General features: G+C 39.1%; 4 protein-coding genes across 8 annotated transcripts; 1 reads left to right on the top strand and 3 right to left on the bottom strand.

The window, feature by feature from the left end:
- Positions 1-8,289: 8,289 nt before the first annotated feature.
- LOC122784143 (FAST kinase domain-containing protein 5, mitochondrial) lies at positions 8,290-11,761 on the bottom strand. Of its 4 annotated transcripts, none has more exons than XM_044049258.1 (2): positions 11,556-11,761; positions 8,290-10,946 (listed from the first exon to the last, which is right to left on the bottom strand). In XM_044049258.1, the coding sequence occupies exon 2, from the start codon at positions 10,935-10,937 to the stop codon at positions 8,511-8,513; it is 2,427 nt and encodes an 808-aa protein (XP_043905193.1). In that variant the 5' UTR covers positions 10,938-10,946; positions 11,556-11,761; the 3' UTR covers positions 8,290-8,510. The 4 variants fall into 4 exon arrangements, with proteins under 4 accessions (XP_043905193.1, XP_043905201.1, XP_043905221.1 ...); XM_044049266.1 differs by having other exon boundaries at positions 8,290-10,941; XM_044049286.1 differs by having other exon boundaries at positions 11,710-11,761.
- A 27,325-nt stretch (positions 11,762-39,086) lies between these two features.
- Positions 39,087-105,245, top strand: gpc6b (glypican 6b). Of its 2 annotated transcripts, XM_044019369.1 has the most exons (10): positions 39,087-39,802; positions 56,591-56,749; positions 64,824-65,215; positions 68,078-68,243; positions 80,023-80,153; positions 80,817-80,960; positions 81,937-81,966; positions 101,072-101,208; positions 102,006-102,181; positions 102,804-105,245. In XM_044019369.1, the coding sequence occupies exons 1-10, from the start codon at positions 39,652-39,654 to the stop codon at positions 103,007-103,009; spliced, it is 1,692 nt and encodes a 563-aa protein (XP_043875304.1). In that variant the 5' UTR covers positions 39,087-39,651; the 3' UTR covers positions 103,010-105,245. The 2 variants fall into 2 exon arrangements, with proteins under 2 accessions (XP_043875304.1, XP_043875305.1); XM_044019370.1 differs by lacking the exon at positions 81,937-81,966 and having other exon boundaries at positions 39,088-39,802.
- Positions 104,380-109,065, bottom strand: dct (dopachrome tautomerase). Its single transcript, XM_044019371.1, has 8 exons — positions 108,577-109,065; positions 108,181-108,480; positions 107,686-107,786; positions 107,380-107,546; positions 107,086-107,265; positions 106,812-106,947; positions 106,514-106,715; positions 104,380-105,931 (listed from the first exon to the last, which is right to left on the bottom strand). Exons 1-8 carry the CDS (start codon positions 108,860-108,862, stop codon positions 105,756-105,758), a joined length of 1,548 nt encoding a protein of 515 aa, XP_043875306.1. The 5' UTR covers positions 108,863-109,065; the 3' UTR covers positions 104,380-105,755.
- Positions 109,066-124,985: 15,920 nt separating this feature from the next.
- On the bottom strand, positions 124,986-127,328 carry sox21b (SRY-box transcription factor 21b). Its single transcript, XM_044048263.1, has 2 exons — positions 127,054-127,328; positions 124,986-126,914 (listed from the first exon to the last, which is right to left on the bottom strand). Exon 2 carries the CDS (start codon positions 126,895-126,897, stop codon positions 126,151-126,153), a length of 747 nt encoding a protein of 248 aa, XP_043904198.1. The 5' UTR covers positions 126,898-126,914; positions 127,054-127,328; the 3' UTR covers positions 124,986-126,150.
- Positions 127,329-144,179: the final 16,851 nt, after the last annotated feature.

Raw genomic sequence — 144,179 nt, 5'->3', positions numbered from 1 at the left:
GCATCAGGGCAACAAGGCCAACAGGAATTTTCATGAAGTGAAGTAGCAAATAGGTCATGAAGGTCATTAATATTCTAAAAGCAGCACATCAAAGAGTGGTAAGCCACATCTTTTAGCATTAATTGACCATTCATATCTTTGCTCGTTATCCACTCTGGGAAACATTGTTTGCTGAAGGCTGTGCATATAGTTCTGGTGGCAAGTGCATCAAAACAAGTCTTTTAAGTTCCTTCAATATTATGCAGCTGTACAACTCCTAACAAGAGTCAAGACTGAGAGGACTCCCTGCCAGAGCTCTTCATGTGTCAGCTCTCGTAATACTGACGAAGCTCATTGCATTTTGTGTAAGCGACTGCTTCTCTGTTGACTGGGTATTGGACAGGCTACTGCTAGAGTGAGCTAAGATTCTCCAAAAGTGACAAGACTTCACCACTTTTGACAATGAAAGATGGTGAAACATAATCGAAAATCAACAAACAAATGCCCCAAGGTCATTTTTGACTGCAATGACAGATGTGTGATCATAGATTGTACATAAATCTCACCAAAAAAAGTAAAAATAATAATTTTTTTGAACATTCAATAATGGAAAAGCTGTGGAATTTCTTTAAAAAAAAATCACAGAAGGGCATTTGAGTATCTCTGACGTATATCTGCCATCAGACTTTCTAATTAAAGTGACTTCAAATCTAGTGTCAATTCACAATAATGTAGGCTATTCCCAAACTAGAAAATGGTACATGGTTATTTTTTTAAACATTTTACGAACCCTATTATTGCCCAAGCAAAATGAGGCACAGCACCATAAATATAGCTGAGGCTCGCACTAAAACAGTTCAAAACATGCAAAAGAGAATCCCTGATGGATCTTGAACACAGCTGTATCTGCCTCTGCAGCATCAGCTACAACATCTCGGGTGAGTGCGAGTCTGACAATCCCCACACAGATCACTTAACAAGACGATATTCGCCCACGGCAACGCTGAAAATAAAATGAAATAATCACTCTTCCAGTGAAATCGTTCCATTTTTGTTCGACGTCGTTGCAATACAATACAAAGTAGTAGCTCGACTGTGTTTTTCAATAATCAAGACAATGGGATGCATGTCGTTATACAATGTGCTTACCACCACAGGCATAGAAATTAAAACACAGTGCACTGTTGTAGTGACACACACTGTAACTAAGTGATCAACAGTCTTGGAAGCTCATAACAGCAGAGCCACCCGCTGCAGCTGAGCTCACTGAAAGTGTGAAAAGCCTCCTCAGAGCGGGTTAATCACGACTCTAAATGCTGCTATTACTCGTATAAGCAATCTAATTATAATATATCTAAAGTGATGGTAAATTCGTACAAATTGTTTCATAATGTCTTCTCAGTTTACAATAGGAAGTGCATAAGAATGTGAGATAAATTATTCAAGAATACTATTTTTGATTTCACAATGTCGCTTAATAATTCATCACATACGCTGCGTATCAGAAAAGATCTGACTCTGTGAGGTTTACATGCCTATTTACAACTTCCTTTAATTGGGAAAATTCTAAATTTGACTCAGCAATTGTGCAAAAAAAAGGGGATTCATTCTTAGATTTGGATAAATTCTTAAAAATATACGACATAAAATATCTGGTCTTTTTATCTAAAGTGTTTAATGTTTATCTATCCAGACTTTTTTTTCCCCACAGGGAAAGAAATCTCCCATGGGTTATAACCCATGTTCATCTCTTCACCTATCGCCACCGGCTAACCGGCTAACAGATCAAAGCAACATTCACTCACAGGAAAAGAGTGGAGCAGGGGAAAAAGTAGGTTGTTATGGCAACTTCTACCAATTCAATTATGGTCTTGTGCTTCAATTTAATTAGTGAGATAACTATATTAATCAACAAAAGCTCTTAGCTCATACAACAGCACCTGCTGGGAAGATGCAGATGGTGGCGACATATTTTGCCTGTGGACTTTATTGTTCTGTTTGTGTTTAATATAAATATGTCACATGCAATATTTCATTTTCAATGTTCAATAAAGGGGGGAAAAATGTTCCATATGACATGTCTTTCTGCACTTCCCAGGAGACTGCATGTATATGGCACAGGAGGAAAGTAACATGAAATATTAACACTTGGATTTACCACACTCGGAGTAAGAGTGTCCTTGATAGTCTGACATCTCCTGTATAATTAAGTTGTCCGGCTTAAAGCCGGGATGGAAACTAATCAACAGAAGGGTGTGATGATAAGCATTAAGCCACAAAGACAGAAATTATATATTTTTTTTAAAAACCTCTTCTGATCAGAAGGATCCCATAATGCATCAATCCAGAGGAATGAGGTCAGCCACATAGTCGAATACATTAAATGCCGTGCGTGGGTTTGACAGCAGCTGTACAAATCTGTGTTGAGTAGTGCAAAGACATTACAGTGTGGGTGCCAAACTATCAAAAATGTCCTTTATTTTCACATGGTGTCATTGATTTATCTACTACAAGATAGTGTGTGATTTCCGAGCAACCTCAGATATTTACTGTTATGTACCGTGTAGTGGCCCTCCAGTATGTTGTTGATGTCCCCCTGACATTTGGCAAAATTCTCTTTTTGGTAAATCTGAGAATAAACGTTTCTTTCTGTCTTAGTAGGAAAAATGCCCTCCGCGCAAACAACTCCATCAAAATGTCCTTGTTTGTCACAAGGTGGGTATGACTCACAAAGTATTCCTGTTTGAAAGCACTGCTCCATAAATTCATACCACGGACATCACAATAGAGCATTATCGTCGCCCGCTCCATTGTCTTTCTGTCCCCATTCCACGGTCATGAAAGAGAAATGTTCTGCAACAATGTGCAGCGGAGCACAATGTTTTGCAGTGTCAAGGCGATGTGAGTGTACTGTAAAAAGAATCTATTATTTATAAGTAGAAGTTGGGACATTGGAAAGATTTTTCAATTCCTGCAGCTTTTTCATCATCCAATGTTTGAATGCTAGAATCAGCATGTCTCTGCTGATGATATAATGTTGCACAGGGAGAATTCATTTACAAACAGCACTGAGCGGAGTGGACTCAGTATGTGTGTTAGTCCCTATACCTGACGTCCTGAGTGTTGAAGATAACGTAGTTAATCATCATGTAATCGTTAAGACATCACTTTAAATTCTTCTACTAGGCCAACGAGGGTCTTAATTACAGAATAAAATATGAATTGCATTTAAGCAGAAAATTATTTCCATGCACTTAAGAGACAAGATTAATTTATGCTGAGGGCAACACTCGGTGGAACACCATTAATATAAAACATACATAATGCACGCCTACATTTTAATGAGACATAATCTATATTGCCTTTGCAGCATTTTAGCTGTGGAGTGGTGGAACCTGTTTCTTTGCCTGCAGGTACTGCATCACCTTTTTGTGATTTACAAATTACACTTATGTGCAACAAAAGTGTGTAATTAATAAACAATAACTGCTAACTGTTATGATATGGTGGTCCACTTTACGACCTATGAATATTTCACAAAGAGTGTATGTACAGTGTATTTGTTTGATCACAAATTGTGGTCAATGAGTTGGTAAGTTCATTTTGAGGCTATAGAGCCATCTTTTATGTTCATATTTTATACTGCAGATTTCCTCTCTCTGTACAATAAGTGTATTTGGTGATTCTCGCAGTATCACAGCTCTATAAATTGCTTCACGATGTGAAAATATATATTTATATACTTTTAAGATGATCACTTTCTTCATGAATTAACTTTTTTCACAAGATTGTGTCAAGACGTGCATCTCAATAATAGCTGTTAATACGTGAACTGTTCAGTAAGTATCAGCATGTCCCATCATGCCAGTCATAGCTTTGAAATAAGTAGAATTAGAAATGAATTTGAAACCCTGTGACTTTTCTACAGTATGACTGTAATGGCAAATTTACCTTCTCAAGAGAATCTGCCTGGTTGTTTCTGTTTGCATTATTTGTGCAGCGTTGCACTCGCTCCCTACGCATTCCAAATTTCTTGCAAGAACGAGAGGAGGCCAACAGGAGCGCAGTGTGTGAGGTTCTCTGGTGAGCCTGGGAACGGATGCAACTTTAATAGCAAAAATTCAGGCAGACGTGAAGACGCACAAAGAATGCAAACAGAAACAGTCAGGCAGTTTCTCATGAGAACAGAACTTTGCTATTAAAATAACCTTGTATGAGAACTTCTCGTGCAGTGAACATCTTTGTGCATAATGACGCTTCTACATCTGTCCTGCAAACAAAGCATCCTGAACCGCATCATTCTAAATTCTGAGCACTGTGATTGTGACTCAGCTGCTGTTAAAAGGTTTTAAGACCTATCAATTAAAGGAAAAGGTGTGACAATACAGAATATATCAGGCCAATTGCAGCCCTTAAAATGACATTGCAAGCAAAAGTATTCTTGTACAGTATATCCTTTGGGGCAGATTTCAGTGTGCAAAGGAATACACTTGCTGTAGACAACCTAATGTACTTTTTTTGCATTTTAACTGTGTAATTGGTGGTGAACCACAGCCTAGTCTTAATTTGGAGTTGGATTTTCACTCATGGTGTAATATGAAAGGTGTCCCTTGCACTGAACTACTAACCCTGCGCTTCTCCTCAGTTCTGTGGAGCAGTTTAATATATTTCTGTTCATCAATTGTGGGTTTATAGCCCACAACTCTCACTGCTCTCTTCAACCTTCTTTCCAGCAGTAACAACAGGCAGCTTTCCACCATCTGCCCAGCACCAAATGGCAGACAAATAAAAACAGTAACAAGCTGGTGGGCACAGTGGCACAGTTAGCAGCTTTAAAAAAAAAGAAGAAGCTATTTATAGCAGAATGTTTGCGAACACGTTCTCTTAATCAATGTCCATACTGTTTGTATTTCTTCTCTATTCAACTGGCTAAAAAAAATCAAAGCTTTCCTGGTTGACCTTGTGGATTCTACTGTGTCTTTCACTGTCATACAAACCCATTGCAGTCTGTTATTTTAGAATCTTCTGGATATTTTTCAGCCGATCTGAAATGCCATCAGTGAAATTGTAAGTAGCCCACTACAGAAACAGATTCTCACTGGAGAGGTGCCAGCCCAATATAATGTGACATAATAAATGTGTTGTTGTTGTGGCAACTTTCACAGTCATGCTAAAAAAGAACCTAAAACTGACCTTGAAATACTACAATTCACATGATTATTGAGTATCATAAAGGAATGCCCTCTCATTGGAATTGTAGTGCATTGGCTGTGCTACAAACACATCAATCCTGCTTTGAGCGGTAATGATCTGTGGGACCAAATGACTTCAGGGGGACAGCAATGTGGTTATGCAACACAATGTTGCTCACACAACTGTCGTCTTGAAATTCTCACACATGAAGTGGAGTGGGGGATCGTGACAATTAGCCTGGAAACACAATTCTTTGTTTGTTTTCTAATACCTTTATTATAAGCTTCTTTAAAAAAAAAAAAAAAAAAAAGGATGATAAAGATTATTTATGATTACAAAAGCACATCATGTTAATATTGGGTTTCCCTTTTGCAATTATCTATTTGAGTGGAATGTTTACATATTACTTCTTTGTAATCCATTGATGTTCTCTGTGTTCCAGTCCCTCTGTGCCCTCATGGTAATGGGGGATCTTTTCATGAGCCAGTTGCTAATGATACTATTGATTTCTACATTAATTAGCTACAGTACATTTTGAATGCCGTAACAGTATATCAGTTCCCATGGTTATATTGTCATATATACTGTATCTCTCTGTCCATGAGAAACTGTAGCTTGAGAAACTAAACAAGACATTTCTCCCAAGCACTCTTATATCTATTTTTATGGTTGGAGTAAACAACAGTAATAAACAAAATCCTGACAAATCCTCTGTGCTCTTGAGGTGAAAAGGTTTCTCCTGTGATAGACGAGAAACCAAGTACCAAGAGTTGAACTCGGTTGAGTTAATAACGATCTGTCAATAACAGCTTCTGAATGCTGAATGCAAACACTTCAGTCTTGTCTCTGCGGCTCTTGGTTTAGCAGAGTGCGTGTGTGTTTGGAATCTTAAAAGCAAGGATCCAGTCAGATAATTGAATGCCACTGAAGGGGTCAAAAATGAAGTGGTGCTGAAAAAGATAATATAGAAGCCTTTAAGAGATCACACTGCAATATTGCGGAGGCGATCATTTGCTGCGTCTTTCCAAAGGCAATCGCTTGCATATATCTTGTTAATCTGTACTTGTTCGTGAAGTTGCTTTCTAGTGACAAGACGTAGAAGTAAAGGGTTTTTACATCATTGCTTTGTCGTATTAGGATGGGGTTTTTGTTTATATACAATGAGCTAAAGTCAGGAATTATAGCAGACAGACAGTTGTATATCTGCAGTGAGATCACCTAGGAAATGTTGCTGCAAGCGCAGACTGCTGGGTTAGCTTCCAGGCTGGAGAAAAGCAGAAGAATTGAAATGCAAATAGGATGGGGATTACTGAGAGAGCATTCACTCTACCAGAGCCTCTTCTGTTAACTGGCGAAAGCTGTGGTCACATGTGAAAAACATATCTAAGCCTAATGATTACTCTCTCTTCCCATACTTGTTTAGAAGGTAATAACTCATTAAACGTTACCTCTTTGTTCATCTCTCAGTGAGACATGAACAAAGAGGTGAACAGTTCATGCTCCTGCCTGGTATTACTCAGAATACAATATAACAACATAATGATCCAGTCTGAGTGTGATTATCAGCCCCATTAATCCGCACTCCATAATAAGCAACTACTGTATACAGACAGTCCCTATTCCATAAACATGTTTGCCCTCATTAGAACTATATTAGAAACACACAATTTGACATGTTTGTGAGAAAGGTAACGTGTTTTCTTCCAATACTACATTTTGTCGATCCAAAGTGTTTCATTTGTAACCAAAGAAAATGGTTCCAATGAGAAAGTGAATTATCTCAACTTCAAAAGCATGCTTCCTGCACACTCTAACATGTGAAATTTGTAGCTGCGGGGATAGCACAAACTTGAAAGAAAAAAACGATTTCTTTTTTTTCTCTCTCTGATCTGTGGAGCAAAGCAGATGTGTTTATTGATTATTTGCCATCTCATTAAAATGAACTTGCTGTTACTGGATGTGTTTCTGTCTCTTTTGTTGCAAATTAGTTATCTAAAAACATACTATATACATGTATAATCACTTTGCACCCCAACCCTTTTAATCTGAACATGTTGATGCAGAATAGTCTGTATTTAAATTAATGTGAGTCACATGTAAAACATACCGCATAAATATCAAGGATCTATGATACGATCATTTCAGTGCTGTGGTCATGTGTACTTTTGTAGGTAGAGAGTGCCCCCTGCTGGCATATTTGAGGTTTAATAAAAGGATTCTTTGCTCTCTCATTCTGATCATGGAGCAATGGCACCTCACAGCAGCCTGAGCTAGCCTTCCTCCTGTGGCTTCCTCTTGTCTCCTATCACTAAGTGTGAAAAGAAAAGTAAAAAAGGGAAGGAGAGAAGTGAAGTTTCCTGGTATCATCAGAAGTCTGATTCCTGACTATATTATAAAATACTATTTAAATTGATCAACAATAATATGTGGTGTTATTATTATATTACAAGCCTACACAATTCAGCTATTGTGCTATTACTGGGAGTCAAGTGTTTCTAATTCTGATTGTGTATTCAGTAACAATGTAACATTTACAAGATTCCCCTGACAAAGTCATTTACTTGTTCTGTCTTCTCTTCACACACGTATCACTGCCTATCATATAAAACTCAAATATACATATACATGCACATATTACCCTACATAATCTAACCTCCACCTCCAGAGTCATATCATTACATCAATGAAACCTGCACTTATTTTACTGTGTGTTACTTTCATACCACCTCGCCCCCCTTTGTTCTTTGATTGGGAATGTAAGATGATTAATAGATGTTCGGCTTTTAGGAGCTTTTAGTCGCAAAATGTATTCTGTACACTGAAATATTTGAGTGACACGGTGGTCACAAAAGGCCGAAGTTATTAATTACAGCTAGGCTTTATAATAAACCCACCATTATAAAGACGTGGCTAGTTTTACATTTATTTTCATACTCGCTTTAAAACCTCAGTTCATAATACTTAAACAGGAATAAAGATAAATATAGATAAAACACTTATTATTTTGGTTTTGGAAGTGAAAAAGCAAAATCTGGCAGCAAGTTTAAATTTAATTAAGATAAGGAAATACATTCAAAATGGCAAGAGCATGCTCATAAAAGTGACCAGGACTGTGCATTTTTGAAAACTTGTTTTTATTTATTTTCTTTTTTTAAACAAAAAGATGTCACAATTTGACTGAATCCCAAATATGTACAAAAGGCGGTGGTTTGTGGAGATAAAGCAACATTGGACCAAACATGTCCTGTGTTTTACACAAACAAAATAAGTCACTCCCAGAAGCCATAGTGTCTTCATAGTTTGTGTTTTCTTTTGGCTCTGGGGGGGTCAGACAGTTGTTACAGATAATCATAGACTTTGCAGTGCAGGTACGCCAGCTTCTCAGTCCTGCTTTTCCTCAGCAAGGGAAACCACTCATGAGGGGTAATCTCTACAACCCTGTAACCAGCCAACTTCAAATGACGTCTCTTCATGGCATGAAGACCCAAAAGCTGCTGTGAATGGCAGCAATAGTGATTCCTGCTTGAGACCTGAATTGCAAGTTTGACTACGCCTGTGTTATCGTGTGGGACCAAATCTGAGCTGCTGTGTTTAGTAAGAGTTTCTATAAGGTCACTTGTTAGATCAAGCCCTGTGCCAATCATTCTCTTTTCATCAGGCTTTCCTCCACAGATAGATATAGGCTTAGGAGAGGAAGATTCTGAGGCACTTTTAGAGTTTGTTAGTTGTGCTATAAGTTCCTCAGTTATAATCACTCCTTTATCTATTTTCCCCCAACCTTGGTTAAAAGTTGGTTTGTGTGAACTGTTCTTAGGGCATAATGTGGTTGTGTGGGATGTTGGGTTAACAGCTACTGGCTGCCCAGTGGAGTCAAGATGTACTTCCAGGTCAATGGTGCGACAGTGGGGCAGAATCATTCTCTTACATACAAATTGCTCTCCTCCAAGAAGATCTTGCAGAGCAGATTCTGCCTCCTGAATCTCAATTTTGTGGCAAATATCTGACTGCACAAACTTCCACAACTGCTCAGCAATCTCCTCCTTCATTTCGAGGCTTAGCCGCGGCCCAGTCCAGTGAGGCAACTCCAGAGCCACAGCTCCATCTAAAGTGAGCCAGTCTCTTCTCAGCTCCAGCTGTGATGACTTCAGCGCTAGCTGGATAAACTCGGGGCTCAAAGCTAATGAAATTAAGTCTTCAGGGAACTGTGAGACAAAGGCAAGTCCTAGTAGACCAGTAAGTAGATGTTCAGGGTATTGTTGAAACTCTGCTTTTCTCTGTCTCAAGCCTTCTGTCAGGCTTGTATAGAGGCTTGGACTCTGAACTGGGAGAAAAGTAAATGTGCCGAAGGCCCATAGCAGTTTGCATGAGTCTTTACTCCTACAGTGTGGCACTAGTGAGGGCACTCTTTCAGCAACAGCAGTGAGGATGCTATCACTACGATAATGCAATGCCGAACAGGTCAATGCCACATGCATCAGTCCCTGGACACCCATAGTGGGAGCCCGTCGAGGAACTTCTGTTAACATGGCCTCCATCCATGCTCTGTGATACAGGTAACTGAAACGTAGGATTTTCAGCACATTCACAATGGCAAAGTCACTCATTTCTTTCACAAGAGAGTGTGCCTTATCAACAATGCATGTCAATGCATTCTGAGATATTGAGGATTGAGATTTAAAGAGCCCCAAGCATACAATTCCAATTTCTTCAGGGTAAAGTTTTTTTAAATGGCGCATGAGAAGCTGCTGTACAGGATGGATTACGTCTACTGGACAATGTCTACCTTCTCCCATTATATACAACAGCTGAACTAATTCAGGGGGCCCCACCTGTCCTAAATGTAGATGGACTACCTCATATAGGTGCTGCAAGAACTGGGGTACCTTCCTCCCAATACAGCCCCACAAATCAGCAGCTAATAGCAACTGGTGTAAGGTCATCTGTTTGGCCCGGCGGCTCAGCTCGGTCTCATACAGCCCAAGCACAGGATGGACAGATGGCATATCGAGCCACACAAAGGACTGCAGCACTCCCAGCAGCTGCATATCAGTGAAGAGGCGTAGGTTTTCCACAGAATATCGGAGAAGCATGGTGAAGCGTTGGTTACGCCACAGTAATGGCATCACGTCTGGGTGTAAGCGGCTGAGTTCCAAAAGAAAATGAGACACATCAGATGGCTTCATACTGCCCTTTAAAATAGCAACTTTTTGGAGCAGTGAGTTGGCCTGCTCCCATTCCATTAGGTGAGGCCGCTGGGAAAGGTCAAGAGCCATGTCAGCATACTCTGGCCGGCATTTGTGGAAACCACGTGGATGTACTTTGACATCTGGAGATATGGGTTTTTTGTAGTATGATGACACTGAGGGGATCTCTGGTTCAGGACTTTTGTTGAACGCCAAGTCAAGGAGTGTGTTGTTTGAACTGGAAAGGTGCCGCGAGCAACTAAGACTGTACCGATTGCTCTGTTGCCAGAAGGAAGGTACAAGAGTTGAGGAACACCGTTCGTCCTCATCATTATCTGTTTGGCTTGGCAAAGTTGCAGAATTCGGAACAAAGTGATGATATGAAGACGGGCTGCAATACAGCTTGTATTCTCCCAGGGGTGAGGCTTCCTGGCCCTGAACTGTCCCCTTCCTTGTCTCCTGCTCATCAGTCTCCTCCTCAGTTTTTCCACTGAGGTTTTGAGCGTGGGTAAAATTCTTTCTCCATCCTTGAAAGTAGCGTAACCTGGGCAATCGCTGACACAGCACTGAGGCAGCCATCATCACGCTACACTAAACAGAAAAACATGAATTTTAGTTAGCTATACAAAAATGTAATGTGTGCTCAACCACCTCAAATGCACACTTTTAAAGTATTGATTTAATAATACATTACTGAAACCCCCCACTAGTTTCCCATTTGTTTGATATTTCTGATGCCGATGCAACTGCTTTATATTTTGGTCACTATTTGTTACGATTAACTCTATTTAAAATCGTGAAAGTAATGACTTATTCAACACATCTTAAATTATTGTATTTCTTTATTCCTATACAAGAATCACATAATTTAAACTAAGGTTGTATAATGTATCTAATTTAGAAGCATGTATGAACATTCATGAACGTTTAATTCACATATTAATCAGATAACAAATGATTAATTACAAATCCTGACTGTCTCACAGAGCAGATACAGGTCGAATGTGTAAAACAAATCTCAATTTAATACTGTATACTGGCGCAATAATCACGTGGACAGGTCAGAGTGATTTTATTGTTGCTCTACCTCTACTGTTGTAACAATATATAAAGCATACATACATAGGTATTTTCGCATTCAATAAACAATGTTTACAAATCCCTCTCCGGTTAATAAATATGTTGCTACTGTAAACTTACCCAGACCAAAATCTAGTGAACGCAACATAACGTGTTCCCCTTCGACAATGAGTTTCCCTCCAACTCCCGTCAAATAATTTAAACGTTGTTTTACTTATATTGCAAAATAATATAACATTAAACTAATGTTCACCTCTACAGTGTCAGCACATGCCTGTTTTAGAAAGTCAATGCAGCGTCCACATGTAAATACCGAAAGAGGTTTAACGAACAGGAAGTGTTAGGCTAGCGAACATCAAAACGGAACTTGAGGAGACACACCTTCAAAACAAAAGACAGTAACCATTTGTTTGCGAGACGGTGGAAACTTCGACATACCAAAAACCAGGTTGTTGCATTTATAGATGCAAAAATGTAATTAGTTTTAGTTTTATGAAGTACGGAAGCTCTGCTCTATTTATTCATGGCTGTAAAATATAATGTTGGACTTGTATTTTTGTTTTATTGTGGTATGGCAAAAATGTCGTTTCCGTAAAGGGCAGCCATGACTGAGCAGGCGTGACCTACGGTAGCTGGGTGGGTTCAAACTTTCAAGGCAAAGGAAAAGAATGTAACTGTTTTAAAAACATTATGGATATCTTAACATTAAGCTAACCAAAATGTATGTGTATGGATGCAACCGGTTTTGCCATACACCTTTTCATAATCCTGTACCACATAAAGTTTTCACAACTTTAATAATTATTGCAAACATTTGTTAAACATACATTATTTAACAGGGTAATTGCTACTTTTAACCCACTATTGTAAACAATTGTTACTAAAATTGTAAAGAAAAGAAAGAAAAAAATACATGTAAACATATCCTAATTTTTAACATACAGTCAAAACAGTGTTGTATATATACAGCTTATGTTAAGTTTTTTCATTCCTTAATAAATAATTATTACAATTTTTTTTTAAAGTTAGGTTTATTTTAACAGCATGTGAACTATCATTAACATTTAAGTCACTTATAATACATGATTAATTACCGACCCCTCCTGTCCCAAAGCACAAATGAAAAACAAAATCATTTTTAGATCAATTTCATTTTCGGGATCATTGTATGGCTTAATGAACGCTCTGAGTGACTTTAATAATATTTAGTTATATTATTAGTATCACCTCTGTTGTGATGAGTCAAAATATTGAAAAAGGCCTAGTGGTGGGAAATTATGTGGTTTGGCAGCAAGTTAAAAATATGCTATGTTTAAGGAATATCTGCAAGGAGTCAAGTATTACATAGTTTCTTCTAGTCTAATTACTTATGTTGAAAATGTGTGTAATCAACCATTTTATGTGTATGTGGTAATGTCCTACTTTCCTTTTACTTACCCCATGGTTTAAGAATCCTTTTCGTTTTGTTTTTTTTAAATGATGGTGTTAGAAACATTTGATATGCTATAAAATGTGTGTTTGTAATCCTTCAAACCTTTTTTATCCATACTAAATGCTAAATATTCCAGGAATAGGTTAGAATATCAAATACACTTTATTTTGTTTCAACATATTATGTACCCTCCTGCTAAATATATGAGTGGTCTCCTTTCCAGTGGACTGGCTCTGGGGTTCTTAATTGTAAGTCATTTTTGAGCAGATAAAATAAAATAATATCATGTTCACATAAAAGTTTGATTTAAGTGACAGGTGAATACAAATATGTTTCTTAGCCCGATTTGCAATGTAGATTGTTTTAATTTCCTGTGCTTACAAAATAAAGATAAAGAGACTATGAGGGGCTATTTCAGTTTCTGTGTTTCCATTGTGTGACTTCACATATGACTGGGTCTAGGCGATCTAGACTAACCAGTGGTCATAAGACAATTCTCTGCATCTATTCTAAAGGAACACTCCTCTTGTTCTTTCACTGGGAGGAGCATTGGCACAATTCTTTATGTTGGTGGCAGTTACATTTGTTCTTTGCACAGATCAGGGTGTTTTGCTTATTTCATATTTAGCAAGATGGTAATGCAAATTAATCTGATACAACAAACTACTTCCATTCTTCATACAGCTGAATTTGTGTGTAATAGAAACGATGTGGTGTGGATTTTGAGTGTTGTTTGTTTTATAATAACATGCAATTATTAATTGTGTTACCCTTGAAAATTAGATACCAACATCACACAAATAAGTATTTATCTGTTGAATGAGAAAGAAAAATTAGCATGTGCTATTCAACCTTCACACAAACTGTACTCAGCTGATATGTTATCATATGCTTTCTATTATATACGGTGGATTAACTGCATCACAAAAAGTTTATGATAACCTTTATATCTAAAATAAAGTTGAACCTAATCGAAGGTTTTTATTATATTAGAGAAAACAACATCATAATCACGTTACAAAACTCTGTGGTGCATCGACATGGGTAACTTTATGTGTTTATTTCCTATGTTTTCAAATTTTTAATATTAAATACATACCTCTGAATGTTTATCAACACACTGAATCAAATAGTGAAACTTGAGAGCGGCACTTGGAGAGGAAGTAGTTGATTTATGCTAATGAAGGAGTTAGGGTTTAGCTACGCTGACTGGGAGCCGCCCTTCATTCACCACATGGTTAAACCCAGACACTACTCGCGCCACTTTCGCAATCTTACTACGATTCCCAAACTCCAAGGAAATCGTAATAGCGGCACCAGGATTATTCGTCCTAGTTGTTGTTTAAATTGTTCAGCCTTTTACCCCAGTTTTGCAGGTCTCCGAAACAGAGTGAGTAAACGGTAAGTCTGTACAAGTGAGTGAACATGGTGGATATTTAGAGGCTAGTGTCTTATTACGCGCATGTTGTTGGCAAGAAACCTGTTGTTAGCCTCGTCGAGAGACGCGCTAAACGTTAAGAAAGTGAAACGCTCGTTCCCAGACGCAACGCTGGAGCTACAATTAAACGTTTACATGAGAGAAAAAACATTTAATGGTCAGTTTCCGCATTTGAAAACAACGTTGCAAGGGGCGCATGGCAACCTCTCCTCCATGCTTGGAGAATGAGGGAGATTTGAAAAGCTTGTGTTGCGGCTGCACCTCAACTCGGAGAAGTGAGACACGCTGGTGAAATTTGCGCGTTGCACACCTCGGTAGTAGCTCCAAGTTATATACGAGTGTGCTTATGTTGTCGGTCACATGTTGGCAGAAATAAGTTTTCGCGTAATTCTCTGCGCAGTCACTTGGAAGTGGCTTCAGAACAAAGCACGGCAGCACATGGGGTTCCAGCAGGCCGCGCGCCTTTGCTATTTTGCGAGCTGTCGAGTTAACGGCTAACGATAATACAGCAGCGAGTTGACAAACAGCGTCATGTTACATTGTTAATGTCTAATTAGATTGTTAATATCATGCTTGATTAGCGGTTAATGTCGCTTATGTACGCAACACATACACACGCTGTTATTTGGCTAGTGTTAGCATTCATGAGTTGGCTACATCAGTTGAGCTAACTTAGCTAGGACACTGATTTGCTTTGAAGTGCACGGAGTTCATGTTTAGCAGACTGGCTCTGTACATCTTCTCGGCCGTTTTGCCACATGGCGTGATTCAACATAGCCGACTTGGGTGTCGTATGAGATTGTTTTCGGACTACATTCTACAGTGAAAGCTAACCACGCTCGCACGACGCACGCGTTAGCCGTTGGCTAACTCATGCCTGCTTCGTTGTTTTGATCGAGCCCTGGCTTATGTGCTGGACTCTACCGTAAGTTTGCAGTAGCTCGTATCATACGCTTGGTGCGCACACTCCGAATGAGCGCACGCTTCAGTTGCACCTGATTTTAGCGTAAAGCGCATTCACTCAAGTCATCTTTACTTGTGTTGGGTTGTCCTACACATACATTAAACGTTCAAAATGCAGACTCCTGGGCGCCATGTTAGTGCGTGGGGGAGGGGTGTCCTCCTAAGCGTTGTTTCGGCTCCAGGTTTCCCATTGAACTTTCAGGCAAATTGAGCTATCTATTTTCTTATATAGCTGCATTAGAGGCAAATGACAAAACGTTATGGATCGTCACCATGACCCATATCTGCACCAAAATAAGTGGTAATAGATTTTTGGGCAGTTGACGGTGGAAGCCTCAATTTCAGCGTGTTGGAGATGCAAAAGTGTCAAGGGTCCACTAGTCTTCTAAGCATGCAGGGACACTTTACATTCAGTTACATGCTAATTTCTATAGAGTCAAAAGGGTTTTTGGTGTAAAGTAACACACAAATCAAGTTATTTACAAATTACTGTAGTTATATAAATAGTCTGAGGTACTGTAAAATAAAGACAACAACTTAGTATTTACATAAAGTTTACAAACACAACATAGAGATCCTTTTCTGTATGTAGAAAACATTCTCCGTTTATTTAATTGTGTGGTGCATTCAACTGCAATTTAAGGCAGCGCGTAAACTGTTAAATAATCATTTTACCATATTTTTCATGGTGGTTTTTCTTGTCATAAATGTCCCTTGTGTCCATATGTCAAATAAGGATGTGCTATAAACCCTGAAAACAAACAGGCTTAAAACTACTACTTTTCATAACAGGCCTTGCCCACATAAGCATATCAATCATGTATAGTGCAATTCTGTTTATTGATGATCTGTCATTTTTAGCCCTGAACTGAAGTTGCTGACACTCTCCTGATGCCATGTCTCATTTATGCTTGCTTGCAGGCCGCTGGGCACAGCTCTATCTCCCCCGAAAAGCCCTTCATTGTGGATTTAAAGGCATCGTAATTCATTCTGTCAATGCAAACTTGCCATGAACAGTTAGAAGTCACTGTAGTGTCAAAGTGCTTACAGTGCAGGTAGTTTCATAATATCTACTGCAGTGAAGGCACTTTCAGCACTATTCTGATAGTTAACTAAAGGACCTGGTTTATTTCATGCCAGTTTATGCCAGGTCTGCAAAGACTGAAATACACATCTGGCAGGGCCTCAACTTCATCCTGCTGTGAGGTTCTGCACCCCACTATCTCTGAGTGAAGCAACGGTCTGGAGCGAGTCCCCCTGATATTTATGAGGCATTATGCATCCTGTCACTTTGCATAATGACTTTTTGGCATTCACCAGTGCATGCAGGCTTTAAGGCTACCTAGAGTTGTAAGTTTCTTTTCAAAATAAGTGGCCAACAGCTATAAAGAACAGATCAGATTACATAAATATGATCTTTTGTTATTTTATTTTTGTGCCGCTTGACTGGGGACTCTTTCCACTAGTTTTTATGCTAAGGTGCATCTAGTGCAGATAGTGAAGTAGACTAGCACCTACTGCCCTAAGTGCTCCTTCTGGCATAAAGTGCTGGGACTGTCATCTGCTCTCGTTTATGTTCTGTTTGTATACTCTTAATTTTAGCAGTTCTCTATTAGTTTTGCATAGTTGCGCTGCAAGAAGAAATAAGTTGTGCAAATCTATGCAAAACTGATGGTGACCTGTGTTACCATCTGAACTCTTTGATAATCCTCTATGGTGGTCAGTCAAGTCCCTGGTACAGCTCTATAATAAGGTGAAGATGGGTTTCAGTAGTATTAAAGTGCTTATAGTGCAGGTAGTTCTATAAAATTCTACTGCAGTGTGAGCACTTAAAGTACTTCTAGACATGTATCTCTTCTTGAAGACACTGCAGGTGTAGATTGTGCACAATGGGTCTCTGGTTAGTTTTGCTGGTTTGCTTTCAGCTTCTCTCTGTACTGCTGTGCAAATCCATGCAAAACTGATCATAGAACTGAAATGAATCAAGGCAGAAGTGATCCCTTTCTGTGCAGGTTGGGAGAGGTCGCAGTGCTCTATATTTGTTTGGTATTGCACTTGTCCCGGCCTGTTGAGGACATGGGGAATTATTCTTCAGATTATCCTGTGAATCCTAAACATTGACTAAAGATACCCTTGTTTTCTCCATTTTAGTTTATTGTTTGTATATGACATCTTGTTTAAGTTATTGTTTCCTTCCTTCATCTCCCAAATGGATAGACAGACAGCAGTCAGCCTGTTTGTAAGAAATGGTCTTAAAATAAAAATGTTTTCTTTGGCAAAAAGAGTTATTGGTTTTTTTTTTTCCCTCCATCTCTCAAGAGATGGTTTCTAAAGATGTGAGATGACTTTGACTTGAGTGGATACATCCCATTTGTTAACATATTTTTCTGTATCACGAAAATAATAAACAAGAGACACGCAAATCATCCTATTTTTGCTGCAATGTGAATGAATCTAAAGTCACAGCCCATTTTATTAATTGCATCCTCTTATCTGGGTATCCAACAGCCTTTTTCTGCTAATTTTAAAATTACACCCATGCACTCGCTTAAAATGACCATGTTTTTTGGTGGTCTAGAAAATTACGTAATGTTTTTTTCGTGTATGTTTGAGCAAAAGCATTGACAATATACTGTGCATGAAAGGTGTCAGGGATTGTGGAGAAATGTTAATTATATTCAGCGTCTTTACCCTCAGGTAGATTTTCAAAGGTTGATTGATAAATACCCACTGTTGCAGCTTTTAGTGATATTTTCCTCAACTGGGCATGCAAGTGATTATGGCAGTGGTAATTCAGTGTTTTAAAGTGGTACAGGATTGAGGGTTTTGTGTGAGGATTAATGTTTGAGGAGTGTAGTTACATATTTCTCCAGCAGAGGGAGGCATCTGTATACTTAAATGGCATGTCTCAGAGCAACTGGCTAATTCCAGTGTTAATGTGCTTTGAAATGTCATTCCAACTGAATAAGGAAACCTTCAGACATGAACGTTCCTCAAGGGAGCCCTTTCATCTAACATTTTTGGTAAGATAATTGATTAAATACAGTGCAAGTATATGTTATCAATGAGATTAATGCACCACCTATCATTCACATGTTATTAACACAGACTCAACCTCTGGCCAATGAGCAGAGTTTTCTCTTTATTGGTCGTTGTGAGGTAGAGATCCATTCACTGGAGTGTTCACCTTTCTTTGTTATGTCCTCTACTTGACAGAGAAGATAAATTGGATGCATCCAGAAAGGACACAGACTCAGAAATGCATTTCTGCATGTCAACCCATGCTGATTGCCCTGGCAACCTTAACTCTAATGTCTAGAAAATCATTTTCCTTTGTTAGACACACAACCCTGCATGATTGAGGGTTATCAGGGAGCTGCCACCTGGTGTTTTATAGTTGTGTTTATGTGGCCAGCCTGAAACTAACCTGTGTCTTCATCCTACTGCTTTCAAATTCAGAATATTTAAGTGAAACAGTAATAAATACTCATGCTCACACTAGCACATCTATGAATTTTAGTATTGCTATACCAATGCCATTATTCAACAAATAGGCACGTGAAATGATCTAATTCATTGGCTTCATTAAACATATGGTATATGTTGAAATTGTATCAGTTTATCCAGATATAATCAATAAAGTCAATCAGAGTAGAAATCAAGAGATAATATTTTGGTAAATTGTTATGAACAAATTAAATCTGCACACAGATGTTGCTGATTATTTCTCGGAAGAATATCTGTCCACGAGTTAATGGATGTAACCCTGGAAAACAAATGTTTGTGTCTGCACACATGCCAGTTGTCTTAAGCCATTCAAAAGACTCAAAGAAACCCAGTTCTCTCAGCACAAAGGGGATCTTTGCCTCTTGTGTTTGTCTTTCTGCCTTTCTGCTTGATTATGTTGTTAGTCATACAGACAGTTCCTCCCTCATCTGAGAGAACTGAGAGTTCAGTTTCCCTCTCTCAATATCTCCCCTTTTTTGCTACCCTCATCCTTAGACAGATGTTATAGAAAATTGACCAGCCCTTGAACCCATAATCGCTATTGTTTAGCACAGGCTTATGAACATTTTTATATTGTGGACAAATTACCCTCTCTGTCCACTGAGTTGGATGACCCACACGTCTCCCTTTTACCATCATAAATAAGACAATGGAACAAGCAAACATACATGCCAAGGTCCATACATCCTTAAATTATCATATTATCGATCAAGTTTGGTTGCAGTTGGTGTTATCACCCACTAGGCCATTTTCTGTGGATGGCTGCAAGCCCCTCATCAACATAAGACCTGAACAACCTGATAAATAATCTAACACAGCTATGTCCACCAATAACTAGCAACTAATGTGAGCCACTTGTGATAGTTAGAAGAGTCTAAAACATAGTTTGTGTGCTGCTGAAATCTGGATAGCCCCCTTTTGTACTTGTGGGGTTTATTGAATATTCAGAAGGGGCTGTGTGTGTGTTGATGTTATGTCTCAGGGGATTGTTTAATTCTGCTAACAGACAGAAAAAGGCTGTGTCAGCTGTGCTGCTGAGGCTGCAGTTCACTGCTGGCATTCACTCTGATGGGGGTCTGTACCATCAGCTGACCTCTGCGAATTAACCTTGACTGTATCTCCGGGATCGTGCTCGGCCGGAGGATGAACTCTAGCATTGCGTACGCATAGGGCACACCGCAGCTGTCACTTTTATGCTGATGCACTTTTGAATTAGCCACGAAAAACAATTAGTTTTCGGAGCAGGTTGATCAGGAGTTTTTACAAGAAGCTTCATCACAATCTTTTGTGGCAGCACTCTTGCTGACAATGTGGCTTAAGAAGTGAGACATGGGCAGAATTCAAACAATGTTCATTCAAGATAGGACAGACTTTCTCCTGCTTATTATACTGTACACTCTCTTGATCTTTAGCAATGTCAACATGTACCCTTGTGATTTATTGCAGTTAATAATAACTGTAGCCGTAACTCTAGTAAATCTCTAGTTCCTGGTAGTTGATAATATTCCAAAATAAAGCGTCCCTCACACATAGAAGTACACACGTTTGAGGACATCAGCAGCACATTCCTATCATACTTAAGAACTTCCCCTAGACTCTGTATGATTTTATGCATACCATGATATGCAGTGAAAGGTAGAGACAGATTATATGTAATAAAAGAGCAGAAACACCTGATGATGCTCAGGTAAACATCTGATTATGTGTCCCTAGCATCTGGTGCTGGTCGTCAACATATGGTGGTGATCCTTTACATCTGCTGGTGGTTAGTGACCAATCTTTGATCTAGTGTGGAGGAGCTTCAAGGGGTGTTCAGAATCTTAATATAAATATGCTCCGATATTCAGCAACATGAAGAAACTACACATATCACACATGACTGTTCTTTGGTCCAAATATTGCTAGAAAAAAAACGTTAAATGTGAACATTAAAACAGAAGTGTGTGCTTTTGGCAATGAGAATTCATGTGGATGAGTTCAATAAATAAAGAAACGTCCTTGTAAAATGTAGGCCAGTGTGGGGATGATTGTGGGAAGCCGTAGTCGCAAGAATAGGGCCCCAAAGGCACTGTGTGCAAGACAGAGAGCTACTGTGGTTATATACAGAGCTTCAAAATCACATATTTAACCACACTACATCACAGCTACCAGTCTGTGCCCTATTTCCATTCCCTCGTACTGTCACCTGTCTCTCAATTCTTGTCTTTCGGGATTCGAAGTTCCCTTTGGCTTGAAAACCGTCCTGTCTGTCCTGTCATCTGCTCAATTCCAGTAGGCCAACCAATAAGATGTAGGGGCTGCAGATTCAGCACAGCACAAGCTAAAGCACCAACGGTTCCATGGTTTTCTAACTGTCCTTGCAGCTTGACAGATACTGTCAGGGGTTTTGTGAAAGTGGTGTATACAGCATCTACGCTGTTGTACTGAATGAGTGATTGCTTACTGCTTAAGCAGTCTTTTGTCAACTACATCATATAATGTTGTGGGATATAATGCGTTTGAAATGTTGCAGCTTTTCTGTCCACACTGCAGTATGGAGGAACATGATATCTTGTATATGATTTATATTGGCAGCAAATGAACTGTCTGCTCTCTCGTTTGTTTTGGTGACACACACAGACCTCACAGGTGAAACATATAAATATTCCCTCCATATTAATGTACATGGTTCCAGCTGCATTGTGGGAACTACCCAAAACAAATCATCTGGGCTTTTGGTTTCATTCATTCATAGACAGTGGCACTACACGCCTAGTTTCCCAGTGATCTTAAGTATACTATTTCGTAAAATAACTAACGTATAAGTCTAAATTTCTTTTATTTTTCCAAAACATATTTTATAGGCAGCATGTCGCTGTGATAGAGAGTGAAATATTTGCTGAAAGCAGCCTCCTGCAGGTTGATTAGAGCAACAAGACTGAAAAACAATAGAGCTGTGATCCAATACCCTTTAAGAAAGACCTTAAGAACAGAAATACCCTAAATTCTCTAGACAGCTGAAGGAAAATGCAAGGCTGGGCAATAGTAGAAAACCAAAAAGTTTTCAAATCCAAAATGTAATGTTCTCCTCAAATCTAATCAAAATGTTTGACGAGAATAACATATCATTTCAAGTATGACAGTGATTTAAAGCAATTTCAAATAGGGGAAAAACACATGGCAACGTATATTTAGACATTTTGTATTGAAAATCATTTCATTATATCACACTGTATGTTTTTGTAAGATTTCTTTTTTCATTTCATTTTTTCCATTCATACCAAGGAAGTAACAAAGGGCAGCACAGCTGTGAACGGAATCCAGCTATAACTGTGAGACCTAGCTTTACAAGAGGCCTCTGTACTTCATCGGAGGTGAACTTCCTAAGGATATAATTTTAACAGCAGGAAAATGGCTATGCACTGCACTTTTATGGTGCATTGCCACCAGACTGGGTTTTGGGGGAGAAATCTGGTGGATTACTGTGCAATACAAAACAGGAAGTGGGCTGTTTCCAGAAGATTTCTGAATGGCAGATGGTGGATGAAGGCAGCCAATACAGAAATCCTTTCGATGTACAGTGTTTCTTACTCTTTCTCTTAGAAAAGAGAAAGAGTAATTTGAAGTTAAGACTATTTTAGTTAAATTGAATGATACATTCATTTATGCTGTGGTAGATGTAGCCTTACATTTAATCATGATCACTGTAGAATATTCTCTTTTCTGTCACTGAGATAAGCCGAAAGCATATACACTCCTTACAACAACGGGCCATTAATAACACATCCTCATGTGTTCCACAAGCGTCACCTTGTGCTTTTTCCTCAGACACTAATCATGGCCAACAACAAACATTAAAATGTTAGATGAATGACAGAACATTGTTATCCACTGTGGCACTGCGTCTGCTTGACATAAAGTACATTTTTAGAGAGATGTGTATGTATTTTGTAGCTGACACAGGGAGAAGATTGCATTTAAATCATTTCAGCTCAATCTCACGTGTTATAATGGTGACATGAAACATTGGCTTAGCCTTATCTCACTTAAGGCATTTCTCTGCTAGAGTTATGTCCAATCAAAGAGAGACAAAGCTTTCTCTTTTACTGAAGAATATAACTTGTACGCCCTCAAAGGAGACACATTCTCTCTCTCTCTCTCTTCCACTTGAGTGAAATCTTCCTTTTGTAATAAATCTTTTATTTCTCCATTTGTTCATGATAATCTATCTTTGAGAATGTCACACTGACAACAGATCAACTCAGAGGATGCTCCGCTGATTTTGTTGGCTGTGGTGATAATTGAATTGGCAAAACTTTACTTGTCTTTTGATGTTAAAGCTTCTTTTTTCAGTCACTGCATGGCTCTACTATGCTGAGCGAGGGTTTGGAGGAGAGCTGTGAAGCCAGTTGTCTCAGGTAACACGTATTGACATTGTTTTTTTGTTTTGTTTTTGTCAGTTCATTGTGGTGCAGCATATAGTGTTGTCTGCTTTTAGTCAGCATGAGCAGATTTCACACCATGCGCAATAACGAGAGTTGTTATCCTATGTGTACCGTGTGGGTCCAGGGTTAAAAGGTCTTCTAAGAAGTGATTGAAAGTGTTTTGACACAATCCCTGCTTTTTGACTGCTCAAGTGGCACATTGATTTTTTTCTGAAGAAGCCAACTGAGAGGAGACGAGCAGTGTCTCATTAACTTATAACTGTCTCAAAGGGGAAAAGGGGAGATCTTGTAACACTGCATGTTATATACAGCTGTGAGCAGTGAGGGTGAGAACACTAGACCCCGTATGATTCACTGATCAATAATACAACCGCCTATTTGTCATTTGCACTTAAAGCTTTTGTCCGTAATTTGTTTGTAAAATGATCCATTTGTGTAAATCCTCTTCAGGTGCTAACTGCTATCAATACCAATGTCTTTAGCCCTTGCAGGACTGATTTTATTCAAACCACATAGAATGTTTAGCTGGCATATCGGTCACTAACCAACCTCAACCTGCAGGTTCTTTATGATGCTGTTGAGTGTTTCCTTACAGGTGATGGAATCATTATCATTGTAGCTGTCCTCCCAGCAGTCCTTTTTCTTCCACTTGGCTTTGGGCAGTATGTGTTCTGTGTTTTTTTGAGGGTGGAGGTTTCACTGTAGCACACAAGAAAGTGGGTGGGAATTATGAGTTGCATCAGTTGCACTGCAGTGTTTTCCTAATACAATTTATTTATTGATAGCTATCCAGACATAATTTAAATAACTAACACAAGAGTGTTTCACAAACAAATTACAAATCACATTTTGACAGTGTGACAATGCTGAATTCACCTTAGTCTTATGTAAATGTACTGGTCAAACGAGTCAAAGGATACTGTTGACAATGGATTTTGTCCATTGTCAAAACCAAAAAAAAAAAATCGGAAACTTGACTAAATCAAAAGACTATTATAGCACCCTGGGCAGGTAGAAAACTGAATGTCACGCTAGGTTATTGGGATTTTGATGTTTTTTATTGAGTCCAAACAAACAAATCCTTTGTCTCTTCTGCTGCTCTGGTAAATATATATATATATACATATACACAAATAGATATAGATGTGTATAGTGCATATAACCAAACATTGCAATAAACTAATACAAAACAAAACATTTTAAGCAAAGCATTGTTATTATCCAAAACATGACTATAATGTCAAGAAAATAATCTATATTAAATAAACTATTCTTTTAACCACCACTCAGAATCAAAACTAATAAATAGCATAATAATAACGTGTGTATCTCAGTATGCTGTATTAAAGTTTATTTTAAGTTTATACATTTGTCAAGACCTTTTACGTATAGCACCTTTAATCTTTAATACATTAATATCAACAGTACATTGTTGTGTATTTAACTTCTTGAATTTAACTAAAATGTTGTGTGTTCTACATGTATAACCATAGAGTTAATGGTACAAGTATATGCAGAGGAGCACTTGTCATGATCCTCCTACATTACTTGCAGTGAAAAGATACATTTACAGTCTGCCTGTGTACAAAGTATCATATAATTTGTCATCGCAGAGTGATTCCCCTCTGAGCTGAGATAACTATGTCTGCTAATTACCAAGGCTGCACTGGCATAGTATTTCAGCTTCATCCTCTGAAGGTTTACAATGTAAAGCTGCAAGCAATTATCTGTCAGTGGCTTCAGTCGGGAGAATTGATGGTTTGACCCCACTCGTCTGAAAATCACACTTGACACTCGTACCCCTGCAGGCAATGTCAAACGAGACAGCTGGGGCTAACTCTGGATGACACGCGTCACTGACTGCCGCTAAAGACGTACCATTTGTCAGAAATAAACTAATATTTCCTCCAAGCAACAGCTCTCTGTTCCATTACATTTCATAACTGCTGCAAGCCAGCTCTGAACATATGGTTGACTAGAAAGATGGCGCACACACAACTGTAGCACTGACATGCCCTTTGTCCTAGCTGTAAAAAAAAAAAAAAAACAACAAACCCTATCGGCTAATGTGATCCAAAGAGTTAAAGTCTGCTCGAGATTTACTTTATAGAGACAGTCTTGACAAGAAACGTGGCAATGCTGTCAGAATGAATTGTGAAAGGACTTATGTGAGTTGCCCACAGAGACACAGCCATCACAGTGCACTAGGCCAGGCGTTCTCAGCAGTAAACTTTATCATGGTCTGCCTCAGTGGCACAATCCTGCAATTTGTTTTTTTATTACATTGTAGAAAAATATATAACACTCTTTATACAATGGACTCCACCACATAATTGCACTTCACCGTAGTCGGTCAAATTGCTTTATACATGCATTTTTATTAGAGATCACCAACTATAGAAATGTGTGGGATTACTGGAGGCCATTATTGATAAAATAGTGGGCGGAGTGAACTCCAGGCATAGCCTGTCTAAACCTGCATAAGTGCATCTATTGCATTTTGTTTCAGAGTGAATGTTTTTTTCCATTATAAAACAAACAGTTTGTATGCTGCAGTGTGCCATTTAAGCTGTGTACCCCACTCTGACGTAACAAAGGAATAATGGCTTGAACTGTTCAAGAACTATGCAAAATAATCAAGTTGATGTGAAAGTTATAACATCTTACAGATGTCCTACCTGCTCTTTTGCAAATGAACACCTTTACCGCCATCATTATAATATGAAAACACACGCTTTAAATGAATAAGAAGCGTCCTTCATGGCAGTGTATCTTCTAAGTGGAGTGATGATGGCTGATCAGCACCTACAGTATAAGCAGAACCTATAAGCACAGACACAAAGGCAGGGAAATGCAGCAATGGAACATGAGATAAAATGAAGAGGACAAGGCTAATGTAGGAAGTGAGAGAGAGAGAGGATGAGTTGGCAGGTGGGTACAAACAATGCATGCAGGTAGCAGAAACGAATCAGGTGACCTGACACTGAAAACGGCTGATGTAAGCACCAGGGGGCAGACATGAGGAACTAGTGTGTTAATATGAAAGCAGGTGAGCAGGTGGATATGGAGACAGGAAGTCCACAGTAGGCAGATGGAGTGTGACAGATGAATGTGTACTGCCATGAACTAGAGAGCCAGACACAGTGCAACAGGCTCAGAGGAATTAGGTTAGTGTGTAAATGAAGACAGATGTGAATTCACTTTTGTTTGGACAGCAGGTTATACACCAACATCCTCTAAGGTACAATATGTTTTTAAACATATAGCAGCATATTTTCCATGTAAGTGATATTATTGTAATGGGGGTTATGAACAGAGAAGTAAATGTCATTTACAGACACTTTTTATCCAAAGCGACTTACAATAAGTGCATTTCGAAAGTAGAACTAAGTAAGTGCTTCAAGTATGCTAAAACTACATCAGTGTTGCAATTCAAGCTTCTCTGTTGTTTGTTTTGGTGGCAGGTCCAGCTGCATGTGTCAGTTTGTGCATGCATTTCACCAGGTTCGGTGTCAGTAACTCGATGGGTGTCTGAGGTTATACTGTAAATATCGGTGATAATGATAATGTTGCTTTTACTAGTTAGCCGACAGCAAACAAAAGGGTCTTAGCAAAAATCAGCAGTGTAACATATAACAGATTACTTTTTCTAATGTGTTGCTTCAAACAGGACACAGCTACACACACACACACACACACACACACACTTAAGTAGGTGGGTGCAAAGAATGCACTTAAATAATTGAACTGATTGGAAATGTAGATGAGTTCGCAAGAAGAGACCAAAATCTAAAAAAAAACATGTTTTCCAATAAGATGCACTGAAACACCAAGAACACTGGATAAACATCAAAACAGGATATTGGTAAAATTTCATTAAAAATATAGCTTCCTCATTATATCCCTGCTCTTATCCATTTATCCATTGATTCTCTTCTTTAATTAACTGGTTTACCAGCTGGCTTATTCATTTCAATTACAGGCCACTGTACACTGCCAAAAATCTGTCAATTACTGATGCAAAGTATATATAGAGAAGTCGATTATCACATCATTTATTTTGAATCCCATTATGTTATTGCCCTTTTTTGTCTTTGATTGCACCAGACTTGATTGCATCTGCAGTATGAAATGATTCAACCCTTTGTCCTGCCATAAATTTGCAAAGGGAGTGTTTGCATATAAGCACCAGATGAAGTCACCCTGGACCTTTTCAAATAAACGACACCGGAGTATCTTGACTGAGAGGTTTGTTAGCCAAAACATTTCCATATATAAATTATACCGCTTGCCATGCTCATCATGTTTTACTGATCTTTGTCCATTTTTTTACAGCTGATCAGCAACAACAAACAAATAGCAAATAGTCATAGGCCAGAGTTGCCTCTGATATTGACTCTTTTGGTCTCAACACCCTTCCTTGATTATTCTGATTATTGCAGGCTTCAGCTTCAGCCTCATTTCCACCTTCAGTACAGTGCAGTTTAGCTCTCCCTGGTGCAGTTTGAAACAGTCTGACGTGGCTTGCATTTTCACCACGGAGTGTGTGGGTCAGCACGATCAGCTTGACACAGTGTAGCCCGCCAATCATTTTCACAAATTTTGTCAGATCACAGGAAGAATAACTGTTATAATGCAGTAGCTAATTTTGGATAGTAATAAATTAAAGTAGACAAAATACAGTAAACAAAGGGGTAACAATGGAGGACTTCTAACAGTTTGTGTTTTCAAGTTTTGTCTGAGCAATTTGTGAGATTTTCCCCCAACCACTAGGGGGTTGCATTTTCTTTCTTATATTCTGCCTGAGGCTGACGCTGGCCCGGGGTCATGTTGGTAATTTGAGGTCACCTGTCATTTTACTCAGGTGTTGCTGATTAAAGGGGGCGAACAGTTTTCTGGCGTGCTCGGTTTTAAGTTTTGTTTTGATTTGTTTCATGGAAATAGAAAGATGCTTTGTGGAAATGGAAAAATAAGTGGACATTGGAAGAAAATAAATCGCTGAGAAGAATCTGGTCGTGATTTATACCTATAGCAGCACACAATCAGCTGCCAGTAGCGCCACATACAGGACTTACACAAATAATAACACAAAGTGTTGAACTGAACTGAACCACTTGGTGGAAACAAGGCTTTAGTGTAAGCTTGTGGCAAGAGATGGCATCAGAAGCTATGTGACTGTTGTGGTTGTTAACAACTACTGTAGTTACTGTACTTACATGAATGTCAGTACTGTTACTATCATTGTGTTATGTTGTTATCCTGTACTGTTATTCCTCTCTCCTTCATCTTCCCTTCCCCTTGTCTGTCTACTTCCCACCTCCCTGTCCAGTCCAGTTACCATACATCACACAGCCAGAAAATAATTAATTAAATAAATAAATAAATAAATAATAATAACAAGAACAATAATGATAATAATAATAATAAGTAAAGCAGGTCCTTCCTGTGCATGGCAAATCTGTTCAACACCACAAGGCATGCAGACAGCCAACTTGCAAAAATAAACTTCACATATACATCAGCTCACCAGTATACTGTAATGCTTCAGTTACTATGAGTTCATATTGCAGCGATGTTGACATTGTACACCGGTGTATTCACAAGAGGCCTGTAAAGTCTGTGACATGCAAATGACAATAATCATCCTAGATGCGCCCCACCATTTCTATCTAATTCATATTTTGGACCATACATTAGCTCAGAACATTGAAGCTGATAGTCTTTCAAACTTGTCAAGTGTATCAAGAATCCCTGAAGGTTTCCCCGCCAGCCAACTTTCTTTCATTCAAAGGGTTTTTCATTTTTGTTGCAAGCAGTTTGATGTTTGAAATTGAGTGTATTCTTGATGAGGGAAGCTGGGAATTGGCTGGCTGTCAGATCAGCACTATTATCTGCCTTTTGGGTTTGACGCAAATTAGACTTGTGGTCCCCAAGGTGCGTGGACCCTTGCATACTGGTGTTGAATTCTTAGAGCATGCAAGCATTCCTTGATGGAAATTCAGTTTAATCAGAGGAAGATACACAGCGCCACTAGACTTGTTCACAGCCTTTTGATTTGTTTTCAGTGTGTCAGAAAGCACATTTTTCACCTGTAACTAAGAAATGTTGAGCTGTATCAGTTAAATACCGTGTGACATATTTAACCAGGTACTGATATTAGGCAAGCAAGCACTAAATCACTTTATTATTCAGATGTTGCACTCAATCCAAAGGTCCAGGAGTGATGCAGACATACTTTGTAAAATATAAGCATTATATAGACAAATGTGGGGTGGGCATGTGTACAGTCTAAACTGGGAATACAGAGGACAGTTAATTAAATCCAAACTGTGTTCTTGGATAAACAGTGAGCACTGAATCTGTTTTGTTGATTGTGTTTATCTTGAGGGATGTCCCAAAGCAGATTGGTACAATGCCTGGGTTGGCGCCACAAATACGAAATCATTTGTTGCCTCAGTGAAATTTCAGTGAATATCAATACTTGCGATGATGATTTTTCTTTTTGTCTGGCATTTCTCATGGCCTACATTTGACTAGGGATATTGTTGATGGAAATGCTTTAAAAATTTAAACCCTGATACTAAAGGATGTGCTTTAATTTAACACAACAAATAATAAGACCTGTAAATTATCCAACAGAAGTAGCACGGTAATTGTGTTTATTTTTCTCAGGGTTAGTCTTCACATATTTTTATTTTATATTTTATTTCTTTGCAAATCTATCTCTTGGTCCCTTGTTGCAAAAACAACAACCTTCTTAACACTCAAACACATGTACTCACATAACAACATGTTTTTGTACTTTTCATGTCTCCTGGCGCTCTCACGCTGCTCCCATCCATCCTGTCTTGTAAGCATCAGACCTGTTATGTCTCACTGACTCCCACCAGTAAGTGAACTTGCACTACATTTTCCAAACACCTTGCAAGTGCCTGAATAGTTCAAATCATTACAGTGTCTGGCAGACACAGAACTAGTGAGGAATTAAACTATAAAGTAGTCAGGGAGTGTCAGGCTTTGGTTTGTTTGTCCCATCTGTGTTGTTTACAACCCCCTGTGCTATAGTTGGCTCAGCCCAGCACAACACACTGCAGAGAAGCTCTGGACCCCAGGAGCTTTATCTCCTCTCACACTCATCTGCAGGCTCTGTGTGTCCAGCACTGGTGAGTGATTGACCACTAGCCTTAGATTGAAATTGATTGCATAAGGGCTGTAACAATGAAGGGCTGTTGGTATTCTGGCAGGGGCTTGTAGGAGTGTCAAAGGATGGGTTACCGCTGTCACTGGAACAACTGGGTTCTATGTTAACGTATTGTCTTGCGGTCAAATACCTTGGATTCAAAGTAGGCCTTTTATCCAAGAGACACTATATTTTTAATTGGGTCATATTGATCCATTCTGCTCCTGCTCATGGCAGCACAGTCATGAGGAATTTCAGTATGCTGCACTGAATTAAAAACTTGATTGGCCAACCAAATGTTGCTTTGAGTTCAGCCTGGTTGATTGGCTTTTTTCCAATTAGAGATAAGATATGTTAACAATTAAATATGATTTTTAAATATGTTTATTTTTTCTCCTAATTTCCTAAATGTTCATGGGAAAGCTCATTATATAGGGTTAGTGAGTGCTTTTGGCATTCACCAATGAATTGGAACAATTGATATTATAAGGGAGGAACAAAATTATGTGACATCAATGATGCCGTTATTTTACCAATCAGTAGGTGTAGGCTTGAAGATATATGTTGAAAAACGTTTTTTTTTTTTAAGGTTTGGCAAATGGTCATGTTTAATTCAATAAAAAATGTTCTCTCTCAATGCATACAACGAGCAATAAGTTATAAAAGCAGGGGTCGAAAAAGCTCCAGCACTATCGTTCTTTTGTCTGTTTTTTTTCAGGGATAGTTTTCTTGAGAAATAAAACAATCAGATTGCCACAATCATATGCAATCATAGAAAATGCTATAACATATGCTTTTGGACCTTGTTGTTTTCCTGCTCCCTGTGTGTGCGTAGCCTTTCTCCCACACATCCAAAAACATGCAGAGGTTGATTGGACTCTCTAAAGTGCCCGTAGGTGTGTGAGTTATTAATGGTTGTCCTTTTGGCCTTTTATGAAAAGGGCTGAATTTTGATTGAGTTGTCGGTTGATTGGTCGGTTGGTTGGTTGATTGATTGATTGATTAACCTATAGAAGGCAGCTCATAACATATCTTTGAAGACTTGTCTGACATTCAGAACAAGCATGTCAGTAGTAGACAAATGCATGGCATGTTTTGTATCATTTCTGAAGGTTTCATAGATCCATAGGCACTGACACAGGCTTTATTTATATTAAGAGTATCTACCAGTGATTCATTACGTTGCATTAGATGCCCTGGGAGGAGGAAAGGGCCAAAGCTTGAAGGATTGTGCTGCATATTAAATGACTCTTGCTGAACATCAGTAGAATGTATAATCCCATGAAGATTCAAAATGCAGATATAAAATAACAAGGGTTGAATACGACTGACTTTTAATTTACTGCAATCCCCGGACGTGGACTGGGGCATAAATTGCAGGCAGAAATGTAGGAAAAAGAGGTTAATGTAATGCCACTCACTGTGTGGTTGATTTTATGGATGGATATGTGTTCTTTGTTGTCTGTGGTATTTTAAAACACTTGCTTGTGTCTCTGAATGATCCAGTTGGTGTCTGAGTCGGTGCCTGCCGTTTAAAAGTAATCAGGGTCAAAGTGAGTTGTTTTACCTGTAAATAAATTAAATAGTAGATTATGTTCTACTAGTCAGTCTTTTAATAGTAAAAGCAGCATAATTGACAGTTCTTGATTATGGTTAGTGAGTAAGTATATGTACTTGATTTAAAATGCGGTACTAAAACACCATTACCATAAAAAAGCCCAGAGTGGGGCATCCGAGGCCATCAGACTACAGTGCCATGGTCAGGTTTAATGACACCAGACCTATCTTTATGTGTTAATGTGCCAACTACCTTTATTGCTTCACAAGGGCTGTTCACTACTGTTTGCAGGTTCCCCTCAGGTAGAATTCTTCTCCTCAGGGCGGTCAGCATTCAGATTAGCCTGCAATTCAATGTTACCAAGTTCCTATTAATTTTTAGTGTGGCTCAAGGAGGGAAGACTATGGGGTTTGCTGTTGTGCAAGGTCAGAAATGATAATGAAGAAAGAACTAGGTCTGTAGTAAAGCCTGAATGTTTTTCAAGCTGCTGTTGTATAGGTTTGGTGGAGACATCCATGCTCCAGTGGATCCAGTGGATAACAGCGGACACAGGATTCGTCATGTAGCAAATTTGTTTGTGTTTTGCTGTATTAGCATTCAGTAACTGTTGATCATTCTTTATTATATAATAGATTCATTTCTCATTGTCAGGACAAGACATGCCCCAAAGACATGTTTGTTTCTCATGCAATGAACAATTGCGGGAATGATGAAGAATGAGTAATGAAAATATATTCAGTCTCCCCTTGCCTCGGGCTCATGGAGAATGTGGGACATAACTCAATGTATACTTTCCTCTTCATTGGTGAAGAGGTGCGGATGCTGTCAGAGACGCTCAAGCTTCATCTAGTGCATGTGTATTTTACTATTTGTTCGCAGATGCCAGTCTAGTTTCTGTGCTCTTTGGGGAATTCTGTGTCCCTTTTTTGCCCGTAATTATGAAAAGATTAAGGGTTCACATTACCACCGCCATGCCCGGAAAAAATGAAGGTTCCTGACTTCTGATTTCCTCCACTTAATTAGGCTTTAATGTTCTTTTAGAGCAGTTTTTAATTAAAGCCAGTAAAATGTCTTAATCTAAAAGTGTTCATAAACATTACATCGCTATAGGCTGCACAGTAAAATGCAGAATGTTTGTATGATATAATACAATACAACATAATATAATATAATATAATATAATATAATATAATATAATATATTATAATATAATATAATTGCAGCTTAGGTGTGATGCATAATACAGTCTCAGGTTTGATAATGAGGTAACTCCAGCATTCCCATAATAACTGTCTAATTATTATATATTTAACAGATGGAAAAGCCAGTGTCTTTCTTGTCTTTTGTTGGCGGATCAGCTGCCTCGCAGTTCTGCTGAATCACAGCAGCCTGCATGTCTCACTGAGAGTGGATTAAGAGTCACTGTCCTCTGAGCATTTTGTTCTGCGATGGATGTCTCCCCACAGCTCCAGACTGCTCAAGCAAACTTGTATGTTTTCACATCTCAGAGAAATTCCAATGAGGAGACAGCTGCCGAAGCTTTAGACTGATACAAACCGTGTCTCTGGAAGGAGTACAGTTTTTTTTTGTTTTGTTTGTTTTTTAATGGACAACACAAAAAACAGGACAGCAGAAACACAACTATACTTATTATATATAGTGTTTTTATATACACATACTATACTACTTATTATACATAACTATACAGACATCAGAAATATGGAAGAAAAAAACAGAAAAAAAACAAGTGAATGCACAAAATATACTAAATATTAAAAGGTTGACTAAATGCAATTCCATTCTTAGAAATAAATCTATTTAGAAATAATAATTTGATTTATTTAACCTAACTTAATTGTCTTTATTTCTAGATTAACTGTATACAATGATGTCAATAAACAGATGAAACAAAAAAATTTAAATAAAATAAAAAAAAACGGATGAAACTGTACAGAGTTGGTCAGCATCCTCTGTTGCCCTCCATGCCTGGTCGAGTTTAGACAGGCATGGATGTGAAGACCAGAATAAACTCGACACGTAGGCTGGGAGAATATGAGTAAGTACATACAAATGTTTTTTTTATGTTTTTTTAAAATGTTCTGATTCCCCCAGTGAGAGGAAGGGATTTGGCACCATGTGAAGTTCACTGTATAAGATATTAGAAAGAAAATGATTTTGCAAATTACTATTCAGAACTCAGTCAGAGGTGGTCTGCTTTTTTGAGTTTCATCAACTTGAGGTGCATCCGAGTCAAAACAAAAATAGATGTGTAAATTGTCCAATTTATTATAGATTGTGTATTTTAGAGGTTTCTGTAGTTCATAACAACATCCAATATTTGCTTGAAATTGTCTATTGACTGTGTGTTGTTAATGTTTACTGCATAGCACTCTCTTTTCTCTCGTCACTGATGAATATCTGAAGATTAACATGATCATGCTCATCTCAAGAGAGACATGAACTTTGTATTTGTATTTGACGGTGGTGTAGTTCATTTCTCAATAATAAAACTGTTCAATAAGTCACTTTTGCTGTGATGAGGAGAGATTCTGTGAACACTGATTTTTATGTACCCTGGTGATCTGGTAAGATAGCTGGTAGAAAATGGAGAGAGCATTTCAAAGATAAGGATTTTTTGACGATAAAAATGAGCATCTTATTTGCCATGAGGTCCATCCAGTAAGCATATTTGAATTACAGTACAGAATTTAATGTCCAATTAAAATTACGAATCAAACAGTGGCGTACAGGACCAAATCTGCACAGTAAAAATATAAAATAAACTAAAAAACTAATAGGAAAACATACTCTTTTATCTCGAGGTCAATGTGATATAATGATAAAGTGGTGGGGATGAGAGCTTTCTGCAAAGAAGACACAGACATCTTTAGAAAAGCGACATTATGTGAATGTTCTTTTCTAATATGTCTGTGAAATAAAAAAATAAACAACTAAAACACTGCTTTGTCGCAGTAAAAAAGTAAACACAGCCACCAGATTATACTTCTTTAGCATGAAGATTAAAAACTGATCAGGAATTCTACATTTGAACTGCCTGAAATAGGAGTTTTCATAATTCATACCAGGATTTCTGATGAAACTGCCTCATAACCAAATATGTGAATCCAATCTGTGATCTTAATGGTTTTCACTGGTAAATATATCATCTTTTTTTTAAAAAAAATCCTGTGAATTATTAATTACAGGTTAATCTTGTAATGTCTGTGTGTTGTTTTGCTGCTGATTAAACACTTTACATGGAGTAATTCCTTCATTTCATATCAGAATTGTATTGTACTGTAACAGTACAGGACAGCAAGGAGACAGCTTGAAAATATGTTTTGTTGATATGCTGTATGCATATGTTGTTTTAACTCTCCAGGGAGATTTTGACTGACAGCAACAATACAACAACAACAACAACAAAAACAGAGACATTGTTGACTGTGACTTTGGCCCATAGCCATACAAAACAATATTATTATTATCAGGGTCAGGACATATGATCAGTAATCATGTGCCACATGACAATTTCCCAAAATGACTGTAGTATTATGATGAAACTACTATCACAGACTATAGAACTAGAAGGGTTCAAGGCATTTGATACACTGAACAAACACATGTATAGGTCTACTGAATAATATTTGGTACAGGCTACAGAATCACACTAAGGTGACATTGGTCTTTTTGTTCATGACTTTAGCCAATGGGTTTAATATTGACAATATGACGCGTATCGATGAAACAGTTTTGTGTTGTAACTGACATTGCCCCTTAGAGATTTGGAAGCTATAGGCAGAACTGCAGATATCCTTTGTAAAAAAAAGCTGATTAATGAGATTCATGCTGTTGCAGGAACCTTGTTGTATACTTGCTATATACAATGAGATCTACAGTATGCACACATGTGCTTTACACTCTTTCAGTGCTTATTATCAGCGTAGACACTGTCAACAATAATGGGTATTTTGAATCAGGTTTTTATTTGCAGGTGTTTCTGGGTTTATTAGATGACGGCATCAGCTCTGGGTGTCTCCATTCCTCTGATTCTGACACCTTGGTTGCTGCCAGGAATAAACATAGGTTTTTTTCAGCCACATGAAGAGCAAGTGCAAGAGCAGCTGCCCTGACTACAGACACTTCAGTGTGCACTGTATAGGCAGAGGAGTAATGTCAACGCAGATTCATAACCCAGCCAGGTAAAACATTAAACTCATATTCAGTCTTTTCTCTGTTATTATTGATCAAAGGAACTAGGGTCATCAAAGTGTGAAAGTTAATCATATATATATATATATATATATATTTAGCATACTCCAGATAAATCTTCTTCTTTTTTCACTCTGAAACTTTCTTTTGCTCCACACAAAACTCACATAATAAAGTCATCAATGATTGCTACCTGCCATAAGGACTGATGATCAGCTGCCTACACCAGTTCTGCCTCGGAAGAATGTTAGAAAAAAAAAAATAGAAAAACAGACGACATAGCTCAGGTAACTTGGTGGAGCTCTCCAGGGTGCTGATCACAAAGCTGTCAGTCTAAAGTTGCTGCCACATATAATGGCAACCGCTGACAAGAAGTTACAAGACAATGACGGAGCTGCCATTTCCTCACTGAATTTGCTTGCTTACGTGGTTGCATGTTTTTTATCTCCTGGTTGCTGAAATATGATGAGCTGCACCTTGTGTTCCTTCGCCTGATATTGTGTTCACTGTAAGCACTGTTAGTAAGACAGCTCAAATGTTCCTTTCTGTGCTGCTAGTATGACAGTGTTCAAAGTTACAATTTGGCTGTTATTTTATAATTTGGCTACCTCGATGGCTGCAGTTTACTTTTCCCAGGTACTGTTTGTGGTTCTGCCAATGAAATAAAATCATTTTTGATGCATTCAAAGTTTGTATTTTTTCTTGTATGTCTTCCTTTGAGGGTTACTGTGTTTGACCAACTGGATATAGGATGGACTCTGTCTCTGGCTGGTCTGGGAGTATCCGGGAATCCCGGAAGGGCTCTTGTACATTGCTGGAGGGTGGAAAATAATATACACAGGTAGTATTAAAGCCATTTGAGGTGCTTACTGTTGTATCTGAAAATTCCATTACTGGATGATAGTTTCAAAGACACATGGACTCTCAAGTCTCTTCATGGCTGGTCTGGGAGTATCCGTTTAAGGAATCCTGGTTTTCGGAAGGGCTCTTGTATAGATAGAGATCCTGGAAAATAATATACACAGGTAGTATTAAAGCAGATCATACACCCAACCAAATCAATAAAGCCATGAACATTTGCCGTTCGGTCCTCATCACATCCTTTGTATCCACCAGTTAATCCGAGCTGATACTGTGCTACTGGTGTTTTGCTTTAAGTGTTACAGGAATGAGAAACAATTTCATTTGAATCTTATTGTTCTCTTTTTGTTTTAAACCATAATATCTTACATTTTCTGAATTATGAACTGAAACATCATAGCCCAAAACAAGATTGGTGAAGAATAAAACTATATTTTAAAATAATAAAATAATAATAATAATTTACCCACAGAGTCAATATGAATCAAGACCCAGATTTTGACCAAACTTCTACAATTGTTTTTTTAAAATCCTAAATATGTATGCATATCTGGATCACCACCAAAATCTAATATTTCCTTCCTTGGGCCATAACCCACATCCTCAGAAAATAACATCCACATCCATCCTTGACTTTTGGAGTTATGTTGTTCAGGCCAAAAACATAACCTCATCGGTGGAGCTGAGAAATAACAAACGGGGGTAGAACTTGTGACATCTTACAGTGAGATTATAGACTGTAAAAAACAGAAGTCTCCTCCACTCACCCCTTCCTTTCTCGAGGATATCACGGAACTGTGGCGGTCTTTGTGTACCAAAAAGGATGTGGTTTGGCTTTGTTTGAAAACGAAACTTCTTCACGACACAAGACAAGACACAAGACTTGGTTGTTCAAGCTGCTGGAGGAACATGGAACGCACGATGACAGCCTCCGTGAAGCAAGGCTCTTGCAAGACGTACATAAAAAGACTTATTTTAGGCCTATGAAAACGACAGTTTACACTAATTATACACCCTAGAAAAGCATGTAAGCAGTATATTAAGTGTTGTCACCAGTCCATTGCTAGAGTTGTCCAGTTAACTCTCTGCATGTTTTTGGACCGTGGGAGGAAACCGGAATACCCACTCACACACAGGGAGAACATGCAGACTCAACACAGAAAAGCCCTCAGTCAAACCAGGAATCAAACCTGCGACCTTCTTGATGTGAGGCTACACTGCTAGCCACAATCCTGCCGTGTACAACACAGGATATTGGTGCAACTAAAGTATCTACAGTGTTCATCTACAGTGACAAGTAGCTCATTTTACAGTTACCTGATTTTAATAGGGTTTGAAAGAGATTTAATAAGATAGTGATTCTCAGAGTGTGGGTTGCCGCCCTGTTGGACTGTGCAGGTACTGCAGGTGGGCAGTTACAGGTCATAAAAATGATCAAATTGAGAGTTGTTATGTTGATAACAGTTGCAGTTGTTGTTGATATGCAGAGGCCCACTTAAAAAAGTTATTTTCTGTAGATTTATGAAATAAATTATAATAATAACTTTGTTATGTTTCAAATACTTGATCTTGTATGTTGTTGTTTTTGTAAGGTTTACAAGTTCTTAGCTTATATATTTTAGTTAATTTGCTAAAAACGAAATTGTTTATACAGTTGGCTATTTACACATTTATGTTCCCAATTATTATTTGCATATTTACATGCTGAAATATTTACAGCAGCATGTTTAAAAACTTTAATTAATTAATTAGCTGAATCTGCCTTAGTGGTTCTGACTCACATTTACCTGTCTAAGTCCTTCTAGCTTCTCAGTGGTTGCTTCAGACACGTGTGATGCACAACAAGGAAGTAAACAGGAAGGGTTGTTTGTTGTGAAGCTGCTTAAGAAAAGATCCATCTCCATCTTGCTGTTTATTCACGTCTAGAGTGATCTAACCCTCACGTTACACTTTTTTTTTTTTGAATTTACTCTGGGCCTTGACATTCAAAAGTTTGGGAATGGCTATAACATGGAGCCTAAAACAGGAGTATACTATGGAATGCTGATGTGATAAAACTTCACAAACACCAGGGCACTTTTTTTCCCTCGATGATGTCCCTTAGTTCCCTCTGATTTATTGTCCACCACATCCTCGGTGGTAGGTGCCGACCCCCGCTGCCACCACCCCACCATGCAAAAATGGACGAGGCTGGAGTCCACTCCATATTTTGTATGGCGCTTTTCGTTGCCAGTGAGTGCATCTGCTGTGAACACTCAGCGCTCCCTCCACCAGGCATTTCCACTTGCGCACAGCAGCAGCGGCAGCAGCAGCAGCAGCCAGAAGCCAGAAGCCTCGTCTGCTTACAGAAGTTGAGTCAACGCACCGGGGGGGGGGAAACGCGCAGCCTGGATTCATGAGGCTCCTCCACTCTCACAGACAGTCCTCTTGTCTGCGGCGCGGGGGGACTTTTCACTCATTCTCTGTTGCACCAGAGCCCCGTTTACCATGTGGAAGATGTGTTGGTGGGCACTGATAATCTGAGCTGCAACCATTGAAACGCCCACTCATTATAAAGTACCTTCGGATCTACTGCATGGGAGTTTGAGCAGCCAGCTGGAAAGAAGCTTTTAAACAGCACGGCTCTTCGCACAAGTGAACAATGCTCAGATTAGAGACCATCCTTTGCACTTTTTCTCTGCTGTGTGTGGCGGCAAGAGCAGATTTTAAAGCACGGAATTGCAGCGAGGTGCGGGAGGCTTGTGTCGGGAAAGGCTTCAGCTTTGCACATGTTCCTCCTCAGGAGATCCCAGGTAAGGCTGAGTCAGGCTCACACTTTGTGTACTGCATTATAATTAAGCTGGTTAATAAATTCTGTTTTTTTTTTTTTTGTGCAAGCTGGTAAAATCTAATCCCGAGTCATTCATTCACTGCATTTATTATGATGCAACATTATTGTGTTAAAAAAAATAAAAAATAAAAATGCTGCAGGAGTCACTGCTGCAACTGCACCTCAACCACCTGTCACTCACGAAGTTGCAGTGAGTTTTCACGCGGGGGAAGTTTTTAAAACGCACACACGGGATATTCTCACACACACTGCGTTTGCTAAATCGTCCTAACTGATTGGATATGATGGTGAGCAACAGCTGGAGCAACCTTCTGCATCCCACAGCTGATCAACACACACACACACATACACACACACACACAACACTGCTGCTCTTAACGGATAATGTGATTGTACGAGATAACCTTCTTTTTCCTCATAATACTAGCCAGTCCCTCAGCACAAGTACAGCCGAGAGGTGACAGTGCCCAACCAAGCAGAGATTATGAATGGTCAACTCAACAGATTAACTCATGGTCCTGCAAAGATGGGGTGATTAGGTGAAGTGGAACTGCAGGCTCCTGCACTATACTTCAGCCCATAACTATCATAATCCCTGATGCTACCTGATGGAAGCCTCGACACCCCCCTTTGATTATGAATGAATGATGTGCATAGGTCAATTCACATCTGAATCCTGTGTGAAAGTAAAGAGATTCATAAGGACATAAATCTTGCATTAACTATGTTCAGCTGGATTCAGTGTTCTCTGTCAGAGCCTGGCATATCATTCCAAAATCTTCTGTTACGTCTCACTGTAAACGTCCATATACATATGTATATGTATGTGTATATATATATATATATATATATATATGTGTATGTATATATATAGATATATATATATTTTTATATATATATGTACACACTTAATTTCACAGGATTTTTCTGTAGTTCCTCACTCGGCATAGTTATAATTTATGTGATTGTGAATAATAGTCCAGCTAACATCACTCTCCATGTCGTCATTGTTGTGCTTCAGGGCCAATCGCGCTTCTTATGAAGCAGGGAAATCTGGCTGAACATGTGACATCAGGCAAACTGGCTCACAGATGTGTTGAACAACAAACTGATGAAATCCGTTGGATTCGGGTCCCTGACATCACAATTAATCTCCCAAATGAGTGAAAATTTCAGTCTCTCTCTCACCTCCAGTTGGTATCACCCTGAATAGACACATTGGATCAGGTCTTTGAAAGAGTTATAACCTTGCTGAACCGCACGTTATCAACACGGCAGCAAATTACAAACGCTGATGGGCATGTCCTTGATGCTTCAACTGCCTCTCACTCAGGCAAACAATATGTGAGCTGAGCCACATCACACCTTAAGTAAAAGAGGGAAAAACTGATCGACAGGGTTTCTGGCATTAGAAGCAGAAATACAGCACATGTTCTCTATGGCGATCCCCACCATGTAAAGTTTTCTCATTCTACGATTTATTGATCCCCTGTAAGCCTTGCTTTTATAACCACAGGGATGTGGTCTTCGTGGAAAAACAGTGAATCGATTTACACAGAGGAACTACGTTATTCTGTGTCCAAAACATCGAGGTGAATAGTGTTCACCCAGTAGTCTGTCTACAGGACTTTATTATGACACTACACACCACCAGCTCCGAGGAAAAGTAACAGGAATCGCCATCGAACATAAACTCCTGCACATATACACACTTATACCAACATACATACATACACGTTGGAAAATATAAATATGACCCTAACCCTGTGAAAAACACTCGCTATAAATTGTTATTTTACTGTATTTACTGTTTACTGATTATTGTATACCATTATATTGCAATATGTCATATTGTCTCCCCTGTGTGTCTCATAATGCCAGATTCTTGCCAATAAACAGCCCTATTAGTTACCGGCATGAAAAAATGGCCATACAAATATTCATTATCTACTGTAGGAATGGCAGTGGAGGGGTTAAGAGTGCCAATGTGGCAGATGGGGAGCATGTTCAGTCATGACATTACTGTGGAGTTAATATTCCAGTGCTTGTAGATTAGTAGGTACTTGTGGGCTCTTAAAGCTTCCCATGTCGCTTATTGTTTCTGTCGGCTTTGTAGCTGCCATCACACTCTATTAACTCGCTGATGTCTTTGGGAAAATGTCAACCTGGGTGTTACTGGTAATGATGATGCTTTCTCTGCTTTTCCATACTGTATTTTATGTTGCTGGTGTTCTCTTGCTCTCTCTCGCTCTGTCTCTGCCGTCAAACTCAAACTGTAGTGACAGATGTGTGTGCTCTTGCTGCTTTTCTTGTATGATGCCATTAGAGAGTATGGTTACTTTCAAACTATTTATAAAACACCTGTTTTCCCTCATCACATGTATGGATGTGAAAAATGTTTTACTGTCTTGATCTGTTTGACGTTAATCCCAGACAGACTACTGTTGAAAACACAACACTTTTTTATTTTTATTTTTATTTTATTTCAGTCTTAGGTATGAGGTACACATATCTACACTGGTCAAATTGATTAGCCATCACACATATAACTGAAGTAACAGCAGGGAAATGGGAAGATACCAGAAATAACAGCAGGGTTTGTTTGCTCAGCACTGCTTGAAATGGTCAAGCACAGCTACTGTGTCTTTGTGTATAGGGCTAAAAATGAAAAGACTTCATATCACTGACATTTGGTCAAACATAAGGAGCCAGTTGAGGTGGAGTGACAGCATTGGATATTGTTATTATCTAAAGCCGAAAGGCTCAGTTGATATAGTCATTCCACTAGACTACTAGTGCTTCTGTCTGCTGACCAGGGCAGGCTGAACCCTGTCAGCAGCAACACGTTGAAGGCATTTTGAACCATGCTAGCATGAGAGTCAGATCTAAAAGTCTTTCTAGAAATGCCCACAGCATGTCCCTCTCAAAACAGTCATTACTTACTGCATTTTGACTATTGACAAGCACACATTTATTAAGCCCTTTAAAATTCAAATTCTGCTTTTGAATCTAATTTTAAATCCAGCTCCTCACTGCTCTGGGTAAAGATGAAACCTGCTGTCAGTCTTCCCTCGACCGGCTCAGTTTTCACTTAGTGGATTACCCAACGTCTGAGACAAGACTGGAAGATATGGAAAGTGAGTCACACAGCTGGGGTGCAGGAACGATGAGCCAAATGATCCCAGGTCCTCTACTGTCATGTAATGGAATGGAGAGGATTGAAAAGGGTTAAATGAGAGTGCTATTAGAAAGAATGGCCAGGTGCAGCATATATCAGCATTGTTGTGACACAATGAGATATAGTAAATCTGCATGGAGGTAAAATCCTGAGAAGGATCACAACTTTTGGTTGGTTTAATGTGTCCCCATTCACCCCGCATATATAATACATTTGTGTATTATTACAGATAATTTAACTTTTGGGTTTGGTAGTTAATGTTTCGTTTGCATGCAGTGTGTAGCACCACCGTTTGAGGCTGCCTCCTGCTACTATATAGTGCAATGTGAATGCGTCCTACTGAGTGGCAGAGGGGGATACTATCAGGAAAGACGAAGCGAAACAATCATCACTTCTTCTGCAGCAGAGGGGATTTCTCAAAAGCAGCCTCTGTCCCTGTGTCATCAATCATGCTCATGAATGCCAACATGGCCACATGATGGGTGCGCTCTATGGGTGTTCCCTCTGAGAGCTAGATAATATTTTGTCCTCTTAAAGCCTAACAAGAAGCTTATTGTAGGGAATATGGTGTTTATCAAATACAATGCAACCCTGGAAAATGTATTTTCCTACAATTATAAATTATAAAGTGCCAATTTGAGTTCAAATTAGAAACAAAATATGTTCACGCCTCATCAGCGGATTGAAGCAGACGAGAGGGGTTTTTGAGTATATAACATTTTTCCCTTAATGTTGATTGTTGCTTGTTTAGTCTTTAACATAAAATGCTGCCGAGAAATTTGAAGCCAAGTTTTCAGAGGCCTTCTGCTAGAACTGAAATCAACTGAAAAGTGGATTTGGATAGGTTCAGTAAGATCCCAGCTTATCAAATGTTGTAATCTTGGTCTTATTTTATAAACCAAAGAGTATTTTCTACTACTTTATCCTCTGCAGGAGGTTTGAGGAGGGTGTTGTGCCTGTCTCAACTGACATAGGGAGATAGGCGGGTCACACCCTGGGCAGTTTGCCAGTCCATCACAGCGCCACATATAGAGACAAACAACCATTCACTCTCACATTCACACCTATGGTCAATTTAGAGTGACCAATTTACCTGATCCCCATATTGCATGTTTTTGCATGTCTGTGAGAGGAAGCCGGAGAGCCCAGTGAAAACCACACATGGGGAGAACATGCAAACTCCATGCAGAAAAACCCTTATTCCAACCGGGGCTCGAAACCGAGTCTTCTTGCCGCAAAGGCAAGAGTGCTAACCGCTACACCAACCGTGTGGCCCCCAAAGAGTTTTCAATTTCTCAAAAAAAAGTAAATAAATAATAACCAAAAAACAAACAAACAAACTGATCTGCAGTGTGCCGTCAGTGTGCAGGATGCTACCATTTAATTCATGCAAATGCAGTGTGACATGTAATGCCTCTGTGTTTGCCTGGCAAAGTTTTTTTTGACTGAAATTCCTTTATTCTACCACTCTGGAACCTACATCAGATGGAATATTGTTCTTTTGCTGCTCCCAAGAGGAAGACATCTTTAGCTGTGAATTTTGATGTGCTTCAGTTTGTTCAGGAAAGACATAAAGTCCTGCCTTAAGAACTTTCTGGATAAAATTCCTACATTCTAATCCTGTCTGTGACCTAAGTTTTCTGGGTATTTTGGCTATGGCCTTGAGCGCGGTTTATGTCCAACTTTCGGTTGCTCACAACCCTGCTTTCTAAAATCTAAAATGGTGATGCCGTCTGCACATTTAACATAAAACTAGAAGGGAATTCAGTTCTAAGTTGGGGCACCTTAAAAAAAAAAACAACGTTTGCGTTAGTTGCAGCATGTAATTTGAATTTTTAAACTGACTCTGTATTCCAGAGGATACAATGACCTGGATTACTGAGAAATTTCACAGACATACTACCAAAAAAATGATGTGTTGTATTTAAAAGCAGCAACTGTTCTATAGGATACTAAAGTCATGCAGCCATGGAGATAAATCTGTTTCAAGGAAGTGGATTGGAGTTATTCTCTTGTGACAGTCTGGCAACAGCTATTCAATGTTTTACGAATAATTTGAACTGTGAAGGAGTGAGTGCTCACGCTGTCAACAGAAGCTTGATTGGATGGGATTCTGAACCTGTCACCTGGCCAATTACACTCTAACCTGGAGCCACAGAGAAACACATTTCCACTATTTAATCATTTTATTTTTGCACCATGTGCCATTTAGCTTGTGACAGCCATGGCTGGAGACACAATGCTGTGGAGTTTTCTGTACATATGTCTCATATATCTCAAGAATACTCTATAAGATTTGTTTCATTTGTCACACAAATGTTAATTTGTTTTTCACGTTATAGTGATCTCACAAAGCAGGGTTTTTATTTGCTAAATTTGACATTTCACACAAATCTCAAATTGGAAAAAAAATATATAAATATATATATAAGTGATGGAGTTTTATATCCATAGGTTCAAAGGTCAAAACCTATGACATTTATTATGATATTTGGCGTGCACTGTGAAACTGGGCATGATTGCACAGATATTCCATGCAACCTTTAGTGAATCATCCAGATTCTCACTAGAAATATATTTTATGAGTTTGGTCGTACAAGGATGATCACAGCTGTTTTCCTATCTGTATTGACAAACTGTCCTTTTGGCAGGTTACATCTTAATCACTTCAACCGTATCCCATTGATACAGTATAGTGGATATTATGGCTCAAAGCCGTGTGCATAGATATTTTCACCAAAGTTTTAGGTCAACCTGGTCTTTGTCAACACTAAAATAAACTGTGAACCTCCATCCAGGAGAAGTTCCTCAGTTTGTGAAGGAGAGGATGCAAAGCAGATGTGAGGGAAGTGTAGTGCTGATGAATACTGTGTTAGACTGGTCATTTAATCCGCTTCCAAGGTTTTGTTCGCTAACGGCCGCGACATAAACGCAACCCTCAGTTAAATCACCTCTGGTTTCTTCCAAGCTTTTTTCATGCATTTGTGGGTGCTGAATTGCCCAAGAAGCCTGAATTGCCCCTGAAGCCTGTTCAGACATTTTTGGTACACATCTCTGACTTGATATCTGACAACCTACTACTTTTTTGATTTATTATTCATTTTTATGTACACAGTTTCCAGTAGTTGGGGGGGAAAACAAACCCTTCTGTCCATGAATCATCTCTGACTTTAAGAAAACAATCCCCAGGATCAATGTGCATTTCTTTAGTGATATGCGAATCAACTTTTAGCTTCTGGATGTGACATATACCTGGTTCTTTTCCCCCCCCCAACACCTCATCTGCCTGTCAAAACCTAGCCATCATGAAATGAATGCCTCATTTCTGTCGTTGGATCTATCTTTAGCCACACGTCTGCCACTCTCTGTCTTGTTGACAACATCTGACTACACCTGATGTGCTACTGGAGAGGATGTTTGCCTTTACACTGCTCCTGAGGATGGTTCAGTGTGGTGTCTTTCAGCGGCCCACTGTGGGGAGCAGTCTTGTGCAGTTGAGTTGTGTCCTCTTCCTGGCAGTGAAGCAGAGCAGAGGGCACTTGCACTGTAACAAGGTATCAGAACTAATAATGCTGGCTGTTGGTAAACTAAGCTGTAAATCCTGTGTGAAAAGTAATGATCAGAGTAGGTTCCGCCCAGGTCTCCAAACAGCCACCAGCTGTTAACTCTGGAGTAGTCCACTTGCATGCTCTACTTAGCAAGGTGACTCAGGAGAGAGTGGCTCGTCTGCTAAGGTCTAATACTCAGGGGCGTCTAGGCATACTGCCCTCATGAATCGAGTATCTTCACTAGTCTTCTCATGCATCCACTGGGCTTTTTATTACATACTTCTGCACAGCCATCAAAGCCAGACACCGTGCTTCATGTGCTGATTATGCCGTGCCTGTTATTTGTAAATTGTGCTGCAGACGGTGCAAAATAAATCCATACACTACATTAATCTTTGCAGTAATGATTTCATGCACGTCGCAGAGTGGTGTGACACATGAGCATTCCATTATAGTTGCCCAGTTTAGGTCAAAACATATTCAAATTCAAATCTTAACATAAAAAAAAGATCTCATATTTCATATATATGACAAATAATCGTTTTTTGTTTGTTTTGTTTTTTAAAAAGAAGCAAATCCTCCCATTTGACAATAGAGGAAGACAATGTTGACAGAATTGGCTGAAACTTTAATTATGAAGTTACTTATTAGTTTTCTGCAGATCTAGACAATATGGTCACGTCTTCAAACTATAATCATAGAAGAGGACAAATCGCCTTTTAAAATGTCTCTTAAACATTGACAGAGGGCAGTTTATGCATTTATCTTCCATCAAAGTGTTTTTTTTATATATTACACAGAGAAACATTTTAATACACCACACTGTTGTATGAAAATGCTATTTCGCACAAAATGGTGTTTCATATGAAACAGTAAACCATTCTGCTGTTTTATCATGGCACTATCACGGACTTGCATAATGACATGTTGCAGTGTAATATCTTGACGTGTTCAGAAAAGCTGACAAGTCACGAGCATGAAAACTGTTCCACCATCTTTATTCTTGTCCTTTTCCCCTTCATGCTGACTCTCCTGAGAATGAAGAACACCATCATTGCATTGTACTGCGCTGCTTTTATTGTCGAGTCTTTTATGTCAGTGAGATTTCATTCCCTCTTGAACCTGTCCTCATTCACCCAAGGGCACATTCCTCTGCATCTGCATCCTCAAGTTATTTAAAACACAAGCATGGCTTTCATTACGACTCCTGACATACCCCCCGAATTGTTATAGAAAACTGTCATCCTTTTGTTTTGTTTGGTTGATGCAGGTTCTAACCTGTGTGAGAAGCTTGCTTATTCTGTACTAAAATATATAGACATTACTAAAAGTGTAAAGAATAGACGGTCTTGGATACAAAGATTTGTAGTTTCATGTTAATGTTCACATGCAGCATTTCATTCTCGTTCAGTTCCTGTGATCATGACCTGTCTTACAACTTTTTTTTTTGTTAAAGTTTGACGATTCGCAAAGCAAAGAGCAGTGTTTTCAATTTGAGTGCAACTGAAACAGTGAATGCATTCTACATTAAATCTAAAATGCACATAACGTTGCAGGTCTGGAAGCATACAGTGTTAACTGTACATGATCAGTGTTAAGTAGAGCGGTGAGTGACACCAACCTCTGACCAACCTCAATTATTTTTGACAAGATGGTGAGTGAGTCTCACTGAGTCTCATCAGGGTCACGGTACAGTACCAGTCAAAAGTTTGGACATAAATGTGTGTCCAATATTTTATCTGAACTGAATACTTGAAGATCAATCAATTATTTATGTTTTTCATTATGTTTAATTACAGTTAGAATAGTTCAGGCAGGATACAATATTCAAAATGTGATTTATAATGATATTTGCAATATGGTTTGTGTTTGGCAGCATGGCTGCTGTTCTGGGGTCTCCCAGCTCTTCCACATGCATCGTGGAAAACCGAAAACAAGGAGAGCACACACTTCCTTTTATTGTGCTTACATGGAAAAATGAGGCGGATAGAGCGGCAGCCAAAAGACGGCATAGAGTAGAGCAGACATCAATGACGACACCTTGACATTGATGCAGATCAGATACAGCATGTAAAGGAGGTGGTGGTGGTGGTGACGGTAGATTGTGAAACACATCACTGTGAAGCAGGGGGAATAGGCAGGATATGGCAGCTCAAATAGGCCATGCAGTATGAGACTGAAAACTGAATGCATGGAGGGGGATCAAGGGAGTCTTCAGCTGATGTGCCTGGAGATCTGCTGCTGTCAGCGGACGTACTGGGCTGAGCGTGTGACATGCTCAAACTAATGCTAGGCTCAATTTGTTGACGCTTCAGAAATCGTAATGAGCCACTTTTCCCCATACATACAGTGTAGGTTGCTTTGTGTCAATTATATGGATTTGTGGTGTGGTGATATGTGGTGTTGCTAAAACACTAAAAGTGTAGTCAAATTAACCAGAATGTTAAAACAAATCATTTTCAAACTGTTGTTAGGAGGAAAACAAACAACATAAATAATTGAGGTATATTTAAATGATGTATGGGAATGCAATTAATCAAACGTCTGTATCACCAGTAAGTGGAAACATTTTCAGATCTTGCTGATTAAATACTGTATATGAATAAAAAATGATTTATTTATGGCTGCAATTAAATCTTTAGAGGTTTTATTGAAAACACACTGGCTCTTAAAACTTTCCAAACCCCATAGGACAAAAAGCTTATTACCACCCACATTGTGGGTGTTAACTGACCTCCAGCTATCATAGTAGTCATGACCCTGTGATGGACTGGCGACCTGTCCATGGTGTACCTCGCCTTTTGCCCCATGTCAGCTGGGATTGGTTTCAGCCCCGTGACCCTCAGGTGGAGGAAAAGCGGTAGACAACGAGTGAGTGAGTTTAGTTATGACAGAGTAGGAATAGAGACATAGTAAGCAGTAGTAACAAGAGCAATGATCTGAATCGGGAAGAGGTTTGGGTGTGTGGATGGTTCAACAAATCACAGGCCTTTGACATTCCAACTTTAATCATGTTCTCAATATCCACACCATGCCAATGGACATCTTGTAATCTTAAGGAAGTTCATATTTATTATTCTAACCATGTAAACCAAGGTTAGGTACAAAACAGCAGGAACTGATAATCAGTTGGTTATTCAGGTTTGAGGACTTGTTGAGACTCTGAAGCACCAAACTAAGAGCTTCAGAAAATACTTCCAATGGGACTGAATATAGCTCCAGCTGTGAATGCATGAGGAGGAACTATGGGACACAGCAGATGGCAGAGCGCATATGCTGCAGGTCTGTTTGCCCAGGCACTGACTAGCAATTCTGAGAGTTGGCCTACCTTAGCTGCTTCCTCAGGAACTTGGACACTGTTCTCTGAGAGACTTTTTGAAAGTCATACATGTTTCCCTATAAACATGGTACTTGCGTTTCCACTAGCATAGTACCTGGTACCAGGTACTTTTTTTAGTACCAGCTCTGGCTGTAGTATGTACTATGTGTGACGTCTTCAGACTGCTGACCACTGATTTGTCCTAAAAACCTGGGTTGATCTCCAAGAATTACCAGAAAGAAATATGTAACTATAAGGAGCTGATTATTTTGGTAATCTTCCTAATGCAAATGCAAAAAAACATGTACCATAGTGTACCAGACCAAACCGTTCCACTCAATGGAAACTTCATAGTTCACTGGTGTAGTCTACGATGAATAGCTGTGCAAACATTATGTGTGCTTCTATAATTGAAAGAAATGGATACATGCACCTTTTTAGCAATGTCAACAAGCAGTTTAATGGTTCAGTTATAGAAGTAGAATATGTGTTTTAAGCAATACTGCATCTTTGCCAATTGCTTATTTAAAGAAAGTTGCTGAGTTCCATAGAATTGATAATAATGGAATTGTTCAAGCCAATACTGTCTGGCATCGGACTTGAACGCACCACCATTTCCAACTATTTGCAGCGCAGCAGACCTTTTTATCCTTTTTTTTTTTCCAGAGCAGTGAACAAGCAATACACACACTTAAGATGTGTGACTTATGACTTCAAGCTATGTAGTTATATCTATGAACATACTGTATGAATCAGTGGTAGAAAAAGAAAAATCTAAAATAAATACAGTCACTTGGAGGTGATGAACTTTTAGTAAGTTCAGGTACAGCTACTTGGTTAATTTCAGGAGAAGTTTCAAAGTAATGAAATGCACAAAGCACAGTCCAATGAAAGACATTAAGAGAAATTGAAAACAAGGACTGAAAGAACATAGGTGTCAAAGTCTTACTGAAGTGTATTCACTTAGAGGAATTGAAGTGTATTAAAAGTGTGAAATAGTTGACTTCTGGGTGGAAAAGCAGACAGAACTGCAGTGTGCGAAAAGGAGTTTGTATTGTATTATCTTGTATTAGCCAAAATGAGGTAAAATCTGACATGTTGACTGAACCAGGTCACTGTTCATCCTGTGAAACACACTGGAGCAGAAGAAAAGGGGAAATATATATTTTATTTCCTTTAGTGTCACAGATCCTGTCAAAATAATCTTTGATTATGTAAGACTCTGATCCATTATGCAAGGACATTCTACACAATAATTATTTATATCAAAATGTGATATATCCAGCCTTGTTGTATACAAACCAGATTTGGTTGAATGAATTAATTGTTATTTTTAGACTTTTGATGCTGTTGACAATAGAAAATCTACCAAAACAATATCATTAATTTAATATAATCATGTTCTTTCTGTTTGAGAGCTGTCTGGTGAGTGTTGCTTATGTCTGGTCTGTGCACCAGTAGATTATTTGTGAGGCTACATTGCTGTTTTAACCTTGACAAGGAAGGTCGTGGCACTTTGCTGAGTGGTGAAGTCCCTTGAAAGCCCCATCTCGTATGTTGATGTATGACATGCTTATTTTTAAGTGATGTTTTGCTCTGTTGAGACTGTTGGAGCTCGCAGTAGGGCTGTTATGTCGAGATGATTTCTTCTTCCTTTTGATATATCTGATGAAAAGGCTGCACTCAAAATAAACCCCAGGGACTTCCCACTAACACCTCTCCTACAGAGCCATTCTGAAAACAGTGGGTGATGAAATGAAGTTACTAAATTCATGTTATTATACTTTTAATAAACAAATTAATGTTTCGCCCACTTAGTGCTTTGGATTGTGAGCTGTATATGGCTTTCTTTTTTTACAAAAACATCTGCAATGGGAGCTGTCCACCTGATCTCCTGTGACATTTGCATAGAAATCCCCCTTCTCTCCACGATCAAAACCTATTTTTGGAGCTGCATAATAGATTATACTATGTGCTGACATGATCTATCCTGTTCACTTATTAATACCATGTTTTTGTTTATCAGAACCATGGTGATGCCAGTTTACAGGAAAATTAACTACCAAAGATAATATAAATACATTAAAATATGCTATTTTTTGATGACAACTAGACAGCCAGACACTTTTCAAGTAAAATATACTGTATATTAGAAAGAATACTTTTGAAAAAATAAACTTCTCTGGATAGAATTGGATACAAATTGACAGATTTCCAGCCCAATATTCTGACCTCTAACCAGTGCTGGTGAAGTATGACCAATCGCCAAGTGTGAAATATGCAAAGACAGGCCTGCTGACATCTGCTGACCTCCTAACGTCACTTCATAGACCCCAATCTAGTCTCCAACATGCTGGACATTTGATCCAAGTCTGCAATACTCAAGCCAAATCAGCCAATCAGAGACAGTGGCAGGGTGCCAGCGCTGAAACCTGAACACTAACAACAGTGGATCATTAGCGAGAAGAAGAAGGAGAACGAAAAAGAGGAATCCATCATTAAAACAGAGGTCACAGTGACATCACTGTTACAATTTATGTTCAACAGTTGACCGGGAGACATGAAACGGAGCTAAATTAAGCCTGGTTTTGCTGAACGTTCCCTCACTTCACTTCTCATGTTTCTTTTGTCTTTTTATTTATGGTCCATGGCTAAATATGGCTCATATACTGTATGTTTTATGTGATGAGACTCATGAGTCAGTGGCTCCTCTTGGTCAAAGTTTGTGTAGTGTGTGACCCTCGTGATGACTGAGAGTCTAGATCACATAAAGACATGTTTTACATATCATACATAAGTTAAGAGTTTGTAGCAATAAACAACAGGTTATAATATTACGACTTTATTCTCGTAAATGTATGACTTTAATCACGTAAATTAAGACCTTATTCTCACGACTTTAATCTTGTAGATTAAGACTTTATTCTTGAACTCTATGAATTTTTTTTCCCTCAATTTGGCCCTAATATAGAAGACCATTTTTCTTCTATTTTTTGTTCGTAAAAATTATCCAAGCCAATTTACGTATTTCCAAATTTAAATAAGAAAAAAGCACATAAGACACTCTATATTGCACATTTCTCTGTATATACATATTCACAGTAATGGGAAAAAGCTGCCTAACTGTTCTAAGAGTTAATGTATTATAATAGAATAAATATAAAATGACATAATATATAATGATTGGCATTTAAGTCATCTATCCCTAGCTTAAATCACAATGCACTTCACTCTCTCAGTGTAATACATTTCTTGTTTACTGCTGTGCAGTCTATCAGTCGCCCCATGCCATGACAATTTTACAGCTGCCACCTGCTTAGCTGCTGTGCTGATTGGAAGCCCATTGTAGCTGCAGCACATTGAATTTGCATTATTTGTGGCAAAATCTGAATCAGAATTCCTTGTGTTTTGTGGAGCGATGGGAGATAAATCAGAGAATGTGCGTGTGCGGGACCTGTGGGGCAATGTTGACAATTTTCAGTCTTTACGACATGATAATCGCTGTAAATGTGACTGTTTCAATTTCCTTCCCTGTTGTGCTCTCCGCCCCACAGTGCTATTATGTTTTGGACTGTGAAATGAAGACACACACATCCTGTTGCAGAGCTGGTCTGCATTATGGAATGATGTCGCTCATTAACTTTTGATTCACTTAAACATTTCCCCAGTGTCATTGGTTATGTATATGACAGGGATGTGTTATCTTGGTAAAAACCTATAAGCAAACATGCAGACTAAATAGGAAATATCAACATTGTTCTTCTTGTGGACAAAAGTATCCTCTATTAGGTACAGAGGACACCTAGATTAGTGTCAGGAGTGGAACCTGGTGTATTCTTCTGTTGGTGTCTGCTTCAAGGTGTTGTTCTGTGTCCAGGGATGGTTTTCTCGATGCCTTGGTTGTAAAACAGCGTTTTTTGGATTTACTGTTATGAATTGCTGTTGCCTTTTCCGTTGTTTCAAACCAGTCCGGCCATTCTCCTCTGACCTCTGGCATCAACAGGGCATTTTTCAGCCAGAAAAAAATTCCACTCCCTGGATATTTTTCTGTTTTTGCAGACAATTCTGTATCAACCCCAGAGATGGCTGTGCATGAAAATCCCAGCAGATCAGCACTTTGTGAAATACTTGGACCAGCCTGTCTGGCACCATGCTGTAACCATGCCATGTCACTTAGATCAACTTTCCTCCCAATTCTGATGCTTGCTTTGAACTTCAGCAGGTCATCTTCACCATGGTTTGTCCGTATTGAATAAGAAATGACATATGGACATGAGGTGTGTGCAGTGTAAGCTGTGGCCCCTGCATGGCTCCTGATTAAGAAGAATCCTTCATTCACCAATGTTAAGGCCGTGCACCTCAGCACACATTCAACACACAAGGTTAGGGCTGTGCAGTAATTGTGTTTATAATATGCTGTAGCAAAGAATCAATACATACGAATATATCATGACAATGGTTTTGGCCTTAATCGCCCAGTTCTCCACACTTGCGCGTGGGCTCCCTCAATGTCTACCATTCAGACTTATACTCTACAGCAGGGTTACCACCATCAATCAACTTACTGCAGTGGATTCCTCACGAGCGGAATTTGACGAATGTTGGGGAGACAGAAAACTTAATTGACAAGATTAATCTTATTAGGGCACCTTGGTGTAACATTCAATGGCATTGACCATGTAGGCTTTTTTAAAAAATTATTATTATTGTTAAAATAAGTTCATTCTTTTTTTTGCACAACACAATGATATCTTGTTTTGCCCTGGCTCTAAGTAAGGCTGGAAATGTAAGTTGACATAACCAATGACATCGATTACAAACATTTTCTGACGTGGATTTTGTTTGTCAATGTCAATGTTTGTCATTCAACAGCTGCAATGCATTACAGGAAGTGCTGGGGGCAGTAGGCCTACTTCTCCCATTGTCTACACCAACTGCGTTCTGAACCAACAAAGAACAGATGAAAAATGGCGACATCCCTCTGTCCCTCTGAGGTTTATTTCACAACAATGGCCGCCTCACTGCATGTAACCCCACTTATTAAACGACTACTCACTAAAAACACCAACAGTTAGGAACAAAGTATTGACTTAAAAGTTATTTTATTGATAATTAAAACGTTATATTGCTTCCTCGTAGTAAACAAGTCTTTATGTGGGGTTTGAACTGCGAACATAACGTTGTTGGGAGTGTTTGTCCCCAGAGTAAATAGTTATACATTTATTTACACTGGAGGCTCATCTGCTGCGAGGAGGGAGAATAAAAAGTAATTGCAACTAACAATGAAATATCAGCACACAAATGTTCTTTGTGGATATAAATGAGACTCACAGTTGCATTACTGTGAAGCTGGTGAAGCTTTTTTGCCAGTAAATGAATGACTAAACCCTTTGAGCGAGAAGCCGCGTTCATGCATACGGGGTGACCCTGGCGTTTTCCACCACTCTGAGCCTGGAGCAGTATAAGTCTCCCCTGTGCCCCTCGACTTAGGTTACACTCTGTTAATATTAGTTAATATAAGAAAAATATCTCTCTGATGAGTTACACGTTGGTAAATTGACCTGACTTCTGTGCACTGATACATAAGAGGCTCTTTGTGTGATTAGTCTCCAGCAAATATACAGAAATAACCATTGAATGTCGCTATTGACCAATCAGAATTGAGTATTCTAAAATGTGCCAGCTACTATAATAAATGTTAGATGAAGCCCTAGCTCCAAGTCACAATTAATCTCTCTGCTTTTCATGGTCAGGTGCTTGTAATAATTAATATGTAGTCATACACAATAGAGTAATCAAATTTCTACTGAGCTTTCCTGGGTCTAAATGTTCACATCCAGTTTGTAAACAAGTGAGCTTTTGTTGAGTAGCGTCACTTAGCTCATGTTGATTTCTGCCACTGCCTTGAAATCTAATTTTCTTCCTCACATTTGTAAAACAATTTAATTCCCGGTGACATATTTACCAACACATTCACACTGTTGGTGGTTAAGTGGCAAGATAATGACATTTTTTGAAATTGAACACACAAGAAACTGAGGAATTATTGTTTTGGGTTGCCATGGTAGTCTCACAATATTCTCAGTACTATTCACAATGAAAATTAGGTATTGGTATGGGTCAGTATCGGTCCAGTACTGGATCGGATATCGGACAGATAAAAAATCTAAAATCAGATACAATCCAAAAATCCATATCTCATGCTTCACTATTCACAGAGTGTAAACATGTAAATAAAAGCATGTTTGGGCTGTTCATTTTTTTCTTTTTTGGAGAACAATATTTGTGTCACAGTTGGAGTATTATGTCTTTCACATGATATGAATTAACAGCTTCATAGTTCTTACTCATAAAAAGTGGTTTCGTGCCATCCCTAATGAAAATATCAAGCAGTTAACTTCCTATACATGTGGGATAGAAATATAGGATATGCACTTTTAACAGGATCAGCTTGAAACATGCTGTTTTGCATCAATCCATCCTAAAGTGTAGTGAGAAAACTTAGATGAATGTCAAATACACTGTGAAATGATTTGTCCCTCTGCTGTGATTGTGTAGTTAATTAAATTATGTGGGTAACTGTAATTGGTCTAATTGTATTATATAATGAATTGTATTATGTTATCCATCGTGCTGTGTGTGTTGCATACGTTTCAGTGTTGATTTTGTTACAAACACAAATACATTTTCCTTTTAAATTTGCAGGTGAACATCTTCGAGTATGTCCTCAAGGAAACACGTGTTGCACACAGGAAATGGAGGACACATTTGGCCAACAGAGTAAACAGGACTTTGAAAATCTAGTGGATGAAGTGAGTCATGAACTGAGGAGCACCTTTGTTTCCAGGCATAAGAGATTTGATGGTAGGTATTTTTCATTTTAATTTAATGCTTTATGCTTATTCATGTTCCTGTTTAGTTTCATTTTCCAAACAGTTTTAACATGCATCCACAGTCGAACACATTTTCACAAAAAAGGTCAAAGGATTGAGAGTGGTTGTATTCATTTGAATAGATTCTCTTTTTGCATGTGTGTAGCTGTCCTCCCTCAAGAGGAGTTGAGATGTGAAAATCTCATTAATATGCCCTGGAGTGGTAAACTCTCTTGTTGGATTAGACAAACATGGCTTCTTGCACAGCAGATTGACAGTTTGAACAGCAGTACACTGCCAAACTCTGCATTATTAAGGTTGTTTGGTGGTTTTGTGCTGCATGTGGTCTTGTCTTGGCCCCATGGTGACTGTCTTGACCATCACACACTCACTGAGCCTCTGCTATGGGAGCAGTGGATGTACCCATTACTGGACCAAGCTTATTCTTCCTCTGCGTCTCTCCCTGTTGGTAGCCTTCTCTATGGAGTCAGCTCCTCGTAGATACAGTTTAATGAGAAATAATAATCCCTCCACCTCTCAACACTGGGCTGTGTAGGGAGCGGCGTCTTATCACTGTGGACAAAGAAAGTGAAGGGTGGTGGAGGTGAAAATTGTCAGCAATTGTTAAGCAATTTACGGACGGAGCATACATTTTAATGAGTTACTACTCAGAAAAAAACTTTTTAAGCTCTTCATATCTGAATTGTCTTTGTCTCCAGTTGAATATAGCAGGACAAAAATGTACTTGTACGCCCTGGTTAACTTTAACTTTGGATAATAACATTGTGATGAGACATAAAATACCAATACGGTAGTTTAGGTTATTTTCACTAGTTGAAATCACAGATGTTTTTTTTTTCTCATCTTGTCTTGTTAATAAATTGTTTTTATTACCGCCAGACTTTCCCTAAATGCAGGAGTGAGAAACCTTATGAAAGCACTCTTAAACTTAATGACTACAAAAGTTCCTTATACAGGATAAAAATCACACACTATAATTATATGCTCAACATGTTGCCAGCTGTAAGTGGCTGACTCATCTCGACTCTGACTCAGTCAGTAGGATTAATACTTTACATAATTCTTGTTTGATGCTTTTGACATGTGTGCTGGTTTGTATGTACAGCAGCATTAAAAGAAAGGTCATTCTTACATCTCAGTATCATGTGCACATACGCAACAGCTTGACATGTCTCTCCTGTATTTTATCAATGATCTATCTTTTTCTTGCACACATCACTGGAATTTTAATTGCTAATCAAGAATCTCTTAAAGTCGTGGAGACCAGAGATGACAAATCTTGATCTGTCTGAGATGCTGTATCTGAACTACTGACAGTAACATTGACAGCTGCTTTCATTAGATTAGAAACTTAAAAGTGAACAATGTTGTACAGTATTTTAACATGTGTGTGACTAACAAAAGATCATTGCTGTTTTTCTTATTTCACATTCTTCTTGAAAGGCTGTGGGTACAATACAACCTTAACATCTTTAATGATATGCCCTAATGTTTGAATTAATATTAATAATATAGTCAGGTCATTTTAGGATGCATTGTTATTCCCAACGCCAACCTTTTCCTCCAACGTGTCATCTAAGGCCATGTTTTTGCAGATGTTGAACTGCAACAGCTGTTATATTCCTCACTTTTTGTGATTCTTTATCAAATATTGTGCTGCGGGCAAAACCCTCTGTGAAGTCTGTGTCTTTGTCTTTGTACTTTAGAGGTTATCATCCATAGACTCTTTCCATACTGTTCAACATCATCATTATGGTATCAGTGATGTAGGAGTCTATGTGTTTTGAAAAAACAACAACTGTATTTGTATTGTCTTTGGGGAGTTACAGCTGCTATGTGTCATTTTCACTCTCCTTTTATGTTGTGTGTATATCCCAAACAAAAACAAAAGATGGATTTGTGGCTGAACAATGCAAATATATATACATGCATATTACAATATGCATGTATAATATGTTGTGCATTTTTAATGATCATTTTCATTGAGTATGAAGGTTTTACACTGGCCATCTCTGTGGTTTGGCAGTCATAAATAAATGAGATACTATCTTTTATGTTTATGCACTTTATGCACTTGTATCATCTGTTAACATCGTGTAAATTCATTTTATAAACTGTGTAAGTAACACAGACATTTAAAATGCCAGCATGAATACAGGATCTCATCCTGAACATGAACACTGCCCCATGTTTAATTTTATCCAAAAAAGAATTCTCTTCTTTCTCTGAATGTAGGTAGAAGCATAGATATTCATATTGGGCTTTCTAAACATATCCAGTGTCACGACTAAATCATGTTTGAGTGATTAATAAAGCAATTTAATACTCGGCAGTCAATGCCGTGTCTTGCTATGCTCGTTCTCTTCAAACTATTCAACATCTTGTATGAAACAAATACTATTGAGTTACAGTATGCGACTCTCAGATGATTGCACATTGCCCAGAAACTCAATGTCACAGTGACTGGGTGATGTCTGTCTTTTTTGTTTTCCAGGAATATGCACTTCTTTAGTCTGCATGTGATTCCTGGAAGCTTGCATAAATAAATAAGTGTTATTTTGATCAGCTGCTGTCAGGATGGTGCATGTCAGTAGGTGGACTCCAGTGAGCGAGGAAATGGGGTTTGTCCAGCAGCACTTAGATGCATGACTCCAGGCACCCTTCCTCCTCATGGGGTTTGCTGCCACTCTCCATAATTTCATCAATGTCAGACGCTATGTGCAGTTTTCATCTCCACAGCTCCTTTGCCGTCTGCAGTCTCTGGGTCTGCTGAGGGTGTTGACTGACCACCCGCTCAGCAAATATATTTGATATTGATTGCTAGATTTGAATCTCGCATTTGTCCTTATTTGTCATTAATTGGATCTGAGTGTTTGATGTGGCCAGGTTATTAGTTTTCAGCAGGGGATATGAGATGAGATTTAATATACTGCTGCCATGAGGAAAGAAGTTATTATTTGAAATGACTTTTCGCCTTGATACGGAGCCAGAGAATTGAAGATCCAAATAATGCCGTGTTGTTCGCTCTTCCGCCATCTATTTGGCACTCAGCTTTGTAGTTCACACCAACGTAAAATCAGTGTACTGTATGTGTATATTTCCTTCTGTTTATGATGAGTATTACAGTAGCTGACAATAGATGGCCAGCCCACGCATACCTGACACTGCAGCTCTGCTTGTCACTGTGAGAGGGCACAGTCTCCACGATGCCAAGACTATCTAAGCAGGAACACAAATATCTGTGTTACAGAGTGCATCTGTATCTTAGAATCTTAAAATCGTCCACGTCAAACATGCTGCAATTTAACAACAACTATGCTGATTTCTTTTTAAAATAGCAGGTCTTAACATTTCCATTGTTATCACCATGATACACATAAAACCACGGGAAATCCAGTCAGTCTTTTACACTTTGCTTATTAAAGACTAAATTATTTCGCTTAATTGCTTATCAATTCTTGGCCCTCCTGGTCATAAACACCATGGTGCTGGGAAAACAAATAGAATACTAATGTGATCCACGCTCCACGATTGATCCTCTTTTGCACTCACTCACTGACTCACACACACAGTGTTGTTGAATATTCTGTATCTACACAAGGACAGATGAAGTGAATTCTCTTTTTCCCTGAGCATCCATCGTAGACGTGCCCTTGAGCAAGTAACTTAATCCAAAATGAATCCATAGAAGCTGGACTCCACTAGAAGACTGTGGATGCGTGAGACTGGATGAGTGTGTGGATCAGGCTGAGCCATTCTGAAGTTAAGCTATTGTTTGAGGTTGTAGAACTCCGGTGTGACTGAAGGGGATCTGAGTCTATTTGTCCCATATGGATTTTTACAGGACTGTGTGTGTTTGAGGTCTCTTCCTCGTGGTAAAGAGCTGCATAGTGTAACTTTCAAATATAAGGAAATATTAAATTACTATGTAGACCTTGTTCACAGACGCCTCTGTCTGGACTCACCATTTACTTTTCCTTCTTTTTTTCTTTTTACAATGAAACTGTTGCTGTGTCACATTGTGCCAGTAGCATATCACTTAAAGCAGCGCTCCGGCGATTCCTGTCCGACCAATCAATAACCCACCTTATGACTGACAAGTGAAATTCAAAGGGCTCCTTTTGTGAGTAAAATTGCCAGTTCCTTCCATGAGAGCTCAACGCAGCTGCAGACTTGGATTATAAAGTGTACTTTACATAATGCAATTTCAATAATCACAAAGTATAGGAGAACACCTTAAATAAACTATTGTCCTGTAGGAGACGTGACTGGAGATAACAAGCTGTGTGTCGCCTTGAAATCACACACTGCATTTTGAATATGTTGTGAAATTATAATGGACATTCACAAAAATCAACACAAGTTAAACCAGCTTGTTTTCTCAAGCTGTGAGCACCTCCATGATATTACTGCAGAAGGTGCCATTTTTTATAATTCCGTCCTGGACCTCAACTGTTACAAGCTGCACTGCAATTTTTGTGCCCATCCAACCCGTAATGAATACAACATGCATCACATTATGAAGATAAACAAATTACCCTCAGCCTCTTCCTAAGACCCTGTTTAAATTGCACTCCCCGGGGCCTTGTTTGTCTAAAGATCCATGCTTCCGGATACTGTGTAGCTGCTATTTGTTTAAGATAGGTTAACTCAGAGCATGATTAACTGTATGCTTTTGATAACTTTGTTTGTGGACACATAATAGTGCTTGCTCAGCCAAATGTGGTCCAGAGAGCTAATGCCTCGGTTTCCCAACACAGCTTCTTGTCTCTTTTTCCTTTTTTTGGTAGTAGATTGTATTAACAATAGTTTACAATGGTGTGCATCACTGTGTAAAACCATCCTACATATCCTCCTACGTCATGGTCACAGCTTGTCACCATATTAGGACAGTAATTATTTCTGCGAGCCACTTATAATGGGGTCCTCACAGATGTCCACCTACACTCTGCCTCCACTGGCTTTGTTCTCGTAATCACGTCGACTCCATATTATCTCGACAAGATTTGATCTAATTGCAACTGGCCTTTTTTCCCGTCATCAAGGTCTATAATTTGAAGTCGAAGTGGCCTGTTTAAGAATTATTGAAATTAAAGCTGACACAAAGGAGAGCCCTCAACGGTGGAGACTCAAGATTTCTCTTCATCGCAGAGAGAATGGCTCTGTGTAGGCTCTGCTCACCTCTGTGTGCACATTAATAAACCAGAGCCATCGTGAACTATATCAGCAAAATATAATGAACTCTCTGCAGGTTGTAATAGAATCCTACTGTCCAGGATTTCACCATCTTTATTCTGTTTCATCCTCTTGTAGCCTCTCATATAGCCATATGCCTTAATCACTCTGAAGTTTTCAGGATTTTAATAAGCCTTTCCTGTTATTGTTTATTATTATTATTATTGTTATTATTATTATTATTACTTTAAATAACAGGGATTCATTGAATTGTTACTTATTAGATTAAGATGCCTGTTTTAGTCAAATATTGTATATTGTGAGGCACTGACTCATGCTGCATCCATCCATAATAAAATTAGCACTCCAGGCTTAGAAGTACACTTTCCACATTAACAATACATTTTTTGCTTTAATTACATTTGCTACATCAATTAATATCTCAGCTGACACTTTGAGTGATTAGAGCTTCTTTTCCCCCAAAAAATGTTTTTTAATGAAATTAGTTTTGAAGCTGTCATCAATCAATGTGCGCATTGCTCAGCGTCACTGACTGATTTCATTACCAAACACATCTCACTGAAGCACAAATGGAGATTTGCATATTTAGATATGCAGATAATACTCACTGTTGTGTTTCACTACCAATATAGTCTGAATAGCCAAAGTAACCATATTGGCCAACACCACACGTCCTGCATACTAATGTAGGAAAAGGTCATATCCTTCAAGATAACAGAAACACATGCTATTAATGTTTTTTTTTTTTTTCTTCCTGTCTCTGGTTCTGTGCTGTGCAATTTCACCTGCATTGCCGAGCACTAATGACCACTTCAGATCCATCACAGATTTGTCAGGACCGTTCTGATAAGTGACTCTAATATGCATGGCTCAGTTGTGCCAGACAGGTCACTTAGTGGATATGTGTTCAGATTATGTCACATGACTTAGCGACCAGAAACTGCATTACTGAGGCTAATTAACGAAGAAGACTAACAGTTGTAGTTAGTATGATGGTTGTAAAAAGCCATGTTTCCAGTAGTGCGAATCTTCTCGCCACAGCATGGCGTGGTTATTTTGCCTTTCCATTGGTGATAACACCTGGTACTTTTGCTCTGGCGACTCGGCTCGCTTGGAACCGCCAGACACAGTCACAGAAGGAGGCCCAAGAATCAAACTGTAGATCAGAAGACTTAACAATCCTGTAAATGTAGGTTAACGTCCAACACATAACAAGGAAATGTCTAAAATCTCATCATTTAACAGAGGAGTATGGTGTATTTAGCGACAGCACTGCTGGGAGCCTATGATCGCGAGCATCACTTACCCTGGCGCTTTGTTCAGTGACTGTGTCAGAGGCTATGCTCCAGTCAGGGAGGAAGAACTGAATTAATCTTTTTAACTAACTGATTCTAATGATTTAGTACATCGAAAACTGCCTAGTCACTAGTGTGTGTGTGTGTGTGTGTGTGTGGCGAATAAAATTAAGTCGCGGCAGTTTTATGCAGCCACTGTGATGACCCCGCCCATGTTGAGGAGGTACTATAATAATGGAAAACAAACTAAACCATGTAGAGCCGAAGTGAGGCGGTACTATATAGTGGAAAAATGCCAACATTTAGGTGAGTTAGAAGAGCAACAGAAGGTATGGATGTAAACCATTATTTTATCCATCATTGATCTGGATAAACTGGTGATCATTGGTGTCTTTTCAACCATTAAGCACCTTAACTAAAGGGGTTTTGTGTTAATAACTGGAATGCTCTTATAGAGAGAACCCACACAGCTCTTTAATTTTAGTCCCTGCATTTTTTTAATATTTTACACCTTACTTTGTCCACACAGTTAAATCAACTTCAGCCAAAACAGAAAAAAACTCATTTAAAATTAATCTTGAATACATCTTAGATATGTAGGGTATCTGAATGACATAATTATATCTGAATATTGTAAAACTTTTTTTTTCTTTTTTTTTTAGAGAATCAGTTAATGCTGCCGTAAAGCTTTATGGACATCCGTGTAGTGAGTCAGTAAATGTAAAATTGATTTCTTTAATCACTCACTGTAGGTGAAAGAAAGTAGAGAGTCTGAGGAAAGAGGAAATATCCCTTTAGACTTTCTAGTCTTGAACCATTTCCCTTTGCATTTAAATGTGCAGAGTTTCTGAGCCTATTTAAATATTAATCTTGGTCCTTGAATGGCAGCACTATCATTACAGAAATGTTATCGTCTCATCTCAGCTTCTGGTGAGTCACAGACTTCTGAGGCAAATAAGATGGTGATGGTGGAAGAATGCACAATGGCTGTACACCCCATAGACAAACTGCGTTATGGAATCACACTATAGGAGGATAAGTTCTTGCACATCATCCGACAGCATTGTGCTTCCAGTATGTGCAGCACTGCTCCACTCTGAATTGGTGTAGAAGAAAAATCATTCACCAATTCCTTTCACTCAAGCACACATCTATATTTGGAGTCTAAAGGTGTGATATAAACAACAGAGACTCCCTGCCCTGCAAATACAAACCTTATTGCTTTCCAGAAATATACGAGGAGGGCTCCTATTGTGGTGTCAAAAGTTGCTTACTGGAAATGAAAATCAACAAAGCGGTGAAGCCTGTTCTAAAAAGAAAGCAGCAATGGAATGCTTTAATTGATCAGCTATTTTGTATTTTTTTTTTTCTAGTACAGCAATTAAGCAAACGGGTGACAACGCATTATAATGATGCTGTTTTCCTATTTCAGTCACAAGCAAGGGTGTGTGTGTGTGTGTGTGTGTGTGTGTGTACCCTTATAGAATCATTTATAGCCACAAAGAAAAGAAAATCATGTAAGTAACTTTCTCTTTTCATTTCCTCTTGCCACAGAATTCTTCCTGGAGCTTCTGGAAAACACAGAGAGGTCCCTGAATGAGATGTTCGTGAGGACTTATGGGAAGCCTTACATGCAGAACTCAGAGGTCTTTGAGAACCTGTTTGCTGAGCTGAAACGCTACTACACAGGAGGGAATGTTAACCTGGAGGAAATGCTTAATGACTTTTGGTCACGGCTACTGGAGCGTATGTTCACACTGCTCAACTCCCAGTATGTCATCACTGAGGACTATCTGGAGTGTATCAGTAAGTACACCGACCAGCTCAAGCCCTTTGGAGACGTGCCCAGGAAGCTCAAGGCTCAGGTTACACGGGCATTCATCGCCGCTCGCACATTTGTCCAAGGGCTCTCTGTTGGCCGGGAGGTGGCTCAGAGAGTGTCAAAGGTATTTTACTAAGATTCTAATTCAATCAAGTGCTTGTTTCTGTCAGGTTCTACCTTCTGTTGAATGTTCATTATTTGACCCCCCAACTGAAATCAAGACTGTGGTCTTCACATGTGAACGCACCCAAGATCTCTTTCTGTTTCAGTCAGGTGCTTTTCTGGTGCATGTTGTCAGGATGTTTTAGGCTCTGTGAGGTTTGGGTCATGGCTCAGGAGAAATGGCCAAACCTTGAAAAAAAAAAAAGAAGAGAACCATCACTGTTGACTGCTGTCTCGCCTAATACTTGTTCACCCAGTGCACAGAAGCCATTTATCACACAGTTGCCTTGGTATTCCATTTGATGCAATGTAATCTTAATGCCTTTGCAGTATATCATCCTGAGAGTGTGTATAGTTATGATCATGTACAAAGTAAGATTAAAGGAAAAGCAAAGGGCTAAGGCTCGGATTTATTCATACTCGACAAAAGGACTGCAATCCCTCTTATGTGTGTAGAGACAGATAAAAACTGCACTGCAAATCCCCAGCCATCCCGCTTTCTTTTCACTACTCGCTTTGATTTTGCTGGGATATTTCACACCATCGCCATAAATATTTAGATATTTGTTGCGCAGCACATGGTCACAGATACAGATGTGAATGTAGTCAACCTCACTCATCAGAGACAATAGGAAAGACACTGAGGAGAGGATACTTTTCTGATTTTCTAAGGGATCCAACATTCATTTCTCTGGAGTCCCACCATAGTGCACTTGTTGAACTTTAAGTTTCCCCTAGTAGTAGTGGGGGGAGGCTCATTTAGAAGCAGCCTGAAAGGATGTGTTGTTAGTGTGCGTTTACTGAGTTACACCCTACATTGCGTACAAGCCAGCACGTCCCAGCGTCACCTCTTGACATTTCAGTGGGACCTGAGATCCAGGTCATGTGTCTGCGACTGCAGTCCTTTGATCCCCAGGGTTTAAACTCATCATGAGGGATTGGGTGTAAGCATAACAGAATAAGACACCCTGCTGGAGGGGGTCTGTCTCGCAGTGTCTCTAAGATGTGACATCTACTGCCTGTTGCTGCTGGGATTTAAGTCTGTCTTGAATAAAAGTAAGCATTTTTAAGAGACAAGCCACAGCAGCGCTTTGACTTACTCATGTTGTTTCTGGAGTCTAAGTTTCACAAACAAACTGTTTATCTCTGGTGATTAGCACTGTTGCCTTGCAGCAAAACGACCCGGGGTCATGACCTTTCTGCATGGTGTTTGCACACGGTTCTCCCCGTGTGTGTGTGTGTTTTCTCTGGGTACTCCAGTTTCCTCCCACAGTCCAAAAGCATGCAGACACTCTAAAGTGCCTGTAGGTGTGAATGTGAGAGTGAATGGTTGTTCATCTCTGCGTGTTGGCCATGGTGAATCACCCTGCGTCAGCTGGGCTTGCCTCTAGTGACTCGTGACCCTCGTGTGGAGGATCCGTGTTAGACAGATCTAAATGTTTTGACAGGTGTTGTGTTTTATACCAGGAGAACATGTTAATTGGTGCATTCACATCTTCACACATTCACACCTTCACTGGTGAATGATATACCAGTATCATTTACAGTGCTATTTATTAGACCACCACCCAAAGCCACAGCTGCCCTAACTTAACAGCATTGGTAATGATCAAAATCATATTTTTATTTTTCTGTAATGTTTAATCCATTATTTTTAATGCTAAAATATAATTATTATTGTTAGAAAATTGTAGCACATTATTATTTCTTGATTAAGATGTCAATTTATAGTTCTTTCTGACTTCTCAGAGAAGCACACATTTGGGTATAAAAGGGTGAATTCAGTTTGTTATTTGTCAAATAAATAACAATAACATTTTTAGTTTTATATCAGTTTTTGAAACCTCTAAAACATTCATGTTTTCTTGTTGTAATAACAGGTGGTCTTGTAAATATTTGTTAAAGCACGCTCCCTTGGCCTATGATTTTGTTGAAACAATTTCTCTCTATGGAATTCTTATTTCAATCATGTTTGATTTTATTTATGCACATTTTTGGCCAAATGAGAAATGTGTCATTTATAAATATATGATATGGTATATGTTAACATGGCAAATTTCCATTTTACTTTCTACAACTTGTGCTTTAACAACATCCTTTTTCCAGAAATCTTGTTTAACATGAAAAGTCAACTTTAATATAAAGTTTAAAAAAAAGGCACTAGTCTTATGTCTGTCTGGCATAAGACCAACAAATTGTTTCTGCAAAAAAAAAGAAACCTCACCATGTTATGACACATGTTATGACACATAGTTAACATTTGTATGTGAAATGATAATATAGAGATTATATATCATCAGCTTCAAAAAATAGTTAATAAAGTTCAAGTTGTGGGTTCACAAAACACAGAAAGATGTCCAGTAGTTGTGACTGTGGTGCTTAAAGAATGTTGCATGCTTGAAATCTTGTACTGTAATATGTCGATTTTAGTAGGTCACACAAATTTGCATTAGTCATCTGAAATGCCATATAGCTTACACAAGGCAAAGCATTGCATCCCTTTTTTGGACGCTTCTGCAATTGCAGATTTGTCTCCGGCGATTTACAAGAGTCTGTGGTGGTCGTTTGTCACTACAGCCACACTTCAACAAGCTTATATGGACAAATGATGTGGCAAATATAAAGTGGCATCATTAAAGGGATTATAAACATGTCACCTTTTCTTATGAAGGTGTAGAGCTGGTAGAATGCAATGTCCAGTAAATAAGTCGTAAATGGCAACAACAATTAAATAGCATGTAACTGTTTACTGATGGGAAGTAATCATGGATTTCATAGGTCCTGTTCAGGTACTAATGACTCCTGTCGCACTCTGTCCTCGCAGGTAAGCAGCACTCCATCATGTATGCGAGCGCTGACAAAGATGCTTTACTGCCCTTTTTGTCAAGGCATGCCAGCAGTAAAATCCTGTAAGAACTACTGCTTGAATGTCATGAAGGGCTGTCTGGCCAACCAAGCTGACCTGGATCCAGAGTGGAACCAGTACATTGGTAAGTATCACGTTTTTGTCTGTATAGTAAAGCTCTAATGCAGGTGTCTCAACCTCAAATGACCTGGGGGCCACTGAGTGTCTAGTGTGATCGGTCAAAGTCAAACGTTTTTCGAGGAAAATAGATTGGAATATTAATATTCATGATGATATATCACAGAATTTCAACATAAAATTGTTTATTTTGATATGGAACGATTTATGGTTCTCAATATAAACAAATTAATGATGAAAAACCATGTATAAATAACTGATAAATAACTGAAGTGGCAGGCTGCAAGCCATTGATCGGGGGCTGCAAGTTTGAGTCCCTTGCTCTAAAGTGGACATGAGGAAGAAACATAAACATAAACAAATCACACGATATTAGTAATCAATATAAAAGGACAATTATATAAAATTGTTCCTGTTTCTTTCCACTGTGTTCAGCGTTTTATTTAGCACACACAAACTCAGTGAAAGTAACTCTATCATAAAGCATTTTACAATTTAGTTTTTTCAAACTTATATTAAAAGTAGTTACAGTAAAATCTCCGACCTTCAGCGTTAAATAAAGGGATGTATTCTTTTGGCAGAGGTTGAGTTTCTATTTTAAAACGTCTAGGTTTCAGCTAGGTCTGTGTTGTTCATTTGTCACATTTTGAGAATAATTTCACTGACACACGTCACACGCTCGCTTTCCGTCTGTCAACATTTCCCTGCATGAAAAGATTTCATTTGTCTGTCTCTTGCTCTCCTGCTGGGCTAAATGGGGAATTGTAATAGGGCAAAAGTGCACTGCACGGAGCGTCAATGTTTGTGGAAAAGAAGTTCACCGGCAACTTCTTCAACTTGGAGACAAAGAACACAGACATGATTGTGTTATTTATAAATGAATTCATTTTTCATTTTTATAGTGTTATAAAGATGCTTCCTGCTGATGATTTGATATCAAATGCCCTGAATTTGCATATTGGCTGTTGTTAGCTATTAAGTCGTTTTGACTGAAAAGTTGTGATGTTTTAAATTATAATAATAATAATAATAATAATAAAAAAAAACATCATCTTATACATCGATTAAGGTTGTACCTCTTTGGATTTGTGCATTAAAATACCTATATATAAAATACCTAATGTTTTTATGTCTATTAGAGGTGTGTGTTAAGAGGTAGGGTTACAAATAAAGTGACAGTGGTAGAGTGAGACGTCTTTCAACTCGAAGGTTGTGGGTTTAATTCCTGGTTCCACTAGTCTAAATGCCGATGTAGGCAAGACACTTACCCCCATGTTGCACCTGATGGCTGTGCTGGCAGCGTGTGAATGAGTAAGAAAGGTGAGTGACAGGAAATGCAGTGCACAGAGATGTGCTGTTTGATTGTGTGGGTGAATGGGTGAATGGGTGAATGGCAAAGCTGTAGTATAAAGCCGCTTTTACTGTTATTTCTAGCAAAGTCGCTCTCCAATCGGATTTCTGAAACACATTCTCCTCCACTAGTCTCTCGTCTTCTTTAGCACCGAGCCGTTCTCTGCTGCACAAGTTTTATACCACACACTCTTTAAGCATGTGACCTTGATGCAGTTGCACGAAGTTGTGTGAGCCACTGGGACACTGTGAACCATAAACCTAAACAATGAGCAGCTCAAAGCAGGTGAAAGCTGCAAAGAGCTCCCGGTTGATTCTCAGTGGGGGTTTGCCAGCATTGCCAGTGCTGTTTGTGTTACAACGAGTTGTTTAGTATCAAAAAACATCTCCTAATAGTACAGATGAACAGTGATTGATTTAGGATTTTGTGAAAATCTTATATCAGCAACAACCTCATTAAGAGCATAATGGAATGTTTATCAGAGCATATACCTTTCTACTACTAGGTAGTAGAAATATTAGAAAACATACAAGTTTATTCATCTTATTTAGTCATTTGGATTACTAAGATAATATATTATTTACATGTCACCAAGGCATTATATCTTACTGTTCATTTCTGTGCCTGTACATTGTATGTCAGGCGAGAAAGAAAAGAATATTTTTCACTCCTGTACTTTCACGATGTGGAACGTATACAGTCATGTGACCTGAACAGCTCTATATGGTTCTGCAAGGGCAAGGCAGAGCAGCTGCAGTGCGGCAGGAGAGACGAGAAGACTGACAGATGCATGTTTGAGTTTGGGAACTTTTCTCTAAAAAGCAGGAACGTAGTGAAGTGTAAACCTTCATTAATCAACTTTACCAGCCTTGTCAATAGACCATATACTTCATTCCAGCGCACTCTTTTGCGTTGTTTACTCATTTTGTTTTCAAGTGTCATGATAATTTTGATTTATGAGGAGGGTTATTTTCCTAATATATTGTTCTTTTCATGTTGTTGCTTAAAAGTAAAAAAAATACTTCAGTGAGAAAATAATAAAGCTCTACGACTGCTCATTTCCTCTGATTAAAGTAAAGATACCTCTATTTGACAAATGATTCCCACTGTTTTTGCTTTTCCTTTGCGTCACACAAGGAGACCAGCATTCTCGTTGATAAATATGCCAAATTTCCCTACAATATACATAATTCACTTCAGCACAGTATGTTTTTTTCTCATTCTTTAGAAAGCATAGAAATAGATTGTTTTTAATGGATTTCAATTAATTTACCTTGAAATGAATTGTAATATGCTGCTGATAAAACCAAGTCTGCTACTGTCGCTTTTGTTGTCTTTGTAGCCAAGTAATCTGTTGCTAAGAAACACCTGTGAGAGCTCACATTCAACAGTCAACAAAGTAAACAAGGTGCCAACACAAGCTGTTGCAGCGTGTCTCTTAATTACATTTGCAACAGGTCAAGCAGCGTTTTACTGTCATGTGGATTGAGTTGCTCCAGATATTGCAGAATGAATGTATTTTCATAGCCAGTTTTTATCCAGCAATTCACTATATACATTGTTAGAAAGAGAGATTCTTTTTGGTACGATCGAAATATACCCCACTGACAAAGAACACAATCCCGACAGGGCCACATCATTTATTCTGTCTGTATCAGAACTCTTGTCAATTATTATTATTAATTTGGCTCTGACATTTATGCTCATTATAGGAAGAAAGATTTTCAATTAGCTTAATTTCTGACCACAAAAGAGGCATTTTTGTGACTATAAATGATCAGGAATGCTCTTTCATGTTCCGCACTGACAGCCAGGCGAGTCGAATGTGTAAAGCAGTCAAGTAAATGTGTTATATAAGGCACCGTTAAGAGAACTGGCTTTGGTTTGAGAGAAATTGAGAAAACACCTGAGTGTCCTGCAGAGCCAATGCAATGCAGACATGGAGCTGTGATATTTAACTTGAATGTCATGACGGCTCTTCACACCGCCATCATATCCTTACTTCACCGAGATGATGAGATTTTGGAGAGTGAAAAGGGCGAGAAATCCTCGGAACCCACAGGCTGCGCACCGAAATGCAGCGATTTGGGTTTTCTTTTTTAAACTTCTCCTCGCACAACTTTACTTACAGCAAACAACAATATCTCATGATACAAATTTCAGCCAGTGGGAAAACAAAAATAGACACTTATTCATACTTGTTAACCTCCCCCTTTAATCTTTTATCCGAGTGTGGAACAAGAAGAGATTGTTGCGGCTCTGACACAAGTAGATCTGGTGTGTGTGTGAGTAAACAGCTGCTTTGCTATATTATATAATATTCCATCGACTTGTAAGATCTTTCAAAGTCTCTGTATTTATTTTAGGTTTTATTTTTAATTTTTGTTTCTACTGCCTGTTCAAAAATAGTTTTTCCTTCTTTGAAATGAATTGATTTTTGAGTCCAGTGCACTTTAAACGATGCGAGCCTACGTCTCATCCTTCGTCTGCATTTGTAATCATGTGATACACAGAACACGTATGCATTATTTTTTTTTTATTTATTAATGCCGCTGCTAGAATTAGCACAATATAACACCAAATGAGCTAAATAGTACCTTAGAGAAGATTAAATGTGCCCTGCTGAGTAGCCATGCAGGCTATAATCCATTTGTTCCCACTGGAGAACAAATCCTTTGCTGACCTCTCCCCATTCTGCTCCTAATCAGATAATCTATTCAGTGCATTAATTACAAAAGCTGATGGTAATAATATTTTAGGCAGTATATTTAATTAGTCAATTGATTTCAAACACCAGAATACGAGTGAGAAATCAAATGTTTACTCTGTGCATCTCCTTATATCCTACATAACAAAGCCCTCCATGTACAATTTGATTAAATAAAAAGTTCTGATGAACTGATGCCAGTCTTTTCAAAATGCCCAAGCACCCATATACACCTAATCCTCATTATCAAACAGTCCAGAACATCATGTTTCTGCATAAATCAATATCTGTTTTAAGATCATCTGTTTGACGGTGTTTATTTGGGTTTTTGTTTGTCTGTTTGTGGAAAAATCTGACTTTTTTAACCATTTTTGATGTTATTTTCCAGGCTTTCAAATCAAAGTCATCTTCCTCTGAGGTTATTTAAATACCAGCCACATGCTGCAGTCATAAATATTGTCCTCTACAGTTTGTATTGTGTCATTTTTGTTTCCTGCTGACATGTTCTTGACATCTATGAGGGAACTTTTCCTCCTCCACCTTTAAAATATTCATTCTTTTTTTTTTTTTTGTTAAAGGAAATTGCTTGAGTGGGCCACAGTTTTATTTGCAATCTTGTTGAATGATGTTTACAAGCTGTTGCTGTTTCCTCCTGAGAGACATGTCACCACATTGGAAGCGATCTGCATCGATTCTATCTGCTCATTTCTTTTTAATTAGGTGATTTGTTTCACTCTGTAACTGGAGCCAGCTACAGCCCCACTGTTTATGAAAATTGAAGCCAGCAACATATCCTTTCCGCTGTGAAAAATTCCTCATGAATAAAATATTGACTAGAAAATAACCTTTCTCCATAACACATTGAAAGTGGACAGTTAGACCACACACATGATTTCTGCTCACAGGGGTTTTTGAATGGTGTTCCTCTACCAGCATGAATTCTGATTTATCTCAGACCTTTAACACTTTACCATGATGTATTTCTCTTTTCACACCTACAGAGAGACACAGGTTAAATATGCGCTTACAAACAGATATTGTGCTTCTGACTTGGCTTTCATCATCAGGCATTTACTGTATATTAACCATACAGTAGGAGTTCAATATTCAATATAGGAGTATTCCTAAAGACTGAAATAGATTTACTAAATTAAAATGAACTCCACAATGGATCTGAAGTAGGGAGAGAGAGAGAGAGAGCACAAATAGGAGAGTAAATGAGAGCAAGTGCACTGCAAATATAAGATAATTGTGTCATATATAGGAAGTGCATTTGCAGATGTCAGACACTGAATGGTGACAGCCTCAAATTAGCCTGACGTGAAATAATCACCAGTTGTCATGTGTTCATGTCTTTTGCTTCTGTAGAAGCACTTACAGCAGTAAAACTTGATATCACATTATTATTTCTCAAATACAGGAAAAGTTCTTTCAGTTACCACTTGCCACACCATTGAAATAGAATAGAATAGAATGGAACTGTATTTAAATAGGGATAATACAGTTAACGTAGTAACATAGCATTAAAATGTAAATGCATAACAACTACAAGCTGAACAACAGTACACACAATAACAATTGTCAAATGTTAAATACAAAACATAATTAGTACAAAAGAGTATGATCAAATTTGCTAAAACTACACTTGAGTGTACATGAGTACATTTTGCCCTGGAAGTCATGTGTTATACTGGGTGCATACTAGGGATGGGTATCGGTCAGTATCGGCATCAGTCCAATACTGCACAAAATCACTCGATCAGATATGGGACAGATACCAAATCTAGAATCTGATACAATGCAAAAATCCTTCTTCTTTTTGGGAGAACAATATTTGTTTCACAGTTGGAGAATTGTGTCTTTGATATTAAATAACAGCTTCATAGTTCATAAATGGTCTAAAATCACTGTATTGGACTAATATCGGCATCGATAGATACTCGAGTTTGTGATATTCGCATTGGACACAAAAAAAGTGTCCCATCCCTAGTGCGTACGAGACGAAGTCAGAGAAGCTGAAATGACTGTTGGCTCCCACTGATCATCATGAATTAGCGCTGAGCTTCCTTAAAAACATGGCCCTGAATATTATTTGTATGAGCATATTCTGCAGGTGCCGTATTTGAATCTGTCTCACTCTCACTGATTTCAACAGATTTAAGTTTAGCTTGTTCTGCATAATTACCTCAAAGAAAAAGAGGGTCAAAATGAGTTTGGATCAGATTTTTGTGTAGTAAATCATTGCAGAGTGTGAACTCTTGTAAGCACACATAATAGATGTCAAGTTTCCACACATGCAACACCCACAAAATGGAATGACATTTTACTAAATATGTGTCATGACCAGGCTTATAGGGGAAAACCTGATGGTAACATGAATACGGAGACTCACTCTTCCCAACCACAAACTAAACAAACCATTTTAAAGGTTTATTAAAAACAAGTTCAAAATGTCTGCTGGCAGAACCTCCTGTGCAGAAACCAATCAGCTCCCATTCACTCAAACATCTCGCACTCACACCTTCATCATTTACCTCTATTACCTTATATTTGGTGTAATCTGCTCTTCACCTTCAGGTAGTTTGTGGTTTTCCTTCAGAATTTCTATCCAGACAAAGATGGCTTAAGAGCACAGCAGTCATTTTCAACGTTAGATTAAAGAAAGATGATAACAAGTGATATCTTGATAACTTGAAGTTTTGATTGCAAATTGCAAAGTACTTGTGATAAATGAATGTATTTATTTATTGTTCGGCACAATGACACTCAAAAGTAGCCGTGGATTCTGCTCCCACTTGAATAAAAAGTGAGTCACTACGTGGCTGTAACCAAGCTGGGTTGCACTTATCAGCAACTTCAAACAATTCAATTATGAAGAAGTCGTGTCTTCTCAAAGCAAAGCCCACTTGTTTTTAGCAGTGATCCATAAGTATGTTGACATTTTTAATACTAGTGCAGAAGCCTGCCTGTGTTTATTTCTGTTAGTTTTTTATGACGAGATAGACATTGCTCACTGCTATGAATGTTTCTGTCATGAAGTGGTACCTTATTAAAGAAAGTCTTCTGGGGACAGTAACTTTCTCTCATTGCTGCCGGTTTCTATAGCAACCTGTGTGACTGCCGAACCACCCATGAAACACTGGGTTAAGAGTTGAATTAAATAATTATGAAATTGTATAAGATTGTATTATTATTTGACAGAGCTTGGTTAGCTCTTATTTCATGTTCCAGTCTCTATGCTATAGTCTAACATCCGTGTATTTATATGTTTAACATCTTTCCCAAAAGGATTTGTTGAAGTTGAGTAAAAAGCAGTAAGTAGGTTTTCAGCAGTGTGAATTATTTAGATCATTCAGAGATTTTAAATTTCGGCAGTTCCTACTTTCACATCTTAGCAAAGAAACTGCTGCAGAGAAGCACGAAAAGGGACATTCATATTAAGAAAGTAGCCTCTTAACGTAATGTAATTGAATGATTAAGATAAGACTTAAAAACATCAGATATTGCCATGTTTCACCTTAATATTGTCCTCATTTTATATTTTGCTGCTACAGTGAGGACATTGCTTTGTTGTGTCCCGCTTTGTTTGGTGTGTCTTTAAATCAATAAAACCTCTTACTTCCCTTTCCTTTATTGTAGAGGCCAAAGTTCTGTGAGTGTGGAAAAATATGTTAAAAATTTATCCAAAAACAGTTTCCCTTCAAACTAATTACAAAAAAAGATGACTTATTTTGCTCAAGAATATGATTAATTACCCATTATACATTTTATACATTATATAAAATATTTCAAAAGAACACACAAAGCTGCAATGGTTGAACAATGTGTCCTCACTTTGTTTAATGCGCAAAAGCATCTGTAGCTAAAATATTAATTTCCATTTAGTTTTATAGATCCCCGCTTCTCTAATCACTCCCACTTACACAGAGACATGGTTGAGCAGCTCTAATCAGAGATTTTCTTCCCACCTGTGCAAATATTAATTTGGCAGAGAAGGGGGACCTTAGTGAGGAGAGCGAGATGATTCTCTCCGGTGTGTTTATGAGCACTGAGGCTTATTATTGTCTCTGCTGTGAGCCGTTTGGCGGCTGATGCGGTCTGTGGTTAGTGGTGGCGATGTACCGTGTAAAGTGTGGCTTTGACGAAGTGCGAACTGTGATGTTGATTTCTTTGAAATGACAAGACATTAATGAAACTGTGCTTTTGAATGACTCATTATCAGATTAAGTTCCACTGCAGCCCCAGCGTCAGTGCTGCTCCAGTGCGGTTGGTGTGCTGCTCGAAACAAAAATGTACAGAACAAATGGTAAAGAGCTGAATAATGTTTTATTGTTATTGTTACAATGGTATGTAGTTAAATGGCAACACATACTATGGAAACAGCCTGATATTGAGCAGGCAATATTTGCTATATCAATATTTGTTTTATTCACTAGTGTAAATAGTGGTAATGATATTGAGTAAAGCATATAAAACATTTCAGGAGATTTAATAAACAAGTCAAGAAACCACGACATCTGTAGGATATATATCCTTTGAGGATTCTGTAAATATTCATTTTTAAAAAGTGATTGAATTGTCAAGAAGTGAAGCAGAAATGTTAAACACATAGTGGTGCTACTGTATATGGTCCTTGAATCATTTTCAAGGGGGACACACTTGAAAAATATTCTCTTTTTCTATGGCTGACCTAAAAGTATGGTTGACATATATATTATCAGTTAGTCTAGAGTTGTCATATGAGAGTTTATATCAAGAGAACAGAGATTATTATTTTGAAGTAGAAGAAAAAAGACTAGTTCTTTATAGTCCTGTCCTTTCTTTGTGCTGATGTGTTCTAATGTATAATGAACTTCTTTGAGGGTTTTTTTTTTTTTATCAGATGACAACATGTGTTGGCATTTTGTTCTTCCTCTCCACTTTCATACCAATTCATACAGAACCATTAGTTGGTTGACTGAACCACAGATGAGCTGTGCTTTACAGAATCCAAATAACACTACAGCCATTTTTCATCCCATGGAGCTCTTCACAGGCAAAGAGCCATAGATGGCCTTTTTCACTTTCCTTATTTGTCCTTGTCTGCTGGAGGCTTGCTGCTGGCTGACATAGCCTGAATTTAAGAGGACATCAATCTCGATAAAGAGGCAGAGCCCGGAGTAATATTACCTTCACAGATATATATTTTTTTTTTTGTATACGAGACAGCACAAATAAGCATGTCTCACATCACAAACTGAAACATTAACCTACACAATGGAACAAAACTGGCTCACAATGGGTTTTCACAGCATGGGTGCCTTTTAGTTTTACAGTATATGTCTGTATCCACTAAGGCACAGTATCAGCCCAGAATAGGAAAAGATGTGTCTATTTGCATGGCTGTGTCGTGATGATAACAAGATGTCCTCTGGCTGGCCACTGGCCTAACAGTGCTGCAGAAAGCAGCGCAGGGAAAATTTGGCTCAGAGAAGCGGCCAGGCCGCTGCGGACTGGACTTTGTGCACTCTTCATAAATGAGAGTCATTAATTCTCCATGTAGGTAGAAGTTTTCACATGTGGCGCAGGAGCCCTCTCTTCCTCGAGGGCAAAACCCAAACCCGTCATCTTTCAAATCAGTCAGGACCACGTGTCATTCTTCTGCTTTCTTCTCTCTTCCCTCTGTCTCTCTCTTCCTGCGGTTTCTTTGCTTTCTCCGTGTTAGTATGAGGCTCCGTCTTTTTGTCAAGCCCATCTGATAAGTTGCAGATAAGTCACCATTGTTGGGAAAGATTGCCATCGCCTCTGATGCTGGAGGCACTCGTCTTTTCTTTTTTCGTGAAATACAAGTTGTTCCCACTTGGTTTCTTTGACCTAAATTTTCCGTATTTCCACTTGACAATTTTTAAGCTTATGCTTGAATTTGACTTTGTTGTGTGTGTGTTTGTTGAAAAAAAATAAAAAAATAAGCAGACATACCTGAGGCAGCGGAATACATTTACATTATAATTAGATTAAATGTGACAATGCCACTTTCAAATTATTTTGGGGGGAAATATAAGACAGAGATACAATCTCCAGCCTTGATTGCAGTTCAGTATCAAGAAATCACAAGGAAAAGCCATCCGCATCAATTCTAATGGATAATTAGCGACTGCCTTCTCTGATGGGTCATCTGCACTTCCCCACACGGCAGCAGAGTGGTGAGATTGAACAGCTTGTGTAGAAAAACATTTGGCACTGACATACGGTCGTCTGTAGCTGATATTAAAATCTCAGGGTACATCACAGGCTATTTGCAGTCCACAGTGTAAACAAACAGAAGAGCTCTTCAAAGGCTCAGACTTAAACATAATTGGACAGGAAATGGAGCCAGAGAGGAGCTAATGTTTCTCGGCTCTTTTCCTCTGCCATTAGTGATCTCAAAATTTGGATTAGGTCGGCTGTTATAGAACTGGAGTGCATTTATTTTATTTTATTCTATGTAACATTTTTTTTTCATGTTCAGTATTTATTTCCTATTTCTTCTTTAAATGTCTGGCTATCATTCACAACTTTCAAGTATTATAGTTTTATATTAATATCTTGTGCACTTTAATATCTATACATGTACTTCAATGTCTATATATATAAATACAGACACCATTTATCTTGTAGTTTATGGAAGCAGCAGCTATATTATTAAAAAATAAGGTGTTTTCCACATTTACGGCATAGGTTAAATGAACAGTTCGGACACTCACAAGCATGCCATTGTTTCTGCAATCTTCAAAATGATGGGATGACCTAATTTAGTCAGGAGGTAATTGTAGTCATGATGACAGGCTGCTGGTGAGGTCCTATCCTGGGAGGTCTGTGGATGGAGAAACCTCTCCTCACAGACCGTCTAAGTGCTGGCTCCAGGTCTGAAACTTGCACAGTTATGAGCTGGTGGTTTGGTGACGTTCAAATCCCTGTGCCACTGCGTTCAAACGTAGAACCTCCGTTACAAAGACGTAGGCCCATTAACGTACACCCTGCGGGGTTTGGTGCACTTTGACACTTTGCCTAACGAGCTTGAGTTTGAATCATCACAGTAAATATCAAATAGTATTATACAAAATCCCTTTTTTAATGGGGGTGTCCACAAATTGATTTTAATGATTCCATGACCTTTTAGTCTTCATTGCTCACCGCAGATGCAAGTCAGTGCTTAGCTTTGAAATGTGGCTCATCAGAATTATTCATTACTCCTGTGCAACCTCATTTTATTGACTTGGGTAATGACTTTGATTATGATGTGAATGTGGAGGTATTTGATAATACTAGTAGTGTAGTGAGTAATGATTACAATCCAAGACACAGTCACTACCTCCACAGATTTTTCTTTTAGTATTTGTTATTTCTCTTTTGTTCTATACAACCAAACAGCCCAAAACAAAACTATTTTTAATCAATAGAGAAAAATGCATCAATATATGTAGCAAATGCTGGTCAATATTTTATAGAATCACTCATTCACTCAGTACAAATGTGGTCAATATAGAATTTTAACATTTTTTACACTTTAACAGAGTGTAGCCATGAGTAAATGAAATTTGCCTTGTGTAATGCTGTGTTATCTACAGTAAATGTGTGAATCAAACATCACTTCACTTGAACTGTGTTGCGTTATTTTCGTATGCAGAGGGTTTGTTTTCCTCTCTGAAGATGTCTCTTTGCACCCACTCTGCCTCCCAACACAGCACCTCTTTACCACTGTTTTTACAGATGCCCTGCTGCTGGTGGCACAGAGGCTGGAGGGACCTTTCAACATTGAATCTGTCATGGAGCCCATTGATGTCAAGATATCAGAGGCCATTATGAATATGCAAGACAACAGTGCGCAGGTCTCCTACAGGGTATGTCAATTAGTTGAATTCCAAAAATAACACCTCAGACAGATTGCTGAAATCAAACTTCCCACAAATGAAATAGTGACTAAGAGGGAACTTGCTGTAAGCCACACGAGGCTGTGTCTAAGGTGTGCAGTAGAACACATTCTAATTATGTCCAAGTATAGGTCTTATATTTGAATTATATGTTTCACTTTGGTCAGAAAATCTTAGTTCAACTAACAGTATTTAATGTGTTTCCTGTGCTTTACTGCATTTTTCTTTGCCCACAAAATTGGACTCAGGGAGGAAAAAAAATTGTAGGTGGTTGTGAAGATTTTTTTTTTTCCTGCCCACACAGTTTCAAATGTCAGTTTTCATTCAACGCTAAATGCTCTGTTGGCTTTCCCATGCAACAGATGCAGTTTTGTTTATGGTTTAAGTATATGTGGTGTTTTCCCAAAACCCTGTAAAAACTAAACTCCATCATCTTAAATAGCATTGGTCACAGCTCCTCGTCGAGTCACCTCTCAACATGATTACCTCAACTTGACGTAGAGTACTGTCACGTTGGTAATGTGGGGTGAAAGCATCACAGGACCTTAACAAAACAGCATGTTGTCCCTATTTTCCGCGTCCAAAGTAATTCAAACCCCTGACAACTGGGTGCCCATGTTTTTGTAATTGCAGGTCTTTCAAGGTTGTGGTCAGCCAAAGCCCGCAGGAATGACTAGGTCTACCCGCAGTGTTTCGGATGTGTTCAACGCCCGCTTCAGGCCGTACAGTCCAGAGGAGCGGCCTACCACTGCAGCTGGCACAAGCCTAGACAGACTGGTAAGGAGACAGAGCACATGCTGCTATTTTCAGGCAAGACACTGCCTTAGAGTAAACATGATTCGTCTCTCTGACTTGACACTGTTGATTAAAGCTGGTGATTTGGCAACATAAGCCCCTGGAGCCGGAAATTAATTCTTTGTACTCATCCTCCACACAGACCCCTCTATTGATTTGTGTTTGTTAACGAATCAACAGCTTTACCCCCAAGAGGGCAGTGGACAGTGTGGTGTGATGCATTCAGTGCCCTTCTCATCCCTGTGTACTTAGACGGACAGAAAAGAGGGGGATGAAAGGCGATACAGTAGATAGATTGGGTGATGCTGACCATATCAGTTGCTATGAAGCGCACCTTTTATTTGCTGTCAGATTAGTTGCATGTTTGTTGGATTGGATCCTGATACACAGATTTCCATCTCAAACAACCTTGAAACCTAAAATGCTGCATCAGGGTAAAGGTTAACGTGGAGCTGACAGTCCAATTCAGGTGAGAGACAGTTCTCATCATGGATTACCTTTACACAGCCACTGAGCCCTTCTTCTCTCCCCTCTAGCCCCTTTCAAAGTGAATCTTTTCAAGCTTTCTATATGTTGGTATTCAGAGCTATACTGTATCGCACACCTTTGAAATACTTTTTTTAATTACTGACTCTTGATAAATAATAAATGTCTCTCCAACAGTCCTTAAAACATGCTTATTCCATTGTCCTAGTGTGTTCTTTTAGTTTGCTTAATGAATAAATAATTAGAAAAGCAGCAGCTTTTCTTCACATCCGGCTCTTGGCGTCCCATAATAAATGAGTTCTTTTCTTTTTTGTGCTAATTATATTTTTACACAGTCCACTTTATTAGCTGATTTCTGGTGTTTCATACAGAGCAGTTGTCTTTTTAGCTTTGCATGTCCATCAGTGGTCTCTTCCACCTACACTGAATTAATAAAACATGTCTGTTTCCCTGCCTTTCTGCTGCAAACCAGAGGATTGTTTGGAATGCGATGCAACAAAGTGTAAGGTTCATAATTTTATACTCATTTCTTTTCTTCCTTTTTTTCCGCTTGAACTATTGTGTTCCTTTGTTTTATATCGTATTTCTGGAAGAGGGAATTATGTTTAAACAATGTGCTATTTCAGATTTCAAAGTAAACAATCTTCTCGGCCTGTAAATCCTAGTCGTTTTAATTTTCATATCACTCAGAATCATATACTGTCTTTGAATCTGCAATGACGGAGTCATTTATCAACAACAAAAATGGCCGATGTGGTGTATTATGGCTTCTATCAGCTGTTAAACTTGGTATTTTACAGTCGAACTGCAAACTCCAAAGGGAGAGTTAAACGCACAGTGTTCTTTATGCTAGTGAGGATTCCTCTTTGGGGATCCAACACTAACGCTGCTCAACTGCCATATTTATTCTAGTCATATTCCAGTCCAAGATCTTCATTGCCATTGCTAATAAACCAGCTCCTGGAAGAAGCTGACGGATCTACCTGTGTAGTCAGAGCTTGCAGAGAGGGGCTGGTGACAGAGCGTCGCAGCCTGCATTTGCTCTAATGACACAATTATGTGAGGGCTCCAGAGTATTCAGTAATAACTGGGCTTTCAGCCTATCCTACAAAATGGAGCATAGAGACAGGGACTTGATTCCAACTCACCATAACTCTTACCTGCTTTAGGCGTCCAGTCTCTGTCACTGCAGCTTTGAAGGGAGTAGACCTCTAAAAGCTCCAGAACCTTGGCATGCCAGGTTTATCAGAGCGTTTCACTGAAAAGAGCAGGTGCAAAAATGTGAGCGCAAAGTTTGGTGAATGTGAAAAGAAAGTGGAAAAAAAGCCACCAAAAAAAAACCAGGTGATAAATCGCAGGTGGTGTTGATCACAGTCAGCACTAATTTCATACAGTACAAGTTGGTGATAATTACCAGTGAGCAGTATGAGGCTGACTGTCTAGACATGAAATAATTAACACAACAGAGTCATGGTGCTTGTGTGGTTAACCACAATATGCCTTTGTTCTTCTCTGCTGTTCCTCTTTCTGGTTTTATGTCACATGATAATACAGCAACACACGTTGTGTTTTAGTCAACTGAACCAAGACTTATTAAGAGGTCATGATTAGCAATCATGAGCAATTCTCATTATCTCAGAAATCCTTTACAGTCCATGACCAGAATCTACGTCCTATTGATAACATCACCCTTACAGTTTATAACAGCAGCTGAATGTGTCCACCTGTGGCCCGTCCGACACAACTTAAAAAAAGATTAATTCAAGTCTTTTTCTGTGAATTTGAGGATCACGGGGGAGCTGGAGCAATCCCAGCTGACATGGGGTGAAAGGCTGTGGTAGGAAGCAGGAGTACCCAGATAGAACAGACCCACGCACACACACAAGGGGGGGAACCTGCAACATCCACACATAGAGACAGGCGCTTTCAAGCCTCTGCACTGCTGTGTTACCCAATTCAATATCCTATGTCATTCACTTTGGTTAATATAATGGGTTCAATACGCCTATAAGAACTATAACAGTATGAAAAGAATATAACTGTTGTATGAGTGATATAACAGTGTGAACCTGGCGATCATGTTATAAGTACTGGAACAGTTGCAGTAACTGGTCTCTACTAAAACAAAAGTTGTTCAGCTAACGGTGCATTATCTCGATTGAAGTCAAACATTAGCATGCAGAAGTGTGGCCAGGAGGCACGGAAACCTGAACTGAAAATGCATGGGTTGCCCTGGTTTTATCTATACCATCATGTCTTGTGAAAAAATAAAATGAATTTCTGTTGAAGTACAGCAGCAGAGATCAGAGCCTCTACTTGTCGTCACACTGGCAGACAGGTGCTGTTCTCGATCGTGCAGATTATAGACATGGCAACAGTACAGTACAGTAGAGTGCTGAGGTAGCTACAGTACATCACATGCGATAATGTTGTCAAAGAAATTTCCATTAATGCCGACATACTGTGAAAGACCAGAGAACAAAGGCTGTACCTTTATAGTTTAGCAATTTTGATCGTGGCCTCTTTTTGTATACGATCTGCATCATCACTCTCCAGCAAGTCAGATGTTGGGTTTGGTCAGTTAAACGAAAGCCTGCAGCAGAATGTGGTCATCATTAACATTAGGGTCATAGCAGCTAATTATATAAAAAAAGGCGGTATGGTGTTATCAGGAGCCACATGTTAATGACTGTACCAGGGTTACTTCAATCATACGTGTGTATACATTTTGTTTTTAATTGGTTGAGGCCGGGGCCTGACTGCGGTTGTCTCCGGCTGGAACTAGATCCACCCACTTCTTACGCCTTCTGCACGCCACGACAGATGCTTTGAGTCACAACCTCATGCATGCACCGTTTTTGTAAGACGCTTACATGTCACTACATTTAATGTTTGCAAGAGTGAAAAGGCCATGCACAATTATCCACAATTAGCAGGTAACTAGTAAGACTATGAAAGTCAGGTAGAAGATGATCCAGCTCTTTGCGAGCAAGAATGGTGAGGGCACTGAACCACTTTGTGCGAAGCTTCGTAAGGAAATTTAAAGGTTTTTCATTCGGCTCAAAGACAATTGATTACAAAGAAGAAGACCAACCATGTAGAGTTCATAATACTGTGAAAATTCAGAGAGTCAGGTGAAGTCTCTGTGTTGTCGGCATCCATTTCGATTTAAGTGAGTAAATAAGTGTCCTAACTTTCTTTGACAATATTTTGAAAGCACTACTAGGTTTAATGTAACGACATTAATATAAAAATCTGGAAATAGAGATGCAAATGTTTGTCCTTTTTTCCCGTGGGTTTCATTGCTACGTGACTCTAATGTTAGATCGATGCAAGGCTGCCTATAAATGACTCCGATAGCAGTGTGTTTGTGCCCTTTACAGATTCTCTTCGTCTTCTCACATGAGTGCTAGGCATACAGAAAGTCACTACTGGTCTACATGTTATTTTACCCTTCATCGTTTCTGAGCGTTAAAACCAGTGGATTTGTCCTAGGTCTATTCATTAGCCATGTTCTGAATCCATCTCTGGGCTGAGGTTGCATCAATGTACATATTATTGTAGCAGCAGGTGTCACATATTGTATCTTGCAAACTTATCCTTGTATCTCAGCGGTTCTTCAGCACCAATGTACTGTAAGGCAGGAGTTCAGTGGCAGGTAACCAACATGGTAAATGATTTTTGAATCAAGAATAAAAAAAGAAAGAAAATAATTGCTATTGCTATCTATGATTCTCTGTCCTTGCCTGCGTTCACTGCAGTGCCTCACTAGGTTGCTAGTTATCCTGTCAAATGGATTCTGAGTGTTGAACAAATATTTTGTGCAATATTGTGAACACAGACATGTGAGATACTGTGACCGGAAAGTTTGATCACTTCTCGTTTCAAACATAGGGCAGCGTGACAAACACAGGGTTTGACCAGAAGCAGCTCTTTAGCGGCTTGTTATCACACAAATGAAGTAACAGAGCTGTAACTGTGCTTTTACCTTAAGCTTTTTTATTCCCATATCGCTGTTCTGTTCTGCTCATGAGGCTATTTGTAAAGGTGTTAGTTTTGTCTAGAGCTGCTGCCTTATTGCCCTCATTAATGTCAAAGCACGTGTGCGGTCACCCTCCCAACAGGGATGGGACTGTGTTCTCTGTGAGAGCTGGTCTTTGTTGACCCACACACTGTCCTCGCTTACATTCTAACACAGGATAATTACCCATGATAGTGACACTGCTCAGCCTCGTGAATGTTGACAGTAGTTAAAAGTGTCTTTGATAAGAACCTCTAGTCCGTGCACAGGAAGGGGAGTGGATTCATTTCTTCTGTTGCCTATAAAGGAGCCTGGAGGAGTGGGCCCACCTCCAGCTCAATGAGCCATGACTGTTTAATTGCCTGACATTCTGTCAGAGCACACACGCTCAAAGCGTTGACAAAAAATGGAGATTTGTAAGTCCAAAGAGGGGATAAAGGCACAACAGACTGTCAGACAGAGAGGCATATTAAAGATACGAGGTGGTGCTTTTAATTTGACATTTATAACAAGTTTGGTGCAGTTCAATTTAGAGGAGTTTTATTGGTCCTCTTTGTAGCCTTAGTGTTATATATGGTACATGTTTTATCACAGTGGTGCTATAAACAAAAGAGTCAAACACAACGGACTGTTTACAGTGACAGTGGGGAGCAATATTTGTCAAAAAGTAATCCTCTGATCCATGACTGTGTGTCCATAAATGCTGTGAGGGCTTAACGTGTAGCGTTTAGAAGAATTCACTGTCAGATCTATACATATGTGTTGTATAAATTACATTGCTACACTAATAGTGACTTCAAACATGTCCACATACCTCAGAAATTGACTTCTTAACGCTCTCATCTGGTTTTGATAACTTTCAAATGTTTCAATAAGCGATTACTGCCCACGTCAGTCCACAAAAACAAAATCCTCTTGCAACAGGCATATTCTCGCAGTAATAGAGGAAATAGAGGTGAACATACCATAAAAAAATTTGATTTTCCCAAATCCAATTTTCACCTGTTTCCTAATATTCAGAATCACCATTGGCATATCTGTTTTTCTGTGCACGCAGATATGGACGGTTAGATTTAATATTGTGACAATGCACATCAATTGTAAACAAATTATAGCTGCCTTTCATCCATGGAGAAATAATTTACTCATGACCTTCTCTCCATTTCTCTCGCTGCTTCTCTGCCTGTCTCACCCTGTCAAACATTTGTTTGTCCTCTTGGAGAAGGTAACCATTTTTGAAAACCAAAGTCAACAATCAATAGTGGCTACCCAGCATGCATTTAGGCATACACCCCAAGGTTAGTCCAAACTTGCCACGTCAATTCCAGACTCCTGTTCAAAACAGAATAAAATAAAATAAAAACACACTTTGCAGAAGCTTTGGAAAAAAGTGTTTCTAATCTGGAGTCACAACATGATAAACATGATGGATTGCATTAGGATTAACTGAATAAACATCTCTCTCTTTTTTTCTCTATGACATGGTGCTTCTTCATGTATCTGATATTTTGTTCTGACAGAATGCTATGATACACATTTTAAAACACAGTCACTTGTCTCTTGAGTTCTTTTTTATTATTATTATCATTATTATTATTTTTAATTTTAAAATAGCATCTACACTGTTTTTCTTATGGAGCATCGGAAGAAATATGTGTCTTTTTACAAGTTAAATTGCTGATATCTGCTACTCCAGGTCCATATCTTGGTAAAATTTTAAGTTTTTTCACATCCCACTAAGCTGAATATTGGACTGGCATTCAAACTAGTTGTGTCATCAAATTCTGCACATAAACCTGCATGCCTTAAATTCAGTTTCCTTCAGCAGTTGAATATGTAAATCAGCTTCTTGTTTCAAAGTCTATACATACATTATTCTGCACCGGGAAGGTCAACCATCCATGTTAATGTACGCCAAACAAAAATGTTTTAGTTGAGCTGGACTTTATGAAAGGCAGTGAAAAGCCAGTTACCAAGTGTATTGTATTCTTCTGTTCTTCATCTCGCCCATGTGTGTCTTTTGCGATAGAAAAAAAAAGTCAAAAAGATGCTGTCACCATTGTTCTCTTTCCCTCTTTCCCTCTCAATAAGAAAGGGTGGCAGCACAGCAGATCAATGCCTAGAATTGCTGCCCAGCAGTTAGAAAAGTTTTGCAGACTCTTGGTTTCCCCCATGTTTGTGATTTTCTTTTCTCCAGCTGCTTTAGTTTCCTACCAGTGTGGCAAGCAGGTCAATACACTGCCATTAGGTATGACTGTGTGATGGCTTTTTTTTTAATTATTTTTTCTCACTTTCAACCAATGCATGTGCCTCGGCAATACGTACATATTGTATGTATGGTGTGGTGAAAACTGCAATTGCACTTGTGAATAAGAATGAATATCTTTATTTCAGTTACATTCATATAAAAAGTAAACATAATGAAATCCAGGAGGGTCGCGGGGGGTGTTGTGCCAAGCTCAGCTGACATAGGCGATAGGCGGGATACACCCTGGACAGTTCGCCAGCCATTCAACCATTCACTCTCACATCTATGGTTAATTTAGGGTGCCCAATTGACCTAATCCCCATATTGCATGTTTTTGGACACGGTGGGAGGAAGACGGAGAACCCGGAGAAAACCCATGCACACACGGGGAGAACATACAAACTCCAGGCAGAAAGGCCCTTGTTCCAACCAGGAAATCATTAAACACAATTATGCCAATAAACGAAAAAGGAATAAGCTGACGCACATGGCTTATTTTTAGGAAAAACCAAGAAAATCAGGAACGTAAACTCTGTGATCACAGTCACTTACATGTTGAGATGATTTATGTGCATGGTTAGAACATCCATGGTGTCCATGCATCCGTCTTCTACCGGTTTATCCTCCACATGAGGGTCGCACAGGGTGCTGTGCCAATCTCAGCTAGGGTGAAAGGCGGGGTCACACCCTGGACAGATCACCAGTCCATAGTTGTAAATTTTGTACACATGCCAAATCCTATCGGCAATGACAGGATGGTCACAAAAGGGTTAACCAATTCTCTACTAGGAACCTTCCTAGAATTTGGAGCAGTAGGCAGCCACTGAGCAGCTCAGGGTTACCCCAGCCCTTTTGACCTGGTGGGGACTCAACCTCCTGCCACATGAGGGTCACGGGGGGAGGCTGTGCCAATATGACTTACACCCTGGACATTTCGCCAGTCCATCTCAGGACCACTTATGGAGGCAAACCCTCCACTCTCACACTCACACCTACGGTCAATCCGGAGTGTCCAATTGACCTAATTGACCTAATCCAATTGACCCATATTGCATGTTTTTTGGACTTTGAGAGTAAACCGGAGAACCCGGAGCAAACCCATGCACACACCACAGAGACAACATGCAAACTCCAGAATTAAATAGTAATGCATGCAATCTTTGTTTTTCATGTTTGTCATGTTCAGTAGGAAACATTGAGTAAAACATGTGTGGTTTGTGAAGTCATTCATTTGACAGAGGGGGAAAGCATAACCGCTCCTTTCCCAAAATCTTGACCCTGGCATTATATTTATACAGTCCAGGAACATGTCAAGCCACTGAAACATTCTTGCTTTGGATATAGCTTAATGGAAGTAAAGTGGGCCTATCCACAGCTCCACTCCTGACTCTTGCCCAGGACATTCAATTATAGAGATTCCATGGATTCTAGCATAACTCATACTTTCTCTTAGACCACATCAAAATAAATAGTCTAGAGGTGCACATGTGGCATGATACACAAGGGTTTTGTTTGGTGACACATTTAACAATACCCTGGATGAGAGGTGGATTTTAAGCATGAATATTTGACTGGCAAAATTAAAGCTGTACATGCTAATGTAAACCACACTTTCTGCACTTGTTAATTGATTGAGACAGAATGGTCTGAATAGTTTTGTGTGCAACCCAGCCATTGCCGGATTTATTACCAGAATGGGAAAACCAACATGTATTTAAAGGTTCCCTTCATGGTGAGTAGGAAGGTTACATACCTCTTTTAAATGTTACAATGATGATCACTTCACTCTTGAGATCAACCACCTGTGCAGTAGGCACTGGTCATCCTGCCTGTGGTCTTTAAACACAAAATAGCAAGTCATAAAAAGCTTACCAAAGCAGATGTGATGACAAGGCACTGTTGACCACTGTGTTTATAGTTTTCTGCTGAAAGACAAAGTTAACTTCCATTTTTAAGCAGGATATTCTGGTGTGCTTACAAAGCTGTGGCAGAACACAGGTATTCTCCATTCCACAATGATGGGAAACCTAAAGTCACTATCTGAGATGTTTGTCCCACTCATCAGTGGCAGAACTGTATATTTTTTTGCAGCTCAAAAGAGCCAACATGCTTGGTTTTACTGTTGTTGGGGAGCTTGGGTGGAGCTGGTATGGAATGGGGTTGAGTGCCAGGAATTGAGCTCCTGGGATTTCCTGTGTTTTCTCTAAAATCTGCTCATGTATCTTAAAAAAAACCCTGTGGCAACCAGGGATTTTTATTATATTGCAACTTCACCACAGGAATTCATGTTCTGTGATTCCTGGTGAAATTAGTTTTTAACATAGCATCTACCCTCTCAGAATGAAGGTCTACCTGTTTGGTGTTAGGTGAATACAGTTAACCACCTTCCATGTATGGCACAACACAGAAGAACCAACTCCAGAGCGACCTACCTTGAACAGAGGAGTTGGTTTAAGACAATTGTCAGTGACCTACAATTCTCTCTTGATGGCCCTCCCCAAACAGTTTAACACCTTTTCACACATTGACCCATGTGACCTAAACAACTCACATGATGGTGATGTTGATGACCCTAAGTTGCCACCAAGGGTTTTAAAAACCTGGGGACTCCCTCACCAAAGTCCGAACTGGAGAAGCCCTTTGGATGAGAGGCGAAACATCTTCAAGAGAGGCAACAGATCAGTTACCAGTTGCCTTCATTTTTAGCACTTAAGGCCATGACTTGGATGACTGAGAACCTTCACATTTTCTCACTTTTTTGGTATTTGGTGTAACTATACTGCTGTTTATGTCGTTGTAGAACTTGGCTCCTTAGTTCCAGCAATCTGAGGAACTTTCTAAAGCTCTTCCTTTTGAAAACAGCAAGGAAACTGCCTTTAGCTCTTTTGTTTGTGGAAGATGAGTTTTCAGCAGTGTTGTTCTAAAGCAGTTTTGCACGGTAGTGGTGGAGCTGTGCACTGATGCTGGCTGTGGTGAATGCTGCATTAGCTTTATTGTCTTACAGAGAGTCTTTGTGTTTACATGGATTTGCTTGTTTGTTTCTCCAGATTTTACAAGAAGGTGAACATTCTGCTACACCCATGATTCTAATGCAGATGGAGCTTTTCCTGTCTGTAATACTGAGCCGTGTCACCTCCCACTGCTATTTCAAAGATGTAACAAAAGGACACTGTTTTGTATAACCAAGGTGACTTTACTCTCTGAAATACCGAGTTTGAAATGTGTGAGGAAAAATCACTTGTTAACTTATGTACTGTTATCATACTGTTGCTGCATAAAGCACTTAGACATTAGTCAAATGCTTATTCTAACAACAGACAACACTGAAATTCCCCATTCAGAGGAACTTCCAGCATTATTTATGGTGTTCAGAATGAATCAGAATTGTGATAGCTGTTGGTAAATGGTGGTCTGTGTAACATCGGTGGGCACCGAAATGTACAGAAATATATGAAAGCATGCATGGACACTGCCATGTGCGTTTACTACTTTACCATTCAGTGTGGGGAGATGCGTGTCTGTAGAGTTGTATGAAGTTTAGAGGAAGACAATACGCCTCACAGTCTTCTTTCCCCAGAACAGTGCCGTTGTATTGAATGTGTCCCTCAAAATAAAACACTTGAGTCGCTCTCAGTCACTGGTCAGAGTCCCTGACAGATGGGATAGAAAGACCTCAGAGAGTTGACAAGCTGCTGCTTCTCCGTTAACTCCAGCGACTGTCCTTCTTTTAAAAAAGACGAGCCCCGTTATCTGCACAAGCGGCTTATTATAAAAAAAATAAGAATAATAATTGTCAGGAGACATTATGACGAGGGCACAGGAAAAAGTCAGGTGACATTGAGCAGAGTGAGAACATAATCTGTAGGCGGAAGAGACTGCACGGTGGATGCTTTCACATACAGTGGGGGACCAGTATTTGTTTCCTGTGTTGAACTAATAGTCATCATTGTTTCTTTAATCCACAATCACCACACCACAAAAACCACATGATGTCAATGATCCTTTTACCTCAAGGAAATATTTATTTTAACCCAGCCCACAATAGTTTCCTGAACCTGACCCATTAGTTTTAATCATGACCTCTCCACGCAACCTTAACTGCATGTTTATTATTGTCACTGCATGACATCCAAGGTCACTTACGCCCTACGTACATGCCATTACATATCATTGTTACCATAACAACAAACGTGTGCTATTGCTGCTACCAGTAGGCTCCTAATTGGTTGCATCTGAGTGGAGAATCAAGTATGTACTTATGTGTACAGCTGCTCACTGACATTATTATGAACGTCTTCCATTTAGCATTATTTAATCTAAATAAAGGTTTATAATGAGCCAGTTTGTGTGGGCATTTTACCATACATACTTTACTTTACTTTACATAACACATATGCCTGTATCGTCAAGACTGATCAGATAGAGAGGAGGAAGTGATACACTATTGCAAAAAGGTGTTAGATTGATCCTATGAGATACCAATTATACTCGCAAAACCATGCCTGAGTCCCACATTTGATACCTTTGGACATTTCTAAAGTCTACTTTGAGGTAAATAAACTTCAAAAGAGTTCTGTGCCATTTTTGTCAAGGTTCTGTGAGGAAAGCTGAGACTGCCTGACACCAAAAATGTAGAATAAATCCATATAAAAAAAAATCTGTCTATTCTTTCATCTATATAAAAATGACTGATAGCATATGGAGTTAAATTAAAATCTGGTTGTCTGGTTGTGCTTAGTTACCAGTTCACCCAATCATATAATTTTCCTCTTTTTATATATTAAGAATGAAGGAGGTTTAAATGCCCTACACCACAACGATAATGTCTTATCTGTGTATCTCCAATAGCAATAACCAAACCTGCTTTTTAGGCAAAATAGAATAACAATATGCAAAAAAAGTAGTTGTTTGTTGTTTGTTATATCTTATTTTATAAAGGAAGAATAAGGGAACTTTTGGATTAAGTCGTGTCTTTTTGTGCCACACAAGAGTTTAGTATGTTTCATCACAGATTGGTAATCTATATTAAGCATCAGATTCCCAAAACTCTCTAATTTATTCCTGTGAGATTAGCATAGTCACAACTGCATAATGCTGCTTAATTTATTAACACACTGATTGGTGTTTTTGCAGAGACTGAGAGGTGTCGGCAAATCGTGCCATTTCCTTTTAGAAACTTGGAAAAAGAGTGTGAGTTACATGGTCTGAAGTTAAAAGTTTGAACAACTTTGAATGGCATCACAGAATATGCAGTGTGTAAATACTGTAGCCACTTTAGCCACCTGCAGTGTTTTGAGCAGTTAATGTATGTTTTATTTGTATAAGATTATAAAAATTTGCAACTATAGCTGCACATCATCAACTAATTCAGACAGATCCATCCACACTACACCACAGAGGCACTTACATGTATTTTATTTTATTCAATATTATGTGTCTATCTTTGATCCTTCTAACTCTTAAGTAAGTCTCCTTTATTGTTTTTAATTTTTATGAAATTGATATTCATATTTCATTTTATTTTTATCTGACAACCCCCTGGAACCTCTCCATAGAACCCTTGGGGTCCCGAGACCTGTGATTGATAACCATTGTTCAAACTACTACAACAGTTGCTGTCCTGTGGGCTAACAGATATCAGATGTCACTGACAGCTAGACTGGGAGGGGGTTGGACTATGCAAATGTGATGATATTGTCTCTCGGCTCCCCTTTCAGGTTAGAAGTTACACTTTCAGAATCTGTAAATAACTCAAAATGGCTTGTTCTTGGTTTTTCCATGGCCGGGCACACATATACGTTATCACATCAGGTTCACATTGTGATTAGATCCCACACTCGATCTGTTGAAAGGTTACCTCACTCGGCCTTTTCCAGCATTCACAAGCGAGCTATACCCGACCCACTCTGTGGACTGTAGAGCTTCACTTCATTTGCATATAGCCCAAGAAATGCACAAATGCAGATTTGTTATTTTGCAAAGATGTATATGCTGTGCATGTGGCCAACTTAAAATCAGCAGTGTACATGTTTTCTGGAGTTATATAGATAACTAAATGAATTATGCTGTTGTGGGTGTTTTTTGTAGTTAAAACATGTTTATATGAAAAATACGAAGTAATAGTTTATTAAAAAACATCCCCTCAACTTGTGAATGCTATTGTTTTAAGGGCTACACCTACCAGCAGCCACAATTGTACTAAAAGAACCTTTACATACATCATTCCTTCTTTCCAAGCAACTGATGCTACTGCCATAAAGGCTCCGCTACTTTTCATATCTGTCAATGCATTAATGAGACACATTGGCCCCATTACACTCCAGGCTGCTTGCCTCTTTGGGGAGCAAGGGCAGCAGGGAGAGACCAGGTCCTGCCAATGATTGCTCTGTTCTCCACAGAGCATAGCTTCCCTTTAATCATCCCCCCTTTTTCAAACTTCTCATGTTGTAGCCTTGGGCAAATCACAAGCATATACTCACCACTGTTTCATCAATATTCTGTCTTTTTCTTTTTTTTTTCTCACAGTGGGATCATTGTGTGATACATTTTTCTCGTCATGATAAACCATACCATCTAACTGTACTGTTTACACAGGATGGTTTGAGGCGTACAGTGGGGCACCCAATATAACCTACACTAGTTTACACTGACGGGATGTAAATATGACATGGGCACAACATATAGAGATTTATCGTAGTGACAGAAAAGGCCATTGTGTGCAGTATCTAGGAAGCCCATGGTTAAGAGGGAAGGTATTGGGCTTGTAATGGGAAGGTTGAAAGGTTGCTTGTTCAATCCCAGAATGGGCCAAAGGCTTAAAGAGTAGTTTCACTCATTTCATTTTTTTTTCCCACTTGAAGAATAAACTTAAAATCATTATGATGCTGCTGTGTTTGTTTTTCTGATTGTTTTTACTTATTTGACAGAAATGCAGTAGCAGTGTAAGACTTTTATTTTCTTTGAAGGAAGTGACTTTGACGTTGACATTTTGTCAATTTCATTTATTTTTTTCTTCCTCTTTTGTTGTGGGAATGAGACACATATCTCAGATCCACTGTATGAGGATCGAATAACACATTAACAAAAATAGTTTCTGACTAATTTCCAGGGATAAAATGTATCCCTGGAAATTAGTAAATATGCAGATAAGTGCTCATCTGTAATAATTATAACTAATTGGTCTGTGTTCAAAAATCTAATTTGTAGCTTGTGTGCTACAGTTGTGACTTCTGGAGAAATGAAGTGTCATGTTAAACAATCCTAAAATCAGCAGCATCAACAGTTATTTAAGAAGTAATTCTTCAGTAATTTCTTTTATCACAATGTATATTGGTTTAAATATTATTTTCTCATGAGAGACACCAAAGTTGTTTTTTTACTGTTATTTTCTTTTTTTTAACCTTTTTCTTTCTCATCTCTCTGTTAAGTTACGTAGAGATTTACTATCACACTAAATCAATGATGAATCATCTCTCCTAAAACAGGTATGACGACCATTGAAAGTTGAAAATAAAGTTATGCACCCTGAGTATCAAAGAACTGAACGATTCAACTCGGCAGTCAACTTTCTTTCACTGAAGTATGAAATCAAACGTAAATGTGGAAACATAGTCGGACCATATGGCACAGATCAAATATAATGTATTGTGCAATTGCATCAATACAATATACAGTGGGTTATTTTTTTGCTGTCAAGCAGTTTTAAATCTTGTAACATATGGATCTCAGTGCATTATTTTGTTGTTAAAAAAAGAATAACATCAAGCATCCATTCCCAGACCGCAGTGTAAAGACAGTCTCACAATGTTGTCACTGGCAGTGATGTCACAGAGATCTTCAAAGACAAACAGTATGTTATGCCCCCGGCTGAGAGGTGGTGGAGACGTCCGTGGTAAATCATGCCATAATATTCTCCCGCGGCAGATTTATGCGAGGACATAAGCAGTTGTAATCAAAGGAAACAAGAAGGGTGGCTTCACTTGAGAGTGTGCGGAAAGTGCCGTGGCCCCGCAAGAGTGACACTAAAAATGGGTTTATAATGAGCACATGGCTTGTACCCTAGCAGCGAAAAGAAGACAGGAAGTGGCACTGCACTGTCGTATCAAACCACGTTCAGTTAAGTTTGCAAGTGGTTTGTGTGCTAACCATGATTTGCTTTGCTGTTCCGTCCCTACGTGGGTGAGAACTGTAGCAAAGACAGCTGACAGTTATGTAATTATCTATTGTTTTATTGTATCCACACACATAAATATAAAAAGAAATATTATAAAGGTAATTAATTAGCCACCCAGAGAAAGAGGAGAACACACTCTAATAATACAGTAATGCATTTGAAAATGTTCAATAGAATAATAATTCAAATACAGTTCACATCAATGGGTTCTCTCTCACCTGCTCTAAGTAGTAAGGTCACCTTTAAAGACAAGGGAAAAGGAGACATTCAAAACATTATTACAGAGGTCATTTACTTGCTATATCCTTTCTACATTACTTTTTCTTTTTTTCAAAAGCAAAAGGTGCTGTGGAGCCAGATGACAGAGATTATGCTGTTTATGGATAGATATGAACTAATGAGCAGTGCTGGTCATAGACGCCGGATTAAATTGCTCTGTCCGAGGATGTACACCCACGGGGCCTCTGCCCCCTGATATTTGACACTTTTGCATTTGATCTGCTGGCTACTCCTCCACTCCCAGACGTGGACAAGAGAGAGTATTAGTTTTTAGTGTTGGCTCAGTCAACAATATAATTCGAACAAGAATGTGATGAAGAGGCAGAGTTATTCTTATTGTGGCCTTCCTGCTTGTGTGAAACTATTCAGTCTGTCCCCAAAGTGGTCACTGGTCAGGGAGAGACTCATGGCATGGCCAAGGTCTTGGTATGAGCAGAATTGACTCTCTGACCTCTGTAATTGAGATGCAGGAAGAATACTGCATTCGTATCAAATGAAAAACTATTTTAACAGAGACAGGAGGAGCAGTTGCCAGGGAAAATAAGTTGATCGAGCACTTGTCTGCTCCTTGTGGTTTAGTGGTAAGACCTGTTGCCGAGTCTATGATTAGATTGAACATGCACTCATTTAGCACAGACGACTTGCTCCAGAGGGATACTCTCTGCATCCAACAGCAATTGCATCTCCAGATAAAATGTAAAAATACATGATTGTCCTAAGGTGGTGCATCTATTAGTGACAGAACACTCAGCTGTGTTTTCATTTTTGAAAGAAAGAGAGAAAGGAGTGTTGGGGAGCATCTTTTGCTTGTTTTTGAGTGAAAAAAGTTAGAAAGATGGTCTACGGCCACACACAGGATTTCTTGTTCTTTGAAAGGCAGAACGCACACTGGGCATCATCTCACATCTCGATAAGAGCTCGGGCTCCTGACATCGTGCTGTTGCCAGGAGTGGGACTGCAGCTTCAAACGGAGTGACCCGTCAGCTTTTGATCTGGGTACATGCATGAGCATCTGAAAACCAGTGGTACAGTTCAGTCACATGTGTGTGCTGAGTCGAGAGGGAGCTGACACCCTGTTACCATGCACACGGAAAATATCATGGCCCGCTTGTGTGAGCCCTTAGCTGCATTCACACAAAAGCAAGACTGGATAGAATATACTGTAAGAAATGCTTTGAGCGTCTGTATGTACACAGATTTAGAACCGTCTCGCACCATAATCCCTTTGACTTTTTTATTTTGGGATATAATTATGTCTATGTAAACATTTCTTCTTGTCAAGCCATTTAACAGTAAGATAAGATTATGTTTGGATTAGCTCAGACATACGAGCTGTAATACAATATTACAAGGCTACTTTTCCGTGCTTTTTCCAGCTGAATTAATTTTCTGCATGCTTGTTCAGTGCCACAAATATCCCGTTTCCCATTCAGGAAACAATGAAGAAATATGTTAAGTAAACAAATTATGTTTTTAGGTCTATCACCAATCCATTATCAATGTGCCAATCCAGCCTGACACTGGGCAACAGACGATGTCTGTATCAGTGCCGACTTTGGTCGTAAAGATGTTTGTAATAAGTCATCATGAAAGGGTGAAAGAGGAAAACGGAAGTCCAAAAGTGACTAAGCATCCACTGTGTGTCACTGTGGAAAGAGAAATTGCGGAGGCTTTATTTACAAAGCTCATTGGAACAGGAGTCCGGGCTAAGATCATGGGTCAGCTAACCATGAAACCTTCACTTTCTCTTACAGCTGAGGCAAGAGAGAGCAAGACCACAGGGAGATCAGATTAGAGTCATAGTGAGGAGGCAGAGAGAGAACGAGAAAGAAACACAATTTAGTAACATGGTTTGTGAGAAGGAGCAGCGGGAGAGGGCTAAAGAGAAAAAACATGAAAAGAGAGAACAGGTAAAACTCCACCTTGCTGCAGCTTTAACTCTTCCATGATTCTACTGGTGAAGTGTGTACATTAATAATCTATGTGCTTCAAATAATACATTTATATCATTTACACATTATTTCATCCCAGTAAACCTGACCAATTTAGTTTTGTTGTTGTTTTCTTGGAGTAAATTCCACATGCACTGTTGGGCTGCTGTAAATAAATTTAAATTAGGACGTTAAATGTGGAATCACTGTCCTCTGAAACTAATTCCCACCAAATACATGGTTTATCCATGTATGGGTCTTGAAAAATGTCAATGATCTAATACTTACCTGTAAAGACCTACATAATATTTTCACCAAGGTGTTTTTAGTACATTCAGGAACATTTGAGACAATGTACATGTTATTAATCGGAACAAGTGAAACATTTAACAACCCCCTTATCTGATAAAAAAAAAACATGTCTTTCATAATGGCTATAAATGAATAAAATAAAACTGTTGAATTATCCGTACTACCTGTGAAACTAACAACCGTTTCAGCCCCTAATGTAAAGCAGAATATCTTATTATAGTACTGTCTTGACAAATATGTAGGCAGGTGTTTTTATAACAAGTCTGCTTTACGCACATTATACCCATCATGCCTGTAAGAGACATAGAATATAGATAATGTGATGCATGAAAGAGAGGAGGGCTGTGTACTGTCCTGCAGGGCACACATTAGTCATACATACTAAACTCTGATGACACCGAAGATTGTTAATACAATTATAATATAGTCCTCATCAACATTGTTATTTGAAAAGAAATTGGAAAAAGGATGTAAAGATGGAGTTATAAACATTTAATTTTAAGTGGCTTATTACCACTTATATGTTTATACACAATGTTACATATTGGTAGGTTTGAATAGATTAAATTCACCAATATATATGGTTTAAATTTTTTGGATGCAGAATTATGGGGTGAACCTATAAATGAACACTAAACTTTTAAGTAAAAAATAAGTAAAGAAAGAAGAACATTTATTATTATAATAATAATAATAATAATAACAATAACTATTATTATTATTATTATTATTATTATACAATTATTAGATGTATGAGCCTTGGATCCATCGGAAAATGATGACCACATTCATGTGTGGTGAGCGTGCCATGCATGAGTGTGAGAGAAAAAAAACACTTGTAACACCTTAATCAGATTTGAGTTCATATCTTTATATAATTTAAGATATTGAAGACATGGACAGTAAAATGTGAAGGAAAACCTGGGATATAAATGATGATGGCTAACACATCCTGTGACTAAATTACTTCCATCTCTTATTTGTGAAACTATACAGTAGGTGTCACAAACTGATGCCGTCTGCAATTTCACTGTAATATTCTGATGTGGGGCGGATGGGGGCGGTGGATCTGCGTCTTCATTTGGAATGAGAATAACAACACTGTCAGTAATAGGTCTCCCGATTTATAATGAGGATCATTGCCTTTCACACATTCTTTCTTCACATCATATTGGGATAACATCCGTTTTGTCTGTACACTCACTTTCTGTAAGATGACATGGAGATGCATGTGCACATAAACTTTGATGTGTAAAAAAAAAACAAAACCACACACATCATGACAAACAGTTGCACATCCTTTCCATGGTTCTTTTTCACCCGTTTCTCAAAGACATAGTGCCATCTAGTGTGCATTGCAGCAGATCGCATGCTGGGGTAGTTTGTTGCAGTCATGTTATTTATTCATGGGCCATGAAGTGGGAGGCGGAAGCATATTTATTATTGTGTGTAAAGGCTTTTGTCTTTACCACTTTAAGCAGAAGGCATTTCTATATAAGTATATTTGTTTTTGTGGATGTATTTTAATGTTCTGTCCTAGTGAAGAGTTAAGAACAGCTGCCAGGACATGTTTGTTGCAGTTGGTTGAAATGTAAAAACAGAGAAAGTCTTGTTATCTATCTTCAGCCACTTGAAACATGGCTGTACCGTGTTTGTGATTAAATGTATACATTATGAAATTATGTCAAGTTTGTCGTTTTCTTAGGCCTGGTTTTACCGGTAGACATCGAGGAAAAACTGTGAATCTCTCAACTTGTTAGACTAAACTTAACGTGTTAGGTTTAGTCAAACATTGCCTGACAGTCTTTTTGCATTGAGTGCAGTCTTGACCCTCTGGGCAGTATCAGAGGTGCAGAAGTGCTTTGGCATCAGTGTGACAGGATTAACACATCAAAAGCAGTGTCGGGGCCTACAGCAGCGTCACACACTCAGTACAGCACCTTTCATGTTCTGCTCAGGTTCACTACAATTTCACGTAAGCCAACAGCAAGTCAGACGGAAAAAGATAATGGGTCAACCTGCTGCTATCAGGCTTTCCCTCAGCTTCAGTGAAATATGTCAAATTCTGTGTGTTTGATGAAAGATTGGAGTTCAACGGGCTCGAGTCTGGAAACGATATCTAACTGTGTCACATGGCCGGGATGCAATGGATCATTTAAGTCTGACATTCAAGCTGAAATTATTGCTGCAAGCCTGCATGGTCTTACTTTTCATGATGTAAACCTTCTGAGTCAACATGGAAGAAATTTAATTAAAGGCTTTTTAAGTCAGGGGTTAAGATATCTCAGGGTTCAGTCCCATTACTTATAACCTCGATGATAAGATGTGGTCATTACAAATAGGGACATTTACTAGTGGCTCACTTAGGGCTTGCTATATTTAAACTACTATTTTCACATATTTCATCACAGAAACAATAATGTCTTCTGCATGTGTGTGTGTGTGTGTGCATGTGTGTTTATAGTCTGGCTCTGGTTGTAAATGTGTATCCTTTTTACACTTGTATTCTATGTAATAAAAGCTGTCATGAATACAAATAATTCTAAGAATTTCAGTCCTCATATTCCTTATTAACAGTAAGGTTTAGATTAAGCTGTTTATGTCTTTTCTGTCTTTCTCATAATGACCCCTGTCTTTGCCTAGGTGGTTGACATAAAAGAGAAACTCAAGCTGTCCAAGAAATTTTGGACCAACCTGCCCGAGGCGATGTGTGTGGAGGACAGAGTGACCGCTGGAAATGCCAGTGATGAAGAATGCTGGAATGGACACACCAAGGGCAGGTAAGAGCACCGAGGCCCGGGGCTGACACAGACTAGTACAGAAGATTATTTAAAAGTCCGACGTCTGCTCAGTTTTGCTTAATGTTAATCAGTTTAATCCTAGAATTATGAACCAGATTATTTACTCTTACAGTTTTAAAGCTGTGCGAGAACTTGGAACACTTGGACTGTGAATAAAGAAACAGGATGTGTCTTTTTTAGGCAGACAAGAATAATCATTCTGGTGTATGAGTATATTATTACAGTTTAAATTGTACTAATAATGAATTACACATTTTCATTCTTCTGTTTTCCTTTAAAAAAATAAAACACTGCTGCTGTGACCAAAAAGAAAGCTCACTCACAGAATTCAAAGAATGGCCTCTGTTAAGCCGTCAGAAATGATATTAGCCGGCGTGACTTTGGCTTAAGGGAAACAAACGTTGTGCCAGGCAATTTGTGGAATGCCCTCACGTGATGACCTGCAGGCACCTCACATGTTTTGCCTTGAGAAACAGCTCCACAGGATGTCAGCACGTTACCCAGCATGATTAGGTCAGACGTTCATGTTGAAAATGCTGCTTTTGTCCACAAAGAGCATTTGTTAAGTGTTTCATGAGAATAAGACCCACACCTCAAATCATCTGACAAAATGACTGTGTATTCTGCACACCCTGAACATCTCTGCACGTCACAGGCCCCGGGTAAGGCGGTGTGTACGTTCATGGATGTAAAAGGAGAACATCTTTATCTTCCTTTAACAGGCGTCTTGTCTTGTTATTTTATTAATGCAGTCTGTTGTATTTTTAAATGAAAAGGTACTTCCCTGAAGTCCAAAAGGATGGACTGACCAACCAGGTGAATAACCCCGAGGTGGGCGTGGACATCACGCGCCCAGACACTGTCATCCGCCAGCAGATCATGGCTCTGAGGGTCATGACCAACAAACTGAGAAATGCCTACAACGGCAACGATATCTACTTTCAAGACACAAGTAAGCTGTTTGCTGTGCAGAGTCTTTTCTTTGGGCAGCAAATGTATTTTTAGTCTCCCTGTCGCTGCCCTACTTGGTCAAGTTCATACACCAGCTTGTCGCTCATTTAGACGAGCTGTCCTCTCACAATGCGGCCTAACCTTGAGGCTGCAGTAATTAGCATCCGTAAAGTCACGAAAAAATCTCAGAAGCAGCAAATAAAAAGAGCACTGGAGTAGAGTAGAGTAGAGTAGAGTAGAATAAAGTAGATTAGACTCCACATCCACACTGGAGAAATTCACATGTTGCAGCAGCCAAAGGACAGAGATGAAACCAGAATAAAATAGAACACAATAGAATTAATTCAAACACAATTGTAGTGCAAAGTATAGAATAAGATATGCAAAAAGTTAAAGATGATAATTCTGGGTTTATAACTATGAGTGCTAACCCAACAACATACGGTTATAAGCTCTCTCACATTCACGTTTGATCCACTATTCATTTAACAAAGAATGTTAAAAGCTTTAACCTTACTGAGAAAGAAAAGGGTTCTATTACTTTAAAGTTAACAGTTTAGGATTGTAAGTGGTTAGTTCAGTGCCATGCTCAGTCTGGCTTATGTTGTGTTATGGTGTTGCAGGTGATGAAGGCAGTGGCTCAGGCAGTGGCAGTGGCTGCACAGACGTTTGCCCCACAGACATGGACAGTGCTGCCACTGAAGCCCCGGTGGTGAAAGCTGACCGAAGTGGGCCTGTGGGTGACACTGCTGTGCACCACGTACCCTCTGTAGCCCTGCCAACCATGCTGGCCCTGTCAGCCCTGGCACTACACCGACAATGGAGATAATGCTGGGGAAACGGGCCAAACATGGACATGTTTTATTTTCTTCTTCTTCTTTTTTGCAGTTTTTGTATTTAGGCATATTGGAGCTACTGTCAAGCAGACAGTATTCAGGCCGCCAACCTTGAGGCTAGAGGGGTCTGCTCTGAAAAAGAGAGCAGTCATACATCATGATTTCCCACTTTCCCAAAGATCATTCAGTGCCATTCTTAGACTTGATATAATGGCATCACGTCACCAGTTAACACCGATGCCACCCCAACTCAACAAACTCTGCTTCAGAGATTGAAAAAAAAAACAAAAAAAAAAGTATTTCTTGCACATATGGCAGGTATTGATGTAGGTAATGTTGACAAATACACGCACTTTTGATTGTTTCAATTTTTTTATGCAAAACATGTTTGTGTGTTGAGAAATGTTGAGAATGTGGTTATTTGATGCACCTAAATATGTTTATTGTATGTTTAATGTTATATTTTAGACAAAAAAAAACGGAGTAGAATGATTTCACTGAGATGTCATTTCAGGAACATGTGGTTTCCAACCAGTTAACTCTGTCATGTTTTCATGTTTCAGTCACAGCTCGCCATTGGAACTCTTAGCTCTAGCCACTTTGTGCTCCTACCCACATGTTAAAAGGGATGAGGTATAGACAAGTATCTATGTCTATTTCTAAATGAGTACATAAATCTATGTACTTTGCTTTTATTATCTGCAAAATAACTTCACATGATTGATTTCAGGAGTAGAACGAGTTATGGAGGGGTATTGTTATACAGAGATGGTGCCACTAGCACCACCTATGGCTGGGTATTGATCAATTCCTAAAATATACTTTTTTCAATATCAATTTTATTAAATTCATTTGAACATAGTACAGTAAAATTATTTAGATTTTGGTGTTGGAGTAGTATAAGATTGGCTCACTGATACTTATGAAATTAAAATTGTATATTTAATTACAACACATGTTTTATTGATAGAGAGTTTCAGGACCCTGTTGATACCTCAAAAGAATTGAAGTTCAACACCCAGCCTTTGTGCCACTGGATGTGCAGTGTGGTGGTGCATGCTTTTGGAAGAGGACTAAATCAATTCTAACCCTCACTAATAGACAGTATAATTAATGTACCAATTAATGTATTTCAGTTTTTTGTTTTTTTTTTATTCCATGAGGAGTCTATGTCTCCTTATTTTGCACAGTGTGCTTCCACCTCACCACTGTCAGGCGTCCGTGATCTGCATGCACAGCCGCTCAGTAAGCGAGAGCTTCTTAAGTATTTTCTGGTAAATTCATAAAGCCTTATAAAGGAAGTCCCACACACTATGACAAGCACATGAATTAAATGCAGAATCACCATCACTGACACCATCACTGTGGTCTTGTGCAGCTTTCATCTCTGCAGTCATTTAATTTCATAAATACTGGAATTACACATACAGGGGGCACAAAAAGAGTTTTTAGCCACTTTTGCTTATGTGATTTAAAACCCAACGCTTATTCTATTTTCTAGGTACTGCACCAGATTGGGTAAAATAGTGCATCATAACAGCACAATACACAATTACTGTGTGCTGTCAAATAGTTAAAAAAAAAACATTTAAATTACAAATAAGAAAAAGATTGTTACCACATTTATGCAAAAGGTGAGGGAATTATTAAGAGAAGAAGTAGCAAACAGCACACAGTGGACACTAGAAATGCAAAGAAAGGCTCCCTAAATTTATCTTCAAAGCTTGAATGGTTATGTCGGCAGCACAGACAGGCTTGAAGCCGACCACAGTCACCTGTGAAATGAGAATATGTGGAGACTGGACAGGGCTGAATGCTTCAGTGAAGCTCCTCAGCAGAGCATACTTACAGAGAATGTGAGAGGCCTGGCACTGCTGAGGGGGGGACGGACAGAATCGACCTGTATGTACGTCCACTGTTCTCCGAGAGCCGTCAGCTCCGTAACCACTTGGCCCACTAAGCTTACATATCCTGCCTACATACAGTCCGCATTATACACTTTGCATTATATGAATGAATATTTGTTGAGCTTTTTTTTTTGTTATCTTCAAGTCAGCATTCACGTCCACGTTGCAACAACAAAAAGGAAATAAATATGGAGGGATATGTGAAATGTGTAATTTGAAAGAATTCTTTGGTATGAATTTTTAACTTACCGGATGCCCTTTTTATGTTTTGTATCATCGAACTTTTAATGGTAATATTTTTGCAATAAAAACATTGAAAACGGTTGTCTGGTCAGACAAATCATGTGAAAAATGGAAGAAGCAGGAAACACTTTTAAGTCAGCCTTTTTCTTTCCTATGGGTGCATTGCAGTATGAACTAATAAAATGAAGTTAGTTCAGGGTTTGGAAATAATTTCAAACCAAGAGTAACAAAAACCTGACAAACAAATATGCCTTACTGTTTTTCAGTGCAATTAAAAAGAATGCATATGTGTTTTGTTACTGTTCTTGAGAATAAATATTTATTAAAAACATTCCAATAGATTTGCAAGTGTGACATTTTGCTAAGATGGGTACAAAGATTGTACAGGTAAGGATTTTTTTTTCCTTTTTTTCCCCTGATTTGTTGAATTTGAAATAGTTTTCAGTGAATAGTACAACCAACATAACTTATTTAAGGAATCTAAAAATACAAGTGTCACTCATTCATACTGTATACATTTCTTCCTTTAGACTTGGGCTTACAGAACACTGTAATCCATCTCTCCTAGGTACAGAACAACAGGCAAAATCTAGGCTTCGTCTGTGTACTTCCTATTTGTGAAGTCTGCTTTGATCAGGGGCTCAAATCCACGGTTTCTTCGTTGACGCAGGTAGAGCACAAAGATGAGCAGAAGCACCAGGAGACCGATGAAGATTCCTCCAAGAGTGGAGCCCAGCATAAACACGTTTGCCCCTCCTTCAGAATCTGTAAAGATCAAATACAGGTGGTGATAAACTAATAAAATAGTTTTTCTTTTCTTTTCTGCAGAAACACAATCTAGGGTTCTAAAAAGTCTCCTTTTAATCAAGGGCAGATTTTGATGCGCCTGTGAAGGACCACACTTCAAAAGCCAATATTTTGTGCCTTAACCCTTCAACACCTAAGCCTTAAAATGTCTCTCTGGACTTTTATTTTTTTGCATATTTTAACCAGAAAAGGGCCAGCTAATGTCCTGTGAGTAAGTGCTTTTGCCCATTTTTCAGCTTTTAATATCTGGCAGTTATTTACAATTTACTGCGTGTTAAATTACTGAAAAAACTGTGCACAAACAGTTCAAACACAGTTCAAAGTTTATACTGTTCAAACAAATTTGAACAGTATAAAACACGTTTAAAATAACATTTGTTTGAGTTTTTGTCTCAATGTGTAAAAACCGGCATGTTGTCTGCGATACTCTCAGTGTTAAAGTTGAATTGTCCTCATGTCTGTTTTGTCACTCAGAATATCCAAGTTCCCAAAATTGTCACACTACTCCTTTAAACAATCCTAAAAACAACACTCGCTCACCATCTATCTCGATGGAATATGAATATCCCAGCTGCTCAGATCCAACATAGATCTCCTCGTTGGTGATGGGAGGGAAAAAGGGAACCATGTTGTAGTCTCTGTTGTGACCGATGGGGGCCATCTCATCTGGGAAAGTGGCATTGGACGGCGAAATCCTCCGCATCCACTCATCAAAAATGGCATCAGTAAAAGCGTGGAGAACCTACACGGTAAGAAGAAAGACACAACATTGACTTTTCTGGGGGAGAGTTCACTCTACTGTGACATTCCATTGAAAACCGTGAAAGCAGTTTCTGACCACAAATATGGGGTCATTGGCTGCTGAATGTGACAAAGCACTGGTTCCATTGAGAAAGGAGTGGACGAGGTTGTGAAGGTTGTTGACTGATTCATCCAGTTCCCCATCTGGTTTGTCGTAACCTTCCAGAGCATTTCTGTGAGTTGTTAAGGAAAAAAGATTTTACAAGCTGAAGTGGACTTATCTTCTTGAAACCTAACTTCAGGTGCCATACAACAATTTCCAGTTGGCATGAGGTATAAAATGAAAATTATTATTATTATTAGGGTTATACCTAAAACTGAAGGAGGAGTTGGTGAAATACGGAGGGCTGTCAAAGTCCCTGATTCCAAGGCAGCTTCTGACGTCATTCATCGTGGGCAAAGACATGTTCCCCTGCTCCATAATCCCTCTCTGAATTAAACCCTCACTGCTACCATTACAAAGAGTCACCAGCCGATTGTAGTCGTCCAAACTGAAAGAGGAAACAATGAAAACGTTTAAATGCTTCACTCATACGGAAACATCCCACACAATCATTCTACTTGTTACATTACTGTGTTGGTCTTTTAATCATATTTGTGCTGACCTGTTACACACCACTCCCCATCTAGAGAATCTGGACCGGTCACTGATGAGTGAGGGGTTGTCTGGGTGTCGCGCCCCAAGCAGAGAGTCTGTACACACGTCACAATCACTCTGTCCTGTGGCAAAATTCCAGTAAGGGATTGCAAAGTTCTCATTGCCAGTCAGTCTCTGCATGGAAACGGACACACATTATTGATGTCAGTTACTCGTTAATGTATTTTTGCTATTTTTGAATAGCTTTATGAATTGCCAATAGCATTAGTAATCCAAGTTCAATAACATGTGTTTATCTGCAGTTTACATTTACCTGTAGCTCTCTCTCCAAACTCAAAAGGTGATACCTGTGCCAGGTGATGAATGCTGGACCTTTGTGTGAGAAATCAATGGCTTTGAATGGACGACCTGGACCTGCAGACAAATTAAAGAGTTTAAAAAATGACAACAATTTGCCCACAATGTATGAGAATTGTTAACACATTGTAATTCATTGTAAATAAGTAGGTTCTAAAAATGACATTATTAATGGTGCAGTTTGTATGAAAACAAAACTTGCCATCCCTCTTATAGAGCTATTTCCTCTTGTAATGATCATTTATGTGAGATGCTAACAGTTGGTATTGAAGTTTAAAGCTAAAACTTAACAATTATAAATCTGTATGCACTTCAAAATTGTCTAAAATATGTAAGTTGACCCATTTCTATATTAAATATATTGCCATTATTTCTGTTATTGTTATGTCTAATTCAACAGAATTAGATGTACCACATACGTAACTAGGTGAAGGTAACAATGCTCATTTACCAAGAAGAGTGTCTCGCACTGAGTAGTAGTGTTGCCACACAAAGAAGTCGTATATGGAGATATTGGCAACCTGTGGCTCAGTTCCATTTGGTCCTAGGAGACCGAGCCAGTGCTGGGTCGCAATAACATAGTCCGGGTGGATGGTGGTCTTCGCCTGTTCCAGTGCGTTCAGAAACTCCTGGAGCTCCACAGGTGTGAGCGAGTGGATGTTCTTTCTCACCACAGGAGCTTTCCTCTGGTCACAGTTTGGTCCAGTCCAGCCAAATTTACACTGGCCACAGTTATAACCTGCAAAGTTACCTGCAACACAGAGGGCAAATATTAAATCACAGAAAATGTCATTGATGGTTGATAAAAAAAAAAAGAAAAGTTGATAAAACTGCAGACCAGACTCACCTGTACATCTGCAAGTCTGATTGAAGAATTTGGTGGGCCACCGCTCTCTGTCATCAACATTTCTCAGTCTGTATGGTCCTCCCCAGGGTTTGCTGTCAACTCGAACTGCAGAGCAGTTCCCTCTTCCCGACAGAGAGCCACACACATTGGCAGGATCTGAACCCAGAGCGGGGCAGCACTGCTTGGACAGAATCCCCTCCACTGTGCAGCACACTCGAGGGAACTGAGCCTCTACAAGCTCAGGCCAGACAAGTAAACAAAGAAAACCTAGACCCAAGGCTTTCATATCTCACCTGCTTGTTTTCTTCCAACCAGTCGTGACAAATCAGTTTGTAGATCAAATTCTAGCAGTTATTCAGTGAATTAGCTTCCCCAGAAGAGCATAAAATTGCAGCCTGCTGCAGGGGGGTATCTTCAGATTAGATTCGGTAGTAGTTTTAACATGAGTGGAAACAACACTTAGACCCAAATCATGTTGTGTTCCAGTTGGTTACATGCACATTAAGAAAGCCTCTAATTTTTCCTCTTGCCTTTATAGAGCTAAGAGGGATTAACTCATCAGTCTTGTGATGATCACCTGACTGCGAGTGGTGAGCTGGACTAAGAGCAGGAATCCTGCCTTTTCTGCCTGAGGGGACTGTGTATGACCACAGGAGACTAACAGTAAATTAGAAGCTTTGTTAAGGGGATTTATGTTATTGCACTAGTAATGTGCTTGTTTTCTGGTAAAAACTTACTTTCATCTAGTCACATAGCATTCCACGAGTTGTGCTTCCACTGAAAGGGTGAACAGTAACTCCCCAAAGGAAGAGAACTCTCCCGTTATAGTTTACAAAAAAACTGGATTATCTTTGAATCTTCATCAGACTAATTGATGCCAAGGTTACATTATAACAATGATTATAATAAGAAGAAGAAGAGGGAGACGAATGCCAGTTAAACCGCTGACTATATCACATTCAAGAATCCACGATCTTTGCACTTGTGACTTAAAAGAAGTCATAAAATGACTTCAAATGCAAATTGTGCCTGAGGGAGAAACTCACAAACGATTCACTGACGCTCAGATTGGTCATTAACCCTCCTGATGCATTCCAGTGGCCTGACATGTGACAGATAGTTTTTTGTTTGTTTGCTTGTTTGACACGGAATATAGAGTGGTTAATAGTGATGTAAAATCAAAAGCTTAAAGTTTCCATTTCTGGCACATGTGTGCTTTGTTAAACGTTAGGTTCCATGTTAAACAACATTTAACACTTTCATAAAATAAGGTTTTTAAACATTCACTGTTAACCGCTTCATCCTCGGGCCTCGAGTCACTGGAGGCTGACACAGGGCTACACTACTCCTCTATGTGGCCCCGTCAATTCAATATGAGTTTGTCTTGTCGCAGTTGAAGAACATTACATTGTAGGAGTTGATGTTTCTTCTTTATTATCACTACATTAGATTTCGGGTGTAGTGTGGTCGTTGTTTAAAACATGAGTCTGTGCTTGGAGCCGACCGAAACATTGTTCTAGGAAAGAAATCACGTGTGGCCACTGAGTCCTTTGCACAACAGGCTCTGTGAGGTTCACTGCACTCAGTGGGATTAGTGAGCAGAATTCCTGGAAGTCAAATGGAATGTCTCTGTAAAAACTATTTCACATTTATTTTCTCTTTTTTTTTGCACGCATGTAAGTCTGACAAAGATTAATGACAAAACCTCTAATTTCACTGTTGTTCATCATGGTCATGCCTTGTCATCTCAAAAGGAAATAATGGTTTTCTGCATTTACAAAGCCAAATCAATTTAAAAGCAGAACGTAAACTTAAATTTAAACCAAAAAAGATCAAATCAAATACTGTTAAACCCGCAAGTGTAGTCATGGTAAATTGCTGTGGGAATGATACTCCTTATATATAACTCCTTATATGGACATCCTGGGGGGGGTTTATAGGTCACATATTCAAAGGCATTAACACGTGTTGTTGAGTCAAAGTTCTGATTCATTTTACATTGCATTTTTAGTAGTGATATACTGTAGCAATAATTGTACAGAAGTCACAAAATTTACCGTTTTTTGCTTTTCTTTCTGTTCATAAAAACGAGTCAAGTGAACTTTGAACTAAATGCTCTGTCTTCTAAGGGTTAAAGACACATAAAACCTCATGTCTTTGAAAAAGCACATTTAAACTGTTTAATTGGTAAAAGAAATTGATTTTTTTTAAAAAGTATTCACACTTGATTGTTTTTAAACATTAAAATATCTGGGTCTTTATAACATTCTATTACTATTCAATAGTTTTGACAGTTTAATGTTATTTTCAAGTTTTGGGTTTCGCTATAATAATAATAAGCTATTGAAAAAAACAAAAAAAAAACACGAGAAAGGTTCCAAAGGTAAAACCAGCGTTGGCCTAAATTTAAACAGCACCGTGGTACCAAAAATCAACATCTCTACATAAAATGATCATTATATGTCAGATTTGCCAATGCTGCCTTCTTCCCCCATAGAAAAAAAGCAGAACCATTTTTGTTCCTTCTGAAACACAGGATGGTGCCAGAGAGCCATGGACAAATAAGTAAGACTGTACAATAGATGCAAGAGGACGTGGTCTGTTAAGGTGATATCATTTAAAAAATATATATATTATTATCATTATATTATGTCAACAAATGGTGTATTAAGGAATCTGACACTTTCTTGTGATAAGCTTTCAGAAAATCCTACTGTGAATTATATTAGTGCCAACATATTTCCATTCTCATCGAGGATGAATGGAATTATGTCACAAAACAAGAGAGAAGTTCAAAGAGTGAACGTGGATTTGCATATCACTTAGAAGCGATAAATTTTATTGCGTCTATTCACAGTTTCTCCTTCTTCAGGTTCAGCGTGTGCATAATATTCCCTAATGCACCTTTCAAGTGGGACAAATGTAAATCGTGCTCCAACACAATTGGAGGTGAAATCTACTTGTTTCCATGTAGACGGAGAATATAACATCATTTCTTGACAGATTTCTGAGCGTTGCTCTTAATACCTGATCTACTTTGCATACATGTTGTTGGCAACTGTGTTGGATAAATAATAGGAGGCCTTTTAAAATCTTCATTTGGACCACTTCACTCAGAGCAGTGCTCCGTGTCCTGGAAACTGGTGAAATGGAACCATTTGAGATGTTTTTGCTTGTTTGTAATTTGTGTTTTATGAATGAGATATAATGCAAGGAGCCACTTCAGAACTCCTCCAAGGGCCTCAAGGCTTTTTTCTCCATATTTATTTAAGATGTATTTAAGATATAAGAAGTCAACGCATAAGAAATAAGTAAGTAAATAAGTTTTTGTTATACTATGCATATATGAATTGGAGCTACTTCAACACACAGTCTCAGAAAGGTTTGTTCATTTCTTTCATGGGTCCCCAGAAAATACAAAAAATACTGAAAATAACTATAAATCAACCCATAAAATAAAAATTATTCTTACTAATTATTAAATGAATAGCTCCCAGAGGATGGCTATCATATGTAGCCCATGACATTACCTGTATATATGTCATCATTTTGAATTACAACTAGCTAAATGAATTCATTTCAGCTTCGAGCTCATGTTTGAATATATTTTAAGCGATCCTAGCTTTCCTACTTTTTAACTTGTCCAAATTTACAGTACATGTCTTTCTTAATATTGAAAAAAAATCCCACTAAAGTGACATAGAAGTTAACTTCAGTGTGTCATATTCCCACATTAATATTGTCTAAATCACCCACAAAAGTGGCAACAAATCTTTCTCATGTCTTGTTTATATTTTCAGCTACTCTCATGGTATAATGCCATGATGTTTTTATTTTCCTTAAATAATAAATGCCCAAAAATCAGACCTCAAAGGATGCTATGTAAGCATTAGCACTCATTGTAGAAGTACTTCTCCTTTGTCTTCCATGAGACAGTGTGAGTGAATGTCACTGTGTGAGGAATCTGCAGTATCTGCAGGCAGTAGCAGGGGGCAGTGTTGCTGTTCCTGGTGGCCTTGGCTGAGTGAAATGACTGGTCTTAACAGTTTGCATTTCCTTCAGGATGCTCCACCAAATATGCCATGAAATAGTGTCGGATTGGGCATCTTTGTACTTTAACTGTCCCCAATTCAAATCTCAACCATGCCAAGCACTGACTGACAGTATATACAGTGGACTGGGTGGTATGCAGTCTTGTGAAATGAGTAGCCTGTATGGAGTTTTAATCCTCTTTAAGACTCCTATCCATCTCCAAATTAATATCTAGGGGCCACACATATCCGTCTGCACTAGTTGGTACTTGTATAACCCACTTCTCTAGCGAACTGATCGAATTAGTCACTGGAAAATAAGATTAATGGGCCTGGTTATGCTGTAAAACACGCTTCAGGTCAATTATTTGGAAGATTCCATTGATAAACTCATTACACTATAAAGCCATTTCAAGGACAAGCAGCATGAAGAGCTGTGTTTAGATTAATCACCATTAAAGGTCAACATGCAGTGAAATTGAAGATGCTATCTGGCTCCAGTTTCATCAGTATGAAGTGCACAGTATATATGAAACCTATAATGCTCATTACATGCATTTTAATGGGTCGGTCCTAATTACTAATCAGTCTCTTGTACCATTAGAGATGGAAATTAGAAGTACAAAACAGACCCTTGGGCATCATTCACTTAGAATATATTAGAGAATTTTCGTTTTATACCAGTGTTGGAATTTGAAATAAAAAGAACTCTTGACTCTTGTCAAATATTGTAATATTTTGAGAGCAGGATTCTCTTCTTTTATTGGTTAAAAACTCTGCTAAAACTGCTGCAAGTGTTTAACAATTGTTTGTCATTCTAACAAAGTACAGTGATACATTTTTGTTCAACTGGCTTCCTAAAGAAACAAACAAACAAACAAAAAAAACTATACTCTTTATTTTGCTATGCCCCAATCAGAATATTGGCTAGACCCTTCAGTGATTCTTTCTTCAGTGATTCCCGCCCACCTCTCTGGCAGCTTACTGATTTACATTTGAGCATAATGCAAGCATTAGAGGAGGCACAAGGCAGCCCTGATAAGTTACAAAGTGCTCCAGGGGTAAACCTCGTAAGAGAGGGTTTGGAGTTATTTACAGCGTTCAAATCCTTCAAAAATTCATGTCTGGGGGATGAGATTGGTTTTGCAGTTTATGCTTTGCACACAAAGCAAACACAATACATATGGAGGGTGTTTAGCTGTAAATGACCAGATGACATTAATTCTAATTGACTGATCTCATCCCATACATCCAAGACCAGTGTGTATGATACTGCTCAGGACACACTGGTCCTGTCAGAACACAATGTTTCACAACCACAAAGCAACAACACAGAGGCACTGAGAATGGCTTAAGAAATGAGCAACACAAACGAGTAGAAATGATTTTTGAATGCAATTTAATTTTCAATGAAGCAATACTTAAGTTGTATGGCATTTCCCATTCACAGATATGTTTGGATTGTGCTGTTCCCATAATAAGAGTGCTCAAAAATTGCAAAGCCATTACAGAGGAGGTTAAAGGCAATGGAATTCCTTCTTATCGGAAATGCTTTCTGTACAGTTGTTCCATTTGAAATGCATTTAATTGCAAATAGAAAAGAAGAGAGAGAAAGCCAACAATGCAAGGGGCTAAAGCATTTTTCTTGTCTGCTTTGAGTGAGCGTATTCAAATCTAAGCGGGCAGACAATGAGGGAAAGGAATCGTGCTCTGAATAGTCTCTCGCGCGCTCTCCCTCTCTCTCTCTCCTTTTTCATTCCCAGGCCAACCCACATCCTTCCTCTTCTCTGCTGTTAGGGGCGGGCTTTCAACTTGCAGCTCAAACTTCCTCACCGCTGTATACATCCACCTGATAGCACCGGTGCAGCACACATGTAGCTATCCATCATGTCACTGTGTGAGACCTGTGTGGGAGGCCGGGATCCTCTGTAAATATTGTATACATGACAATCTTTACGTAATTCTTTCACACGTCTATTCACCCACTTGTTTGACAAGGATGCAACTTGAGTCCAAAGTCATGGTCAAGCTTTGACCTGAGATCCTTCTCTCCAGTCACTGCAATGTGAGGAGGAGTATCTGGGGATCATGGGCCACAAAGTGCTTGAGACCTGTGCCTTTGTGCAGGCAAAGAGGGGGCCAACACCCCCCAGCAGATGTGCTAACAGTCTCATAGGAGCAAAGGAAGAAGTTGAAGCAAAAAAAAAAAAAAAAGTGCACCCTTCAAACTTTCCAGTGCAGTGCTAGGAATTCTATTTCTTCTCAACAAAGATTTATACATATTTATACAAGCCCAAATACTGATAGGAAGGTGGTAGGGAAAAAAAATCTTGGAATTGCAGAGGTAAACTATATGTAAATGCCATAAAGTAATAGACTTGTAGTGCAAATCACACCATTTTATCTTTAATTTTGCTTTCGTACCCTCCCAACTCCCCCCATCCTCTTTCCTCTGGCTTAAAGGTGCATCAGAGATATGCATTTAAGCATATTCAGAACACGGGGCGTGAAATTAAATGTGTGGCAGAGTGAGAAAAATATACAGACGCTGGAGATGCCTTAAAAATAGTCATTTATGCAGATGGAGAGGAGTGAAATCATTTGCAATGGGATGACCCTCTCTCCAAGCATTTCTCCCCTCACTGTTCTTCCCTAATCTTGCACTGTATCTTCATTTTTCATTGAACTCGCCAGTTTGCTGCTAAGCAGCCTTGTAGATAAGGCAAAGTGCTAAAAGGAGACGACAGAAGGAGCTCAGTGGGCCCGTTTCTATTGCACTTTCACCCAAGGCAATGGGCAGAATTTAACGGATTCCTTCCAACATATGTTTTTGCCAGATAAGTAAACAGTGTGTGTCGGAAATGAAAAAAAAGCATTTGCAATTTAATGACATTACAGCTCCCAGCTTAGCCCGCCGTGCTGCGAGGCGAGGAGCAGAGAAAGGGGAGAGCGGAAGAATGGAACTGGGTGTCATCAATGTTTTTTTTTTTTCTTTTCCCTTGCAAGAAGCAGCAGTGAATTCTTCTTATTCTTTTCAAACCCTTTCCCTTCTCCATCCCTTCTTGCTATTTTGTTCTCTTGCCCATAGTTTCCCTGCCTTTGTCGAAATGAAATTATCTATTATTTTATTCTGGAAAAATTGCTAGTGCCTGCCATTCTACCCTCTCCAACATCTGATTCTGTCAGATTTTTCGAGGCTAAAACAAATCCACCCCGTCCGTAGCGCTCTCACCCTCTCTCGCTCTCTCGCACTCTCTCTTCTACTCTCTGTGTTTCTCTCCCTCCTCACCCTCCTCCTCCCCTGGCATCCTTTGTGTGGCTTCATCAAAGTGCAATAGATGTTTGGCACAATAAAGAAGAAGAGCAAGTCTCCATGCTGTCATAACATTCAGACCCAATATATGGACCAGTAGTAGGTAATGAATTGGAGAGGGAATCAGCTCGTTGTGTATATTTCAGTGGCAGTAAATGATCCATCCATCCATATGTGAAACTCAGTGATTTTTCTTCTTTTCTCCCTGGCGGCTCTCAGTCAGCTGCCTTATTATAGAAGGCTAATTGTGCAGGAAAGCAGATTATGAGAGTGGTAGGATGTACTCCTTGACCATGTGCTAATGTGATGACAAGTTTGGGGACCCTCTAAGCAGTAGGCATTGCACGCCAGGGCACTTTTGGCACCAGCTATAATCTGCCTTTGGTATTAACTCAGCAAACCGGCTTGTGTGAGTATGGATCAATCGCTCGCTCATTATTTTTACAAGGAAGCTTTATATTCAAGGCGCTTCCCTGGTGTTGATCTCTCATTACCCATGCTATGTAAATGCACTGGCAATCCCAGTGTAAGGGATACGTCACCCCGGGGCCGAGGCTTGCAGAAGCATGTTAAGGAGAAGAAGGGGCAGGAAATTTGGGTCAGTTGCCTTCGCCAAAAGTTGAATTTCAGGTTTTGCTTAAAGCCCCCTGCTCGGCTTTTCTCTTTTAATGTGTTTTTGTTTGGTAATGTTATGTTTTAAATGTCAGCCCTGGAGCTGTCCAGCAATTTAGGAGGAACAAAAAGCCCCGTCTCAGTGTTGCTTCCAAGTGTTCATGTTACCTCTGTTATCGCTGCTGGCTGCAACATTACACACACACACTTCATTCACTCGTGGTCTTTTATCACCTCAGTGTATTGACTGTTCAGGTAAAAGGTTAGATAGGGTCAGACAGGGCGATAATATTACAGGACAAATAGAAATGCCTGCTTTGCTGCGTTGGCAATAATGTGATCTTAGCTACCTGCGACTAAACTGACATATTTATCTGAGCAGAAAAGGACCTGACATGTGACACTGGCTGTTGAATCTGCATGAATTGAATTAGCTGTCAAGACGCATTGTGCATCAAATTAAGGGGGGGTATATTTCAACTTGTTTACTCATTCCTCACATACATGTACCCAACAATTCATGGTGCTCAAACATCTGTTTGCCTGACAAGCGCTTGTGGGGCACATGGTACATGTACAAGCGAGAAACCTGCCATATTTGGCTTCAGTGTGCACTGGCATGGTGAATGACGCAACAGGAAAGTGAAGCTGACAGCATCAGGCTTCGGCTTGGCATTTCTTTTGCGCCCTACATACATAAATCTCATATTACTGCTCTGTGTTAGCGATGTATATTTTTACACCTGTCTGCACTAATATCAAAGTGCAGAGGCTCGCTTTCAGAAACTCAAGTAAATTTGTGACTCCTGTATGAGTTTGTGTGGGTGCCATCTCTTTGAGGAGGAAAAAGCACAGTGCTATTCCTGGGTTTCATTCCATTGTGAAAAGGACTGTCAAAGGGCACTGTTCCACTTGACCCACTTTATTTTTTTCATACAAACAACTCTTGAAGTTACGTACAGAAAGTTCCAGAATTTTGGAATGCTGGATGTGTGATACGTAAAGCCACAGACCCTTCGTAGAAGGTTGGTGTGTCGCGTTCCTTATTTGAACCGCAATTTAGACGGTATTTTACTTTGCAGAACAGAAGAGCTTGAATAAAAACACGTCTTTTACGTGAAGAATAATTAAGGAAAAAAAATGAGATAGAACTTCTCAATGGCTCACGAGTGAGAGAGAGAGAGAAGGAGCACAGCAAAAGAGGGAGATGTCTCTGTGTTTGAAAGTACTTCAGCTGCTACTAGCCTTGTCACATTTGTGTTTGCGGCACACTGAGTGTGAAGGCCAGACTTTTGATTGCTTTCTCTCATGTCTTTTTATAGATCCCCTTTCTTCCAACACACAAACAAACAAAGCCAGAATGATTACGATGTTCAAAAGCCATTCCCTTCGGTGTAACCCCATTTGTGGAAACAAAGGCCGTGGAACATTTCCAACAACACATTATGGCTATTGGTGGGCACACTGTGGTGGCGTGGCTAAAGAGAATGGGATGTCTGCATGTGATATCTGTAGGACCATTCATAATAGATTTGTTCTGAGGACCTTCGCGTTTAAGGTATGAAGTCATGCTCTTCATCAGTATAACTAATGGCACGTTTCATGAAGCGGCCATGTTTTGAGATTAAAGACGTGTTTTGCAAATGTTGGATTTTCTGCTCAATATGATAAGGCAGTCATACGAATTATTGCTCTGCTGTCATTGACGTACATTATTTTACGTATTCTGGCTTCTTAATAGTGTTGTTGCAGAGGCATCTATGGTATATATGGTGGTGTAGAAAAAAGTGTGAACGATACAGACATGGGAGCGTTGGCTCTATCACACCTGACACTTTTCAAACTTCACCCTTAGTGCTCATGTGGCGCCAGATCTGTGCCGCAGGTGCACCCGTGGTAAATTGCCGTGGGAATAATACACAACTCCTTATATGGACATCCTGGTACGGGGTTTATAGGTCACATATTCAGGCTTTAAGAAAAGCTTTTTTTTTTCTTATGTCTGAGTCAAGGTTATGATTCATGTTAGATCACATTTTTAGTAGTGATATAAAGTAGCAATAATTGTGCAGAAGTCACCAAATAGACCGTTTTTCTTTTCTTTTTGTTCATAAAAATGAGCCAAGTGAACTTTGAACGGTGACGTCAATCCAATTTTTAACATTTTGAGTACTTTTTTGGGGGGGTTTATATAGTTGGTGAAAATGAAATATATTTTTTTCATCAGGTTGTGCTGAAATAAGCTGAAATAAAGGATATAAGAAACTCTATGTTGCACATTCTTATAGCTTGTGTATATACTGTAGGTTTAAACATAAAAACAGCCCAAACCTTCTGTGTTCTAAGTGTTAATAACACAGCAAGAGAAATGAGGAAATCACTCTTAAGAGACTGCATTGGAGTCTCTTTCACAGAAACATGCTGCACGCAGGACGGCGAGCTGTGTTCTACCGACAGAGACAGAATTCAAGTTTCCATTCAATGAGCGCTTTCGTCAGGATTGCAACATTTAGTGCACAAAGATTAGTGATGGAGCAACATATCATTTGGCAATGATCTATTTTGCCAGTGTTAATTACAACAAGTCTGCGAAATTTGACTGCTAAACTGCGATATCACAATGCAGGGTGTGAATCCCAAATCAAGCTTTGCACCCTATAATCCTGTTAAAATGTAATAAATAATCCTTGCGAATTAATGCTGGCAATATTTCATTTTAATAAGTTCTTGTAAAATCGAGAGAGGGAGAGAAAGAGAGGGAGGAAAAAAAATTGATGGCATTACAGCTCACTCACTTCAAGTGTGGTCGTGAGTGTGCACGAGGAAATCATTCCTTCTCATTAAAGGTGCAATCTTCAAGCCCCCCAGATCTTTGTTGTAATAACTGGGGAAAATAATCTCTTTTATTGATAGGCATATGTAGCAGAGAGTATGCCAACTGACAGGTACTTATCTTTAGCCTGTGTCCTGTGTTATAGAAAGATATAATTCTTTGTGACTTCTCCCCGGGGCATCAGCTCTTCAACTTCATTATTTCTACTTATGACAGATATATTTTTTCCTTGAAAACCTGAGAATTAATATGAGAGCCAGCAATCTCTGCCAGCGGTCATTTGGAAATGGAACAAAAAATGTCATGTCAGTTTAAAGAACATATTTTAAGGCTCCTCGCTGGCATTATTCTAATTTATTGATGGATTCATAGAATAATCATGTGCCTCATGTTCCAGGTTATTGACTTAATGATTTCAGAGACTATACCTAGCAGCTATATGATATTTTGGAAAAAAAAACACTGCTAAATATTTGATCGGGTCAATCCACAACATCGGCACTTACAAGTTTTGCGTATATGTAAGCTTCTGTGATGCTCTCATATTATTTATTTTCCAGCCAGCTTTTGTGATGTCTTAATGTGTCCTTTTTTTAACACAATAATCCTTCTAAAAAATACTGAATAAGAATATAAAGTTATCAGTGTAATGAGTTCTCTCTGACAGCAGTGGGAGCTTTAGAGTTAGACAGTCTGCCAGGAGCAGGGTGCGTGTCTCACTTTGCACATTTCCCTCTGTTTTAAACAGACTGGGATACAAACACACACCCTCACACTGGTGTTTTTAAAACATCTCAACAATTTCCTCGTAAGTGTTCAGGTAAGAGTTTGAACGTGAAGATTAAAATATACCTCAAATGTTGGCAGGGTGTCTGCTTCTCTCGTGATGTCATGTCAGCGGTCTAATAAGAAAATGCATCTCTTGTGTTTTTGAAGAGATTGGCTTTATGTCCTCATGCTCCCCTCGCTCGTAAATCTCAATGCCATTTGTGGGCAAAAATACAGGAAATAACAAAAATCCTTTTTCTTCAAATGTTTGTTTTTCTGACCTTGGGTCTGGTGAGAAGTAATTTAACTGGACGTTTATAGGGAAATAAAACATTATTACACACAAAAAAAGGGGAGAGAAATCTTTGATTAATGATTAAATGATTTTTTTATTGCCAGTATAATTGTTATAAAACTCCACGTCTCTGAGACCCCACTATAACCAAAAAGATAAATAAATATTGCAACAGATTTTTGTCACATTTGTCAAAAAGCAAGTCTCTAAAATTGGGAATAAAGTCTTTGTTTTTTTTATTAAGAGTGTCTGCTGTACATAGAAAAATGACATGTCACATCAGTGATCTTTCCTCTTTCAGTGCTCTGTTATTTTTATAAATATTGAATGAATGATATTGTTGCTGTGACAGTGGATGTGTTGTGTTGTGAGATTTTTTAGTGCACATTTTGCTCATCTTAGTCCAGAATGCTGCTGCCCGAGTCCTGACTAATACTAGGAAACTGGACTACGTCACAGGATCGATTTCAAACTTAAACTATAAAGCAAGGAATGGTCTTGGACCAAAATACATCCTAGACTTATTGGTCCCCTGTGACACATCCAGAGCCCTAAGACCATCATCACAAAGAGGTTTCCTGTGTGTTTCCATGCAGATGCAGAACCAAACAACGTGAAGCGGCATTCAGTTATTCTCACCTGTGGAACAAACTTCCTGAACACCTGAGGTCGGTCTGCTCACACTGTCACTGTCAGCTCGTTCAAATCAGGCCTGAAAACATTATGATCATCTATTGCAGCTTTTTCTGTGTTGTGTTGATTTGAATGACTATTTTAATTGTAATGTGGATTTTAATGTAATTTTAATGGCCCACTTTTATTCTATGATTTTCTTTATGTATTTCTATGCCCTTGTAAAGCACTTTGAGTTGCCCCGTGTATGAATAGGGCTCCACAAATAAACTTGCCTTGCAGAACTGGTGATTATCTTAAACACCCCATCACCTACACTCACCTGCCCCAAACTGATTCACACGTCCCCCTCCTCTCTGAACTCCATCATGACTCCCCCCCCTGCACTTACTGCATTATGTACTATTTAAGAAACTTGGACTAGTTAAAAAGAGAGTCAGACATCAGAGGCAGTGTGGCGTGTTTTTAAGGATGGACTGTACAGTACACAGAGATTTCTCATTTCTCTTGGTGACCTTGGGCACAGTGACATGCACGGTGTCGAGGCTTTGATTTGCCACGTTGAGGTGTTGCGGGAAAAGGTGCAATGCAAGATAATTTTGGCTTTTTTATCCCTCCCTCCTGCGGGAGCATAGAGAAGTAAGAAATACAGCAGCCCATACTCGGGAGATTACAGGTAATATGGCACACAGCCTTCATAAACATTCTTGACCCAGCCTGATCATACAGATATTGCTTCAGGAGAGACTTTTCACACTTTGATTTGCCTAAAATGAGATGGAGAAGTGAGTGATCAGACTCTTTGAGGTTCCTCACAGAGAGGCCAGCACTGGCTGTATCTCGCAGCGGTGGACAGCACTCTCTCACACACACACACACACACACACACACACACACACACGATATGACAACTGGGTGAGCAAGGAGCAGACTCGTGCAAACAAAGTGAGGGAAATATTCTCAAAGAGATGACACTGATGTATAATTCATGTAAAAAAAAAAAGAGAAAGAAAAACCTAAAATGATCCATCTAAAGCCATTGAGGCCAGGTGATAATCTATGCTTCCGGTGCAGCCGAGGGCAAATTAGGGATGAGGAAACCTTTGTACGTCCCTCTAAGGTCAACATGGTTGAACTGGTGATACATATGTATGTTAATTTACCTAATCTCACTTCTACAAATGTCTTACAGGCACATAAAGGGTTTAACACTAAGACATAATGATATCAGGGCATCAAGCAGGGGGAGCTTATGAAAACATGAGGCAACCTTGGCTTTAAATGCTTTCTGGTGTAGAAGCCTTTTGTAGCAACTGTCAAGCTACGGTAGCAAGGCATTTATTCTTATAGATTAATTTCTTTATAAAATGAAATAAAAATTAAATTCATATATTTATTTTCCTCATCTTCATTCTAAAAACAGAATTGTGCTTTGGATATAAGATCACTGTGCAAATTATTTATTTGAATTTGAAATTGTGTAAATTGTACTACTTTAATTAAGAAACTGCCATTATCTTTGCAGGACTTCACACTATATCGCCCTGGTTTTGTGAAATAACTGTCATTTATGCATAAAAGTGAATTTTGCCATCCTTTCTGATCTCCAAATGCAGAGATAAAGATATGATGTGATAACTGCTGCAATAACACTTTAGCGTGAACATGATTTAAATTAAAGTGAAGTATTATTTGAACCCAGACTAAACTATCAGTTTTTTTGGGGGGGAGGGGGGGTTTGGAGTGTGCTCACAAAGCACCATCACAACCTTTTCTTTTTCACTTCAGATCACAACTAATATTTATGTACGCCATAAACTGATGATGAGAGTTAGTTTGATGAATAAATTCATATCAAAGAAGTTGAAGAACGCAGTGACCTGACTTCTGTGAGGATTTAGTTGGTGTGTATAAATGGTTTTTTTTAGGAATGGCAAAAAAAAATGATTTCAACCCGTTTGTTTTTATTTATTCCACTTGCTGCGATTTTTTTTGGAGCAAAAAGAGAGATAAGAAAAAGTTTTTTTCCAGAGTTGCATCACCTTTCCCACTCAGTTCTCATCTTAGAGGGAAAAAAACACAGGCTATCTATTCAAAAGGCATTTAGTCCATTTCTTTCTTGGCCGGTAAACCCATTCATCAATTGTTCTGGCTTGTAGATTGCATTCTAATGCTAATCTAGCGTGTTAAATATCTTTTTGTTCCCCTTTCACCGTTTTGTCATTCAGTTTATCCAGTTTTGGCCACCCATTTTATTTATTTATGCGCCTGCTTCTATTCATGCGCTCATGTATTTTTTATTATGTTGTTTCACTGTCATGCAGTGTCAACTCACTCTATTCAACGTGGGCTACTTGAAGGGCTTGCAGGGACAAAGCGTGTACACATTGCAGTGCTATTCACTCCGGCCAGCTGGATCGGCTGAAAAAAACCTTGTGAAAAGAAATCCTCCACAATGGACACAGAAGAAGTGCACAATGCTAACAGTTTTCCAAATACCACTGATTGCTTTCATCACAATGAGGGAAAGCAGCCGCTTTTGCAGAGCTCCACTTCAACAAACAACACTCTCACAAAACCTCCCAACCCATGTTTTGTTCCCAGACAAAACCTCCTCGACCGTCTAAACGCTCCCAGAGTTGAAAAAAAAGTTCTTTCAGCTTTCTTCCCCTTTTTCCTCAAGAAAAAAAAATATAATTAAAAGCCAAAGAAAGAGAAAGAAATGGCCACTGAGCTCACAATGCAAGTTCTTCTACAGACCTCACGACCTTCTCCGTGTTTTGATCAGGATGTTCCCTTTTATGATACCTTGAAAATATGTTTCAAGGTATTAATAGGAATGTTTTACATTTTTTCTTATTTCCCATTTTATTTTATTTTTTTATGGCATATACATATATACATATATATATATGATGAACATTTTTGTGCTGACAAAATAAGTAAATGCAATTAAACCAATCAAAAGCCTGACATGTGATTTGCATTTATTTATTAAAAATGGACCAGTATGCACGTGTTTTTAATGTGCAAAAACAAACAAACACTTGTGATTTGTATCGTTTTCAGTAAAACACACGGTCACACATTTTGCGCGTTACTTTCGGGGCCAAGAAGGAAGTTCCGTGGAGAGAAGTGATCGGGGTGTTACAATGGAGATCACAGTGGTGAAAGGGTGAAATTAACCGTGACGGAGATAATTATCCCTGGACTGTCCAAATTAGTTTTGCATAATCGCTCTGATCCTTATGAATTAATCTCCCAGTGTAATCTAGGAGGGGCAGTTTTGCTTGAATGACGTGCATTTTACACACGTTCGGGGATCTAATAAGGATTGATATGTGGTGCAGGCGGTTCACACGTAACGTGGCAGGGAGTGCGTGCATACACACACACACACACACACACACACAAAAACACACTGACACACGCACGCGCCTGTGCACGTGAGTGCGTAAAGACAGTTGGGAGTGCGCGCGTACAAACACACACACTGGCACAAACCTGTGCACATGAGTGCGTAAAGACAGTTGATGAGCAAGATTCCTCCTCTTTTAGGCTTTATAAATTAAATGCACTTCTTGGAGACTCGTGGAGACTCAAAGGCTAAAAGAGGAGCTTGTTCTGCCTAAAAGCACCTCTTTCACTCTGTGTGTGTGTGTGTCCTTTTCCTGGGAAAAAAAGCTCAGTTTTATCTTCCTTCCTATTCCCGATTAAAATTGTGATAAATAAGGTTTTGGCTCCTGATTACAATGGGCTGATTTAGATTTCCCCGCAGCAGTGCCATTCAAAGCGAGGACAAAAGCGGCCTTTGGAGGAAACCTTACACTTCACCTGGTACAGAGCAGCAGCAGTAGCAGCAGCAGTGAAAAAAGAGATAAGCATCTTGTTCATCTCACCAAGAATGAACATCTTGCGATTCCCTTTCCGTTTAATCCGAATACGCTTTATTGTAGTCCTTTTGCTTCAACAGTACATAACGGAGGTTAAAGAAAACACAAAACAATACAAAGTCCATACGAGTTAGTTAAAAACGTGTTGCTTTTTTTCTGCTGCACATGATAAGAGGAGAGGGGAGGAGTCAAGAAAAATGATCAAGTTGAATAAAAATCCATTTGCATCTGAATTTTCTTACCTTTTAGCCAAAAAAATAAAAAGAAAGAAAAAGAAAGTTGCAATGCACTGGAATTTAATACCACCTTCAAAATAAATTACATCCGTAATTCAAGTGCAAATATCACAGAACTAGTCTTGTCCTTTTTTTTTGAAAAAACAAAAAAACAAAAAAAAGAAAAGAAAAAAGAAAGAAAAGAAATGTCTGGGTCACCATAGATTCCACTAAACAATAAATATTACAGACATCTATAAAACGGTTTTAAAACTCAAAATATACACCGGATTTCTAAGTGAAATACGCAGATTTCCTGGCCCTATCTCCAAAACACTAAAAGCCTATAACGGCAAATAAACTAGAGTCTTCTTTTTTTTATCTGTACACATTTACAGTCACTCAGGAGAAGAGAGGAGGGGTAAATGTTGTCACAATCCTCCTTGATCCGTGAATTACGACATGTTATCTGAGAGGAAATGCTGTGATCCTGTGATTAATATTGTCATTGTGTGTTGGCTGCCCTTGGTTCCAACAGGTTAGTCAAGCAGGTGCAACTTTTTAAACGATAGAAAGAAGAAAAGGAGCAGGGTGCCGTTTTGGAAATTAGTTTTCACAAACTGTTCTGTCAGATACCCGCTTTTTCCTCTCACAGGAAATGTGTGTCATCCCTTTATGTTGACGTCCTTTTCCTCCACAAAGAGATGGTGACAGGGCAGTAGCAGTAACAACAATAATAATAATAATAATAATAATTAAGAGTTCTCTAAATAAGAATGACCTTAGATAAAGGCATTAATCAATGTACATACACATGTGATATCTGAGACGACGAGCACTTGATCACATGTACAAGTTTGTGCATGCATATTAAAACTCTTGCATGATTAGCTTTTTTAAAAAACAAAAAAACAAAAAAAGGTTTTTGTTTCTTTCTCTTTTTCACGCGTCACTGTCTCGTTAGTCCAAACTGGGGCCTTATCATAACGCCGCAGCGTACGCAGGATACGGTTCAAGTTGAGGTTTCCCCATGCCGGGCAGGAGGATGTATGCCAAGGGCGGCTGGAGTCCAGCTGATGGCCAGCCCGTACAGTTACAAGGGATCATGTAGCCCGGGTTTCCAGGGGAAGGGTGCGAGTGGGTGTGGGTGTGTGTCCCGCCACCTATACTGCCAGTGCCGGTGAACGCCGTGGCGCCTGCCGGTGCGTAACCAAGCGGAGACGCGTACGAAAAGGATGGTGGGGAAAGCTCGGTCATCTTGGATCCCAGGTCGAAAAAGGAGTAGGGGTTCGTGGACATGGACGGGTTGAAGAAAACTCTGGCTGCTGCGGCCGCTGCAGCCGCTGCAGCCTTCTCCGGGTTCCCGGCGAGGGAGTCCGAAAGAGCTCCAGCGGAGAGCCCACTAACTTTGAGCGCGTCGTGCTCCCCGAGGTTGTAGGGCACGGGGAAAGAAAACTTGTCTTTTTTCATCAGAGTCTTGGGCTTCCGTCGCGGTCTGTATTTGTAGTCTGGGTGCTCCTTCATGTGCATGGCTCGCAGTCGTTTGGCTTCGTCGATGAACGGCCTCTTCTCGGACTCGGTGAGAAGTTTCCATTCCGCTCCCAGTCGCTTGCTGATCTCGGAGTTGTGCATTTTTGGGTTCTCCTGAGCCATTTTTCTGCGCTGGGCTCTGGACCAAACCATGAACGCATTCATCGGACGTTTAACGTGATCTAATGGCTTAGACATGTTGGCACTGATGCGCTCTGTAGATAACACAGAAGAAAACGCATTCAATTAAAGGAAAAACATAACAAATAACTTTCACAAAATCACAAAAACACCTTCATCCAAATGCACTCCACGTGCGTAAAACAAACACAGCTCATGTTTTTGGTTACTTACCCAGAAGTTCAATTCTTCATTCCACCGTTGATTTATCTTTCTGAAAAGTACAAGTGTCAGCGTCCTTTATACAACTTATGTTTTCTGCTTCGTGGTGGCATCCATCAGTAAAAGCCTACGCCTTCAGCAAGCAGGAGGAGGGAGGGAGAAAACACGCGCGCATACACACACACACACACACACACAGCCGTGTCGCCTGAGACTGTCAACCACCTCACAGCAGCAGCAGCATTTACGCAAGTGGATGATAACTCCCGCTCGCCCCATGTGAAATACAGGGCTGTGTGGCAGGTAGTGAAAGTGCCGCTGGCGCATGCGCAGCAGTGCTGAAAGGCATCCGACTCTTCAGCGATTTTCTTTTCAAACTCCCACCCTGAGTTTGAAGAAGAAAACACATCTCGTATTTTATATCTTCATTAGGAGGGAGAGCGCGCAGCAGCGGCCACACTGCTGCACATGATCTCAGCACATTCATACGAATCTATATTTATATTTGGTGTTAATAAACAATTTGTGGAATTTTAGAATGAGGTCATTAACTCGTCGTTGAGCCCGAGAGGATGAACTTCTTACTAAAAAGGTCCCAGCTCAGGTCTCCGCAATGATGTTTAGATGCAGTCTGATAGCGCTGTTTTAAATGTGTTGTCTCATTTTTGCACTTGTTTTGGGTTGGACGGAGCAAAACAAGACAACAGATAATGTTTATTTTTCTGTGCAATATTCTGCAAAATAAATATGACCTGACCGCGACAAAGTGGCAACAGGCAACAGGCAACACGCACGTGCATGCTGTTGAGAATGACACGGAATCTGAGTAAAGACCTCGCCCTGTCTCCTTCTCCATCATCACCTTCTTATTCCTCTGTAAAACATTTGTCATTACACGCCTAATCTCCTTTATTCTCTGTTTCATTTATTTAATTGACAATATAACCAGCTTGAATCGGCTGGTGTCATTCCACTCTCTCACCTTTCATGTCTCTGCCCCTTCCCTTTCCCTCGTGGGTGGCACTGCTATTAAATAGTGTGTGTGTGTGTGTGTGTGTGTGTAACAGAGAGAAAGAGAAAGAGAGCAAGGGAGAGGACATGAAAAGTAAATAATGTCTCTCTTAATTTCCACATATTGTGGCATCATTTTGGCGTAAATACTAAAATGCTGAGGAGGTCTGAAGTGTTTCTAATCGCGCATTGGTGAAATTAATTACTTTCCTGAAATCCCCCCTCTTTTCACTTTCACTTCAAAGGACTTTCCCAAGGGCAGCGAATCGACAACTGAAATGAGGTTGTCGAATATTCAACTACGCAATTACAGTTATCTGCAGGACTTGTTGAGTAAATCGTAGGTTTAAGTGGTTTGTTCTCGCACCTCCTTCGTTGTACATAATTACATACAGTGTGTGCAAAAGGAGGGAAACAGAGAAGGGCTGCGTGGAACAAAATTATAAATGAGGAATTAGGCTGCAGGTCGATATAAATGGATGTCAAATTCAATTCGTATATTGTTCTTTTTTACGGTTTAGGCAAATAAAAAAACAGTTTAAATAGTATTCAATTATTATTCCCATTCTTTTTGTTATAAAGAAATACAAATAATAACATAAATAACCGTAGACGGGGTGAAAGTTGAGAGAGATGACGTCCCAGAGTGATGCGCAATTTGCAGGAGACGTCGCCCTTAAATGTCTGCTGCAATTAGGAGATTAATTGTTTTAAGGGTTTTGTCAGTGAGTAACAATCTTTGGGGGTTGTTTCATTTAAAAAAAAAAAAAATCTTACCGAGGGACTCGCTCCTTTGTCTCGAGGAGGAAACCTGACAAGGTGAAGATGATCCGCGTCAAAAGGGACTCGGATGAGAGACAAACCTGCAGCCTATAAAGTCAGACGCAGCATCTCTCAACACCGTGCGCCTCTTTTGTCGGCTTGTCATTCTCCCTCGATAACATTCCTGCAATGAAGCGCTTCACTCACTCCGCAGGAGCATCTGCCTCTCGTGACACAAACGGGTGAAAATATGCTATGAATTTATATGAATAAGTTAAGTTCTTATCAGGAGTCAAAGGTATAGAGGTATAGAGGAGCGCGCACACCCGTGCGTTCTCCTGGCCTCGGTGGATATTTGTGAATTGTTCATTACTCCCCTTCTTTTTTTTTTTTCTTTTTTTTTTTGTTCCATGATGTTTGACAGTGAACATCAACACCTCTCCCCTGCTCCTGACGCACGCACGGCCTGCGTTAGAGGCTTTTAGATGATGCTCGGGCCTAGTTGAGCCTGAATTAACAGCATGTGCAGCCATCCATTCTGTTTTCGACTCATCAAAATGCCAACATTCGTTGTATCTATTATGAAAAAACATATATTAATTTGCAAAGTGCAGAAAACACTAACGTATTCTATTTAATAATTTAATTGATATAAGATGAAAAAAATAATAATAACACCACCAGTCTGTGTTGTTGTTTTTTTTCTCTCTTCTCTCTCTTTTACTTACACCTGGGTTTGGGAAATAACACTTTAAATAATTCAAGATGAGTTAGTGAGAGTGGGAGAATTACCTGCCGATAAAGCCTGAGTCCAGCCTCTGAGACGGAGCCAGCACTCCCACCTCACAGCACACTGGTGATAAGAGTGAATAGAAAAATATCATGCAAATAGAAGGCAGACAGCAGCAACAACAAGCCCATGGGGACATTTTCCAACCCGGAGAGATCGCACACAGTTCACTCTAAAGTGCTAAAGCCATCACTCTGAAATATAGGAGCCCCAGGAGGTGCAGGAATCTTCATGATAGTGACAAACAGTTTATTCTGCCTGACACTTGACATAACTCTGGGATAAAGCAAAAGCAAATTAGAGGGAGAGTTGATGAAAATCCCCAGATAGTCCCATTTTGCATTTAATCATCTAATGTATACATGAGAATATATATATATATATGTATGTATGTACCTTAGATCCTCCTTCTCTCTGTGTGTTCACTGTTATTCTCCCATTGGAGGAAGGGTAATCAAGTCTTAGAATACATTGATTTCAAGTTGACCTCTTGCTATCAGATGGCTTTTCTTGTGAGCAGGGTAAACAACAAGATCTGCTGTTTGCCACTTCAAACCCCACAGAGTGCAGAGTATTTACAGCCACATGAAAGTTTGCTCATTATTGAGGAGGTTTGGAGAGAGTAAAAAGGGGGGAGGGAGGTGTCCTGATTGTGTACCTGATGTGGTTCTTTCAGCTTGTCTGATCACAGCTCGGCCTGGATCTTCCCCTTCCCTTTTCAGCTGCTTTCACGCACGCAGGCCCTGGACTCTGAGGCACAGACACAGTAAATGTCCACACTGAAAGGTAGTCCTCTCAATCTCTTCTGCTGGTGATTTCCTCTCATGCTCACATCAATTGCTCCACTTTCTACAGATGCTTTTCCGATTAAGGGTTTATTGTGAAGATAAGCAGCACAAATAATATGTCCCGAATAAAATTCATTAATTTAACTCAAAACGTATTTAAGAGCATGACTGATATTATACGACTGATATCAAAGAGGGAATAAATATAATATAGAGCCAAACATAATTACTGTGTTTCCAGTTATCCCTTTTCATCATGTTTATTTTTATAAACCATTGGCTAAAATAAATGCCAATTGCAGATTGCCTTTATTGAATTCATTCATTCATTCATCAAAGACAGCTTTAAAAGGGACATAAAATAAAAAATAAATTTAAAGTAATATACATTTTCCAGCAAAGCAAATGTGACATACATGTATTGGCAGTCAGTGTCTCGCCATCATACACCATTAACTGCAGGATCTTAAGTGAGCCTTTGATAAAGTGATAATGACAAACAGTTTAGTGTTGCAAAGGATCCAATTGATTGCGATTTAAAGATGATTGCGTGTAGATTGGAAGTCATTTTGTCTAATGAGGTTTCTTTACAGCTTTGACAATACGTAGAAAATATGCTTAAGTGCAGGGCAACATAATGATCGGATTGGTGCGGAGACAATGCTGAATCCAGCATCACTTCAAAATGGAACACACAGGCGTGCCTGAATACAGGCATGATTAACGTGGAATAAAGTTCACATTTTCTGTGGTTTAAATATGTGACCTATTTTGAACATTGTGTTCTCAAAATATATTCAATAATTGCCAAATTAGTTGTGCAGTTCTTTAATCACTCTAATTATACAGTCTTTATTGCTCCTTAGGGCAGACTTTCACGTCTTTGTGTCAGTGGGAATTATTTTGGTGAAGAACCAAAATATTTACTCAACCACAACCTAAATATTACGCATATCAAGAGGAATTGAGAAATAATCCCCCTCATAGAGCACAGTATTAACTTAATCACATTAGTGAAAATACTATTGATAGTGGTCATGATCCCTAGTGAGGGAATCAGTAATTCACAATAAAAAAGCCAGACATGATAGAACACATGGGAGTGTGTTTTAAAGACTGGGGACTAAAGCAGGCAAATGGCCCTGAGCACTGAGTGTGTATGTGTGTGTGTGTACGTGTGTGTGTGCGTGTGTGTGTGAATGATGTAAAGAGGCAGGAAAGAGCAGTGATTGTCAGTTCAGTCTTGAAGGACCTGAACTGACTGATACAACAAACTTTGAAAGCATAGAATGGCGACACAGAAGGATGTGGCGTCCGTGAGGTTGATAAGACCTTCATCTTTAAACCACCGCTTGTCAAAGTATTATGTATAATCACACACTGCAGAACATCTCCACGCCCCAAGGGGCAAATAAAAAAGCAACTGCAAACAAACAACTCTTTGGATCATTTAAAAAAAAATAGGACAGATTTTTGAACTCTGACTGCCGTTACCACCAGAGGCCATGTGTTTAGCTCAAACCTATTCTGCGTCCGTCCTGTGGTTCAGATCCACGGCTTTACCCCCAGGCACTGAGATGACTTTTCCCATGATAGACTGTTTTGAACCATTTAGCAGTTACATTATCGCTGGCCTTTCTTCCTCATTATGTTCCTTATCGCCACAGCATCGCTGCAAAGCCCCCAAATAGAGAGTTGTAATTACCCAGACTGCCACCTGATAGCAGCCCCTTCTATCAGCTTTATCACTCCAGGTCCTGCTAACTCATCACAGGGACATGGGGAAGAAAAGGCCTGCTTGTGGCACAGCCTGCAACAGATAGCTCATCTCAGATACATTTATAGTTGCAGTTGGGATCAGAGAAAAGTGATGCACCAAGGCAATTTTTTTATCCACCCCTTCCCTTCAACGCCACAAAGACTGCTCTCTCTCAGTCCTCTCCGAGTCTCTCACTCTTTATGTGAAAGCAGAATTGAGGCTGCTCTGCAAACAAAAAGTGATCCAATCTCCTTGAACCCATGGCAGGGCAGTTACATGCTATTGGGGCTTTCATAGTGTGTCATAGTCCTTCAGTGTAAAAGGAAGAAAATAATAATCCAGAGGATGACTCGTTCCTCTTTTATATTGTGCACAACACGACACTTGCATAAAAGTTGCCAGTATAGTGCTCCCAGCTTATTAACCACCTTTAACCCACATTGCATGTTTCTGTGTGTGCGTATCAATGGGATGTTGTAATGAAAAGGGAAGGAAGAAGAGAATCTATGGATTTGACATTATCTGGATTGAATGAAAAGAACATGAAAGCGTTGACGAGTTGAGATGAAAGGTCAAGATTTATTCACATTCAGTCTTTTACATGTGCGTGTCTGCAAAATGACAAGTGTAAGTTAAATAAGATTTTTTTGTCACGTTGTTGAAAAAATCAAACTGCAAAGGAACCCACATTATTCAGAGGTCGGCGATTGAATGTGACCTCTGTGGTTCCTTTAATTTCTGTTAAATAAAAGATTGTTGTTTCTCGCAGCCAAGGTTAAAGCCCAAATAAAAACGACTCTACTTTCATGGAACATCACTTTAAGTGTTGTGCAGCGTACTTGACGTGTGGTGAGGACTTTAATGCACTAATACAAGGAGATGAATGTGAACTTGATTATAAAAAGAATTATTCACCGTTAAAATTTTCTTCATCTTGCTGCACTGTCTCTCTGACCTGCCTACACGGCAAAGGTTTCTCTATAGAGTGATCACACATTCCTCCCAGTTGGTTATTACTATTATCCAAGTATATGATTACGTGACGATCCATTGTGTGTTTACATTTGTGTGTCACAATCCTACATCTTTTCCTGTCATGTATTGCGCTTCTCCATCACTTGTAACAATGGAAGCGATGAAAGAGCCTTTGTGCGTCCGCTCATCAGTATGTCAAAGAAACAGCCTCAGCGACGGTGACCTCCATCGAATGGGAAAATTGCAAGGATTGTGTTGGAACTCCGTGGTTCCCATGGCCTGTGTGCATTTTGACAGAGGCACTCTTTAACACAGCCTGAAAAGAGAAATCAATCTTATGTGAGGAGATTAAGAGAAAAAAAAAAGTGTGTGGAAAAGAAAAGAGTAAAATAAGTGAGGAGATTTATTGCTGTAGTTTGGGGCAGCGTTGTCAAAAACATCCAATGACAAGAGTATAAGCACACTACATGGGGGGGAATTAGTGATATTTAAACTGCATTTTGTGGCAGTATGTTTAGATGTGAATGTGCATGTTCTCCCTAGTACCAGCTTGAATGACAATATGATCAATGGGAGGCCAAGTGTCTTGTCAGCACGTCCTGTTCGGGGGGGACTGACGGTGGCTGTCTCAGGTGATCTCATTATTTGATGGACACCGCAGTGGACAGGCTGCATTCATACTAGCCTCTCTCATGTTGCTCACTTAATCAGGCCATTACTCATGAGTGCGCGGCACAGGCACTTATAGGAAGTATTGATCATATTTTGACAGAGTATTCTCCCCTCTCCATAGTCAGCAATGCATTACTGCCACGACGCTGATACTGTGCAAACAAGCACACGCGACAGCATCATTAGATACCATTGCAGAGGGGTTACACTTATCAGCATTCCGAAGCAGGCAGCCTGTGCTCATGTGTTAAGATGTTTGCCTAATAATTTTAACTAATCTGTTTACTTCAAGTGTTTATCTAAACAGCCTGTGAGGGGAGGGATAGTAAAGCAAGGAACATAGCTTTTCAAAATTAAACACTTCAAAGCACTAATCGCCTGCGTGAAGATTAATGAATTACTCTATACAAACACTCCTCTCAGTTTTTCACTCACGCAGTATTTAAAAAAAAAAAGAAGAATTTACGTTTGGCTAAAATCAATAGCCATGCACAGCGACACGCTGAATAGATAGCTCTAACCCAAAGGCCAGGACCCCTATAAGAGTCAGATCATCGTCCCCATGGGACGCTTGCTAAAGATGCTGTGACACAACTAAAGAGCAGAGCTCCAGCAGACGCCCTGGGGGCTGCTTGCATTTGGCAGCACACGGCAAAAGTATCTCCTCTAGTCCAAATTAAGCCTCGCCAAGGGTCAAGTGAAATCAATATGTTAATCCATAAATTGTGCTTGGTGATAATTACTGAGAGGAACAGTAATTACAAAAGACATTAATTTACTTCTTGGATTCCGTGCCAGGGGATGGGTTTCATCCAGCCTTAATTCATCTGGAGGCAGACAATTCACAGAGGAAGCGTCCTCTTTCTTTTTTTCTTTTTTTTTGAAAGTAGTGGTCGATTCTATTCAGGAACAGTAGGTGCACACAAGCTCTCCCTCTCAAAGCTTTTTTTTTTTGGACGTCCTAAGGTTTGAGGGTTCCTGTGTAGTCAGCTCCAGGGTTCTTACATTGGTCAGCGATGACAAAGGTTTCACAAAATACACACTTTTGTTCCCTGTGACAATGCGTCTTGGACATTAGCATCATAATAGAATACAAAAAAAAATCTATATGGGCTATTAAGGGATAAAAACCTTAATGTCCTCAGCTAAAGACACATGGAGTGCCACACAAACACCACACTGCTTTAATAGGGCGACAACCTGTATACATTTTGATCTTTTTTCTTCCCAGCCACTTTGAGGCATGGCACAAACATTGTACAGGCATTCTTCTCTAAACCCCAGGATGCAGCTGGCCTGCCTCTCGCTGTGCACTGTCAAGTGCAAGAAATGAGTCTCTTTTATCAGGATGGAGCAAATCTGGCCTAATGTGTCTGGTAAAGAGTATCCCAGGGAGCCTCACTCTCCCATTCTTTGGCCATTTTTTCCACTTTTCTCCTCTCCTGCACTTGGGATAATTGCAGTTTAATTGGGTGACAAGAAATGAAACTGTGTCCACATTATCTAGGAGTATCTCTTTTTCCTCCAGCCTGCCATCAATTCAAAGAAGCCCATTTATCAGAGCAGGGAAGCTGATGCTTGGTCAGCGGAGGAGAGGCTTTGAGCACCAGTTAGCAAAATGAAGAGAGAAAAGGGGCTGGGAGCAATGGGAGGGGATGAGACAGCTACAAAAAATGCTCTTCAAATCTTATCTCAACCATACATTTATCTTGAAAATGCATATCATCTTTGCTCTCTAGATCAATAGAAATACAATAATGTTAATTTTCATAGTATTGGTTTCTTGGAAAGAGAATTTGAGATCATCGCTTGTCCGGCTCAAATTAGAAATTTAAAAATGCTTTGTGAATACGAGTTTAATTATACAGAAATATTTCACAAAACCTGTGACACAGACACATATGTGAGAGGCAGATTTGTGGTTTGGATGTGCTTCATAGCCAACTTCATTCATTGCCTCAGCATTCTTAAATTCTGCATGGCAAGGTTATAAACAGTGAGTCGTATATACTCAGGACAGCCGTGGCTCACCCTTTGTGTTTGTGCTGTACTCAACCTTAAAAGCCTCTTTCAGAATGCTTGAATGCACTTCATCTTCTGTCTGATCACTGAAAAAAGGAAGGCTGTTTAGAGAAGGAAGGAGAGACAATGAAGGGAAAAATGGAAGCTTTCAGATTCCATTATGAGCAGTGCCCTCTCCTCTTTTTAGCTTGTTACACTGTACATTTTCTTCACAATAATTCCTTTTTGCCTTAATATGCTTGGTAGTCACTCAAGCACAATTCTAAATGGGCCTTGCATCAGGGTTATGGTAATACAGTAAATACTACAAAAATGAGAGAGAGGCATTCTGAGGAGGGATCACAGTAAAAATAGCAGATCAGTAAACTGCTTCATTAGTACTTTGCTAGCCTCTGCACAGAAGTAGATGAAAGAAAAGAGACCTTGCCAGTGCACTACATATGCATACCTATTCAGTCTCAGGTGCAACCGCTTTGTGTGGCACCTAAGCTTGAAAATCAGTCGTACAATGACCAAGCTGGAGTGCCTTCCACTCTGAATGCAGCAGGAGACCTTCTCTCAACACAATACATTTGAAGGTTATTGTTATTGTCTGATCTTGGGAGTGTGTGTATGTTTGTAAGTGTGGATGTATGCGCGTGCACAAACATAGTGTGGACACAATAATGTTAACAATGTACACAAAATATATACCTACTGTAATAAAAGTGTGTGTGTGGGGGGAAAACTTTAAAGTAACTTCCCCACTTTACAGGTGCACAACATCTGGCAAAACATTTGAATGACATTTAACATTGTTATTATTATAGAGCTGGAGCTTACCTATCATTGGCTTTGTGGATTTTATTTTCTTACCATCCTTTATACTTGAGCTCATAGCACAAATACACATTTCAAATACTAGAAAATTCCGCTGTGAAATTTTGAACGTGTCTGCTGTTCTTGCTGCCGATGTTGTCGGGCGCAGGACTTGTGCTGGTAAAGGAGTAACATTTGGGTGGATTGAACCTTTAAAAGTATTTACTATTTGGACAAAGTGGTATTTTGGTGGAACGACCCTTTAATAAAACTGACTCTTGTGATCATTTCATCCATTGTCTCCCATTCATGTGTATGTGGAAATTATTTGCATACTTTTGTCACCATGGTTGCTGGGAACGCTTGGAAAAGTAATAGCCTGCTATTCTCGAACAAACTGCACGTCTTGATACAGGATGTGCGGGGGTTTTCTCAAAACTATCAAACTATAAAATTTTTGTCAAATTTTGGAAGACATAATAAACTAAGACATTTTTGTACATAGTTAGTCAAGACCTATTAACCACTACACCACCATGCCTCTCAGGTCTTACAGTAAAAAGTCATAGTTTTGTATGTCGTCCAAAATTTGACAAAAATGTCATAGTTTAGTATGTCGTCCGAGATGTGACAAAAATGTCATAGTTTAGTACGTCGTACAAAATTTGAAAAACATGTCATAATTAAGTATGCCGTCCAAAAGGTCACAAAAATGTCATGGTTAAGTATGGAATCCAAAAAGTCACAAAACTGTCATGGTTGATTATGTCATCCAAAAAGTCACAAAAATGTCATAGTTTAGTATGTTGTCCAAAATTTGACAAAAATGTATAGTTTAGTATGTCATACAAAAATGTCATAGTAGTATCCAAAATTTGTGTCATAATTAAGTATGCCGTCCAAAAGGTCACAAAAATGTCATGGTTAAGTATGGAATCCAAAAAGTCACAAAACTGTCATGGTTGATTATGTCATCCAAAAAGTCACAAAAATGTCATAGTTTAGTATGTTGTCCAAAATTTGACAAAAATGTAATAGTTTAGTATGTCGACCAAAATTGGTCAATAAATGTCATAGTAGCTGCGGATTATACAATGTCATAGTTTAGTATGTCGTCCAAAATTTGACAACAATGTCATAGTTTAGTATGTCGTCCAAAATTTGACAAAAATGTCACAGATTAGTATGTCGTCCAAAATTTGACAAAAATGTCACAGATTAGTATGTCGTCCAAAATTTGACAAAAATGTCATAGTTTAGTATGTCGTCCAAAATTTGAAAAAAATGTCAGAATTTACTGTGCTTCTCCCAAACCTCTGATAAAACAGAGAAAACAGCATGTTTTAAAGTTTTTATATTTCAAGAACGGTAGATGATAGAGCATCAGGAGTCTTTCAGCAGCTCCCACATTTAAAGTTGTGAGAACAGGTGTGAATTGATAGAGAAATCACAGTTTTAAAATCATATGTCATATGCAAATCATATACAAGTCATATGAAAATGAAAACAACACACAGGGTCAGACGACAACCATAGCAACGTTTTGATGTAAAAATTGTCTATGTAGGTTGGAAATGTTGGGCAGGAGAAGAGTTTGTTTAGGGATTTTTGTGATTATTTTTCTGGATCTCAGCAGTGTCTCACTCTAGTGCCATGCCTATGGACGCAATACACACTCATTGTAAAATCAGAATACCTCCAAAAAAAGTGCAAAACTTAAACTGCGATTTTTATCACCATGGTTACTCAAAAGTCTTAGAAAAGTCATAGCACACCATTCCCGATCAAGCCGCATGTTTTGATATAACGTGTGGGAGTTTTCTTAAAACTGTGGGAGGAGTTACGCGGCGGAAAACAGCGGAAAAAAAATAATATCATCGAGAAGAATAAACGCCAGTAGAATAACAAAAGATGCTTGCGCTGCAATGCATTCTAGTGAGAACTCTAGGGAGTTCTGACTAGTATGCCTTGCAGCAGCAGGCACTAATAATATTCCATCTGCAGATTTCAAACAGATGAGATCAATTTCTCTGAAGGACACGAGGGGGGAAAGGATCAATAGACACAGTTATGCCCGCTGACACAAAATGGTGAGTTTACTCCGTTGTGGCCAATTGGAGAAACATTTTGGAACTTGTACGATTATTTCCGCAGCCATTTCATGAAATGAATGAATGTCTATGACTGTAACAATGTGTTTATAGAAGAAAAACTGACACCCAGACTCAGTAGCAATACAGCAGCGGTGAATGGCTGCCACATTCATCCAGGCAGTGTTAATCATTTTCACACAGGGCAGCAGTATAAAATTGCTAAAGGAGAATTGCTTCAGCCTGGTCAGTGCAGGGAGCAGTTTGTCTAATCACAGTGCAAATAAGGTTTGATCACTGTCCAGTGTAATCTGGCCCACAAGCAGCATTTACGGCACTAAATCAAGCGTTGGTGGAGCTGCAGGTGCTGCCTCACAGACAGGCCTCCCCCTGGGGGCCCTGTGCTGGGGAATAAACAGCAAATAAATGGCAGTGCTGGGAGAGCGATGAGCTGATTAACTCACTGCAGGGCAGTTTCTCATTATCCCGTTAACCCAGATGGAGTCCAACCCAATCTCATACGCAGTCTCGCTTACAGTAGGGCCCACACAGGCCAGGCTGACACTGTCTGGTTTGTACTCTCAGTGAGATAGAGTTTGTAAAGATGATGTATGAAATAAGTGTGTGTGTGTGTGTGTAGACTGCATGGTCCATCTCTGGGGAGACTACTAATGTGTCAGCTCCATGGCTCATTTCTTTCAATTACAGCGGCTGGACGGCGAAAGCCCACCAGCAGTCCACTGACAGATCCATATGGGTCCCATCACCACTTATCACGGGCCACTTGTGTGCAATTCATTTACCCTTAATTGAATATGATTTATTACATACACATTTGCAGTTTTATAGCGCACGGTCCCCACACATGTTCACTGAGAGCAGGTTATCGTGAAACAAGTGGTGCGATTGCTTATCATTTACCAACAAAATAATGGGGAAAATTGGGAATGATGGTATTCTGTAATCATGGGTAAAGTTAAGTGAAAATTGGGGAGAAGGAGCTTTATTTGAATAAATATACTTCTTGACTGTCTGCTGCTCCAGAGAAAATGTGAAATTGCTATTGTAAAATGTTGATTTAGCATGTCACCTGAATATAAAGCATCATCTGTCATACTTCGAAATGAGCTTCACTGTTTTCCATTGTGGCTCCCCCGGTGGTTTCAAAGCAAATTAATTAACATGATACAGAAATAGGTAGAATGCAAATGTTGAAGCCCTCACTTTATGCCTGGGCGTCCCTTTGTTCCCCTTTATTGTACCAAATTATTTAATTGGGTCTCTCTGATTGTGCACAGACACAGGAAGGAACACAGGCCATTGTTAGCCTCCGTACAAGCCACAATACAGTATCAAATTCAATTCCCATCAAAACAGCAGGCTGCTGTAGAGCCCACAGCAGCCCTGGAGATTAATGAAGATCTGCATCAAGGCAACGCGCTGGTCTGAGATGGGAGATTTCTTCCAAATAAAAGATCCGTTCACCAAGAACAAAGAGTGCCCTGAAAAGCAACGGGATGTTCTGAGAGGATGAATTAAATCACAACAAAGGAGAGAGTTTTGAGTGGGAAAGGGGAGCTCTGATATAAACCAATTTATTTTTCTTGCAATATGAGTAACCTCATTCATTTAAAAAAAAAAAAAAAAAAGTACTCAATTTAAGCCTTTATGACTAATGGTACACTCTTGATATCCATTTACAAACATGAGCATTACATTTAAGTCATGTAAACTGCATTTAAAAGGGGAAATGATTCATCATCATAAATGCCTGTAGAGGCTAATCATTTTACAAAAAACGTACGTCAGGAAAACGTGTGATTCACTGCCTTAAATGACAAACACACCGTGGTTTACCTTGATTAACACGTATGAATTAATACAGCTTTTTCTCTTTTGTTGTTCTCTCACATATCAGTCAGAGCAGAAACACACTTCAACTGTATTCAGAGTGTGTGAATAGTTTTCTTCTCTTCACTCGCTTTGTATGAACTGTAACAACTGGATGACTTGTTCCCTGAATGCAGCGTGTCGACAGGTGGGCTCTTTCAGCTCAACCTAGCACAATTGTTTTCTTTTTGCTTGACAGATTCCAGGCTACACGTTGGACTCTCATCTAGTTTTGGAGCGGTTTGATAACAAGCAAATATTAATCATGAAAAAGATAGTCAGTATACATACATACTGTAGCCTTTAGGGCAAAAACATGCTTTGAAACAAGTTGAATTAATAAATATTTGATTGTTCTTTCAACTGGAGTGGCGTTGCAGTGATACATTTGGTGTTACTAGAGGGAGATTTGAAGTTTTTGGTCAGCGCCAACCAAACGGAGTGCTCCACTCTTTCACATTCAGCACATGGTGTGTCCCCAGACCGCCATATTTACTTCATTTCCCCCGATTCATAGATGCTGCTCACTGGACCAGAACATTCCAGCTGCCACCTCAACATCTCATTATTTTTTTGAAATATCAAGCTTGTATCTTCTTGATAAATAATTCGCAGGAGTATAATGTATCGGACTAAAACATATTTTGAGGGGGGCATGGAGGTTAAAGTGCCAATCTCACCTTTTTAATTTTTTTTCGCCCCCAAGACAGAGATTTCCATATATAGAGTGACCATGGTTTGTGTTCAACATGAGCAATCGGGATGAAGCGCACGGCGACACATATTGCTGTCAGAGATTGAAAATGAGGCCTGCTAACCTGTAGGCAGCCTCCCCAGACCAATCAGCTTTACACATTGCCAATGCATTTGCCGCCACGAAAACAGAATTGTGACTGTGAAGTTTTTATCTGAGTAGTTGACAAACATTACTCTTTAATGCAGTTTTGTAGAAATGCATTCTTATCCCTCTTGGAAGGCATTTATCTACTTGAAACCTGCAAAATGGTTGCCACAGGGAAGGATTTCTTTTAATGGACTACAATAGGCTCCGTATGAGACACATTCTGATTTTTGTGATAGATAGGGGGCCCGAGCCATATATTCATGGAAAAATTGTTTATCTTCAAGCGGGAGGAGAGAAAGGCCATTCTACAATAGCATTTCAACTCTCATCTGAAATGATTCTTTTGACTCAAATAAATTGTTCTGTTGAATTTCAGACAGAAGCGTTTCATGAAAAAATATCAATCTGCAAAGAGTTGTCACATGAATAGAAGCCACCGTGACAGAATATATATATGTGTTTATATATATATATATATATATATATATATACATATATATATAAACATCTATATGTATATATATATATACACATATATATATACATATACATAATTGTCATATTCATTTTATCTATTTAAAATATCCAATGACGTAATAAGATATCATAATTATAATATTCACGATTGCATAGATGTATCATCCAAAACCTGAACGTTCTGGCGGAGAAACAGAAGAAGGGGGGAATAAACTCTCTCTGGGAGGCAAATGTCCCACAGCGTCTGCTATTCAGACGGAACCACATTGTGCTGCGGTGCTGTCTCTCAGGCCTTCATGCAGCTGAGGCTTTTTTTTTTCTTGTGAGGTCCTTATGATGCTTGGGGAGGGCCTTTCTCTGGCCCATCTCTGTAACAGAAGCCAGCAACCAGGCGACACAATGTGAGAGCACGGCCCGAAGACGAGGGGGGGCATGTGCCCTCTTAACGCCACTCTCAGGAAGCAGGGACAATAAATCAATAGACTGTCCCTCTCCAGTAGGGGCCAAATGTAAACAAATTGAAAAGGATGGAGAACAAAACAGATTGGTGAGTGAAACAGACATACTCAATGGGGAAACTGCTGCAAATGAAATGCCTTTGTGGACGTTTTCTTTCCAGCCTTCACTATGATGTGTGCCACTCTCGGAAACATGACATACAATAACAAATGGAATCTAAGTCCAATTTGGATCTAAAAACAACATGTGCAAAGAGTCCTGTATGAAATCCTTTACATGTATTTACTTCAATACTCAAAGACGAGCATTATTTTGTGCTTTATTTTGTGCATCGGCAATGCCACTTAATCTCAGAGACCAGTGTCGATGAGCCACAACAACATCTTTCATATAACACACGGCGCTCAAGGGCACAGATCTGTGTGCATGTCAAGGCTGCATGCCACAAGTTAAATTAATGAATCTTTAAAGGGTTTAGTTCTTTTAAATGAGAGAATTTGTTGTAGCTTTTTTATCAAACCTCTTCATATTTCACTGAGGTGGAATGGTGCACCACATTTGCCAGGCAGAACTAATGCTATATAAATCTCAAGTAATAAGCAGGCCCTGGGGATATCATCTAAATTAAGATTTTACACCAATTTAAACCTGCCTGCAATTTTGTTCCTGCCTTTAGTGCATGATGTTTAACAGGTGCTGCAGATGCAAGCGTTTTCCCTCCAAAGTGTCGCTATGTCTCCTTTATTAATTTCTGGATTAAAGTGGGCAGGGGGACAATGAAGAGAAAGGGGAGTTGACAAACAGTAATCAAAGGTTCCGAGTGGGCTGATTCTACCACGGAACCAGTGTACTTTTCTCTCTTTTGCAAACTAATGATTTTAAACCACCACAATCTGTTTGAGGTCAGCTCCTGTGTATTTTGGATACGCTTGGCTATTAGCATCACTGAAAGCTTCAGATGTGTCAAGCCTGCTCCCCCTTCAGTGATAGTCACCTACTTTAATTTCCCTGCAGGCCTCAGAGGGGGATGAATTCAACTAAAATCACAAGCTGTTTTGTTGGCAATCCTTTGTGGCCTATAATGAATCTAATGAATATAAAGAGAGGAGCAGGGAGGGAGGGGGGAAAGGGATAGAGGCAAATACATTTCAACCACGCTGTGTTGCTTTTACTTGACGATTTGTGACCCTTAACAATGGGACAATGGCAAGTGTTTTTGTACCCTTAATTTGCCTTTGTGTTTCAGCTTCATCTCTTTCAACGCCAAGCATTGAAAGTTGTCAGTTGAAGAATAACTGCTGACTCCACGGTCCGTCAGACAAAGGGAGGGGGGTTAAGATGAATCCCCAACTATCAGCCAGTCAGAGGAGCAGAAAGGGAAAGGGGCTCAAAGACAACAACAGGCGAGTCAAAGGTAGAATTAGCCGGGGTTCCCAAACAGGCCTGAAGCATTTCCTCTCTCTCTTCACAACAAAAACTGCACTTCCACCTCTTAAAAGTTGCTGAACATTTGTATTCTCCCTCAGAGAGGTGTTTGCCACATGAATTTGAGTGGCTCATCTGATAAGAGCAAAGGATAGTGAAAGTAAAGGCCTAGTGTGGTTGAGGTGCTGCTGTAAAAACTGGCAAGTATCTGATTGTGCGGGTACTTCAAGTCGCAGGATCATATTAATTAAAAGCCCTGTTGTTACCAAAAGGTCAAACCAGCATTCAAGTCAGGGCTTAGAGTTTACAGACGCAGCCCAAAATGACCACAATGACACACTAAACATTTCAGCACATGAACTTTTAGGTGTTGCAG

The sequence above is a fragment of the Solea senegalensis genome, linkage group LG2 (genome assembly GCF_019176455.1).
Source record: "Solea senegalensis isolate Sse05_10M linkage group LG2, IFAPA_SoseM_1, whole genome shotgun sequence".
Taxonomy (NCBI): domain Eukaryota; kingdom Metazoa; phylum Chordata; class Actinopteri; order Pleuronectiformes; family Soleidae; genus Solea; species Solea senegalensis.
The sequence above is the reverse complement of the archived record's forward strand: the minus strand, read 5'-3'. Positions and strand labels throughout refer to the sequence as shown.

What these genes read in the sequence shown, in the direction of transcription:
- gpc6b (XM_044019369.1), top strand. Translation starts at nt 39,652, where the DNA reads ATGCTCAGATTAGAGACCATCCTTTGCACTTTTTCTCTGCTGTGTGTG. An exon ending in TGGCTCAGAGAGTGTCAAAG is followed by an intron (nt 65,216 to 68,077) that starts GTATTTTACTAA and finishes CTGTCCTCGCAG; the next exon opens with GTAAGCAGCACTCCATCATG. An exon ending in AATGGACACACCAAGGGCAG is followed by an intron (nt 101,209 to 102,005) that starts GTAAGAGCACCG and finishes TTAAATGAAAAG; the next exon opens with GTACTTCCCTGAAGTCCAAA.
- LOC122784143 (XM_044049258.1), bottom strand. Translation starts at nt 10,937, where the DNA reads ATGATGGCTGCCTCAGTGCTGTGTCAGCGATTGCCCAGGTTACGCTAC.
- sox21b (XM_044048263.1), bottom strand. Translation starts at nt 126,897, where the DNA reads ATGTCTAAGCCATTAGATCACGTTAAACGTCCGATGAATGCGTTCATG.
- dct (XM_044019371.1), bottom strand. Translation starts at nt 108,862, where the DNA reads ATGAAAGCCTTGGGTCTAGGTTTTCTTTGTTTACTTGTCTGGCCTGAG. An exon ending in AGTGCGAGACACTCTTCTTG is followed by an intron (nt 107,787 to 108,180) that starts GTAAATGAGCAT and finishes ATTTGTCTGCAG; the next exon opens with GTCCAGGTCGTCCATTCAAA. An exon ending in CCAATGACCCCATATTTGTG is followed by an intron (nt 106,716 to 106,811) that starts GTCAGAAACTGC and finishes CTTACCGTGTAG; the next exon opens with GTTCTCCACGCTTTTACTGA.